Source organism: Parambassis ranga, chromosome 15 (assembly GCF_900634625.1).
Source record: "Parambassis ranga chromosome 15, fParRan2.1, whole genome shotgun sequence".
In the NCBI taxonomy this organism is placed as follows: domain Eukaryota; kingdom Metazoa; phylum Chordata; class Actinopteri; family Ambassidae; genus Parambassis; species Parambassis ranga.
Window position 1 is genome coordinate 2,496,238 of NC_041035.1, and position 124,215 is coordinate 2,620,452.

At 43.6% G+C, this 124,215-nt stretch overlaps 1 protein-coding gene across 5 annotated transcripts; it reads left to right on the plus strand.

Moving 5' to 3' along the window:
• Positions 1-29,935: 29,935 nt before the first annotated feature.
• birc6 (baculoviral IAP repeat containing 6) lies at positions 29,936-121,621 on the plus strand. Of its 5 annotated transcripts, none has more exons than XM_028423650.1 (73): positions 29,936-30,360; positions 33,642-33,823; positions 36,364-36,501; positions 42,448-42,641; positions 42,762-42,873; positions 43,165-43,247; positions 43,346-43,571; positions 43,650-43,819; positions 46,091-46,149; positions 46,284-47,954; positions 48,316-48,465; positions 48,554-48,779; positions 48,866-49,026; positions 49,143-49,274; positions 49,355-49,486; positions 49,658-49,824; positions 51,811-51,944; positions 52,039-52,200; positions 52,279-52,410; positions 52,602-52,699; positions 52,805-52,952; positions 53,078-53,211; positions 53,326-53,472; positions 53,555-53,742; positions 53,876-54,184; positions 55,283-55,382; positions 55,593-55,807; positions 55,896-56,104; positions 56,190-56,542; positions 56,651-56,870; positions 57,148-57,284; positions 57,380-57,517; positions 57,704-57,831; positions 57,988-58,119; positions 58,665-58,880; positions 58,965-59,148; positions 59,419-59,619; positions 60,107-60,240; positions 60,371-60,524; positions 60,608-60,724; positions 60,833-60,993; positions 61,231-61,357; positions 61,443-61,553; positions 62,339-62,597; positions 62,737-63,308; positions 63,450-63,625; positions 63,712-63,808; positions 63,997-64,191; positions 64,279-64,479; positions 64,575-64,854; positions 64,940-65,196; positions 66,183-66,291; positions 66,551-66,781; positions 66,861-67,722; positions 67,918-68,061; positions 69,309-69,438; positions 71,407-71,538; positions 71,619-71,780; positions 71,870-72,043; positions 76,185-76,408; positions 76,641-76,974; positions 77,063-77,280; positions 80,102-80,266; positions 80,676-80,847; positions 100,233-100,455; positions 102,248-102,393; positions 105,017-105,127; positions 105,942-106,159; positions 108,713-108,874; positions 109,838-109,915; positions 112,065-112,253; positions 119,461-119,595; positions 120,774-121,621. In XM_028423650.1, the coding sequence occupies exons 1-73, from the start codon at positions 30,150-30,152 to the stop codon at positions 120,951-120,953; spliced, it is 15,039 nt and encodes a 5,012-aa protein (XP_028279451.1). In that variant the 5' UTR covers positions 29,936-30,149; the 3' UTR covers positions 120,954-121,621. The 5 variants fall into 5 exon arrangements, with proteins under 5 accessions (XP_028279451.1, XP_028279453.1, XP_028279454.1 ...); XM_028423652.1 differs by having other exon boundaries at positions 76,209-76,408; XM_028423653.1 differs by having other exon boundaries at positions 59,419-59,589.
• The last annotated feature ends 2,594 nt before the right edge of the window (positions 121,622-124,215 follow it).

The window sequence follows — 124,215 nt, forward strand, 5'->3', positions numbered from 1 at the left end:
AACATGAGCTTCTCTTAGTGAGTTAATGCACTTTTGGACACACTGACATATTTAGTTGTGTTTCAGCTCATTTAAGCAATATTATGCCTGATGTTCTCACTCCTGTCAGCAAAGTAAGTTAGCGATTTTTGAAGCTGGCGATTTTTAGTTACAGCAGACAGCAAGCATTCTAGTAGCCTGTGCATCTGTCAATGCACAGGCTACCAGTGCTCCACCACAGAGTTGGTTTTAACAAGCCTTGCAGTGGAACCAACAGTGAGTACAGATGCACTTTAGTTTGTTCATGGTTTATGTTGTTTCATGGCAAGGCAATGTCAAGGTGATGTTAAGATGTTCATGTTTATTTGTTATAAAAAACCGTGCTAACTACACTAACGCTAATCGCTAGGCTAAGCTGTTCAGGCTAATTTAGGCCATTGCTTAGTCTTATTTGTTTTTTGAGGATTTGTTGCTGCACTTTATGTGTGTTTAATGCAATGTAATTAATATGTATGTATCTGTATTGTGTTTTATTTGTGTTGCAGTTTTACAAAAAATAACTGAGAAGATTCAGTAAAAAAAATTCAGTTGAATCTACTGGGTCTCTCTGTTTGTTCGCTATCTGTCAGCCAGGACAGAATAGTAAAATGTTGCCCACTCAGCGGGAAGAGACTACTGAGCAACTGTGAGCAACGCCAGTCTCAGCCAGAGACGAGGTCTCAAGTCTCAGCTTCACACAAGTCCTCCATAACCTCAACCCGGACATCAGTCAGCGCTGCTGCCACGAGGGCCAGAGCTAGAGCTGAAGCAGCTAAAATTAAGGTATCCTTTGGAGAAAAGGAAGCAGCCATGATGAAAGAAAAGGCTTCAATAGAGGCAAGTCTTCATTTCTTAAAACAAGAAAAAGAAGCTACTGCAGCATCAAAAGAGGCAACTATACTTGAAGAAGCAGCAGCAGCACTCGGATGTAGTGAAAGAGACTCTCTTGGTGAGTTACAGGATTTAGCTCTGGAAGATTCAATAAAACGCACTAAAGATTATGTAGAGAATCAGACAATCTAATGAGAAAAGTAGTCACTTTTCCATCTATTTCTAACAAAGACACACACAAACTCGGGGAGTTGGGTGACTTGTTAAAAGAGCTAGATGCTGCAAAGACAGAGGGATTCTTGCCTGGACTCATGTGTCTAGATACGGCGAGGGGCGTGAATCCAATAGTGGAAAAACTTCCTTTCTCTCTGAGGGAACGCTGGATCACACAGGGATCCAAATATAAAGAGGAGTATCATGTGCCTTTCCCACCATTCAGCTTTTTTGTTGACTTTGTGTGTTCACAAGCTAAGACCCGCAACGACCCTAGTTTTGCATTTAACTTCACCTCTGCCCCCAGCCAGACAGTTAGGAAAACTGATGTTACTGCTGCATTTTACTGCATCACAGGATAGCAAAGCTGTGAAGAAGGATGAACCGTGCAAACAATGTCCTATACACAACAAGCCTCACCCACTGTCAAAATGACATGGGTTCAGAAGCAAACATCTTGATGACAGGAAAACATTCTTAAAAGAGCATTCAATCTGTTTTCGATGTTGCGCTAGCACCAACCACATAGCTAAAGATTGCAAGACAATGCTTAAATGCATAGAGTGTGAAAGTGACAAACATACCTCAGCAACGCATCCTGGTCCTGCTCCATGGTTGTTCAGTGGGCAGGCTGATCAGTCACCTGAGGATAAGGGAGAGTGAAGATCTTACATCCCCTATTGTCACATCCAAGTGCACCGAGATATGTGGTGGCACACCCAAGCCCAGATCATGTTCAAAAATCTGCTTGGTCAAGGTTTCCCACGCCGACCATCCCAGCAAGTTTCACAGAGTGTACGCAGTGCTCGACGACCAAAGTAACCGGTCTTTAGTAAAATCAGAGTTCTTTGATCTATTGGACATTAACAGCAGTGCATCCCCTTACACTCTAAAAACATGCTCTGGCACAGTGGAAACTGCAGGGAGGAAAGCCAGTAACATTATAGTGGAGTCATTGGATGGCAAAACCAAGGTGAAACTTCCCATCTTGTTGGAGTGTAACTACCTGCCTGACGACAGATCAGAGATTCCAACTCCTGACTGCACCCAATATTTTCAGACCAGTGGCTGATAAGATCCCTCCACTTGACACCAGTGCTCCCATTCTGCTGCTGCTAGGCAGAGACATTTTGAGCTTGCACAAGGTACGTGAACAGCGTAATGGGCCTTACAACTCTCCATATGCCCAACGCCTTGACCTTGGCTGGGTTAAAGGTGGGGAGTTATGCTTAGGTGGTGCTCACAAGACAGAGGAGGTCAACGCCTACAAGACACATGTCCTTCAAAATGGACGAACCTCTTTCTTTAAACCATGCATCAACAATATTCATATAAAGGAAAAAGTAAAGGATTTCACCCAGCACAGTCTTCAAACGCCATCTCACACAGAGATCTTTCAGGAAACATGTAAAGATGGTCTGGGGGAAAGTGTGTTTCAGAAAACACCTGAAGATGACAATCTAGCTATGTCAGTGGATGACACTAATTTTCTGAAAATAATGGAAAAAGAGGTGTATATGGACAATGAAAACCACTGGGTGGCACCACTGCCCTTTCGTTCACCTCGTAAGCCCCTCCCAAATGACAGAGAACAGGCCTTCCAGAGACTCTCCTTTCTCCAGTGCTCATTCAGAAAAAAACCTGAGATGAAAGAGCACTTCTTTGGCTTCATGCAAAAGGTCATTGACAACCACCAGGCAGAGGAAGCTCCTCAACTAGCGCCAGGGCAAGAGTGTTGGTATTTGCCAACCTTTGGGGTATACCACCCCCAGAAACCTGGGAAAATAAGAGTTGTTTTTGATTCCAGCGCCCAGTATGAGGGAACATCGTTGAATGATATGCTTCTCTCTGGACCCAACCTCAACAACACATTAATTGGTGTTCTACTAAGATTCAGAAGGGAGCAAACAGCTGTCACGGCTGATGTAGAACAGATGTTCAAGGTCAGAGAGGACCATCGCAATTACCTTCGGTTTCTGTGGTACAAGGATAATAATCCAGGCAAAGAGATCATTGACTACTGGATGACCGTGCATGTGTTCGGAAACAGCCCGTCACCAGAGGTAGCAACATATGGCCTGAGGAAAGCTGCAGAGCTCTCTGAACATGGTAGTGATGCAAAACAGTTTGTCTTCAGAAATTTTTATGTCGACGATGGACTCACTTCAGTGGCCAGTGAGAACAAGGCTATCGATCTCTTGCAGCGAACGAAAGCCCTGCTGGCTCCAACTTAAGACTTCACAAGCTTTGCTTCGAATAGCACAAGGGTCACATGGAAGCCTTTCCTGTGGAAGACCGTGCAACTGACTATAACCCTACCGCTGTCCTCCAAGGGAAAATCCAAGCTCGCAGACACTGAGGACGGAGACGGGGGGCGTTTTAAAAATCGCCCTCCCCTCTTCCCCGGGCCCGCGACCACAGTGCCCTGTTCCCCCCTGAGGCAGGGGTCGGACCTAGGGCTAGGGCTAGGGGGAGAGTGAGAAGGAGAAGGAGAGGGAGAGGGAGAGGGAGAGCGCTCAAGCCTCGTCCTCAACCTCTCTTTTCTCTCTCCAGAGAGGCCGGGGTCGGACCTAGGGCTAGGGCTAGGGGGAGAGTGAGAGTGAGAGTGAGAGTGAGAGTGAGAAGGAGAAGGAGAGCGCTCAGGCCTCGTCCTCAACCTCTCTTTTTCTCTCTCCAGAGAGGCCGGGGCCTCTCTGACCCGCGAGGGCTAGGGCTAGGGGGGAGAGTGAGAAGGAGAAGGAGAAGGAGAAGGAGAAGGAGAGGGAGAGGGAGAGGGAGAGCGCTCAGGCCTCGTCCTCAACCTCTCTTTTCTCTCTCCAGAGAGGCCGGGGTCGGACCTAGGGCTAGGGCTAGGGGGAGAGTAAGAGTGAGAGTGAGAGTGAGAAGGAGGAGAGCGCTCAGGCCTCGTCCTCAACCTCTCTTTTTCTCTCTCCAGAGAGGCCGGGGTCGGACCTAGGGCTAGGGCTAGGGCTAGGGGGAGAGTGAGAGTGAGAGGGAGAGTGAGAAGGAGAGGGAGAGCGCTCAGGCCTCGTCCTCCCCTCTCCTGCGAGGCTGGGGTCGCTCTGACCCGCCGGGGCAGGTGAGAGGGAGAAGGAGAAGGAGAGGGAGAGCGCTCAGGCAGTGTGCAGGCCTCGTCCTCCCCTCTCCTGTGAGGCTGGGGTCGCTCTGACCCGCCGGGGCTATGGGAGAAGGAGAGGGAGAGGGAGAAGGAGAGCGCTCAGGCAGCGCTCAGTCCTCGTCCTCCCCTCTCCTGCGAGGCTGGGGTCTCTCTGACCCGCCGGGGCTATGGGAGAGTGAGAGGGAGAAGGAGAAGGAGAGGGAGAGCGCTCAGGCCTCGTCCTCCCCTCTCCTGCGAGGCTGGGGTCGCTCTGACCCGCCGGGGCTATGGGAGAGTGACAGGGAGAAGGAGAGGGAGAGTGAGAAGGAGAGGGAGAGCGCTCAGGCAGCGCTCAGGCCTCGTCCTCCCCTCTCCTGCGAGGCTGGGGTCTCTCTGACCCGCCGGGGCTATGGGAGAGTGAGAGGGAGAGGGAGAAGGAGAAGGAGAAGGAGAGGGAGAGCGCTCAGGCCTCGTCCTCCCTTCTCCTGCGAGGCTGGGGTCGCTCTGACCCGCCGGGGCTATGGGAGAGTGACAGGGAGAAGGGGAGGGAGAGCGCTCAGGCAGGGCGCAGGCACTTGTCCTCCCGACCCCAAGGGAGAGGGCCTTGTTGCGCGCAGGGCCCGGGGTCCTTCCCTACGGAGAGGGTGGGGGACGGACGGGCCTAGTCCTCCCCTCTCTTCCTCTCTCTCCTCTCTGCTCCGCCCTATCCCCTCCTCTCTCTCTCTCTCTCTGCTCTCCCCCCCATGCACACACAGACAGACCCCGAGGGAGAAGGAGGACGCGCAGGCCTAGTCCTCCCCTCTCTTTCTCTATCTCTCTCCTCGCCCCTCGCCCCCGGCGAGGCCGGGGTCTCTCTGACCCGCGAGGACTAGTGGAGAGGGAGGAGGAGTTAGGTCGGGACGGATCACCTCAGGCCTCTGGAACCCGTACCAGGCCCACAGGAGGGATATGATGAAAACAGCTCAATTCAGTCTAAATATGATGAAAACAGCTCAATTCAGTCTAAATATGATGAAAACAGCTCAATTCAGTCATAATATTGCTGAAGTCAGCTGACAAACAATGAAATAGGTTGGTGTCCAAAAGTGCATTATCTAAGCGAGAGAAGCTCAATTTGTGCATATGAGCTGAATACAGGTCAGAACACTAAAAAATCAGCTGCAACTGAGTGAATGTACACTAAATGTGATGAAAACAGCTCAATTCAGTCTAAATATGATGAAAACAGCTCAATTCAGTCATAATATTGCTAATGAGCTGAAAAACAACTAAATATGTTGGTGTGTCCAAAAGTGCATTATCTCAGCGAGAGAAGCTCAATTTGTGCATATGAGCTGAATACAGGTCAGAACACTAAAAAATAAGCTGCAACTGAGTGAATGTACACTAAATATGATGAAAACAGCTCAATTCAGTCATAATATTGCTAATGAGCTGAAACACAACTAAATATGTTGGTGTGTCCAAAAGTGCATTATCTCAGCGAGAGAAGCTCAATTTGGGCATATGAGCTGAATACAGGTCAGAACACTAAAAAATGAGCTGCAACTGAGTGAATGTACACTAAATATGATGAAAACAGCTCAATCCAGTCTAAATATGATGAAAATAGCTCAATCCAGTCTAAATATGATGAAAATAGCTCAATCCAGTCTAAATATGATGAAAACAGCTCAATTCAGTCAGAATATTGCTAATGAGCTGAAAAACAACTAAATATGTTGGTGTGTCCAAAAGTGCATTATCTTAGCGAGAGAAGCTCAATTTGTGCATATGAACTGAATACAGGTCAGAACACTAAAAAATGAGCTGCAACTGAGTGAATGTACACTAAATATGACGAAAAAAGCTCAATTCAGTCTAAATATGATGAAAACAGCTCAATCCAGTCTAAATATGATGAAAATAGCTCAATTCAGTCATAATATTGCTGAAATGAGCTGACAAACAATGAAATAGGTTGGTGTCCAAAAGTGCATTATCTAAGCGAGAGAAGCTCAATTTGTGCATATGAACTGAATACAGGTCAGAACACTAAAAAATGAGCTGCAACTGAGTGACTGTACACTAAATATGATGAAAACAGCTCAATTCAGTCATAATATTACTAATGAGCTGAAAAACAACTAAATATGTTGGTGTGTCCAAAAGTGCATTATCTCAGCGAGAGAAGCTCAATTTGTGCATATGAGCTGAATACAGGTCAGAACACTAAAAAATCAGCTGCAACTGAGTGAATGTACACTAAATGTGATGAAAACAGCTCAATTCAGTCTAAATATGATGAAAACAGCTCAATTCAGTCATAATATTGCTGAAATGAGCTGACAAACAATGAAATAGGTTGGTGTCCAAAAGTGCATTATCTAAGCGAGAGAAGCTCAATTTGTGCATATGAACTGAATACAGGTCAGAACACTAAAAAATCAGCTGCAACTGAGTGAATGTACACTAAATATGATGAAAACAGCTCAATTCAGTCTAAATATGATGAAAACAGCTCAATTCAGTCATAATATTGCTGAAATGAGCTGACAAACAATGAAATTGGTTGGTGTCCAAAAGTGCATTATCTAAGCGAGAGAAGCTTAATTTGTGCATATGAGCTGAATACAGGTCAGAACACTAAAAAATCAACTGCAACTGAGTGAATGTACACTAAATATGATGAAACAAGGTCCAAGGTAAAAATGATTCAATTTGTCCATATATTGACAAAGTTATGGCCAAAATAAATTTCTCTCAGAGGACACAAATGTCCCGAACAGTCCATGAGGGTTAATGTCCATGATAATAGCCAGGTGGTCGGAAATGGTGATGTTAGTTAGTGAGAAGTTTTGAATGGTCAGAGGGTGTAGTACAGACCAGGTCCAGGATATGTTCATGTCTGTGTGTGGGGGAGTTCATGTGTTTAGTCAGGTTGAAGCAGTGTAAAATGCCCAAGATGTTGGGTGTGAGCTTAGCGTTAGGTGAATCAACATGAATGTTGTTGAGGAGAACAGAAGGTGAGGTGGAGGAGAGCTGAATTATGAATTGACTGAAGTCGGAGAGAAAGGATGGGTTTGTTTTGGGGGGGCGGTAGATGATGCCGACCAGTTCCAGGAAGTCTGAAGACCAAGTATTCAAAAGATGGAGCAGGTGGTATGGAGAAGAGGCGCAGGGTGAGGTCGTCGCAATGGATGACAGCAATGCCCCCGCCCCAGCCTTCTGAGCAGGGGTTGTTGATGTAGCAGAATCCTGAGGGTGTAGTCTGGTTTAATGCAAAGTAGTCCATAGGTTTGTGCCAAGTTTCGGTGACAAAAAGAAAATCCAATTTATTGTCTTTTATAAATTAATGTATTATTTCATTTTTGTTTGTAAGAGACCTGGTGTTGAACAAAGCAGATTTGAGGTGCTTTTGTTTGTTGAGAAAACAGTAGCAGAGAGCCAGTCAGAAGTAATCTCTCTGCATTGTAAGGGCATTAAGCACACATTTGACGTAACCTTGTGATGCTGGAAGAATGAATGGTAACACAGAAAGGGAAAAGAACGGACATATGGACAAAAACACAACAAACTTGGAGCAACATTTGCAGACAAGTCATCTTAACATCCGTTCAAAGATAAACGTGACAAAATCTATACATTAAGAGAGAAGATTGAAGCAAGGCGTCTGGACATGTAGAGTTTTCTTGAAGACGTTTCGCTGCTCATCCAAGCAGCTTCATCAGTTTTGACTGTTTGGTGGGGAAACATGGTTTATATGTGGTTACAGACCTATGTGGGTGGGTCTGGGTAAAACTTAAATAAACAATAGCACTAAATGTTTCCATACTTACCTGTGATGATCTGGCTGACTGGGCCAGGTGTGTCTAACGACTGGCTAACGACTATGAAACTGCCGGAGGTGGACTGGTTGACAGCCCTTAGTTCTTGCTGTGAGTATGTGCAAACTTCCTGGAATGGATGGAATCACTGCATTGTATGTGGTAGAAAGATGATGTCTGAGGCCACCACCTCTGTTAAGGGAAGGTTTTTCCAGCTTAACATAGATGGCTTCCTTGACTCCTCTTTCAAACCAACTTTCCTCCCTGTCTAAAATGTAAACATTGTTGTCCTCAAAGAAGTGACCTTTGTCTTTGAGGTGGAGATGAACAGCTGAGTCTTGTCCTGAGGAGGTGGCTAATGTACTCTAAAGTGTAAGCCCCTTCATGAGTGGACTTGTGTGATGTGTGAAGTTCAGATGAGGCTTGATGATTATCAAAGAGAGATGAGGGCTAGTGTCAGAAGCACAGGAGCTGCACAGCTGAAAAAGTCATACCACTGCTGTCACTACTGAGCAATCCAGCCCAGTGTTGTGTAGCCCTGCAATATTAGAAAAGTTGAATGAGTGCTGCCCCTGCATCATGTATGGGCTACTTGTCCTTCTCCAACTGTCTTGAAAAAAAGTGAGGAGCAGCTTGCAGAGGCAGTGAGGAGCTATGAACATCTGTACACATGTCTTTGAGGACACACAGATGGCGAACAACTCCTGGAAGGAGATATAAACAGTACTGTGCACAGAAGAGAGTGTGTGTCGCAAAAGGAGGCGCTGCCTGCGCAACAAATTTGCAAAGGAAAAACGTTGTGTGCAGACAAAAGTGGTGATCCCGGCGGTAAGAAATTCCCTGCACTATATACGGTGTTACAGTGGCTCGATCCACATGTCAAACACCAGGAAACAACCACCAACATGGCCATTGATACACAACACGAGGTAAGCGGGACTTTTAAACGTGTGTAATGTCAAAATTAATATCGGTGGTGTGTCTTGGGTAATAACACCGGTTTTATTAATTTGCTTCTCAGGAATTTGACCTGGAAGAGGGGATGTCATACACCCCGACCACCTGCTGGCAAACTACTTGTCACGACCTGGTGTTCATTTCTGGTTTTGTTTTCCTTGTTTTGGGTTTTTAGTTTAATATGTGTTTTTTATTGTTGCTAGTGTTTTGTTTCTCTGTGTTTTTGTTCAGTTCTTGTGTCTTGTTTGTCTTGTCTTGTGCTTCCTGTTTTACTTTGGTAGCCCTGTCCTCCCTGTGCATTGTCTTGAGTTTTACTTCCTGTGGTTTCCCTAGTTTGATTACCTGCCCTGCCCTCATGTGTGTCACCTGTGTCTCGTTGTCTGCCCTGGCCCTTGTGTATTTATTCTTTGTCTTCCCTGCACTCCCTGCCAGTTTGTCTCGTCGTCACCCAAGGGGATTGTGTGTTTGTCTTGTCTTCGTCTCTGCCATGCCTTGCTACGTTAGCCATGTTATCCAGGTTATGCCATGCCATGTGTCTTGTTCTTGCCTCACCTGGTTTTGCCACTAATTGTGTGATTTTTATTTTACATAACCTGAATCTCAGAAAAGGGACTTTTTTAGATTCCTGGAATTCTACCTCATAAAACTTTTATCATTAATAGGGAAACAACTCACCCTGATTGCGAAGGTGTTTTTGCACTCCTGGGCCTTCAGGACGTTGTCATGGCCAGGAAGCGCATTTTCTGTGCCTGTCTCTATTGCCATGACCCCCACCAACAGCCCAACAACTTGGGCCAGATAGGCCATGGTGTTTGGGTCTTTGGTGAGGGCACGGATGGCAATGTCAAGGCCCCCTTTTGCCAGCTTGCTGAATGACAATAGGTCCACGCTGTTAATCAGTGCATTTGTAGAAATAACAGAATAAATTGTCAAATGAGGTTCGCCTCAAAGGAATCCGACAGGAAATCTACAAAAAATGGTACTGGATCTTAATATAATAATTTGTGGGCAGCAGTGGCTCAGTGGTATAGCAGGGTTGTCCAGTAAGTGGAAGGTTAGTGGTTCAATCCCAACTCCTCCCTAGTCACTGTTGTGTGTCCTTGACACACATCGAGTAATTACTGATCCTAACGTTGGTATCGATACTATCGATATTTAGATCGATTCGTAGAATAAACATGGAGTATAACATGGGGTAAGGACATAGGTTTATGCTTTACAAAAAATGATTGTGTAAAGTGAATAATAGCTACACTATGAAGGCCGCTATGAGCCCCTCCCTGAACGTCTCTATGTCATCATGATCTGTGCCGCTCATGGCGCTCCCTTGTGGTGGAGACAGGAAGTGCCATGTTCTACACTGACATGCACTTCTCTCACACTGTTTAATCCTTCCCTGTCATTACACAGCCAAATGAGGATCACAGATTTGAAGTCCTACAGAGACACCTGTTTGGTTTCTTGTATCAGGCTGCCCGTGGCGGTGGCGACTGTTGAACCTTCGCCATGAAACATCAACTGCTTATAACTTCGCCGTGCATCGTCCTAACGTCATAAATTTTTTTTTCATGACGGTCCGTCCCCCACACGTCTGCATGCTCATGAGTCACCTACACAGCGCCACCTACAGGAAACCGGAAGCAACTGCTTCTTGACAATTTTCATGTATGAATCAAATGTTTTTTGAGGTTTGATGCACAGACAGAGGTCTCCACTATTCTCATGGTGTCTGACTCCACCCAGTGGACACATAGGGTACTGCAGCTGGTATAACTCCACCAAGGATGCTCCTAAAATCCTCAAATTTTTTACATGTGATACAGACCCAACCCCGACCATGTGTGGACATCTGTAGACAGCGCCACCTCCTGTAAACAGGAGGTTACTGCATACTAAAAATGTTTACATATATTGACAGATTTGTTTCTCTGACATGTCTCTGCCTCTGTCTGCCGCTTTTTTCCTACCGCTGGCAAAATCGCCGCAGCTCGTAGGGGGAGCGGGGCAGGGAAGGGATGGCGTGACGGGGAGGAGGCGGTCGCGTGGAGTGCGAGGGCCCAATCATCGCTGCTTGCAGCTTTAATTAAAATTATATTTGTGTTGAGTTAGACGGGTTTTGGCTGTGTTCCTTGTTTCACCTACATATTTTCTATTACATTTTTTGCATTTGATTAGTTAAACACAGTTTCATTCCATGTAGCTCGATTTTGGAGTTGGTAAGTTGTTCCTGTTGGTTTGTTACTGGCTATATGTAGGTTTTTTTGGATTTCATTTGTTCTCCAGGTCTCCAGGAGTTTAGCTCTTACCAGGAGTTGTTTCAGGTTGGGACTTCTTTTGTATGCTGAGGTGATTTTGAATCTTTTTGTCATGTTTGCGTCTCGTAGGACGTTTTTGAAATTTCTTTTCAGGTTGTAGTCTGCCTTGTCATGCATCTCGAGTATCCTGTGATTAGAGGGATCATCCTGCGTTCCCCGTGTTGAGGTAGGGTCCCTGATAGGTTCTTCTGGTATGTGTCTTTTTGTGTTTTTCTAAGAAAACACCTAGGGTCATTTCTTTGGCATAGGGCTTTGAAATTGTCATAATTTAATGTGTATAGAACTGATTGACTAGACTTTACCCAAATGCACAAATACAGTCATTCCTTAAGAACAGTCCTTATTCTAAGAACAAAATGTACCATACATGCCGTGTGCTCACTTCAGAAAATGTTTCTATAAACAAAATCAGAACATTTTCAGAATGTTACACAGTCAGAGGAATTATTCCTTAAAATAAAAAGTCAGTCTTGTCAGATGATTTGTGAATCTCAGTTCAACAACCTGCAAACATACATGAGGTAGCTCCAGGCCCTGTCTTGGTTTGAACAATCAGACATACAAAAAGTCTTGTTTGTAGGAATACAAATAAAGCATATTGTAAAGCAACGGCCCGGAGACGCTGGCTGTTGCTACAAAACTGCTACAAAACCAGTAAGCCAAGTGTGTACGGCAACCACACAACAGGGCAGTCTCAACGACATAAAACTACTCTGCCCAAAGAAACCACAACACCCACAATTCCACTGGCAGCCCTCCCCCACTCTGCCTGTCCAATCACTGCGTGTGCACACCTTAGAAATCCCGTGCACGAACAGGACTGGCAGGCAGGTTGAGGGCTCGTCAGGACACACACCCACCCCAGGTCAAAACACATGATGCCAAGAGTTAGTAACCATTAACAACAATTATCCCGCCCAAGTCCAACATTCTTCCACAAGTCACAACTTTTTTTTTTTTTTTAATGCTAGGAAGATCCGATTAGACTACCGTCACTTCCAGTGAGACCGAGGCACATTCTTGCCCCACAACTAATGATCTCACCACTAGCTACCTGACGTGACGTGGGAGCCTCCTCCTCCACTACAGACGCTCCCCCTGATGGCCTGGGGAATAGGTTAAAAGGTTGGGGCTGGGAAACTGGGTGACTGTAGGACAACTGACGTCTGCTTCACCAGAAGAAGTTGAGGGAAGTGAGGCCAGAGTTGCAGAGCCTGACTGGCCTGCTTCCCGGCCGCTCTGCATTGACCCTGAGGAAAGGGCCACAGGTGTTGGGGTTCCTTGAACAGGGGAAACCAGAGGCCTTGAAGCCTGCGAGACCCTGCCCCCCTGATACAGAGCCAGCCTGTCTCAATGGAGTGCCACCTTCTTCTGCCTGTTGGGCATTTGCACTCTATAGACCACCTCTCCAAGTCTCTCCAAAATTCGGCCTGGACCCATCCACTTGCTGTCAAGCTTAGGACACTGGCCCCTTTTCCGCTGAGGCGACACCAAAGTGGCCCCACCCTGCAGGTCCGTGCATGGCTCTGAGCACCATCTGTTGCAGGCCTCCAGGGACTACCACCTGCCACATCTCCTCCCCTGTTGCCGGTTCTTTCCATGCCCTCTGAAGAATGCTCTGCTGCATGCTTAAAGCCCCAAACTGTGCCCACAGGGCTTTGGTTAAAATGGACAGGCTGGCAACCTTCTCCCATGAGGGTTTGTGCTGGGACTCCATCCACTGCAACACAGGCTGAAGGTCAGGATCCTGCTCCTGCTCCTGCTCCTGCTTCCACTCTGCTTCACCCACTAACTGCAGCTCCCTGCATATAAACCCCTCCGCCAGCTCTGCTGAGTTACAAGCACCTCCTTCCTCAAGCAACTCCTCCTCTCGAGTTTCTCTCCTATCACAGTACTGACAGCCGTCAGCAGCACAGGGGCGGCGAGAAAGGGCATCTGCATTTGCATGCTGAGTACCTGATCTGTGCTCCACACCAAAGCTGAATGACTGCAGCTCTTCGATCCACCTAGCGATCTGCCCCTCTGGTTCTTTGAAAGACATGAGCCACTGAAGTGCTGAGTGGTCAGTTTGCACTGTGAAAGGCAGGCCACAGAGGTAGTACCTAAAGTGCCGGATCGACAGCACCACTGCCAGAAGCTCCCTGCGTGTGACACAATAACGGCGCTCTGCCTTGTTGAATGCGCGGCTGAAGTAGGCCACCACCCTCTCCCCCTCAAGACCGACCTGTGAGAGCACACCCCCCACCCAACACTACTGGCATCCGTGTCCAGCATTAAAGGAGGGGTCTGCTGGGGCCAGCACTGGAGCCCCACTCAAAGCTCGCCGGAGGTTTCCAAACGCCTCCTGATGTTCCCCAGTCCAACTAAACTCTCTGCCCTTTTAAAGTAGCTGAAAAAGGGGTGCTGCGATGCAGGAGAACCCCCGCACAAACTTTCTGTAGTAGGAGGCGAGCCCCAAGAAACTCTTCAGCTGTTTCTGGTTGGCGGGGACGGGCCAGCCCATGACAGCCTGCACCTTATCCTCCAAGGTGCTGATGCCTCTCTGCCCGACCTTGTGCCCCAAAAAGATCACCTCCCTCTGCATGAAATGGCACTTATCTGGGTGCAGTTTCAGTCTGGCCGCTCTGATCTTTTCCAGCACCACCCGCAGTGATTCCAGTGCCGCCTCAAAGGAGCCACCATGCACCAGGATATCATCCAGGTAGACCACACACTGTTGCCGTGGGACTCCAGCCAACACCTTGTCCATCAACCTTGCAAAGGTGGCTGGGGCATTACACAGGCCAAAGCTGAGAACCTTGAACTGCCATAATCCCCGGCCGGTGCAGAAAGCTGTCTTTGGCCTGGACTCTGGGGCCAATGGGACTTGGTAATATCCACTGCGTAGGTCCAGAGAGGAGAACCACGAGGGCCCTGCGACCAGGTCCAGTGTCTCATCTATCCGGGGCAGAGGATAAGAGTCCTTTCTAGTCACCACATTTAATGGCTTGTAGTCTGAGCAACACCTCCATCCAGTCCCCTTCTTGGGGACCATAACCACTTTTGCAGCCCAGGGACTGTCAGATGGCTCGATGATGTCTGCTCTCAACATCATCTCTACTGCAGCATCACATGCTTGTTGGCGTGCCAAAGGTAGGTGCCGCGGGTGACATTTGATTGGCCGTGCATCTCCTGTGTCGATCACGTGCTCAACCAGACCCATCCTCCCAACTCCATGCAAAGCTGTCCTTAAATTCCACCAGCAATCGCCACAGCTGCTCTCTTTGCTGAGCACCCAGGTTGGCAGAGTTTATACTCCAAATTTCTTTCACTGCCGACAGGTTTTCCCCCTCTCTTGAGCATGGCGAGTAACTAAGGACAGAAGGTGGGTCCCCCGGAGTATCTGTCTTGTCAACCCAGGAGCTGCTGCGGCCCCTAGGGACCCTGTGGCCACTGGTGCAGGGTTGGGTGTTCACAAGGTTGGTCGAGGAAAAGAGCAGCCTGTCAGGAGTCAGCAAAACAACAGGTCCCCCGCGGAATGTTGCGGTGCCCTTGCCAAGGTCCAGCACACAGCCTGTGGCCGTCAGATACCATGCTATGCCTAGGATACAGGGGTCCTGCACTGCAGCTATCCACACCCGCTGGTGTTCTGAACTTCCCCCTACTGCAACCATCATCATGCTTTTGCCAATCATTGGTGACATCCCTCCAGTGGCCATGAGCAGGTTTACCGAGGTGGGCTTGAGGTGGGACCCAGGCATGTGCGCATATGCCCGCCTGGTCAGGCTCTCTATGTCGTTCGCCAACACCCGCAAAGGCTCGTCTGGTCTCCTGCACCGGTTGCTCAGTTCATTACAAAGCAGCTCAGGCTGCACATATTGTCCAAAGTGTCTCCGGAGGGCTGACACCAAAGCACCATAATCACATCTATCCTCCACACTCAGCAGCAGCAAACATGACAGGGCTTCATCCATGAGGCACAAAGCTAACTGCAGCGCTTTAGTCTCTGTTGACCACCCCTCTGCCTGAGCCAAAAGTTCAAATTGGGCATGGAAAGCCTCCCAATCCGCATTACCCGAATACTTAGGTGTTTTCACGCCCGGGCCAGTTGCACTGAGATGGGCGCCGCCATGCTTGTTTACATTCCGAGTTCCGACCTGCGGCACAGACGTGGCTGGGGCACTGTTAGGACGGTCTCTGGCTGTCGGAGAAACGCCTGCGTCTCTGGCCATCTCTGCCAGCCGTACCTTAGCCTCCCGTGCTGCTCTGGAGAACTCTCTGAGCGTGCCTTCCGACCACCCGCCAGCATCCTCCTCTCCCTCCATCTTTACCTTCGCCCCGCCATGCCACGCCATGCCACGCCAATATGCAAAAGTCCAGAAAAAAAAAATCACTTCTGACACCAATGTAAAGGAATGGCCCGGAGATGCTGGCTGTTGCTTAATCTCAAAGCGGGTCTTTATTTAGCGTCAGCAGAATGCGCTACTGTAGCAACTGCTACAAAACCAGTAAGCCAAGTGTGTACGGCAACCACACAACAGGGCAGTCTCAACGACATAAAACTACTCTGCCCAAAGAAACCACAACACAATTCCACTGGCAGCCCTCCCCCACTCTGTCTGTCCAATCACTGCGTGTGCACACCTTAGAAATCCTGCGCACGAACAGGACTGGCAGGCAGTTGAGGGCTCGTCAGGACACACACACCCACCCCAGGTCACTACAATATGTTGGAGCCACTGTGGTTGACCTCTGTCTGGGTTAAAATGTGTCAATTTCCTGTTTGACCAGAAGGTGGCGCATGTGGTGTTGTGAAGGTATAAGGTGTGCAGAAAGTAATCATTTTAGGGTTGTTGGCCGGAGGAAGGACACAGTTTTTTGACCTTCAGGTAGCGTGTCATAATAAATTTGATTTTATTTCAGCATGTAAGTTAACCAGGGATTCTTGTTAATTATATGTTGATCAATGATCAAATATCTGAGTGGACATGACCTCCGGCACAACAGCACGCAGTGACTGATTTATTTTTTTGTTGTTAGGTTAGTCATTACATTCAGTCAAAAAACTTTGCTTATAACTGGGATATTGGAATCGGACTGGGTTGATCATGGTTTGGAGCGCAACAGAGGAGGATGCGGAACGCCGGGAGCTGCGGCCATTGTCTTGAGGATGCAGTGAAGTCGGCACATACAGAGGCTACAGCTGGTTCGCCTGGACAAAGGACACCGATCGTCGGGAGCTACAGGAAGATCACCCGGCCAGAGCACTAAAGAAGGACGCTGATCATTGGGAGCTATGGGAAGTGCACCCGGCTGGATCAGTTAAGTGGCGCCTGACAGTTCATGAGGTATGCGTAGTGCTACTAGTTAAAAGATGGCAATTTTTCTAAAATAGGCCTATACAAATTGCAAAAGGAAAGAAAAGATAAACTTAAAAAGGTAAAAAACTTAAGGTAGCTCATACCAGGGTTTATGCTAATCAATGATGTGTCTGAGATGCAATGTGTAATGTAAAGATCATTAGTCTTTGTGAAGAAGCAAAGGGTGTTCATGAATCTGTGGTGTCTTTAATGCCAACTGAAGAACAGGACAAACAAAATACATGGTTTGGGGCAAGGGTTATTATTGAAGATGGTTTCATTAATGATGTAAAACAATGGTTGGTAAATAGGCCCAGTGATTACATTAGTGGTCAAGGTGATGTGTTTGATGATGTCAACCCTGATGATAGTATATCAAACATAGCGAGTAAGCATTCTAACAGAAAGAGTGTGGGTAGCCATAAGAGTGACAAAACAACATCCTCATCACGCATCAGAGTTGAAGCTGAAAAGCTTCAGTGTGGTAAAAGAACTAATTTCCTGCTGTGGACCATGGGTCAAAACAGGATTGTGGCTGCTACTTCTCTGCATGGTCTGGAGGTGGCTGGATTGTAGGAGACTACTTTTACAGGCTTCCAGAAGTGCTCACTCAAAGAAAGCTGCCTGTAACAGACAATATAGTTTCTCAAAGTGAGCTGAAAAGATGGCCGTATCTCTCAAAGGTCCACATTCCCTGCATAAAGTCTGAAGTTGATTTGCTGATTGGTACCAACGCAATTGGGCTGGGTGATTAATGGACACCTTCTGGAAGGAGATGATAGCAGTTATAGGACAGGGCTCCCCCTGGCTGCTGTCAATAGGATCTCGATGTGTAAACTGGAGCAAATGTGAATGAACCAGTACAATCACAACTTCAGTGAAAAGAATTCAGAGGACAGAGGGATGTCACAGGAAGACAAAAAGTTCTTGGACATCATGGCTAAATCTGCACGTTGCAGAATGGACACTACAGCCTGAAAATGCCATTCAGAAAGGTCCAAATCACCTTCCCCGATAACATGCATATGGTTAAACAACGGTTGCTTGGATTGAAAATGAAATTCATTAAAGATGAGCTGTTTCATAAGGAATATGTCAGCTTCTTTACCGACATGATCAGAAAAGGCTACGCTGAAGAAGTGCCTCGGCATCAGTTGGATCCTGGAAAGGGGAAATTATGGTATGTTCCTCATCATGGCGTATATCATCCCAGGAAGGGCACATTACGTGTGGTGTTTGACTGTGGGGCTGAGTTTGGGGGAACCTCGCTGAACAGACAATTGTTGCAAGGGATTTATCTATCTTGTTCTCTTCTAGGAGTCCTTTAAAGATTCAGACAAGAGCCCTTTGCATTTATGGGAGATATAAAGGCTATGTTCTACCAGGTAAAAGCTTCCAGTGGAGCGAGCACTTGGGCTACAGTGGTGCGTGGAGAGAGACTTATTTAAATTTAAGATGCAGTTAAAAGAACAGCCTTTTGGTCCTATCTTTGCACCATTTACTCTACCAGCCAAAATCATGTTGCAGGAACTTTGTAGGAGGAAATGTGGCTGAGATGACAAGATACCCAGCGAGGTAAATGGAAAAGATGGCTGGAGGATTTGGAACAGATGGCATCATTTGAAGTAAGGAGGCATCAGGCTTAAGTATTTTGGACAATCTGTTCATACCCAGCTACACCACTTCTCAGATGCAAGTGAGGATGGATATGGCACTGTGTCCTGTGTTAAGATACAGGACAGTAGTAGTGTACATGTCTCCTTTCTGCTTGGTAAAGGTAGATTTACCCCCCTGAAGCAAATAACCATTCCCCGGCTGGAGCTGATTTCATTCTTCTGTTACTAAAACAGGCATCAAAGTTTACTTCTATTGTGCAAATGAGACTTAAAACTTGGAGACAGATTCAAACAACCCAGGCCCAAACAAAGCAGCTTCCTAATGTGCAAGCTCTCCACCTGTGCAAGCTACGGTGTCACTCACAGGCCAAAAATCAATACTACAGACACACACAATTCAGGCACATACAATATCCAATCACACATTTGCACACCAACCACATTAAAGGACGTACATAAACAAAATATTTGCAAACAAATCAAAATGATAAATTAGACATATTTATAATTTGCTCAAAAAAAACAAACATACAGGGACTAGTGTGGTCCTTTACAAGTTGATGATATCTCAATGCTCTTTTTGCCGGCGCCACAATGGGAGAGTTCAAGAGCAGAAAATGGCAGCTTTGCCAAAGGAAAGGCTTCTGCCTGATCTTCCTCCTTTTACAAACGTAGGCGTAGATTTTTTCAGGCCTTTTAATGTGAAAAGAGGACGAAACTGTGTTAAGCGTTATGGTGTCATTTTTATCTGTTTCTCAAGCAGAGCTGTGCATTTGGAGATGGCACAATCCTTGGATATGGATGCCTGCATTAATGCTCTGCGGAGATTCATCTGTCGAAGAGGACAGGTTTCTTCTATGAAATCTGACAACGGTACAAACTTTGTTGGAGCAGAAAGAGAGCTGAGGGAAACTCTGTCATCTTTAAATCATAATCAAATACACAGAGCCCTGCTTCAGGATAGAATTTACTGGAGTTTTAATCCACCAACAGTTTCCCATCATGGTGGTGTGTGGGAAAGACTAATTCGCATGGTCAGAAAGGTGCTGAATTCTGTGTTGCACTTACAAGTTGTGGACGAGGATGGATTAAATACAGTTCTGTGTGAGGTGGAGGCTATATTAAATGATCAACCCATGACCAAGCTCTCTGATGATCCTAATGACCTCGAGCCTCTTACACCTAACCATATACTGCTTTTGAAGGGTAAGCCCTGCTTACCACCTGGCTTATTCCAGAAAGATGATTTGTACATCAAGAGGCGTTGGCACCAAGTGCAGTATATGGCAGATCTTTTTTGGAAACGATGGGTGCAACAATATCTGCCTTTGCTACAAGAACGGCAAAAATGGAATCAATGTAAAGGAAACTTCATTCCTGGAGACATCATTTGTTGGCTGATTCTTCTGCTCCTCAAGGATCTTGGTTGATGGGGAGAATTCTAGAGGTTTTCCCAGAGAAAAAGGGTTTTGTGCGCTCAGTCCGTCTTTAGACCAAAACAAACATCTTAGAAAGACCGGTGACTAAACTTTGTTTATTGCAGGAGGTGTCAAACTCAAGTAAAAGATGTTTTTCAAGTAGGACCAATTGTTGAACTAATTCAAGAGTTAAGTGCAATTGGTGTTCCTTATCTCAGTTGTATATAATGTATATTTGTGGGGTTTTCTTTTGTTGTTGTTTTTTGTTTGTTTGTATTTTGAGATTAATTGTTATGTCTACATGCCATGAACAATTAGGGGCCAGTGTGTTGGAGCCACTGTGGTTGACCTCTGTCTGGGTTAAAATGTGTCAATTTCCTGTTTGACCAGAAGGTGGCGCATGTGGTGTTGTGAAGGTATAAGGTGTGCAGGAAGTAATCATTTTAGGGTTGTTGGCCGGAGGAAGCACACAGTTTTTAGTTAGTTAGTGTAAATCAAGTCATTACAGCATACATGTTTCTCAACAAGTGCAATGCGAGCAATACCTCATTGTAAAGGTGACACATCAGGCTTTCAGCAGTCAACGAGGTACTGGACCCCCCTGCCCCGGCGACGGGAGTCAAGCAGACGGCTGACTGTGTAGGCAGGGGCTCCATCAACGATGCGGGGAGGCGGAGGGGCAGCGGAGGGAGGCTGGAGGGGACTGCTGACTGCCGGCTTGATGTGGGAGATGTGGAAGACTGGATGGATCTTCATGGATGGAGGGAGGGACAGTTTCACAGCGACGGGGTTGATGACTCTCAGGATCCGAAAGGGCCCAATGAAGCAAGGGGAGAGCTTCCGTGACTCGGTTCGGAGGGAGATGTGTTTGGTGGAGAGGAGGACGGATTGACCTTCCCGGTAAGGGGGTTTTGGCAGACGGTGTCGTTTGGCGATGCGCTGATTTTGCTCCACCGAGCGGAGGAGGGCCTGCTTTGCCTGCCTCCAGAGGTGGTGCTGGACGGATGGGACCGCCAGCTCCTGTTCTTGGGAAGGGAAGGGGGGGGTAGCCCAAAGATGCCTCAAAGGGAGTGATGCCCGTGGCTGCGCTCCGCTGGGTGTTGTGGGCGTACTCGTAGGTAGGTAGGTGGGTGCTCCAGGAGCTCTGGTTGGCGGCTGCCACACCCCGCAAGGTGGACTCCAGAGACTGGTTAGCTCGCTCCGTTTGCCTGTTGGTCTGGAAGGCAGAGGACAGACTCACCGACGCTCCCAGTGCCCGGCAGAATGCTTTCCATACCGCCGAGGTGAATTGGGGCCCCCGGTCCGACACAATGTCCATAGGAATCCCATGGAGGCGGAAGACGTGGAGTACGAGTAGTTGGCGGGGCAGGCGGCGATGAATTCACGGGCGTCAGTCTCCAGGGATGGCCACCAGAAGTGGCACCGGAGCAGCTCCACTGTCCGACGGACTCCCGGGTGGCAGGCCCAACGGGAGGCACGGCCCCATTGCAGCACCTGGGAGCGGACTGCAGCTGGGACAAACATGCGATTAGGAGGCCCATTACCTGGATCAGGTTCGGTGTTCTGGGCCTCCAGGATCCGAGCCTCAATCTCCCAGGTGAGTGAGCCGATTACCAGGGTAGGAGGGATGATGGCTTCGGGTTCGGACGGAGAGGGGAGAGCTGGTGAACTGGCGGGAGAGGGCGTCGGGCTTGGCGTTTTTGCTGCCGGGTCTGAAGGTGATGGTAAAATTAAAGCGGCTGAAGAAGAGTTGCCAGCGAGCCTGCCGGGAGTTTAGCCTCCTCGCCGACTGGATGTAGGCGAGGTTCTTGTGGTCTGGACCACAAGAACTGGACTAACCAGTGCCGCCACTCCTCTAGGGCAAGCTTAATGGCGAGCAGTTCCCTGTTGCCCACATCATAATTCCTCTCTGCTGGGGTGAGGCGGCGAGAGAAGTAGGCACACTGGGGTGAAGCTTGTCGTCCTTGGCCGAGCGCTGGGACAGGACCGCTCCCACCCTAGAGTCCGAGGCGTCAACCTCCACTACAAACTGCCTAGTGGGATCTGGGTGTTCTAAGATGGGGGCAGCTGTGAAGCGAGCCTTCAGGGTGGTGAAAGCCTGCTCAGCCTGAGGCGACCAGGAGAATGGATTGACTGTGGAGGTGAGTTGGGTTAGCGGGGCAGCTAACTGGCTATAATTGCGGATAAACCGCCAATAGAAATTAGCGAATCCCAGGAAACGCTGCAGGTCGTGTCTGGAAGAGGGTCGGGGCCATTCGACTATAGCCTTTATTTTAGAGGGGTCGGCTCGGCTCGGATCTCCCCTGCTTCAACTATAAACCCTAGGAAGCTAACTGACGGGGAATGAAATACGCACTTCTCCGCTTTAACAAAGAGTTTGTCTTGCAGGAGGCGTTGAAGGACAGCTCGGACATGGGAGATGTGTTCCTGAGCGTTGGGGGAGAAAATCAAAATGTCATCTAGAAAAACGAAAACAAAGTGGTTAAGGAAGTCCCGGAGGACATCGTTGATGAGGGTTTGAAGAGACGGCCGGGGCGTTGGTTAACCCGAAGGGCATGACCGAGGCCGAGTGGCCGAGGGATGAGTTGAAAGCGGTTTTCCACGAATAACTAAGAAGGTAATCCGTTCGCGGTGGTTACCTCAAAGTCAAAGTCAAAGTCAGCTTTATTGGCTATATGTGCTGGACATACAGAGAATCGAAATTGCGTTACTCTTCACTCCGCAACATATGTAACTAAAAACTAAAGTTAAATATAAAGTGTAAAAAATGTACCTACAATGAGGCACACACAAAATACAAGGCACATAATGAAGGCACAAAGCAGTAAGAGTGCAAAAGATGTATAGTGCAAGACAGTGCAGTTGGCATAATATAAACAGGAATGGTTTAACTTATAACAGCTTATTGAGACTGGTATGAGAGTGCAAAAGATGCAATGGTGCAAGACAGTGCGGTTGGCATAATGTAAACAGTCCAGGAATAGTTTAAGTTATAGCAGCTTATATGAGACTGGTGTGACATGACAGGGTAAAAGTGGCTGGTGCACAGAGTTGCTTTGGTAAAGTGGCTGGTACAAAGAGTTCCTATCTTGGGTGGTGGTAGGGGTGAGGGGATGGTGGTAGGGGTAGGGGTGAGGGGATGGTGGTAGGGGTAGGGGGTGTCAGGGAAAGTGGGGCACAGCAGGGAGAGAGTTCAGCTTCCTGACAGCCTGGTGGATGAAGCTGTCCCTCAGTCTGCTGGTCCTGGCCCGGAGGCTGCGCAGTCTCTTCAGTCTCGGGTCTGAACTAATACGTGCTTGACTCACCCGCACCCCTAGGTCTGTGGATGAGCCCCCTCTTTTGGCCGAGTGGAACAAGCTGAAATGAGATGACCTTTTTTGAACTGGCTCGAAAGACTCCCTGAGGGCCCAGGGTTCGGGAGGGCGGAGGAGGGGAACCCGCTGGATCCATGATGACCTGTTCTTCTCCTCAATATGTACTGTGCAGTCCAAGAAGGCTAGATTGTTGTCCTTGGTGTCCTCCCGAGTGAACTTGATGTTGTTATCCACTGCGTTGATGTGTTCTGTGAACCGTTCCACTTCGTTGGTCTTGATTTTGACCCAGGTGTCATCCACATATCTAAACCAGTGGGTGGGGGTGGTTCCAGGATAGGAACTCAGGGCTCTTCTCTCCACTTCTTCCATGTAGAGGTTGGCCACAATAGGAGACACAGGTGATCCCATTGCACAGCCGTGCTTCTGTCTGTAAAAGTTCCCATTGTACTTGAAATATGTGGTTGTCAGGCAGAGGTCCAGCAGGTCACAGATGTGGTCTGGCATTAGGTTGGTTCTCTCCTTGAGTGTGCTGTCTTGTGTGAGGCACGTCCTTACCATCTCTGTGGCTTCTGATGTAGGGATGCAGGTGAACAAGGAGGTGACATCAAATGAGACCATGGTGTCATCTGGGTCCATTTGGATCTTCTCCACCTTGTTCACAAAGTCCTGAGAGTTGTGGATGTGATGTGGTGTGTCACCTAGCAGTGGTGTCAGGAGTTCAGCCAAGTGCTCAGCCACGTTGTATGTGACTGAGTTTGTGCTGCTGACGATGGGTCTTCCTTGTGTATCTTGGGGAGTCCATACAGGCGTGGAGTGGCTTCCCCAGGATACAGTCGAAAGTAGAGCTTGCGGTTGATGATTTGGTCCTTCTCCAGTTTTTGTAGGTAGCTGACTAGTTTCTTCTTGTAGTTTCCGGTGGGGTCCCTCTTCAGTGTCTCATATGTGGCTGTGTCACTGAGGAGATCTGTCACTTTGGAGTGGTAGTCCTGTGTGTTGAGCACCACTGTGCACCTTCCTTTGTCTGCTGATAGGATGGTGATGTTTTGTAGTGCAATCAGGGCCTTCCTTTCATCACTGGAGAGGTTGGATGGCGGTGCTTTAGCAGTGGAGAGTGTGGCTGTGACCTTCAAGCGGAGTTGCTCAGCTTCTGTGTCTGTCAGGTTGTTGTTCTTGATGGCTGACTCTGTGGCTGTGATGAGGTCCACCACTGGAATCTGTTCTGGCGAGATGGCAAAGTTGAGTCCTTTGGCCAACACATCTTTTTCCAGCTGGCTCAGTTGTCTGTCTGAAAGGTTCTTTACCCATTTGTCCTGGGTGTCCTGCTGTGGCGGTGAGTGGTCTTCCCTCCTCCATGTGTGAAGGTTAGCTGCATTTTTAACGGAGAAAACAGTTTTCAATTTATGGAATTTGCGTTTTTGTCGTTCCTTACCCCTGGTGTGCTGTGCCGTCTGGACTTTTTCAGTCAGTTTGATGACTTCATCCATGACTTCGCTGGGTAGGAGGGTGGCAAGCTGTGATCTTGTCTGCTCCGTGGTGACCATGAGAGCGTCTATGGTGAAGTTGATCTGTCTGATCCTTTCGTTGAGGAGTTGGTTCTGGGCTTTCTGCAGGATGGTGTCTGCTCTGTGGCCCTTGACAGTGGATCCGAGACGTAGGCTGTTCGGGGTTAACTTTTCCTGTCTGCATCTCAGGCTGAAGCGTAGGTGGTTCCTGTAGTCTGCCAGTTTCCTAAAGGTCTTTTCATGTTCCCTCACCAATCGTAGGGTGTCCTTCCCAAAGTGATTGGCAACATGTTGATGAAGATTCTCAGTCATCCAGGTCATCATACGTAGAGAAGATTGAAGCAAGGCGTCTGGACTTGGAGTTTTCTTGAAGACGTTTCGCTGCTCATCCAAGCAGCTTCATCAGTTCTAACTGTTTGGTGGGGAAACATGGTTTATATGTGGTTACAGACCTATGTGGGTGGGTCTGGGAAAAAAGTTTTTTCTGCACCTACAGTGCAGAATAAATTCTTTCACCCTTCAATTCCCTCTTTTAAGCTTGTTGTTCCCTGGCACGGGCACTCTGCTGCCAGCAGAGGTATCTGACATGGAGAACAACCACCTGAATCAAGCTTTTCAATGACTGACTTAATTAGCCCGTAACCTAAACAGTGCACACAGAGAATACAACAACAACCACATGTTGTCAAAATACCCAAGAATGCTGCAAAAAAAATGATTAGCGACAATACCATACATGTAAAATCAACAACAACTTACAGACAATAAATGCAACCACCCCACACTCTCCAGTGTCCTCACAAACCCATCTTTCAGCCAGTGTCTCCTTGGTAACAGGAGCCAGAACCTCTACTCCTGAAACATTAGACCTTCCTCTCGACAGCTGACCTTCTTACTGATGACTGTGGTTCATCTCCTGGTGGGGTGATGCGCTTAACTTCGCCTATCACCCTTAGTCCCACGCTGATCCTGATGATGTCCCCCGCTGCTCATGTATGTGTATTCTCTGGACAGCCGCTCACTTGCGTCGGCTGAAATTCACCGTCTCATCCACTTCAACCAAGTAGGGTAGACTACCTACTGGTCACACTCCTGGTTTCAGGGGATTATTTTGCCCCTTTTATTTTATCCTCCTCCTGCTCCTTCTAATGTCGGCCAGCGTCCGTCCTGGCTCCAAGGCCAGGGTGCACTGGCTCCAATGATACCAGATGTCGCCTTTTCCCTTAAGCCTCGCTGCATGGGATGTCCTCTCAACCACCTGATTTGGTCCCGTCCACCTATGCTCCAACCACTTCCTCTTTATCACCTTCAGGAGGACTCACTCGGGTGTGAGGTGTGGCACCGTCTGGACTCTCCATCTCTCCTTTCACCTGTAATGCAAAAGCTGACACCAAAGCTTTAGCCAATTTTTATTTTTAAGTTTTAGTTTCATCCTTTCCACTTTTCACTGTGACTGTGGGTGATATACTGCACCATACCTATGTTTTAGGCCTAAAGCCTGCTCCACTTTTTCCAGGTCTGAACTCTTAAAATGAGATCCATTCTGGGAATCCATGCTGTGGAATGTAATAGTTAAAGGGCGTGGCCGCTGTGGTGTCACTTCGCCATTCATACACGAACAGCTCTCTCTCCTACATACTTGCTCCAAACGGCTTCAAACTTTCTGCACGTGGTCAGAGCCCCTAAACGTCTCTATGTCATCATGATCTGTGCCACTCATGGTGCTCCCTTGTGGTGGAGACAGGAAGTGAAAAGAGTTTTGGAATGCGTCTATTCCCTATGGTGTCCTGAGTGGACACAGTGAATTTCAGCTCAATTGGATGAAGTATGCAAGGCGTGAAAAGTTTTGTAGCAAGGTCAAAACTAGGCAAAAAATGGCCACAAAAGTCAAAATGGCGGACTTCCTGTTGGGTTTGGAGGGGGGGTCCAAGAAACTTTTTTGTGCCTCTTGAGGTGATACATATGTGTGCCAATTTTCATAATCCTGTGTCAAACCGACCAGAGGGGGCGCTATAGAGCCATTTTCCTATGTGCATTTCAAAAGTCAGAAAATTTCAAAATTTTTCAGGTTAATGAATTTTTCTACCAAGTTTGTTGAGTTTTGGGGCATGTTAAGGCCCCCAAAAATGTGATCTCAGGGGGGGAATAAAATACTAAAAATAATTAAAGCTGCAAGCAGCGATGACGGACCCTCGCAGCCCTTGCGGTCCGCGGGACCAGCAGCCGCCGCCTCCCCTATTGTCCCACGACCTCTCTCCCAGCTGTACCGGCACGAGCTGTGGTCTTCAGGGCACAAGAGTATAGCAAAACACACATGTACAAAAGACAGGTCCTCCAGCCAGTAGGTGGCGCAGTGACTGTAGCATATCAGCATGTCAATCTGTGCAGTGTCTGATGTTCAGCATGACTGTAAAGTTTCATCCACATTGGATGAAGTATGTGAGAGATACAGCCAAAAATACATCTATTTCCCGTGCGTTGGCAAAGGGTCAAGTTCGTGGTGGCGCCACAGCCAGACCGTGTGACGAACTGCTGCATTTTTGAAAAAAGGTTGGTCCCTAATGCCTTAAGAGTAACCAGATCAAGTGTCAGATGGATTGGACAAATCCACTAGGAGGAGTTTGTAAAAGTGTGGGGAGAAAAAAATGCAAAATGGCGTGTTTTTTCCAAAATGGCGGACTTCCTGTGCGTTTTAGAGGATACCTCTAAGAGACTTTTTTGCACGGCTACAGGTGTTACATATGTGTACCAGTTTTCGTGTGTGTAGGTGAAAGTGCAACCCACATGTCAAAGTAGGGGGCGCTGGCGAGGCTTGTGGCCACGCCCGCATGTGCATATAATTATATCAATCTGTTCAGAATGACAGGCTCAGCATGCCTGATTTTTTTGATCAGGGGGGGCACAAAACCAAGGGGAGTGCAAATTGGAACATGGCGTGGTTTTTTCAAAATGGCAGACTTCCTGTACTTCGAGGAATTTTTGTCCAAGAGGCTTTTTTTCTTGTCACAAGGCGATACATCAGTGTACCGAGTCTGAAGTCTGTAGCACTTGCGGTGAATATTTTCACACTTTAGGGGGCGCTGCAGAGTCATGTGGACACGCCCGCCAATGGTGACAGTGGCAAGTTGCGATTTTCGTCGGGGGACAATTTTGTGCCAAGTTTGGTGAGTTTTTGAGCATGTTCAGGGGGTCAAAATCGCGATACCGGAGCCGGAAGAATAATCAAGTATAATAATAATAGCTTGCATTTCAATAGGGCTCTTGCACAATTTGGTGCTCGGGCCCTAATAATAATCCTAAGGGTTTCAATAGGGCTCTTGCACCATTCGGTGCTCGGGCCCTAAAAATGGAAACTCCTCGATCAAATTGCATCATGGGACTTCTCCCTGTTTCTTTCTCAAACATGGCGTCAGACAGGGACCATATCACCTTATCTTTTTTTGCTTTGTACGCAACTACTCACAGACTCTATAAAACTTAGTCCATTAAAAGGAATCCTGATAGCAAAAAATGAAATTATCATCAGTCAAATGGCTGATTATACAACCTTGTTTCTAAAAAAAAGCTCTTAGGTTCCTTTAGCTATCGATGTGATAAATACTTTTTCTCTTGCATCTGGACTTTGCTTGAATATTAAGAAATGTGAACTGCTTGCTCTTAAACCCTGTAATACCCCCTCTATTTGAAGTATACCTATAAAAGACTCTGTTACTTACCTTGGAATAGTTATTAATAAAGATAAGGAAACTCAATTATTGATAAAACCCACTTACTCAGTGGCTTCACAGAGATTTGTCGTTGAGAGGCAGAATCTTAATAACCAAAGCCGAGGGCATAGCCTCACATATGCTGCTTTATCCCTTGACATTAACAAAAGGGTTTTAAAGGTTATTGACAAAATGCTGTTTACTTTGCATGGAAAACAAAACTCATTACATTAAAAAATCAGTAATAATGAATACATACAATAAAGGTGGCTTTAACTTTTTAGACTTTAACACCTTAAATATTACCTTCAAAATCAATTGGCTTAGACAATTTGTCAAGAACCCATCTTCTATTTGGAATTTCATACCAAACTTTATTTTTTCTCAAGTAGGTGGTTTGAACTTTCTCTTATTTTGTAACTACAATATCGTCCCTTTAAAGTTATCTTATTTTCATAAACAGATGCTTCTTTCCTGGTCATTAATTTATAAACACAACTTTTCTCCTCATAGATATTACATATGGAATAATAAAGACATCTTACACAGGAACAAATCTTTATTTTACCCTTTCTGGTTTAATCACAATATACTTCTGGTCCATCAGTTATTTAACTCCAACGGTTCACTTTATACATATGAAGAATTTACTTTAAGATATAATGTCTTAATTCTTTTTAGTGAATTTAATGTTGTTATAAATGCAATCCCTGCTGGTATTCTTATGTTATGTAGAAGCACAATAGGACAGAGTCCAACATTATTGCATATAGATCCTACCAAACTTGCAATTGGCCAGATTTGTTTCTCCTCAACACACAATAGTAACCAAGCTATACGCGCTTTATTCCAAAAAGAAACAGTTTCTATTCCTATATGTAGTCTCTTACTGGAATAATTTAAAAAAGCAACCTTGACTGGAAGAAGATCTGGAGCTTACCTGCCAGATACATGCTAAATAATAAAATAGTGTATTTCAAAATAATTCACAGAATTTACCCCTCTAAAGTCTTTTTTGAACAACGTTTTAAAAATATTACTGATACCAAGAAGCTCTTTTTGTTTGGGTTCCTCTGAAGATGTCTTTCATTTGTTTTGGTCTTGCCCTTCTTCTACCAGCTTTTGGACAGATGTCTGTAATTTGATTTCATCTTCTATTGATCCTGATTTTCCCCTTTGTTTGGAGAATGTACTGTTTGGCTTCATTACCTTTTCACTTACAAAGACTAATCAATATTACCTTATTAATCTTATTATTTTGTTATCTAAATGGTATATTCACAAATGTTGTTACACAAATCAAAAACCTTTTTTGTTGCATTTAGGAATGAGGCCAAACAGTACATCAAAACTATAGAAAAATCTCATAATTTGAAAGAAGCTATAAAGACTTTACGTTTATGTGCTCTATACAATATTGTTGTATAATTTTCATTGTAAAAATAATATGTTTGTATATGTAACCCCCTGGCACTGTTCCTTCTTGTTCAAGTTCTAATAAAGTTAAAGTAGCGTCAGAGCAGATAAGTGACTGTCAAAAAATCAGTGATGAAAAATTGTCACACATTAAGCAGAAGCCCATTGCAGTAAATACATGTCTTAGTAAAGCTTTCATTTGTAGTGTTAAAGAATGATCCTGTTGTGTTGTGGCACTTGATGAAACAGTTGGCTACTCAGGAGGAGAACCACAGTAACCTGTTGCAAAGCATGTGATGTTTCCATTATTTTGTCCATACGCAGTTCTCGTTTTCGCGTTGGTGTCATCGCGAGATGTGGCGGTGAGATACGCTAGCTCCGTTCACCTATCGTGTAAGTGACAGAGAGCTCAGCCTGGAGTTCCTCAGCGCTGATGGTGAATAGCCACTGCTGCGGTAACGGGCGGAGGAGAAGAAGCCGCAGGAGTCAGCAGTGGCAGAGGAGTGACAGTTTTCAGTTAGTCTCGTAGATTTAGCAGTATTACGTGTATCATCGGATCCTTAAAAACACAGAAGGGAAGGGAAGGGAAAATAAGGAAAGATGGCGGCCGCGGCCTCGCCGGGCTCCGGCTCGTCCACCTCCTCAGACTGGATTGTGCTGAGAGACGGTTGCCTGCGTTGTGACGAGGAGGGCCTGCGAAGCCTTTCATACCACCCGGCCCTCAACGCTATCTTGGCCGTTACCAGCCGCGGCAGTATCAAAGTAATTGACGGCACTTCGGGGGCCATTCTTCAGGCTTCTGCGCTGCACGGTAAGTACCGGAGTTCTCTGTCATGCCCTGCGCCAACATTTTCGGTTTTGACAAGCCAACCACTGATTGTCAGTACACTCTAAACACGACACAGCCTGAGTTGTAATACCAGCTCGTTAGCGTTCGCTGCTGTTCCTGTCAGTTGTCTTTGGGCCTAGTTGGGTTAAATAGCATTATAGATTTGTTTAGCTTTGTCTGCCTGTCTAAGGACAGAGTCATCACCTCAGGACGTGGACGTGTTTGTCGTCAATCACACTAGTCCTTCTTGAATGCCAATGTTTGCCTCTGTTTACCACAGTTGTAACATGACTTACCATGCAAGCTAATAGCTAGAGGGGACTTAGCACAGCGCTAGTTAGCCGGGCAACCTTCTCTGCCAATTTCTGTTATTTATGTGGTCACGATATATCGTTTGGAACACAACTCATACCAACGACTGTTAAAATAGGATAACTTCCATAACCTAAAAACTGCCACTTGTAACACAGTTTTCTAATGTGCATTGCTATATTAGCCACTGAGCTAACTAGCTAGCGGCTCTACAGCAGCTTAACTTTACAGTGCTCCGGGATCACTGTCAGTCGTCTGAAAGCAATGATATCATGTTGGGAGTAAACTCCCATCATGCTACGTCAACGTCTAGTGCAATGTGAGTTACTGGCTTTGTTTACATAATACAGTATATGTCAGAGATTTTAAAATGTTGGCTTGAAGGAAAATTGATAAACACACCTGTAGTAAGTGGGGTTACTTAACTATTTGTTTACATCCTTAATCACATCAACTTTATACTGTTCTATAACACATTTCAGACCGACACACACTGGTTTGTTGGACAGTGTCACTGTAGAATTTTGATTGAGTCAGTTGAAGGGGATTGAAATCATGGGCGTCTCTGGAGCCAATCCTGACTGCACGCTTGAACACATGAATACTCTACAATTGTAGAACAATGTTATTTCTTTCTCCTCATTGTCTTTGAACGTCTGCAGTCCATTTGACTATTGTTGATGACCTTAAGATGTTTTTTTTTTTGGAAGCAGGACTTTAGGAGATAGACATCTCTTTGTTTGATTGAGGACGCAGTCTATATATAAAAACAAACTGCACACATTGGCTGCCCTGTTTTTGAGGGAAATATTTTAAAAATGGCTTTATTATCACATTTTGCTCAGAACTGATGTTCTATTTGTCACCATCAGATGTAGACAGATGGCTTGACGCTTCTCTGGATAGATGGTTATGCCATATCCACATGTGTTTTATTAGTAGTAGAGGTTTTTCAGCTTCATAAAAAGTGAATGAAAAACAATGTTTGGAAGTAGTTAGAACCATTTTTGTGTCCGTAAATTACATTATGTACTAGTCTGTGAACATTTTGATCAAACCCCTCAGGACATATTTTGCTCTTCGGTACATTTCTTCATGTCTATGTCCAGAAAAACCCAACGGATGGAAAACGGTGAAAGTTTGCTGCTTTGGCTCCTCACAAAGAAGTACCAGTATTAGGGTAATTTGTCATTCCATTCAGTCCAGCATCACCATGAGGAAAGAGATTAAAAATGTTAGAGCTTCACTGATATTGGACCTTTAAGATTGATACCAATTTTGGTATTACGGTATGCTGATATTAATATGTATTGTTGTCTTACACACTGACAAGCAATAGCTGGTCACTTACCTCTCTAACATGGCAAACAGATGTTAATTATATTGTAAAGGGAAATCTGGGTCATAGTTTTAACGCTGTGCTCCACAAACTACTACAAATAACTTACTATGAATAAATCATTTGACAGTATCACCATCTGTTCAGCTGTCATGCATACTTGTATTGTAAACAGAAGAGTTGTCGATGGGCCAGCGTCAGCCAATAATATTGGCTGATCAGCATTAGTCTTGTTCGCCAAGTCATCGTTTTCAGTCATTTTGACACATGTTTACATCCAGGATTTGCCATTAGGGGAATCTGTGATGCACAAACAAATTATAGCCAGCTGTGCACACTTTCTTTGTCTGTTTATGCACAATAATGTTCTAGTATTATACTGAAAATGAAAATATTATGAAATTTTCTGCCTGTCATGAGCAATATATCCCAGTCAGATCGTCTCAAAGGCCTTTTTACAAACATCACAGGTTGCAGAACTTGTGTGTCAACTTGTGGGTTTGTAGCATTAGGTTGCAACACATTTCTTCTTACCCGTTTGCCGTGAGCTTTGTGTTGTACTCAAACCAGCAAGGCTGAAGTAGAGAGACATGCCTAGAATTCCAACATTTCCGATGTGGGAAATACACCTATTTCCAGATTATTGGATGTGTTGTATGCATAGAGACATATGTAGCCTGTTTCAGTTGCTCTGCATTTTTTATTTCTAACCTGTAATTATTTCTGATCATGCATGGAGCACCTGGAATGTAAGCAAATTTCCCTCTGGGATTTAGTATTTCTGATTCTGATGTTAGTAGATCCTTATATGACAGCTGCAGTATTTACCAAAAGTATTTGTATTTGTGTAACAAGTCAGGAGGTCTGTGTTTGTACAGTTAGATAAGCCCATCACCACTAAAACTGGAATGAAAGAAAAAGATGTGTGTGCACATAAATAGTAAATGACCTTTACCTAATGACTTTGTTACAATACATCACAGATGATGTGGGCTCAGACATGCAACTCATTTTTCATTTAGTTTGTTGTTGATTCCTACCTGTAGTTCTTGAAAATTCATTCTTTTGTTATATTCCTCATTCAGTCATTGCTCACATTCACACCGTATACCATTTCAGTCGAGCAGTAATTAGAGATAATAGACTTTCATCCTCAAATATACTCTGTTCATTGTTTATTATTATTGGGGGCTTGAGGTAATGCAGGATCGAGCACAGATAAGACGGTAGTGAGTGTTTGAACCTTATTTTCTGCTTGTCTGATTTCTGCTTTCAAACAGTAGCTTACAGTTTACATTAGCACCCACAGTGTGTCAGTCAAACATCAGCTGCCTCAGTGAGTTGTAGTCAGGGTAGTTCAATGGAACAATAAGATTCATGTACTGTTGCTCAACTTACAGCCGTTTAACACTACTTCTTGTAATGTAAAACCGGATGCTGTTTGTATAAAAGGTGGCCAGTTAAGACTTGTTTCTTAGAACACATGCCAACGATGGAATAATGGTACTATTATTTCAAAATGACAATCCACCAAAGATAACGGTAAAGGTGATTTTGAACATTTTCTCCTTCAAACACCCTTATGTTGTGTTGTCTTCTGTTCCTGCCCTAGCTAAACCCGGTGGTCGTGTCAGGTGTCAGTACTTTCCCGCAGTGGACAAGGTGCTTTTTGTGGATGACTATGCAGTTGGATGCAGGAAGGACCTGAATGGCATCCTGCTCCTGGACACGGCCCTTCAGCCTCCAGTGGCCAAGCCTGAGGATATGGTGCAGCTGGAGCTGCCAGTGACAGAGGTGAGTGAGGACAGCATGCTGAGGAAGGACACCTTTCGATGTAGTCACTGTAACATAGCATAATGGGTAGGTCTTTGCAGTTTTTTTGTTATCACTTCTGGTTAAATCCAGTTTTCAAGAAAGAATTAGCTCTTTAGGTTGGTTTTGTATTTTTTGTTTTAATTTAACAGCTCTGAATGATGTCACAAGAGTATAAATGCCTGGGCCTATAAAAAGAGGAACCCAATAGCGTTTTTTTAGTATTACCTGCTGACTGAAAACCTTTATCTACTTGTTCCCATAACACATTCACAAAAATAGGGAATAATTTAGAAGTCAGAATAATTCAGAAAACAGTTAATGTGGTATGGTAAGGCAGAAAACAGTGAGTGATGAATATGATATGTCTCAACAACTATGACCTCCTATGAGAAACATAAAAACTTAAAAGCATAGCAGATGCCTATAAAATACATTTCTAGTATAAAAAAACATTTCTTAAAGGTAGGGTAGGAGATTTTGAAAACTCAGTGAGAGTCAGCCAGATTTTGAAAGTAAACACACGCCCCTTTCTCTCGGAGCTCACCCCGAAGCCACGCCTCCCAACCAGTCTGTGACTTCGGCCATCATGCATGTACCTCTCTGGTGCGCGCAGAGCAGGAAGAGAGTGACAACCAGCCAACTATATGCACAGGGGTGCCTCATAGGAGGAGGGTAAAGACATAAAGCCATAAAACTCCTGGTAACATGTCCAAAACAATGTCCTACAGGTTTGTTCACGGCTAGTGTTTTATAGCTTCCACAGATGATTCATATTCTTCGTTTTAAAGCGAAACTGCCGAACTAATCGGTTGCGATCGGATTGTAAAGAGAAGTTACACTAATTTAACAAAATTTGCATCAGAATGAAATCTCCTACCCTACCTTTAAGAATGGTAATTCAAAATAACACTACAAGTAAAGAGAAAAGACTGTTTCAGATAATACTACAATTCTGTTGGTCAAGAAGGAAGTAGGCTGCCTAAACATCTGTACATGGCACATCTAAATTTGTAGAATACAATTTAATTGTTATTCTGTTTACTGCTTATGTCTTTTCTCTTCAAAAGTCATTATAATATGCACTTTGCCCAAAGAGGCTAGGTGAACATATATGTATAATGTAATAAAATGGTTTGAGGAGTGTGCTATAGTAGTATAGTTATTGTTAGAGGTTAACTATATATTCATCCTGAAGGGGCTTGCGTGCCTTTGGAATCAGCAATGTCAGGGTCAGTAAGAGGACACATGAATCATTCTGCCAGTGGTTGATTATATAAAAGTAAACAACCTTTGTTACTAATAATCAGTTTGACCTTCTGTTTTTATAAACTTCTAAAGTGACATTTCTCCACTATTATTCTGCTCTTTAGTGCAGTTTCAGTGTGCCCTCCATTATCAAAGACTTCATCAGGGATATACCACTGTGAAGTCCGCAAATGTTTGAAGGCTCTCTGAACTATTTATGCAAACTTTCCATATGTCTGCTTCTTTGTGGACCAGGTACTTATCTAACACTAGTTAATGTTGAATGAATGTCTGTGATCCAGTTCCTGATGTATCTGAGAGCTGTAAACAAAGAACAACTGGACTTTTTTTGTTTTGTTTCCCTGAAAACTTTTCATCGCTTCTCAAAGCATCTTCATCTGTTCTGGTTGCTACTTCAGGTGAAGGAAGTTGCTCTGCTTTTTGCCCTTGTTGAATGGATGGATACTGGTTTCTCAACTAGGTTTTAAAATTCTTTTAAAATGACTTCAACACTTCCTCTTGACTCTGAACATTAGTACTCTGTTAAACTATAATATTAATAATTATAATAATATATATGTTAAAACTTTGGAATTAAATCCAACAATATCACTTGATTTTTACAATTTAAATACTGAAATCGGATAAGAAGTAATGTATGGCACTGACAGTTTTATGTGAATTTATTTTCAAATGTACTTCTTTTCCTAATCTTGCTTTTCTATTGCATTATTATTTTTTTCATTTTGTCAAGTTTTTTTCATAATTGTTTCAATGCCATGTACTTAAAATTACAAACCAGCTAAAATAAGTAGAGCCAAAGAAAATCAATTTGTGTATAGTAAGATGCTTCCAGTAAAGTTACTAAAATACAGTTTGTACATTTCTGGATTATATAGAACAGATCTATTATCTAATCACAGCCATGGAAGGAAGTAGTTATAAATATACTTCATTGTGCGCCTGTATGTTAATTGTTTTCTCTGCACGTCATCCTATGTATGCTCAGAATGGCTCAATAACCCATGAACCATTCATTTGTTATAAAAGGAGAGCGTCTGATGAAAAGCACGAGCAACGACGCTCATAAAATCCAATCACTGGCCCAGTTACCTTGTTAGTCTTTAGGAGCCTTTTTGTCACATTACAGCTTGTATGACCCACTGAACAGATAATATTGCAGTGAGAAGTTTTAATTTTGCAACAAGCATCTGAAAATGAAAGCTCTTTCTATATCTGTACCATGACACTAATATGTAAATGTGTGTGTTCAGGCCCAGCAGATGTTGTCAGCCTGTCAGGAAAAGATCGACGTGTCCAACACAGAGGGCTATGAACTCTTTATCACCCAGCTCAAAGAAGGCCTGAAGAATACCTCACATGAGACGGCAGCCAACCACAAAGTGGCCAAGGTGAGTCCGACAGCTTTTCGAAAAATTGATAGTTTTATTGATGTTTTGATTTGGCAGTTGGTAATGCCTAAAACTCACCAGCATTGTTGGAGCATATGGACCATGAATACATACAATGGTAGTTTTTAGTTCTACTGAAGAGCTAATAGTTTATGTAAACACAAGGAAGGATTATTGTGGCAGATGGGATTACTAATTTATCTTAATTATTAAATTATAGCATAGGAATATAACAGTCATGATTTTTAGCACCATTTTTAATCAGCTGCTTCAACACAACCATCTTGGTTATTACCTGTACAATCAACAGACAGAGGCATTGCTACTCTAAGGTGGGTAGCAACATTTTCTCAAGATTCTCTGTGTAGAGAAAAAAAAGAAGGAACATTAACTCAAATGTGGATTCTTAACAGTGAACCTTTCAAATCCAAAATATAACCATCCAAATTCAGTGATGGCATTTTAGGAAAATAAAACAGAAATGAAGATCATAACCATCATAACCTTAAAACCCTGCCCAATTCAGATGAAAACAGTTGGCACCACAGCATGCCACCATAGGCACCCTAGCTTTCTGGTTTATCTACATTCCACCACACAAGTTGCACAGAATTAGGTGATTTAATTTAGCTTAATTTAAAGAAAAACAGCAGCCACATTTGACATGTTTGTCTCGGTGCAACAGTAGGTTTTTAGGCATGTTTATAAAGTTAGCGATGAAACAGATGAAACTAGGAGAGACACCTTTATTACAATGCAAAGTCAAAGGGGGCAATGGATTGTTTCCCCCTCCTCTCTCTGAGTGCAGGGATGCTCCCAGGCACATTTAGGACTCAAGCGCCCACTAAGGATGCATTAACGGATGCATTAGTTATAAAAGACCGAGATGACCCATGTGTCTAAGAGTAGCATGTTAGCATGTAATATGTGTGTGCTCAGGACCACACGGTAAAATGTGCAAAAAAAATTGAATTCCAAAAATCAATGTCAAAGAAATGCTTTGAGCATCTAAAAGAATCCATTCAGAGCAAAGACAGGCTCACATTCTCTGTGTATGCTTAATTTAGTGCTGTCCAGGGCCACATGACAAGATCAGTGTTCATTTCATTGTTGTGTGTGCAGCAAGTAAATGTAAATAAGTAAGTAAATGTTTAGCTTAGTGTTTCTCAACCAGCAGCAGACTGGAGTAGGATCCCCTTTTTGTGCCTCTCTTCCTGTGGGCACTGCTGGCTACAACTGTTACTGCAACAAATCACTGCCTTTACCACACTGCTTCCCAAACTGCCACTCTCTCTGTCTGCCATGGTAAATACTGACTTCAGAGCTAAACACAGGCTTCATTTGATGTGGAAAACAACCTGGCTGACCTCCCTGTGAGCATTGTACTTTGTAAATTATGGGCTAACATCGTCCTTCTGGAATGTTTCCAGATATTTCTGCAACTTTTTTTTATCCCTAAAAATGATTTCTCCATCAAGCTGTCATGTCATTTCTAATGCCTGATGGATAGTAAAAATATTTTCCTAGGCAATGGAAGGGATATTTTTGATGCAGCTTCCTTTTAATTTATGCACACATCAATCATGGTAGGTTATAGTAAACTCCATGTTAAACCTATGTTAATGTGACCTCCTGTATGTGCACAGTGTGCCGCAGTAGTCCTGGGACAGTGCAGCCAGTGCAGCTGATGTAAGAGCTCTGCTGATGGGAAAAGGCCAGCCAATCAGAAAGGCAGCCCACTCTCACACTCCATTTAGCCTGTTTGTTTCAGCATTCAGCTGGAATTTCAATTTTAGCCCGCAAAGACAAACATATTGGAAAAACAGTAACAGCTGTTCATCTAAGCGCTTTTTATGTTTGCTGATATGCGAGCTGTAATGGTTGCTCTCTGCAGGACAAAGCTTGTGCTGCTACTGGCAGCTGTCCCACTGTGCAGCACCTTTTCTTTCTGCTGTACCAGCAACCTCCCATACCACCTTCACAGCAGAAATGTATAATGTGCTTTGGTCCTGCGTTGTTTTACCCTTTTTTGTGTGTTCATTTATACTTCAGTCTATCAGTTCAATGACATTCAAACAATGGCATCAGTCAGTTTATTTCCATTCCTGATAGCAGCACATGGGGTAATACACATCTATAATAAACAGTATTAATTGTTTTCTGTTAACATGTTACTATGGTTACTTCCACAGCGCTGATGTTGGTTTTTTCCAAAACCACAGAATTTTCATTATCTTTTTTTCTTACCTCTGTAGGATACTTACTCATAAAGACTAAAGCTTGTGTGGAGCCCATCTCGTCTAGAGTTTAGTTTTCCCCAGATAAAAACTCATTAATATTTACGGCCCAGGTGTGGACATACACCTTTTAAAACGGGTTCTGCACAGCTGCGCAGCCAGGCACCTGTTGGTACCAATTGCATCGCTTCATGGCACTCCATGCCCATTGACCAGGCATAGCAGAAAGCTATTTTTGGCAAAAATACCTCAAAATCAGCCCTTCAATTACTTTCTCACTGTGCTGTACTGTTAGGGACAAAATTATTTGAACCCCAGCTGATTTTGTAAGTTTGCCCACTAATAAAAAGAAATGATGAGTCTATTATTTCAATTGTAGGTTTATTTGAACAGCGAGAGACAGAACAATAACAAAAACATCCAGAAAATTTTCAAAATGTTTTCTTGTACCCATGGCCACAAGGTTTGCACACATCTGCACTCTTCTTTGCAGATCCAAGTCATTAATGTTTTGTGGCTGATGTTTGCTAACTGGAACCTTGGTAAGTTCTTTGGTTCTGGCCATGGTGAAGAGTTTGGGATCTGGATTGATTGATTGCTTCTATGGACAGGTGTTTTTTATACAGGTAATGAGCTCCTTACATGGATAAAATACACCTGGGAGCACAAATCCTGCTGAATGATGGAGGATCAAATACTTATTTTATTCGGGAGAATGTGAATTCATTTACCTTTTTAACTTTAACATTCACTTTCTTGTAATGCATTTTTCTGGATGTTGTTCTTTCTCTCACTGTTCAATTAAAAAGACTCATCATTGCTTTGTTAGTGGCTAAACTTACAAAATCAGCAGGCGTTCAAATCTTTTTTTTTTTTTACTTAAAGTATTGCACACCTCTTGAGATGCATTTCATTTGAACCTTTCCTCCTCCTATAAATGAATAGGTGCAGCATTATTATTTTAATAAAGTCTAATTACAGTCTGGGATTGCTGACCATGAAACTGGAGGTTATGGCTATAACCATGGTTCTCTGATTAGCAAGAGTGAGTGTCCCCCTGCGTGATCCCAACAGAAGCTTTAATTATACTACACCAGCCTTTGGGGCTGGTATCAGTGACGTCTATGTCAGGAGGGACCGGGACCCTCCCCCTATATAATAGGCTGACATAGCTTCAGTCGCCATTCAAACAAGCTCACCTCACCTGTTGATGTAGGCTACCACGGTGGAGTTGTCTGTCCTCACTAGGACATGGTGTCCCCGCAGCCAGGGGAGGAAATGTTTTAGAGCCAAATGAACAGCGATCAGCTCCAGACTACAGGCTCCAGTTTATGTGAGTGCGCATGTGAGGGCCCCACTTCCCGTTCACAGTCCTCCCTTTGTGTGTAGCACCCTAGCCTTTGAGAGAGGCATCTGTAGAGATCACCTTCCTGGCCGAAACAGTTCCCATGGTAGCACCCTGGGTCAGAAACCCTGGGCTTCTCCACTGGCGCAGAGCTAGGGAGCAGTCCACAGAAACCCTTACCCTTCGACCATCTCGGAGAGGATCTAGGCCAAGGGAGGCTACCCATCGCTGAGGCCCTCTCATGTACAGGCGTCCCAGGGGTATCACCACCACAGATGAGGCCATCAGGCCTAACGGCCTCTGACACTGTCTGAGTGTGACTGTGTTGCCCCTGTGAAACAGTGCAAGGCTTCCTTTCATTGCCACCACCCTGTCCTGAGACAGGAAAGCTCTGCCTTGGAGAGAGTCCAAAGTCAGGCCTATGAAGGTGATGCACTGAAAGGTGCCAACATGCTTTTTTCTATATTAAGGCAAAACCCCAAACTCACCAGATGTTTCCTGAGAACATCTGTATGTTGGGCCACCTCCCGGGGTGTAGAGGCTGCGACAAGCCAGTCGTCTATGTAAGTGGCCACGCGGATGCCTCTCTCCCTGAGTGGGGCTACTGCTGCCTCACTCTGGGACTCAATGACAGGCCGAACGGCAGCACCATGAACTCGTATGCTGTCCCTTGGAAAGCAAACCTGAGAAACTTCCAGTGTGGAGGATACACTGAAATGTGGAAATATGCGTCCCTCAGGTCGACAGATGTGAACCAATCGCCTGCCTGCACGAAACGCAGCAGAGAGGCGTGTGTCAGCATCCTGAATTTGTATTTCCTTATAGTGGTTCAGGGCATCTTCGGGTGAAGGTGTGTCGCTACCAGGAGTTCAATGGGAGGAATTTGGTGGATGCCGTTAGCCTCCATCCCCTCACAATCCAACAGGGAGCTCCCCAAGAGATAACGTAGCCGCTATCTTATCAAGCAGCTCTGGGAAAGTTGGCAGCACTTGTTTCCCAGTATTCTTTGCTTTGGGCATCTTCTTGCCATCAAAGCAAGACCTGACTTCCTCAGCTTGAACCGTGGGCCATGGGATGTTGAGCCTTGCAGCCGCACATTTGCGCATGTCCTGCATGTCGAGATCCAGGGGAGAAGAGGCTGAAGGGATTTCTCCCATTGCGACGCTTTGGACTTTTCCCGTCTTCAGTGGGGTTGTTAGCCGTGGCCATGACTAGCATAGGGTTCAAGGGCACTAGCTTGTGCAGCTAATGGCTGTTTTCAGGGAAATATGGCTATTTTCCTGGCTAGCGTGTGGTGAGGTATCGCTACCTGCTGTGGGTATTATTAGCGTGAGCTGTATAGTGGTATTGCTACCTACAGATGATGCTAACGCACCCGCTGTTAGCAGAAGTTCGGCTGTGACAAGTATTGCTACTTGAGGCGAGAGTATTTCTACTTTCACCGATGATAGCGTGGAATAGTATTTCTACTATTCTTCAGCTGTGAAGAAACCGTGTCGTGTGGGACCGAGCGCCTGGTGACCGAGCCTAATATATAGGGGGAGGGTCCCGGTCCCTCCCACCATAGACGTCACTGATACCAGCGCCAAGGGCTAGTGTAGTGTAATTACTACTTCTGTCGGGATCACGCGGGGGGGGGGGGGGGGGGGTTCTCCCATAGTGAGACACGAAACGAATGCTATGAAAGAGAACCAAATACCGGACTGCCATTAGGCAGTGTGTGTTGCGGTTTCACTTTAATCTGAAATTAGTGGCTGTGTTGCCTAGAGTCTGACACATGTATAATTTCGGAGGTAAAAAAAAATATGATAATATGCTGGTCAGTCATTTGGGTCTGCCTCTGTGGCACTCCAGTATATGTGTGATCAGGCCAAAATTTTGTTTTAGCTTTTTTTTTTCTACAAAGCTTTTACATTCCTCTACGTCACACACAATCTGAGAGGCATCTGATCTCTTCATATTCATCCCGTAGAAGGACAGTGACCCAGATTATACAGCTTGAGTCACAACTGACTATCTTTAGCCAGAAGAAGAACAAAGAGTCCTGTGACTGTTGCTGTGACCCCACAGAGTCCTGAGCTTAACATCACACACAGACAACACAAAGACAAACAGAACCTGTCTGCCAAGCATCTTTAGGAACAGAAACATACAGAAAATATATAGAAAACTGTGTTCCCTTGTATTTTGGTAAACCTTGGAATTTGTAGACTCCTGTAAAACACATGCTTGCTACTATTGCTACTATTACTTAAAGTGATTCATACCAATGTCTGCATTTGAAAATGCACAGTGTAATACATGGCCTTTTGTGACTTGTTTGACGTGGCTTCTTGACGTTTCTTTTTCTTTGCCTCCTCTCAGTGGGCGACGGTAACCTTCCACCTTCCCCACCATGTGCTGAAGCTAGTGGCTAGTGCCATCGTCAATGAGCTGAAGAAAATCAACCAGAACGTAGCTGCCTTGTCTGTGGCCTCATCCATCATGGACAGGCTATCCTACCTCTTGTCGAGCGCCAGGCCTGAGCTCGGGGTGGGCCCAGGGCGCTCTGTAGATAGGTAGATAAGCGTTGCAATCTTTTTCTATCTAAAGATGTCACACGGCTGTCTACAAAACAACTGCAGTGACACTGTCCTAAGAATATAAAGCATGTTTCTTAAAGGTGTTGTTCTCTGCAGATCTTTGATGTACAGTGAGGCCAACAGGAGAGAGACATTTACATCATGGCCACATGCTGGGTACAGGTGGGCTCAACCGGATCCAATGGCTCAAGCAGGGTTTTACCACCAGGTGAGTCGAGATACATACTGTTTACATCTCTGCCCATTCTCACACAATATTTGCATGTACTCATTTGGCCACACACTAAATAAAGGTCACTGTAAGACTAAGCAACACAGCCTCATCTTACCATTACAAGCTTCCATCCATTATTATGTAAAATGACATGATATCAGTGCTGTATGTATTTCTCTGTTGTTACACCAAACTGTGATATATGTAAAATTACTGAATAAAAGCAGTAGAATAAACATGTAAATGCTTGTAAGTCTTTCTGACCACCCTCTTATGTTTCCACAGCCTGCCTCCACAGGTGATGACAGAGCCATGTGTTTCACCTGCAGTGTGTGTTTAGTCTGTTGGGAACCTACAGATGAGCCCTGGTGAGTGAAGCTCATTAATTATGCATCAGTTTGGCTACAGAGCAACATCCTGGAATTCAAAGGTATCTCATTGCTGACGTATCTTGATTACCTCCTAGGTCTGAGCATGAGAGACATTCTCCCAATTGCCCATTTGTGAAGGGCGAGCACACACAGAACGTACCACTGTCAGTAACGCTGGCAACCAGCCCCGCACAATTTCCCAACAGCCCTGACAGTTCAGACAAGATCGCGTGCTACGGCTTTGGCAGCTGCCCACAGTTTCTGGCTGCTGCCACCAAGAGGGGCAAGATCTGCATCTGGGATGTCTCCAAAATGATGAAGGTCAGAGCACCACTCCATGTATCAGTCTTGTGTTTAATTTTGTGTGTATGAAAACCCTTTACATTGTGTGTTAAACAGGTACACTTGAAGTTTGACATTAACCCGTATGACCCAGCCATCCTGAGGCAGCTGCTTCTGTGCAGTGGCGAGCAGGGCCAGCAGGTGCTGACTGAGTCTCGGAGACCAACTCTGGCCTGGTTAGAGGAGTCATCCTCCTGCTCTGACCTGCCCAAGCTAGAGGGAGACAGGTAAAACACATGCATTCACAAAATATGAGCTACTGAAACACTGGTAGTGAAACAACAATATGATTCCTACAAGAAAAGTATAAAATTTAATATTTGTCACTTCCAGGTCTAGATTTGCTTCGGTCTCTCACTCACAAAAGGGTCACAGTGGATGATGGCACAGCTCACTCTAACTGTATACATCTATAATGCAATTACACTTAAGGATGATTGTAGGATTGTCCAGTAGAAAAACTTTATTTCCTATTCCTTATTATTATCGGTTATTTTTAGTCTGGCAACGGTGTCGCTATTTTGACCCCCTGGACGTGCTCAAAAACTCCACGACGTACAGGAAATCCACCATTTTTTAAAAAGCACGCCCTGTTCCAATTTACTCACCCCGCACTTTTACGAACTCCTCCTAGGGGAATTGCTTGATACGGGTTAAAAATTGGTGCACCTGCCTTTAAGGGGTCAGGGACCAAAAGTTATCAAAAACGCAGCACTTCATCATACAGTCTGGCTGTGGCGCCACCACGAAGTTGACCATTCGCCAACGCACAGGAAATGAATGTATTTGTGGCTGTATCTCACACATACTTTATCTTATGCGGATGAAAAAAATCAGGCATGCTGAGCCTGTCATTCTGAACAGATTGATAATGAGCACTCTCTTAGAGCCACCTACTGGCAGCATGAATTGTGCTCAGGTTGATTTTCTGTGTTCCACACCTTGTATTCTAACAAGCTCCTCCTAGGGAAATACTCTGATAGACCTTTGTCACATGGTTCTGAAGACATGGTTGAGCAAAAGTTATCAAAAACGCAGATCGATGTTACATTGTGTGGGCGGGGCAACGCCACAAAGTTAACCCTTTGCCACCATAGAGAAAGCTGCTGTGTTTCTTGATTTATTACTCCTACCTACCTCTTACTCTATCATGACATCAGCCCCTGTGCACCTTTTCATATCACCTCATCATTCAATGTGGGCGTGGCCACATGGCTCAACAGCACCCCCTAGAATGAGATCCCCGTCCCCGTTTTACCTACAGACATGAAAATCGGTACGCATATTTATAACCTCTAGACGAGAAATAAAGTCTCTTGGAGGTGTCCTCTAAAACGCACAGGAAGTCCGCCATTTTGAAAAAACTGTGCCATTTTGCATTATTTCCTCCCCGTACTTGTGCAAACTCGTCCTAGGGGATTTGTCCAATCCGCCTGCAAATTGGTGTGGATACTCTTAAAGCATTAGGGACCATAACTTCAAAAACGCAGCACTTCATCATTCTCTGGCTGTGGCGCCGCCACGAAATTGACCCTTCGCCAACGCACATGAAATAGATGTTTTGGTGGCTGTGCCACTCATGCTTCATCCTATGTGGATGGAACCTTACAGTCATGCTGAACAACTCTACACGCATTGATATGCTGATATACTCCAGTCACTGTGCCACCTACTGGCTGGAGGACCTGTCTTTTCTATGTGTGTGTTTATGTGTACTCTTCTGGCGTACAGACCACAGCTCATGCCGGTACCGGTGGGAGAGAGGTCTGGGGACGATAGGGAAGGCGGCGGCTGCTGGTCCCTCAGTCCGCAAGGAGTGCGAGGGCCCGCCATTGCTGCTTGCAGCTTTAATTGGTTTTGGAATGTATTGTTTAAGTCAAAATGTTAGCCGTTAATAACTGGGTTTGTTTGTGTGTTTTATTGCAGGTTTACAACCTGAGAGAAACTAAAAGTTTCTAATAGTTTCTGAAAGTTACTAATACTTCACCTAATAGTTCAGCTGAAAGTTAGTTCAGCTGATAGTTCACGTAGTATGTGTGTCTGTGAAATAAAAAGTGTGGAAACTAAGAGTTGTATCCGCCGTGCTTGTTCCGACAACCCGTCCAGAGGGGAGACTAACAAAGAGTAAATCGGGACAATGATTTCTTGCATGTGTAAAGGAAATCACAATCACCTGCAGGTGCACAAGAATTACTTGATCATTTGTGCATCTGCAAAACTCTCTTTTGTTTTCACATGTACAAGGGTAACTCAGTTGTGCGCTCAAGCACACAGTTTTGCGACAGTTGCATTTTACATCTTTTATTTACATATTAAACGTCTTCTAAAATTACTACATATCAAATGTGGTCTATAGTATATTTGACTGATTCTTGCAGGTATTTACAAATGTAGAGCTGACACTCTTTGATGCCTTAGTACAACTGACGTCGATAAATGAGTAACTGATCTCAGTCTTTTTTTATGCTAATTGCGTGTTACCACTCATTCTCTTCCAGTGATGACCAGCTGGAGGATTCAGACAGTGATGAGCATTCCCGATCAGAGTCAGTTACAGGTAGGAATTTCTTAAATTTAGACTTGTCAGTTTGAACATAAATTGTGCTTTTTTCCCTCCGATCTCAATAAATCACTTGTTATATTAGTGTGCTGGCTGGAAAATCCTCAGATCTCTTTGTGTTTCTGTTTCAGGCCAGCCATCCCAGTGGGAGAGCATGGATGTGAGCCTAGGGGTTACAGCGCTGAGTGTGCTCCAGCAGCCGGAGAAGCTCCAGTGGGAGGTAGTAGCTAGTGTGCTGGAGGATACAGTAAAGGACCTGGAGGAGCTGGGTGCCAACCCCTCACTAAACCAAACTAAGGCCCACAGCCAGGCCAAAAGTAAAGACAAAGTCCCTGACCACCACAACATTCCCTTCCCCTGCCTCCTGGCCGGTGGCCAACTCAGCTACAGATTAGCATCCGGCACACCCGTGGCTGGCCCCCCACCCACAGCCCCAGCTACAACACGCAGGACTACAGATGGTCCACTTAGGACTCATGGACCCGAACCCTTTCACCCCGGACCTGTTCAAGAGCAGGGCCCTATGGAGATAGAGACCTGCAGTCCACAATCTGCTACCCAGGAACAGGGTTTCTCAAATCTAGCAGGCTCCCAGATTCCTAGTCCCTCTTCTCTGACAGCTGTACGGAGGACTATACCCGTACTGTTGCTGTACAGCATCAGGGAGGTCGATGACAAGTCCTCAGGACAGGTGTTTGCACAGATGAATAACCTAATGAGCAAGGGGCTCCATGAGGAGGGCTTCACTGTGCCACAGATCATTGAGATGGAGTTTGACACACATGAGCAACTCCTTCTTCAGGATCCTCCTATTACATACATTCAGCAGTTTGCTGATGCAGCAACTAATCTAGCAGGGTTGGACGGTCATATGGACAAATGGAGCACACTAGCTGCAGCGACTGTATCCACCCCACCTCGGCCTGGAGCACTAGTACAGTGCTTGAGGCTACCCAAACACCTGGAAGAGGAGAATCTTTATGTGGACTCCATAACACCCTGTTGGGATGGTGTACACCTTCTAGTCGGCCTGCAGCCATGCGGCTCTGAGTCTCTGAGTGCTACAAACCAGGTAGAGGCTCTTAACAATCTCAACCGCCTGCACTCTGCTCTCTGCAGCCAGCGCAATGGAGACCCCCTTCACCCAGTGGCCAACGGAGTGGAAGGCCATCACCCAGCAGGCTCACCGCCTCAGACACCCCTCATCCTACCCCCAGGAGACCAACAGGAGCAGCAGCAACAGAGGTCTTCAAGTGGTGGGAGTGGAGGAGGATATCTTGCACTCTACAAGCTCAACTACTCCACCCGTATTGTCACCTTGGATGAGGAACCCATCAAGGTGCAGCAGATCTGGGATCCTTGTGATGCAATCACCTCTCTTATATTGCTTCCTCCAGATGTGCTTGACAGCAGGGAGGATGACAGTGAAGAGGCCTCCGAGGAGGCTTTGTCGTCAGCTCCAAAAAATGGCTCGTCTGGGTTTGGAATGGGCCCGGCAGTATCTGCTGGCTCTGGAATTGGAACTGCATGTGGAGCAGCCACAACCAGCAGCAGTGCTACTGTTACTAGCCCTTCCACCTCTGCCCCCAGCCACAAAGAGGGCAAACGGTTAGAGGTGGCAGGCCTGGGCCACCTGGTGGTCACCACACGGGCTGGGTATATTATGATACTGGACCTGTCCACATTGGAGGTCCTGGCCAAGGTGGAACCACCTAAAAAGGAGGGGTCAGCAGAGGAGATGGACCCTTTTGTCTCAGTTACGTATTGCTCTGGGACCGACCGCCTTTGTGCCTGCACCAAAGGTAAGTGTTTACATAACAAGCTGCTGGGATCATCCTCCAAGTGACCTAAAAGGGATCTATTTGTCAATGTTCATGTTTTTAAATGTAATCCCTTATGAGTGGCAATGTTGACTTTTATTTATAGTAATCACTGTGTTGGTTGTTCAGTTACTAGCATGGCTCCCAGTCTCAAGCTGCCCTGGTTTCTACTGAAGACGAAAAATTGTTTTGTTGGTTTTTACCCTGGAACCTAAGCAGTTTTTTAGTATATTCTGCACATTAATGCAGTTAATGTTTTGCTAAATATCATTAATTTCACTCAAAGTTAAGTCATTTTTCTAAATAGATGCCAATGTCAATGTTTGTTTGCTTTACTTCAAAGGTGGAGAACTTCATTTCCTTCAAATTGGAGGTGTGTGTGATGATGTAGATGATGGAGATATGTTTATTGATGGCCCCCTTTCTAAAGGGGCTGAAATGCTGCTTGAGGGCACAAAGCCCTCTTCCAACCCTTCAAGCCCCGGGATCACAGGTATAGCTGACACAAGTCCATATTTCTTCACATGCAGCTGAATAAACCAGACTGTATCAACAATTGTACCCTGATTGACCTTGTGCAGGAGTGGACCTCCTGGTGGATCAACAGCTGACCACAGAGAGTCTGATGTCCCTGGTGGAGCTGACACGCTTCGAGACGTTGACCCCTCGCTTCTCGGCCACAGTGCCGCCATGCTGGGTAGAGGTGCAGCAAGAGCAGCAGCAGCGACGGCACCCCCAACACCTTCACCAACAGCACCATGGAGATGCAGCCCAGCACACCCGCACCTGGAAGCTGCAGAGTGACAGGTGGGTTGTAGCAGTTTAATGGCTTATGAGGAGGCAAAAGCATGGAATGGTTTCTTTTAAAATGAAGATCTGTGTTGTGTCTGCAGCTCCAGCTGGGATGAGCATGTGTTTGAGCTGGTGCTGCCAAAAGCCTGTATGGTGGGCCACGTGGACTTCAAGTTTGTCCTAAATGCCAACATAGTCAACATTCCTCAGGTCCAGGTCACTTTACTGAAAAACAAAGCACCCGGGCTGGGCAAAGTTAGCGGTGAGGACACTGGTTTTAAGCTTTCAGCTCACAAATTCAGTATGGTAGACTGATCACTGCTAAGGCATCTTGTTCTTGTGAAACTAATGTCCTGAATGTTCTTTTTACTTAAACAGAGACAGCAGTGGACAGACAAATCTCCTTTCCTCTTTCCAATGTCCTCCACGCTAATGGAGAGAGGAATGGCCAGCCTTTGCTTCACGACTTCACAGAGGACATCCAGTTCATGGATATAGAGGAGACATCAGGTAAAAAATACAGACATATTTACTTATTGTGCACCATTGATTCTCCTGAATCTCAATCTGAAATTTTGTGTTTGCTGCAGGCTCCATATTGTGTCCATTCCTAGAGGACCACAAAGAGGACATCCTGTGCGGTCCAGTGTGGCTGGCCAGTGGGCTGGACCTCTCTGGCCATGCTGGCATGCTCAGCCTCACCAGCCCCAAGCTGGTCAAAGGTAAAAGCAGCACCACAGTAGCTGTGGCCAGTTTCTCGGCATTATAGTTGATTATTGCATTACCAATATTTTTTTTTCTCTCTCATGATTAATTCACTGCATGTTTTTAAAAACCAGTAAGTAAAATGCCGTCTGATAGCTGAAGCATCTGTCCCTGTCTCTGCTTTGCAGGCATGGCAGGAGGGAAATACCGGTCTTTCCTGGTTCACATCAAAGCAGTGAGTGACAAGAGCATGGAGGAGAGCCCCCGGCCTGTGGTGAGGATGCCCAGTGCCAAACCCCAAGGCACCAAAGCCCACTCACTGTCCACACTGCTGCAACGGGCTCAGGCCTCCAAGGTACTAAGTCATTGTTACTGGAGCTTTTTTAATGATAGGTTCAGTTCCATCCATCCATCCATCCATCCATCTTCCACCCGCTTATCCGGGGCCGGGTCGCGGGGGCAGCAGTCTAAGCAGGGACACCCAGACTTCCCTCTCACCAGACACTTCCTCCAGCTCCTCTGGGGGAATCCCGAGGCGTTCCCAGGCCAGCCGAGAGACATAGTCTCTCCACCGCGTCCTGGGTCTTCCCCGGGGCCTCCTCCCAGTGGGACATGCCCAGAACACCTCCCCAGGGAGGCGTCCAGGAGGCATCCGAACCAGATGCCCGAGCCACCTCAGCTGGCTCCTCTCGATGTGGAGGAGCAGCGGCTCTACTCCGAGCTCCTCTCGGGTGACTGAGCTTCTCACCCTATCTCTAAGGGAGCGCCCAGCCACCCTTCGAAGGAAACTCATTTCGGCCGCCTGTATTCGCGATCTCATTCTTTCGGTCACTACCCAAAGCTCATGACCATAGGTGAGGGTAGGAACGCAGATTGACCGGTAAATCGTTCTTCACCACAACAGACCGGTACAGCGACCGCATTACTGCGGAAGCTGCACCGATCCGTCTGTCAATCTCCCGCTCCATTTTTCCCTCACTCGTGAACAAGACCCCGAGATACACAAACTCCTCCACTTGGGGCAGGAGCTCTCCTCCCACCCAGAGAGGACAAACTACCTTTTTCCGGGTGAGAACCATGGCCTCAGACTTGGAGGTGCTGATTCTCATCCCAGCCGCTTCACACTCGGCTGCAAACCGTCCCAGTGCACACTGGAGGTCCCGGCTCGATGAAGCCAACAGGACAACATCATCTGCAAAAAGCAGAGATGAAATCCTATGGTTCCCGAACCAGATCCCCTCCGCTCCCTCGCTGCGCCTAGAAATTCTGTCCATAAAAATTATGAACAGAACTGGTGACAAAGGGCAGCCCTGCCGGAGTCCAACATGCACTGGGAACAGGTCTGACTTACTGCCGGCAATGCGAACCAAACTCCTGCTGCGGCCATACAGGGACCTAACAGCCCTCAGCAGAGGGCCACGGACCCCATACCTCCCACAAGATGCCGCGAGGGACACGGTCGAACACCTTCTCCAAGACCACAAAACACATGTGGACTGGTTGGGCGAACTCCCATGAACCCTCCAGCACCCTGCGGAGGGTATAGAGCTGGTCCAGCGTTCCGCGGCCAGGACGAAAACCACATTGCTCCTCCTTAATCTGAGGTTCGACTATAGGTCTAATTCTCCTCTCCAGTACCCTGGCGTAGACTTTCCCAGGGAGCTTTTTGACTACCTCGGCAACTTCAGCACAGGTGATGAACGAGTCCACCACTGAGTCATCAGCCTCCGCTTCCATAATAGAAGGCGTGTTGGTGGGATTGAGGAGACCCTCAAAGTACTCTTTCCACCGTCCAACCACCCCCTCAGTCGAGGTCAACAGCACCCCACCTCCACTGAATACAGTGTTGGCAGAGTACTGCTTCCCCCTCCTGAGGCGCCGGACGGTTTGCCAGAATCTCTTTGAGGCTGACCGATAGTCCTCCACCATGGCCTCCCCGAACTCCTCCCAGGCCCGAGTTTTTGCCTCTACAACTGCCCTCACTGCAGCACGCTTGGCCTGCCGATACCTATCAGCTGCTTCAGGAGTCCCACAAGCCAACCAGGCCCGATAGGTTCAGTTCCTTTTAACATTTACACAATAACACAATAGTTCCCAATCTGCTTGTAGTAACTTAGTCAAATCAAAAGACTGTTTTTGAAAGCTACAGCTTTACTATTTTCTTGTCTTTTTGTGTTTTCTGTTAGAGGGTTTGGAAAGCAAAGAGATATTTGTTCTAAATAAAAACTAAATTTGGAATAAATTCTTTGAGTTTGACAAAATTAGACTGTTTTTCACTTTTTTCACACTCTTCCCACTTGATTTATTTTGGTCTTTTTCATCATTGTGTGTTCGCGTGTAGGAGAAGGTCTCTGCAGCAAAATCGGAAACCTCAGCGCCGTCAAAGAAAGTGGAAAACCTGCGAGGCTGTGACCTGCTGCAGGAAGTATCAGTCACAATCAGAAGGTTCAAGAAGACGTCAATACCCAAAGAAAGGTCAGTAATACTGTTAAAGTAAGAATGTTAACAGTTCGAGTACACATTGTATAAGTAGTGTTAATATTAACGTGCTGTGTTCTGTGCTTTTAAGAGTCCAACGCTGTGCCATGCTACAGTTTCCAGACTTTCATGAGAAGCTCCTGAATGCACTGTGTCGGCACACAGAGGGCACCCCAGCCACTGAGCATGCCCAAAGCCTCATCCTAGACATTTTGTGCTGGCTAGCTGGGGTGTTCTCCAACGGACCATGCAGGTAGGCAGTGAAGCTGCTCGTTGATTACACTTTGATATTTTACAAAGACAAGTGATGCATTCTTTTCTTTCTTCGAAGCTTGAGGGAAGGAAAGGAGGGCCTGTTGGCGAAAACTCGGACAAGGCTAACAGATATTGTGCGGGTGTGTTTCTTCGAGGCTGGCCGGAGCATTGCACACAAATGCGCCCGTTTTCTTGCACTTTGCATAAGGTAAGAAACTAGTGTTTGCTGATATTTCTCTTTCACAATGGGTCCTTTACAGATCTGTAACTAATCAGGTCTAAGGTTCTGCCATTGTTTGCTTTTCTTCTGAAAACCTGGCTAACAAAGTAAGATTCCAGCTGTTGCTGTTTTTTATGTATTTATTTATCTGTTTTGTTTTTGGTTTTAAATTTTTTTAGCAATGGGAAAGGAGAACCAAGTCAACAGGGATTTGGCGTGAGCCTCCTGAAGGCTCTGCTAGATAATATGCCTTACTTGCCTGCTGCAGCAACTGGTGGTAAGTAACTGATCATTAGTACAAAAGGAAACACAGCACCTTCCCCCTTGGTGACTCTCAAGTATTCATTTTCTAACTGCTCTGCTCACTTCTGTGTGCTTTCAGGCTCAGTGTTTTGGTACTTTGTGTTGCTGAACTATGTGAAGGAGGAGGACCTGGCGGGCTGCAGCACTGCCTGTGCCTCCCTTCTCACCTCCATCTCTAGACAGCTGCAGGACCGCCTCACTCCGCTGGAGGCACTGCTGCAGACTAGGTACACCACCTCAGGTTTATTTGTTTAGTTATTCATGATAGTTACAAGGTTTTAGCTTCTGCTGAAGTATTGCTTTCTTGCTTTTTATTCTTAAGCACAAACCTCCCTTCGTTTTGTACTTCTAGATATGGCCTATACAGCTCTCCTTTTGACCCGGTGCTCTTTGACTTGGAGGTCAGTGGCTCCTCCTGTAAGAATGCCTTCAACAGCAGCATTGGAGTGCAGTCAGATGAGATTGACCTCTCTGAAATCCTCTCAGGTATTAATGCTAAATATCAATGACATGTTCCTCTGTGTTTCTGCAGAAAAAGAGAATATGGTTTTGTTATACATAGATGTGCTCAGTCTGTTTTGAATGTTTTGTGTCCTGCAGGGAACGGAAAAGTAAGTTGTTGTGCTGCAGCAGAGGGCAGCTTCACAGCATTAACAGGACTCCTGGAGGTGGAGCCCTTGCCCTTTACTTGCATCTCCACTAGCGACGGCACACGGGTGGAACGAGATGATGCCAGCATGTTTACTGGTAAACCGTCTTAAATTTCACTCAGCTTAGGCTCAAGTTTCACTGTTTCAATGTAACCCGAACTTCTACTCTTTAACCCTAGTGAGTACATTTGGTGTGACCCCGACGGTGGGCGGTCTGTCAACAGGGACAGTTGGTGAAGCGTCTACAGCTCTGAGTTCTGCCGCCCAGGTGGCGCTCCAGTCGCTCTCTCATGCCATGGTCTCAGCAGAGCAGCAGTTGCAGGTTCTCCAGGAGAAACAACAGCAGCTGCTCAAGCTACAGCAGCAGGTGAGGCAGAGTCACTGTTAAGCCTGGTTTAGAAGTATGAATCAGCCTTAACATTGCTCGTTTTGGATAGTGAGCAGTGCTAATCAATTACATTTTTCACTTTTCTAATACCTTTGTGTTTATGCTGAAACAGAAGGCCAAGCTTGAGGCCAAGCTTCACCAGACCACTTCTGCAGCCGCTGCTGCCTCTGGTGTTGGACCCATCCACAACTCTGTGCCTTCAAACCCCTCTTCTGCTCCGGGATTCTTCATTCACCCCTCTGATGTCATCCCACCCACACCCAAAACCACACCCCTCTTCATGACCCCTCCTCTCACACCGCCTAATGAGGCAGTGTCTGCGGCCTTCAGTGCTGAACTGGCTCACCTTTTCCCTGGCTCCATGATGGACCCTGGGCCTGTCAACCTAGCTGTGCACAAAAACACTCAGAAAGCCAAACCGGTTAGTAATGTTGCTTTTGGAATCTTCATCAGACAACCTGACTAATCAAAGTGTAGATTTAAAGCATGTATCAAAAGGAAGGGACCGTCTTGGAACAGAAACAACTACCTTAAAATAACATGATGTAATGCAGGGATTCCTGCAGAAAATCAGATAAATGAAACGGATGTTGAGAGTGACACGTCTCCTTTAAGATAGAGAGAGAGGTCGTATGTTAATGGGACGTTGATTGTTAGCGGCAGAAATTAAATGTAGAGTATGGAGTAAAACAATAAAGCTGCAGTCCTGCAAGCAAGAACAGGTGCTCTGGGTCTACACTGAACTTCTGCTGTTGTGTGACAGGGGTTAACCACAAGCATAATCGCTCATCCCTGAGCTTTACATGGCTCCTCTGTGCTGTCTGACTACTGTCAGGAAGGGCAAGCAGAATAAGTGGACAAGCATTTGGTAGGCTATTCAAATGTTTAGTTTAGATGAATAATTATCTTAGCTCCACATGCCCTTCCTACAATGATGACAGGTTGTCGTATGCTATCCAGTTGCCGGATAATTAGGGGGGGACATTTGTCAACGCTTCCGCCCTAACTATAAAGAGCTGTGGGAAACCCTGTGTAATGATTGCGAAAATTCAGTTGTGCATTGTCAAGGTGTGCCATGACAACAATTAAATGGCAAATAACATACGAAACGTTACATTATTAGTTAATCTTTTGCTCCGGCTGCAACAGGGATAGTTTCCTCTTTTACTACCAGAACACACTGCTAGTAGAACAGTAAATACTAAATTCATTTGACAAATTGTGTTGGATTATAATGATGTACTACACCTTAAAGGCTAGTCTCTGTTCCTTCAAAATGTATTATACAGATATAAAATTGTATTTTATTTCTGAAAATGTTTAGCAGCATCTATTTCCTGCTGCTTGTCAGGGCTGATGAAATTATGATTATTTTACACTTTTTTTTTACTTACAATTGTGAAAAAGGTACAGAAGTATGATTAAAATGAAAATAAATATAGTATGTTGCCATTTACAGAATATTGCTGCATATATCTTTGAGAAAAAATATTAAATAATGAGCGTTTATTTGTTTCAGAGCCCAATGGGCAGCGGTCTGGCTCTTGCTATCTCCCAAGCATCTCACTTCCTGCAGCCTCCTCCACACCAGTCCATTATCATAGAGCGGATGCACTCTGGTATGTAACATGATTTACATGTACCGGTAACATATTTTTACATAACAAGAGCTGTAAATTTTTCGATTGAAACCCAAACAAAGAGAATATGCTGAAGCTTGTTTTTAAATCTGGCTTTTACCCTTGTTTCAAGTTTCTGTTATGAAATGCACAGTGTGATAGAATGTATCTAATAGAATGACAAAAACTTTTTTTACTATTTTCCTCCAGGAGCTCGTCGCTTTGTTACGCTGGACTTTGGTCGCCCTGTCCTGCTGACTGATGCTCTGATCCCAACCTGCAGTGACCTAGCCTCTCTGTCCATAGACATATGGACACTAGGTGAGGAGGTGGATGGCCGCAGGCTGGTGGTGGCCACAGACATCAGCACCCACTCCCTCATTCTGCACGACCTGCTGCCACCACCTGTCTGCAGGTTTATGAAGGTCTGTATTGTGCTCGGAAAGATCGCTAACCTGCTGTTTCAGGTTTTAGTGGTTTTTGTGTTGTGATTTCTCTTTTGTGCTTTCGTAGATCACTGTGATTGGGCGCTATGGCAGCACCAATGCTCGTGCTAAGATCCCTCTGGGCTTCTACTATGGCCATACTTACATCCTGCCGTGGGAAAGTGAGCTTAAGCTAATGCACGATCCTCTGCGTGGAGAGAGCGAGGCTGCCAGTCAGCCAGATGTGGATCAACACCTGGCCATGATGGTGGCGCTGCAGGAGGACATCCAGTGCAGGTGAGACTGGAAGAAAAGCAGCTCTAGCATTCTCATACTTTAGCTGCATTATTAGGTTTGTTTAATCCAAAAATGTGTTTACTAGGTACAATTTGGCCTGCCATCGGCTCGAGACACTTCTGCAGAACATCGACCTGCCACCTCTCAACAGTGCCAACAATGCTCAGTACTTCTTACGAAAACCTGACAAGGTGGTAGAGGAGGACCAGCGTGTGTTCTCAGCCTACCAGGACTGCATCCAGCTGCAGCTTCAACTCAACCTGGCCCACCACGCTGTCCAGCGGCTGCGAGTGTCACTGGGTGCCAGTCGCAAATCTCTCCCCACAGCCAGTGCTCCGGAGGCCCAAGACCTAGTTCACAACTCCTCCACAGAGCAGTTGAGGACCATCATCCGCTACTTGTTGGACACACTGCTGAGCCTGCTGCACTCCAACAATGGTGAGCAGGGAGCAGGACACTGTTGGGTCCACTGGTTGTTGTAGAGATTGCATTGTTTTAGTTACTTTATTTTGTGTTGAATCAAAACACTTATTCATTCTTTTTCAGGCCATGCTGTGCCCTCAGTTCTCCAGAGTACTTTCCATGCCCAGGCATGTGAGGAGCTATTTAAACACCTTTGTATCAGCGGGACGCCTAAGATCCGTCTTCATGCTGGCCTGCTGTTGGTGCAGCTCTGTGGAGGTGAGCGCTGGTGGGGCCAGTTCCTCTCTAACGTCCTGCAGGAGCTCTACAACTCTGAGCAACTGCTCATCTTCCCCCAGGACAGGTAGGCGCCATCAGATACAACATGTTGTATTAAGATTTTACCTTTGTTTGTGCCAGAATTTACAGAAAGCTATATACCAATGTCTTTGTCATATTCTGCTTTGTGCCTGCTTTTGTGAAACCATGTTTCACTTGGAAAGAGTCATTATTTTAAGCAGTTTGATGTATTTGCTTGTGTTTTTTGGTGTTACATTCAGGTCTGAAAATGTTGGGTTACAGATTCATGTCAGTTCTGTGCTACATGCTGCATGTAGTTACTCCATCTCCCTTCTTCCCAGGGTGTTCATGCTCCTGTCTTGCATTGGCCAAAGATCCCTCAGTAACAGTGGTGTGTTGGAGGGTCTCCTCAACCTGCTGGACAGCCTGCTGTCGCCACTGCAGCAGCCACAAGCTGCTTCTCAGCGCAGGACTGAAGGTAACACAGTGAAGCATTTGTACACACAATCAAGCAGAACAAAGCGATGTGTGTGTATATACTGACATTAATTTGTGTTTTTGTATGTTTTCTAGGTGTTTTGGATATTCCTATGATCAGTTGGGTGGTGATGCTGGTTTCCAGACTCTTGGACTATGTTGCCAGTATAGAAGATGAGGCCTCCAGTGGAAAGAAACACCTTGGAGGGAAGGAGCGAGAGCGACCATTTACAGGTAGACCAATAATTTACACTAAATATTTCACTGCAGAAGCTTGTAATCATACAAAAAGGAAATTGATCGCAATTTTATGCTGCTTGTGTTATTCTAGGTGTAGCACACATTGTCTTATCTGACAACTTTTCTGATAATTCACACTTCTCTGAGTTTACACAGTAATTTACTGTGTTAATCTTTTAGGTAATCAGTGGAGCTTCATCAATAACAGCCTTCAGTCTCAGAACTCCAGCAGGTCAGCTAAAGGCAGCAGCAGTCTGGATCGCCTCTACTCCCGCAAGATCCGCAAGCAGCTGGTCCATCACAAGCAGGTAAATGTGTCTCATCTAAAAACCCACACCTCCACATCGGCTGTTTACAGTTGAAGTATAAGACATATGTCTGCTAGGTCTAAACAGAAAACTGCAGATCAGTGTGAAGTGAATGCTTTTGCAGTGCTTATATTTATCATGCCCTTTTTAATGTAGCAGTTAAATCTACTGAAAGCAAAACAGAAAGCTCTGGTGGAGCAGATCGAAAAGGAGAAAATCCAGAGTAACAAAGGCTCCTCCTACAAACTGCTGGTGGAGCAGGCCAAGCTCAAACAAGCCACGTCCAAGGTGAGCATTTCATCACACACTGTACACACCTACAATAACATTCATCCTTTCCTAGCAGTCTGTTTTTACTACAGTGTAGTTTCCAGCTAAAAAGTTAAATCTGTAACAGAGATGGAAAAGAAACAAACTTTTACACAAAAGATTACACAAATGAGCCAAAATATTATGTTTTTTTATTGGTGTATTAACCCTCACAGGTATAGAGAATGACAATATGTCAAGGTCCAGGCTCTAAGGCTGTTGAGAGATTGTAATGATGGGAGGAAAGAGTCACAACAAAGTGACAGCGATTGTCATTGTACACATGCTTGCCTTTGTTTCTAATGGGAAGAGTGTCTGTACACAACATTGGAAAATCTGAAAAGTTGTCTGGTAGTATAACTCCTTCATAGACATAATCTCAAGCAAAAATGGTACAGGATGGAAAACAAAGATACGCTGGTGATCCAGGACCTCATGGGACCATGGGACACACAGTGCCTTTCTAAGACATAAAGGGATTATTTACCTGGATAAGAACCTTCATTTCTTCATTCTTTTTCCAGCACTTTAAAGACCTGATCCGTCTGAGGCGGACGGCCGAATGGCCCCGCTCCACATTAGACACAGAGTCCACGACAGCCAAAGAAGCCCCAGAAGTAGAACCTCTGCCTTTCACATTATCCCATGAACGCTGCATATCTGTGGTGCAGAAGCTGGCCCTCTTCCTCCTCTCCATGGACTTTACCTGCCACGCTGACCTGCTGCTCTTTGTCTGCAAGGTATTTATCTAACAGAAGGAAAGTGGACTTACTCAATTCAGGGATCTTTGCCTTTAACCACAAACACTCTTATTATCCCTTCAGGTGCTTGCTAGGATAGCTAACGCCACAAGACCCACAATCCACCTGTGTGAGGTGGTGTCAGAACAACAGCTGGAACGACTACTGCTCCTGCTTGTGGGGACGGATTTTAATCGAGGGGACATCTCCTGGGGAGGTGCCTGGGCGCAGTATTCCCTCACATGTATGCTACAGGACATCTTGACAGGTATGTTGGTGAACGTGGCTGTTTCCTTTATCACACACTTCCTACTCACCACTTCCTATATAGGGATTTTAATGTTGGGTAAGTGAAATCATTCAGAAAACACTGTTGGACACTATCTTCATCAATTTTTTTATGTGGCAACAACTAATAAAACAAACTTAACACTTTATGTTACATTAGAACTGATCATTATGTTTGTAAGACAGGTCACAATGTCTTACAATTGTAAGACATGATAACTTTGGCATTGGCTTTTTATTGTCTTCTCAGGTGAACTGCTGTCTCCAGGCTCTCTTGATGGCATGGATGAGGTGGGCGGTGAAGAGGCCGGGGCATCGTCCTCCTCAGCAGGGGCAGATTCGGATGACTCCCTGCCTCAGCCAGCACCCATCCCCCTGGTAGAGAGCATTGATGAGGCCCTGGTACCTGATATCATCGCAGGTACTACCGGGACCTCCTCAGTATTCCAAAGTGCGTGGGTACCCTCGTCCATTCTCCGCACTCCCCACAAACACTACACAGAGAGGTTCACAACATGAACCCGCGCTCTTGTGTTATCAAGTATTTCTGTGGTTACACATTTCCCTCTTTTTCATACCTGCATGTTTACAGATTAACTTCACAGTATGTTTTATTATTATTATCGTGGTACTGCTGTTGTTTGGAGTGGAAGTTCAGACATGTAGATCCACAGCCTTTTTGGCTATTTGATTTTAAATTGAACAATCCTAAAAGGTAGTTTAGTTCATTTATTTTGAACTTGGACACACTGTTTCCATGCAGAAATTACTGTCTCGTGTCTGGATTCTCCCTCCGTTATAGGAGAATAGGAGCTACAGAATTAGCTGGATCGGCATTAAAATTGCCTAGTAATGTGCTACAGAAAGAGTTTCTCTTGCTTGTGTGTTTTTCTAGTGTGCTTGCTTGGCAATATTAAAGCTGTTTTCATTATCCAAAGGTGCTCCACCTCTGTCATCTTTGGAAAAAGATAAAGACATAGACTTTGACTTGCTACAAGACCTGATGGATGTTGATATTGATCCTTTAGATATTGATTTGGAAAAAGATCCCCTCGCTGCCAAAGTGTTTAAGGTATGATGATGTCTATTTATTTATTTTTAGTCACTTACTTGTGAGTTTAGACAAATTCTGAAAAGTTGTGTAGATTTGTTGACTTCTGGCCTCATTTTTCTCGTTGCTTCCTTCTCGTGTTTATTCCCAGCCTATTAGCAGCACCTGGTATGATTACTGGGGTGCTGATTATGGCACATATGGGTACAACCCATACATTGGTGGGGTTGGTATCCCAGTATCAAAACCTCCAGCTGCTGCAGAAAAGACCACGTCACAGAGCCTGTCAGTCTCTGTGTCACAAGGTGAGGATGTGTTGCCTCAATATGGTTTTATTCTTAGTACTGACCTCTTCTGACCTATGTAATTTTCCCTTTTTCTTCAACAGCACTGGATGCCCGTCTGGAAGTAGGTTTGGAACAGCAGGCTGAGCTGATGCTCAAAATGATGGCGACCCTACAGGCTGACTCCATTCTGCAGGCCCTCACTTCAAGTTCGTCCACAGGTAACTACATAGCACCAAAAAGCAGAGGCACGCTTATTTGAGTCTTTGTATGGCACTCTGTACAGTGTAGATCATGGCTGTAAGCTTTGCTTTCTGTCTGTTATCCAGTGAGCCAAGCCTCCAATGGGACTGATGACTCCCTACTGAGAGCTCTCCATGGTGGAGGCTCTCCTCCAGGCAGCAGCCTGATGGTGCAGCCCTCATCAATCCCCATTCTGAGTTCCTGCTTCAACAAACTCTTCTCCATGCTTCAGGTTCACCATGTCCAGGTCAGCACCTGCTCATTCTGGACCTAGTTAAGACTCAGATACTCAGCACCTAAAACTAAATGTTATGCAAATTATTATCACAATACTTTACCCTCGTTTACATAAAGATGAAATATGATATAAAATGTGACTTTCGTTGTTCGTTTTTCATCAATGTATTTACCAATGTATTCACCACTGTATTAAGTGGTACTAAAGTGTAACAGACATCAACTCAAGCATTGATTTCTTCCTCAGCTGGAGTCCCTGCTGCAGCTGTGGTTAACGCTCAGCCTGAACACATGTTCTGGCAGCAGTGAAGAGAGTGGATCAGACATTTTCCTGTTTAATGCCAGCCGAGTGCCCACCATCCCTCTCAACCAAGGTCAGGACTCAACCACTTTTTTCCTAATGTATATCTGAAGACAGTCATAGATGCTCTACATTGTATTGTTTTGTTGTGTGTCCAGCATCCATCAGCAGTTTCCTGACAGTGCTGGCATGGTACCCCAACACCTCCTTGAGAACATGGTGTCTGGTGCTGCACTCCCTCACCCTGATGACTAACATGCCAGCCTGCAGTTAGTATTCTACTTTTCACTTTTTTCCATAAATTAACAGTAGATTGGTAATATACTACTTACCTTACACTTTCAGCTATTTATAAGTTGTCAATGTGTGGCTTAAACAATGTATTTTAGAGCTTTCTGTCAAATTTAAAATGCTTGCTTTTTAAAATCTACATTGAAGAAATTGTTCAAATATATTGAATCATCTTATTTTCTGCTTTTAACTGGTACTCGTTTGGTTTTGGTAAAATCGCTGTGATGTAAATATTTTGATTTTTAACCTAGATTTTTCATGTCACTAATAAAATTCTGCCAAAAATAGAACATACAACAAATTCTGCCCCCCTCAGCATTATTAGGAAGCCATGATTAACTCCCTTGTGTCTGTAAGTCACATTTTAAATAACAGATAACAGATAGTGAAATGGGAAATCAGATTGGGGAAAAGCTGCAAATCAGTGTATAAAAATTGGGCGCCTGAGTGTCCCTTAGTGTATCATCAAGGTGATTTGGTCAGCAAAGGGACCACAGAGCAATTAATTACTGTTAATTTCTCCACAAAAGAGACTGGGTGATGAATTACCCATGTTAGACAAGTCGTAGGTCTATGCAAGGTAAATTCAATCGTTCAAAGGCTGTATTGAAGTTAGGATTAAATGAAAACACGGCCTTTGTAAGCAGTCCACAGGACAACAAAAGAGGAAGAGTGAAAGTGAAATTATATTCCCTCATTATCCTGTTGTGTGATGTAATGTTACTCACATATAGAGCTGATTCATATGTGTTTGAACTTGCAGCTTCCAGTAATGGCATGAGCACTCAGGAAAGCACAGCCCAGCAGATGGTATCTGATCCCACCCTGGTTCACGTCCTGGTGCGCTTTCTATCCGGCACCAGCGCAAACGGGACAAGCCAGCATAGCTCCCAGGTGGGGCCCACTGCCACCCAAGCCATGCACGAGTTTCTGAGTCGCCTGCAGGTCCACCTGTCCTCTACATGTCCCCAGATGTTTAGCGAGTTCCTGCTAAAACTCATGCACATCCTGTCCACTGAGAGGTATTGTTTTATAATGTAAAATATATATAATATTCATTACTTGTAATGTACTTCAAGTATAATCTGTCACTCTGAGAGTTGTTCAGATGGTTTTTAGTTAGAGTAGTCTTGAAAGCTAATTGTCCATTTGTCCTTCCAGGGGTCCATTTCAATCAGGCCAGGGTCCTTTGGACGCGCAGGTGAAGCTGCTGGAATTCACACTTGAGCAAAACTTTGAGGTGGTGTCAGTGGCCACTATATCTTCTGTCATTGAGTCCATCACCTTCTTGGTTCACCACTACATCACCTGCTCAGACAAAGTGGTTTCACGCAGCGGCTCGGACAGCTCGGTGGGTGCCCGGGCTTGTTTCGGGGGTCTGTTCGCCAACGTCATCCGGCCAGGAGATGCAAAGGCTGTCTGTGGAGAGACCACACGTGACCAGCTGATGTTTGACCTCCTCAAGCTGGTCAACGTGTTGGTGCAGCTGCCTCTGTCTGGGGACAGGGAGTTTAGTGGGCGGTTGCCACCAGCTGGCAGTGGAGCAGCTGACAGCAGTGTATCAGATGAGGAGAAGGTCTGTGGCAGCAAGGAGAGCGTAGCTGGTGGATCTGCGTCCAGTCAGGGTCCTCCAGCTGGCGTTGCCGACCTGGTGTTGGCTAATCAGCAAATTATGAGCCAGATCTTGTCGGCACTGGGACAATGCAACAGCAGCGCTATGGCCATGATCATAGGTATGACATGGCACCAAACTTAACAACTGATTTATTTTCTCATCTATTAAAAATATAATACACTTGTAAATTTGTTCCTTTAACAAGTATCAGAGAGTAACTTCCTCCTTCTTTAAGCTGACAGTCTTCACTTTTCTCCAGGAGCCAGTGGTCTCCACCTAACCAAACATGAGAACTTTCATGGTGGCCTGGATGCCATCTCAGTGGGTGATGGCCTCTTCACTATCCTCACCACCCTCAGCAAGAGAGCCACCTCAGTCCAGGTCATGTTGCAGCCCATCCTCACATACATGGCCTGTGGTTACATGGGCAGACAGGTCAGTTTGCGGTTGTCATTATAGTATTAAATTAGTACCAAAGCAGCACCAAAATTTACCTTTGTGTTTTTTCCTTCTGTGTTTAGGGATCCCTTTCTACCTGTCAGCTGTCAGAGCCTCTTCTGTGGTTTATCCTCAGAGTGTTGGACACCAGCGAGGCTCTCAAGGCCTTCCATGACATGGGTGGGTGTATACAAAAATCTGTATTGGAATAAATAAGACTTTTAAACTGGGCCACAGTGAAACATAAACTATGTTTGCATTTAATTTCTTTCACTAAAGTATGGTTTACATCCATGTTTTAATTCCTATTACCGGTAATGGTCTGGGCTTCAACTGTTTTTTTTTTTCCTTTTTTTGTCTCTATCCAGGTGGTGTACAGTTGATTTGTAACAACATGGTGACTAGCACCAGAGCCATTGTAAACACGGCACGCAGCATGGTGTCCACTATTATGAAATTCTTAGATTCAGGTCCTGGAAAAACAGCAGATGGCAGCCTCAAAGCCAGAGTGATGACTTCAGAGCCAGACAATGCTGAGGGACTGCACAACTTTGCTCCTTTAGGTGACTTCAGTTATTTGTGATTCCATCTGTTACAACAATATCCTTACCCCAAGTCTTGTCTAATCCAGAATGATTTGCTCTTTTCAGGTACGATCACATCCAGTAGCCCCACAGCACAGCCAGCAGAGGTCCTCCTCCAGGCCACCCCACCCCACCGACGGGCCCGATCGGCAGCCTGGTCCTACATCTTCCTGCCGGAGGAGGCCTGGTGTGACCTCACTATCCACCTCCCAGCTGCTGTGCTGCTGAAGGAGTTGCACATCCAGCCACATCTCGCTTCTCTGGCCAGTAAGTCATAACCAGTGTATTTGGAAATTTTTTCCATTTTACTCGGATGAAAACTCTAATGCTATTCTTTTATGATTCACTCTCTCCTCAATCAGCCTGTCCATCCTCCGTTTCTGTGGAGATAAGTGCAGATGGTGTCAACATGCTGCCGCTGTCCACACCAGTCATCACCTGTGGTTTAACGTACATAAAGATCCAGCTGGTTAAGGCAGAGGTTGCTTCAGCAGTTTGTCTAAGGCTACACAGGCCACGCGATGCCAGCACCCTCGGGCTGTCACAGATCAAACTCTTGGGTCTGACAGCATTTGGTAACACCTCCTCTGCAACTGTCAACAATCCCTTCCTCCCTTCTGAGGACCAGGTTTCTAAAACCAGGTACAATAATGGATCCTGCATCACAAGTATATTTGCAAGTTCATTTTAGGGTGGCTTTATGACCTTGTCCTTCTTCCTTGTTTAGCATTGGGTGGCTACGTCTTCTTCACCATTGCTTGACCCACGTCAGTGACCTGGAAGCCATGATGGCCAGTGCTGCAGCACCCACCGCCAACCTGCTCCAGACCTGCGCCGCACTGCTCATGTCACCTTACTGTGGCATGCACTCCCCCAATATTGAAGCTGTCCTGGTCAAAATCGGACTGCAGTCCACTCGCGTCGGGCTGAAACTCATCGACATTCTACTGAGAAACTGTGCCGCCTCTGGCACCGACCCAGCCAGTGAGTCACACACAGCTGCATCACTGCTAAGATTTATTCATATGCTGGGCATCCATAGTTCCCTAAAAAGCATCAGAAATTCTTAAAATATCCAAATTTATTGCCTGAAGAGATTTTTAAATTAAGATGAGTTTAAAAGACACAGACAAGGTCACATTGCAGAGGGTTTTCCACACCAGATATTTAAAGGGTTTCTTTTATAACCTTAGCTCTTCTGGCTAAGTCTTAAAGTGGCTACTGTCTGTCTCTTTCTACCTTTAGAAGGATTATGTGTCTGCTTTTACCATGCATGGACACAGATGTGTGGTCGATCAGAAAACTAAGAGACTAAGAGAGAAACGTCTTGCCTTGCAAGGCAGGATGCAGCTTCATTGGGATAGTTAACAGCCATAGACATACTAGCTCACTGAAAAGGATTAGAAAACAGAAATCTGCCACTCTAGGGGCATCATGAATAATGAGCATGAGTTGATTTGGTGTAACGTATTATCCTAACTCTTGTTCAGTTGCATTGCCGAGCTAATGCTATGTGTTAGCCTAAGGTGCAAAAGCCCAAGCTTCTTAGCTTGCAAGCTTCCATACTTGGTAAAGCCAAAGGCAATTCAGGTGAGAGAATGTTATCATCCTGAAGATCCCCCTAACCAACTACGTACCAACACACGGCCCCATGGAGTGGCACTAAGAGGAGGTATTACTATTACCGGTAAGTTGCAGTTGCAAATTTATCACTGTATAATCATTGCAAACCTGTCACCTCAATGACAAGCAGCACGGTCACACTGATAGTGTAGCCCTACTCCAGTGTATGAAGTAGGCAGTGGCAATATACAGAGCAGTATGTAGATGTGATGACATCTGTCAACATAAAGTTCACTTGTATCACTTGCAAAAACAGAAACGGTCTGTTTGACAGAAGCAAGTGTTAATGCTAACATAGAATTCAAATGGAACCATCCTTATTTGTAGCTTTATTTCTGTTCTTAAAGATTTGAACAGTCCTCTGCTGTTTGGGCGACTTAACGGCCTCTCTTCAGACTCCACCATTGACATTCTGTACCAGCTGGGCACCACGCAGGACTCTGGAACCAAGGACAGGTACTTGCAACACCCACTCTTCCCCTTGACTCTAAACATCCCTTTAGTTTCCCTAAAAATGTAACAGAACCTTAATACAAGGTGATATTTCAGACAGACTCATAAGCTGGTAGTAAAAGGTGTCCTTACTGTCTCCTTGTCAGCTTTTACTGCCATCTGGTCACGTTTGTTGCATATAAATTCTGCTGCAAGGGACTGAACAGATTTTCCAAACCTTAAGAGGAGTAATTCTTTAAAGCTCTGAATTTCAACCTTCCAGAATCCAGGCTCTTCTCCAGTGGGTCCATGACTCTTCACGAGTGGCAGCCCATAAGATGAGCGGCCCCATGGGATATACAGGGGCTGGCTCTTCCTCTGCTTCATCGAGGGAGTACGGCCTCCTCATGCCATCGCCCTCCCACCTTCACTGTGTGGCAGCCATACTGTGGCACAGCTACGAGCTGCCGGTTGACTACGACCTTCCTGCACTGCTCAACAGAGAGCTCTTTGAGTCAGTATGATTTCATATGAAGATTACACACACCTGTGCTTTTGACACCCCATTAATATTATCTCATTCTTCCCTCCAGACTTCTGTATAACTGGTCCATGTCATTACCATGCAACATTGTGTTGAAGAAGGCTGTGGACAGCCTCCTGTGTTCCATGTGTCACATTCATCCCAGCTACTTCTCCCTGCTCATGTCCTGGATGGGGATCGTTTCAGCACCCAGTGCCACTCATTCTCAGGCCCAGCATTGCCGTCTTGCTATGACTGATGATGGCAAAAAGCAGCATGATGCCAACACCAACGCTGCAGGACTTACTGACGACTCCAAGCACGCAAGACCCCCTATTAATCTGTCTGAGTCTCAGTTAACAACACTGGCAGCTGCTTCTCAGTCTCCAGGAGCCATAGAGCAGCTGCTGGACTCAGGATTGCCCTCATTGCTGGTTCGCAGCCTGGCTCAGTTCTGCGTCGGCCTCCTAGCCAGCGCCGACCTCCCTCTACCTGCTTCTCAGACAGAGAGGCGACACCACCATCACCACTACCACTCACCCTCCTCATCCCTACACAGCCGACCGCCTCTGTCTGCAGAGCTGGCTGCTCCAGTGCTGCGCTTTCTCACAGAAGTAGGCAACAGTCACGCCATGAAAGACTGGCTAGGAGGACCAGAAGTTAACCCACTGTGGACAGCACTGCTCTTCCTGTTGTGCCACTCCAGCGCTAGTGCCGGTGCCAACGCTGGATGCCAGCCTCTGAACTCTGGATCTGCAGCAGCCCCCCCTCCATCTCAGCCTCAGCCTTCAGGGTCCCGCTTTTCCCTGGCCTCCTCAGGGCAAGCAGGAGGACTCACCACCCAGCAGAGGACGGCCCTGGAGAACGCCACAGTGGCCTTCTTTCTCCAGTGTATATCCTGTCACCCCAACAACCAGCGGCTCATGGCTCAGGTCTGATCCTACAATCTGCTGGGAGAATGGAAAATTTCTTATTTAATTTTAAAGAATAGTAATTAACTGTGTTTTGATTTAAAATACTGAGATAACAGAATTGCTTTAAGATATCTGACACAGTTTAATATTTAATTCTACATTTTTGAGTTCTCTGTCTGTATTGATTTTGTGACTGTTTTTGTCTGTCTGCAGGTCCTGTGTGAACTCTTCCAGTCAGCTCCTCAACGAGGCAACGTGCCGATCTCTGGAAACATCTCAGGCTTCATCCGAAGGCTTTTCCTGCAGCTCATGCTGGAGGATGAGAAGGTCACAGTCTTCCTACAGTCTCCCTGCCCGGTGGGTTCCCATTCCTTTGTTGGTTTTTAAAAACTGCCTTAGCATCAACAATCAATGTAAAGGGATGATACATGCTGTAGTTTCACTAGGTTGCAAATAGAGCAGGAATTTTGACCTTGTGTTCATAAAAACATACCAAGCCCTTTAGCTATGATTTTGTTTATTTTAATAAGTATGTGAATGCAAAATATTAAATTATAACTAGATGCCACAGATCATTTATTATTTAAGCATGTAAACACACTCACACACAAGTATTTAAGCAGAAATAGCAGAAATAACCAAATACTGACCCTTTACATAACTTAAGACTTCAGCCATAAGTAAAAAGTAAAATCTGCAAAAGCTACTGTAATTTCTGGCATATATCTTGGACTAAATCGCACACAGTCCTGCTATTTCACATTTTTTTACATCTTATTGACACAGATACTATGTGAAGTTTAATGGAAATATTTTTCACTGCCTCCACCAAAACCTTTTGAAAACCTGTGGTTGGTTAAAAAAAAAAACAAATTTTTAGTTTTCTTATGCATTTCCTTATTCATCTGCCTTAATATGGGAATAGACGTATCCTCAGTCAAGCTATGCATATACTGAGTGAATCAACTAAAATATATACAGTACAGTATAACTAAGTACTGTTAACTAATTACAGTAATCAATTCAATTGTTATTACACCCAGGTAAACAAAAAAACAATGAACCAATGTTTTGCAGTATTTTCAGCTGTGAACTCAAGGGGGCAGCACTGCGATGTGAAGCCAAGTCCTTCTTTCTATCCCTTCAGACTGATTCATGACGGGTTATTATATGTCCCCACTGACAGCCCAGTGCTGTATATTTTACTCAGCTCAATGATTGGTGGTTAGAAAAGCTATTTCATGACTGTGCATGTGCACAGGTCTGTCTGGGGGCAAGGTGTGAATAAATCGGTGTTAATTATCCAAAGCAAGCCATTTCAACTTCATAGCCGTCTCATTATTCTCAGTATTAAAGACTGCTCTTGCGGCTGTCCTGCAGAGGGGACTATGGGCAAAGAGGACACTTGAATGTTCCAGACATTATATTTTACGATCAGTGGACATTATTGTGCTGCTTAAAGGAGTTTCTTTTCATTTAGAATACTTCAAGTAAAAGTTTGCTTACAAAGAATTTCAGAACTTTATCTAAATCTTTCTAAATGTATATATATGTGCACTCCTTTGTTTATTTGTACAATGTATTTGTCATCTTTTTTTTCTCAGTTATACAAAGGTCGCATCAATGCTACCAGCCATATGATCCAGCATCCAATGTACGGAGCAGGCCACAAGTACCGCACCCTCCATCTGCCGATCTCCACCACACTAGCTGAAGTTCTGGACCGGGTATCTGGTATGTTTCATTACAAAAACAAACTAAGAATAGTAGTAGTGCATGTTATACCGGATTTAACTCAAACTCAAATTCAAACTCAAATCGTGTTTATCTACTAGCTTGTCTGTTTTTTTTTTATGGTTCTTAGATAAAATAAAGGAACAACATAGATCTTTGCATTGCAGCTGGTTAGTGTGTTGCTTTTTTGTGCCGCACACAGGGTTAAACATAGGTTAAACCCACTGCTTGTGTTCAGCTTGCCGTTATCGCTTTGGTCATGTCTTTAAATTTTAAACACCATTCTGAATTTAATGTCTTGTGACAAGCATCTTCTACAACAAACATGCATACAGCACGTTCTTGCCATCGCTTAACAATGGTTTACTGCACTCTAAAGGATTTAGTCTGGTTCTTAGCCTGCAGTTAAAAAATAGATCAATAAAATTTGCTTTTAAGTTCCTTATTTAACAAAAAACATGAGATCTTTGCCCTCTTTGAGTGTTTCACCACTCACACCATGCTGCTGAAAATGCATGCTGCTTTGTTTTGCCACATATATATGTACTACAAAACAGATTCATATGTATACTGATTTTTGTATCACTGTGTTTGCAAATGCAGGCAAAGTAAAACATTAACATTCCAGTGGTGCAGTCTGCATCTGTGAAAGAAGCTTTGGTGTCTCACTGGCATCAAACTGGTTTCAAATTGTATGTCCCACAGATTTTGCTTTTATCCATTCATGCACAGATAATACAGTGGTTTGTAGACCTGTGAAGAGTGTTGTGTGAAGTTGAAAATCTGAAAACCAGCATGGCACTCTGCTGTCAGGGATTCTTTACCTGAGGTTCCAGACCAGTGGTTCCCAAACGTTTGTTTTTTGTAACTGGTGACCTACTTTTTTAAAAATCGACCCAGTTCACAGCAGGCTGTATCTACTGTATAAAACATAAACGGTTGAATTTTGAATTATGTTCCCTTTTTCTGCTTGGTTGATGTAGGTTGTTCTGTTTCGCACAGCTAAGGGAATTAATAAAACCATTCGACCGTTCCTCCCCCCACCACTGTACATACATGCATTCGGTTCCTCCAGGCTTGCAATGCCCTCTACTCTGGTATCAGTAAACATAACATTTACACATTTATAGACTACATTTAATACCCAACGCCGCTGCAAAGCTTTTAACTCATACCAGGAGAAGTGACCACATAATACCAGTTCTAGCTGCCCTTCACTGGCTTCCTGTGAGTTTTAAGAATTGATTTAAAATTATGATTTTTAAAGCCATGAATGGCCTTGCCCCCTTTTATATACAGGACCTTTTAATTCCTCATGAGCCTAAACTCAGCCCTAGATCCTCTGGAAAGTCCCTATCAGTCTCCAAATCTCGGCTAATTACAAAGGGTGACCACGCCTTTGCCGTCTATGTCCCCAAAAGCTGTCCTAAACCCTGCCAAAAGATATCAGGCAAGCAAACTCTGTGTCCTCTTTTAAATCTCTTCTTAAAGCACTTTGAAACTCTGAATTTGAAAAAAGTGCTATTTAAATAAAGTTATTATTATATATTAACCTATAATGTTCTACATTTCAAGGTTTCAGTTCTCAAATCATAATTTTGGTGCATGCACTTAAGCAAATACATGCATTTAGGCATTCTCTCTCATGTAACTTTGCCATAGACATGAGTTATCGATACAACTGCAAAGAAAAGATGTGTTAATCAAAATTTTAGCAATTTATTTCCCAAATTAATGCAAGTGGCTTGAAAACATATTTTACCAGACATTGCTGATAGTACTGTAAATAAAGGCATTAAAACATTGATCCATATGTAGCATACACACATGCAAAAAGCAGTTTTACTCAGATTGTTTTGCTGGTTCATGCACCAGACAGTTTTTCTGAACTTACCCTGTAAGTTCATTTAAAAAAATCTACCTTTGAAGCTTACTAGTGCTCATGTGACGTTTAATTCTCTTACACAGACACACCCAGCATCACAGCCAAGCTGATCAATGAACAGAAGGAGGACAAGGAAAAGAAGAATCATGAGGAAAAGGAGAAGATGAAAGCAGACAATGGTTTCCAGGACAACTACAGCGTTGTCGTAGCCTCAGGTACTTGGGTCTGTTCCACACAACTGTGCTCTGATAGTAATTCTTGTGTGTTACATCATATACTTCATGTCTACCATCAGGCTTAAAGTCCCAGTCAAAGCGGGCTCTTTCAACTCCTCCCCGACCTCCATCAAGAAGGGGTCGCGTCATGAGTGACAAGTTGACAGCTTCTTCTGGTGTGGACCCCTCAGCCAAAACGATCAGTGTGCCCGTCTTCCACCTCTACCACAAGCTGCTTCCAGGTACATGACATCTGTCTAGCAGTAGAGGGTTTTTTTTTAGTAAGGGACGTAACAGCCAAAGCTCATAAGTTGTCTACCCCCTGTTCTAGGTCAGCCCCTCCCTCCTGAGATGACCCTGGCCCAGCTTCTGACGCTCCTGTATGACCGCAAGCTGCCACAGGGCTACCAGTCCATAAACCTGACGGTCAAACTGGGCTCCAAGGTTATCTCTGACCCCGGCCTTTCAAAGACAGACTCCTTCAAGAGGCTTCGCACAGAGAAAGGTACAGGTCTCTTAAGTTAAAATATTATTTCGTAATTAAACAATTCATCTGCAATTGTTTTAAAAAATTGGCATCTAATACATACATACAGCAAAAAGATGCAGGGCTTAATAAAACCTGGGCCACTGATTGAGGACTATAACCTCAATCTACATTTAGTAATCACTGTAGTGTGTATGGATGGCCTACAAACCTGACTGTCATGTCCTGTTTCTATTTTGTGACTCACAGCATTTCTGCTACTGTAAAAGCAGTGACTCTATACACCGGTACCATATGAATAGAAGAAAAGGCCTAGAAGGGCTTTTAGCCCACTGAGAGCTGAAATCATGTGAATAGCGTGTGCAGATTTAACACTTAAAATGTGCGTCCTAAATGTGTTTTGCTGCAGTAAAAATCCAGTCCACTGGTTATTACTGTTCTCCTGTACCTAGATTTAATGGAGTTGTGTGTTGGTCAGGTCTCAGCTCACATCACCTGGGCTATTTTTAAAAAAAAAAAAAAAAAAAGAAAAGAAAAAAAGCCTTTGAAGTCTAAAAGCTTGTGGAGTGGTTTTTAGCAAAAAGTGTTCAATCACAGTCAGTCTTCTGCATACCTTTCCAGCCCTCTGGGAATGAAAGCCTCTCAATCCTTAGATGTTGGTTCACTACAATATCTCTTCATATTTCTTAGTGCTTGCTCAGATTCAGGCTCTGGGTAATGCAGCGCTACTTGAAATTATTTTGAGTTGTTATAGTGGGGTGTATAATAGAGCATGGCATTATTCCAAATAAATGTTGTTGTGTTGGTTTTGTAGCTGACAGAAACATTCATTTATACCAAGTTGTATTTGTAACATTTAGGCAGACAGTCAGGCATGCTACATGTTATGAAGTTTTGCCAGTAGGTGGCTCTGTGACTATGACTGACGATTGGCATTCCCATGCCATTTTAAGCCAGGGTCAAATTGAGTGGTCTATGCAAGTAACAACTATTTCTTGGTCATTGAAAGTCATCATAAAATAGTGTTGGAGGGTCACAGTTGATTATGTGATTATTTTGCTTCACAAATGTGAAGCCAGTATGATTAGTTTAAGTATAATTACTGCATAAGATAAAAGTTGCTGACTTTTTTGGGGCTTGAGTTATTGCTGCAATGTTGACCAGTATCAATATTGAAATGATCTAGGCTGCAATTTTTTGAAGGTTTTTTTTTAATAGTTTTATTATAACACCTTGTTGCCAAGAACACTTCTGGTGAAAGTATAAGGTTTTGGGTTGGAAAAATCCACTTGTCCAATTAGAAGCAATACACATTGTAAAATATTGCCACCGCACATGTTGGTGCTCGTTCTTTAATGAATACATTTACAGAAGGACACTGAGTCAGGATCAAACTGCTGACATCCTCCAGCTTGGGACACAACACTGTCTATCCACAGTGACAGTGACCCTGGACTGGTTATATTTAGCTGTTTGATTCAGCACACTCATGGGTCAACACCAGGTCAGATTAATTTTTAACATCATTGTCTCATTTTGATGATCTTAGCAAGTACCTTTTGTCTATTCACTACCATATGTCCTATCCACTGCCCGTATTTAAACATCAGTGTCACTGGCTGGATGACTTTTTTGATGGATGGTTGGGTAATTCACCATCACAGAAGCCTAATAGAGTCTCTCCCTGAACCGAGACACTGCACCAGAGATTTCCTCTTCTAAATGAATTTGATGAATATATTTTATAAAGCTGGTCTCAGTGTTTTGCCTTTGAAAGACAGCCCCTTCACACTCAGCTGCAAACTGTCCCAGTGCACATGGAAGGTCCTGGCCTGATGAAGCCAACAGGACAACATAGTTCGCAAAAAGCAGGGATGAAATCCTGTGATTCCCAAACCAGACTCCCTCTGGCCCCTTTCTGTCATTTATTCTTTCTTTCTCTCCTCCCTACCAGGTGCATGTCCTGTGTCAACATCATGTCCGCACTGTGTGTGAAAACCTCTTCCCTCACAACACAGAGTAAACATGTGAATTGAGGGTTAAAAATAAATAACACCTAAAGCAACAAATCCAGAGTCAGGCAAGAAATGTTGCTGTGGCTCTGACTTTGTGCTATGTCCATTTCAGACTGTGAGGTTGTGTTTGTTTGTTTTTTGTTCTCTCTGGGATCATTACGTTTGTAACCAGCATGGCCCAAAGACTTTATGTGACAAGTGTTTGTCTTCCAAAAGAAACTGACCCTGCCAGCTGTCTCTGCCAAGTACATGGAGCTCTGCTTTGCTCTACTGGCTGACATCATGCATCTGGTAGTTTTGTCACCCTCTTGTTCCAACTTATAATTCCTCTGTGCCGTCTTCTGCTAGAGCTTTTAATTTTTCCCTTCATCACATAGCTTCCAGTAGAGACTATCCCCATGTGTGTGCAATTATCCCCACTATGGGAGAGGTATTTCATGACAAGTATGTGATTCAAACTAAATTTGATAAAAGCCTACTGAATCCCCTAAATAGGCAGAGGACTGGCAGGAGGAAGTTGTCTGTGACTGCCTGGTCATATACTATATTTAGTGCTGTAATTATTCCCCAGGCAAGCTGCCAAATGACCCTCTTGTCCTCATCCTGAAGACAGGAGCATTCTCTAATGTTATTTTGGAAGCTCAGACATGTTAATCTAGAAACCCTTTTAATACAATCTCAGTTACTTTTTCATTCATCACTGAGAGAAAATAATCCCCTGAGAGAGACTCAGGGAGCAATGAATCATCTGTGATGTTCTCCTCTGTAAGGGATGATGTGATGCTTTTTGGACAATGACCCATCAATCGAACAAAGCTTCATCATAAATTAGGGAGCCAGCACACTCACAATAAAGCAGTGATTGGTTGGTGCTTGTGGAGGTGGGTGTTTTTAGCCTTTGTTTCATATCGTCCATTGGACTCCTTGGCATCACGCTATGAGCGTAAACAAGGGCATTAGGACGGCGTGCCATTTTCTCCTTTTTGGAGCAGCACATAGCTCATCTAAATGAAGGGCAACCTCAAAATTAAGAGCCAGTGATGGAGGTGGTCTGTGGTGATTGGAAGCAGTTTTTTTTTAACTCCCTCTCTTCCCTGGTTTGCTTTTGTGAGGAGAAATATACTGATAGTTTATGTGGTAACCTCATAGTTATACTTACATAGAATAAAGAGGAGGAATTGTGATTTGACAGCCACCTAAATAAGAAGCTACCGCTTTTGGGGAATTATGTATAAACAACTAAACAGTAATTAAATGATTTAAAGTTCTATAAGACATAGACACTCAGACACTCAGTCTATGGATATAAGATGGTATTTATAGTTTCACAGAGAGGAACTTATCAGTTTTATGTCACTTAAAAGAGCTTCCAAATCAGTCAGCCTAACTTTAGTTCAACATGTAAGTGTTAGTTATATAAAAACTGTAATAACCTTCACACAATCCTTCCTTTTTGCCTACACAATGACCAGATATAGTTTACACCATTCTGGGACTCTGCATGGGTAGTTACAGCTAAGGTAGCATGGGTTTTAAAGATGTAGATGCTAGGGTTGAGCAGTATCCAAATTTTCACACCGTCAAACGGCCTCCACATTTTACCCCGGTGTACGTGAATACCATGCCTTGCGCCGTGCAAAAGTAAAATATATTATACTACTGAAGAGATACTGAAGATTCAACCACACAAGGCATCAAATAAAATATGTTTAGTATTTGATCCTTATCTTCTATATAAGTACATTGCATTTTTTTTATTGACGGTATTAAAAATGATACCGTTGCTACCTGTGTCCCCCACCGGTATACCTTAATACCTTAATACCGCCCAACCCTAGTAGATGCCATTCACTTCATGGCAACACTGAGCTTTCTGTTTACATTGTAAAGCATTGAATTTGGTCATCTTAAAAATATTCTAGAAGGTTCTGCGGATTGTCTTATGTCCAGGTTACTATGCCTTCTGTACAACAGGACATGTGATGTAATAAACAATTGTTGGTCATTTATTTCCTGTTATATTATATAATTGGTTTAATGACTAAATTAAAGTGAATGCACAGTGTTTAATTTCTTTGTTTTAGCAATTAGACTTGTCAATGTCAGGTTTCCCAGATGCCAGACAGTGCATGAACATACAACAGGCCCTTTTTTTGCTCTCCTTGCAGTGGATCACTGTGACATGCTGAACAGCTGTCCTGAGGATGAACCCATGACTCCCAGTGAAGAATGTCTGGATGCTGCCACTGACGAGTCCCTGCTGGAAACCAACCCAATCCAGTCACCGCTGCAGGTCTTTGCCGGCATGGGTGGCCTGGCCCTCATTGCAGAGAGGCTACCCATGCTCTACCCTGACGTCATTCAGCAGGTCAGACTACACATTGATTCCCTTTATTAATTGTAAAGTTAATGCCTTTGCTCAATGGCTTTTTCCTTGATTGCCCTGCCAATAGTTGTCCTGGATGTATTCATAGCATATATAGACATCAGCAGTTCCACACAGCCTCCTGGCTCAAAATTGCCATGTCATGACAGTGCATAGCTCCATAAATTCATGTCAGCATTGTTTTGTGCTTTTGTTAAATCTTTTTCATTCACAGGTCAGCGCCCCAGTGGTGCCTTCAGCCACACAGGAGAAGCCCAAGGACAGCGACCAGTTCGAGTGGGTCACTATCGAACAATCCGGAGAGCTGGTGTACGAGGCACCGGAATCCATCGCAGCCGAGCCACCGCCCATCAACAAGCAGCAGTCCCAGTCGTCTTCTTCATCATCATCCTCTGTGCAAACCATGTCGCCCATCCCCGCTCACTCTCTGGCAGCTTTCGGGCTGTTTCTGCGCCTGCCGGGGTACGCTGAGGTGCTACTAAAGGAGAGGAAGCACGCCCAGTGTCTACTGCGCCTGGTGCTGGGCGTCACTGACGATGGAGAGGGCAGTAAGTCTGAAAGCACCTTTTTAGGTAACACAGAGGTCGGCTGTAAAACATGCTCCACATTTAAATGTCTGCTTTTAACTCCTCTTAGGTCACATCCTGCAGTCCCCATCAGCCAACGTGTTGCCTACTCTGCCATTCCATGTCCTGCGAGCGCTGTTCAGCAGCACTCCACTGACTACCGACGACGGTGTGCTGCTCCGCCGCATGGCTCTGGAGATTGGTGCCATCCACCTCATCCTGGCCTGTCTGTCGGCTCTCAGCCACCATGCCCCTCGTAACCCCAATGCCAACACTAGCGTGTCTGAGGTACAATTCTACAGCACACATATGCTTTAATGAGTTTGCGAGTGATAATCTTGTCATGTGTTTTGCTTTCTGATGACTGGGCCTTGAACCATTCACAGGCTTGAGAAAAAGGGAAAAGAGTTCTGTGTGTTCAACCTGAGGGATTGTTGTTGTTAACATTGATAGAGAAACTCAGGAAATAAATGATAGCGATTATTAATGACTCTTTGCCTGGTTGGCCTTTAGTCAAGGCTTTTTTTTCCCTATCCCCACTTGTAAATTGAGCCCCTGACAAATAGCTTAATTGTTCATCCTGAATGATGCAAATAGAGCTTTGGCAGAGAAAGAGGACACATGTCATTTGTATTATTGATGCTTTTCAGTGGTAGAGAAGATGTCAGAATGGACATTACTATACTGAGTGAGAAGATAAATACCATTCCTGCATGGTGATAATGTCAGCAGGCCTACCATTAATCATTGTTGGCTGCCAAGTCAGTTACAACATTAATTAAAGCTGCAAGCAGCATTGCGGGCCCTCGCACACCTTGCGATCCGCAGGGCCATTGCAGCCTCCTCCTCTGCTCTCGTCTCCTATGCTCTCCTCTCCTCTGATTTCCAGAGACGTACAACACACGAGACGTACACACATTTATAAGACATAGTTCCTGTTGCCAGTAGGTGGCGCTATGACGATATGATCCTATTAGCATATATATATCTGTTCAGACTTGGATCCATAGCAGTACTGTAGGATATTGTCCACATTGGATGAAGTATGTTGGTAGTACTGCAGAAAATAGAGCGAGTTCTCATGATCCTACTCAAAACAGGCCAGAGGGGCATGCAGAAAAACCTATGAAAATACAACATTTTGTGTAGCCAGTAGGTGGCGCTCTGTCAAAACCTCAATATTGTTGTATGATGTGTTTAGGGTCAGACTCTGATCATACATGTTACATTTGGTAAAGATCGGACAGTAAACACAGAAGTTATAGCGACTTCCTGTTTCCTGTGAAATCGCCAAACTTTGAGGCCATGCCTTGGCCACACCGTAAGACTTTTGTAAGTGTTTTGGAATGCGTGTATTCCCTATGATGTCCTGAGTGGACACAGTGAATTTCAGCTCAATTGGATGAACTATGCAAGGCGTGAAAAGTTTTGTTTTTCCTCTTTGACTATCCAATAGCATTTGGATACTCAAAAAAATTCTGAGGGATCACATGATGATTAATTGGATTGAGAAAAAATATCTTTACTCCTTTGTTGTGAACATGTTACTTGTTCAGACTTTCAACAGTCAAGCCAGTCTAGAGCAGTTATACCCCGTTCACACTGGGAAAAAATCTGGCTAAAGCGGGAGTGTGAACACACTCAGTAGTATCCACTGGCAGTATCCAGTTTGATTTCAATCCGGCTAGATCCACCCACGAGAGGTGGATTGGCTCAAATGTGGCTCAGGTGTGAATGCAAATGTGGCTAGCAAATCCGGCTAGCGACATGCTACTTCCGGTTCACGGGATTAAAAAAAAAAAAAAGCATGACGCATGCGCACACACGGTCCTGCTGCGGCCTGAATGGACTCTGTATATTACGAGGCGCCACCTAGTGGTTTGGAGGACAGCAAACATGCTGGATGAAGCCGGATTGAGTGCGGACACAAGTGTGTGCTAGCCAGATTTGAAAATAGGTCTGAACAGATTAAAGGCTCAATCCTACTCTAGCTGGAATGACTTTCTCCAGTGTGAACAGGGCCTTAATGTGTATTTGGAGGTGTCCCTTGAATTGGCTTTGATCTTTCAGTAGGTCAGTCATCCCATGGTTGCTTCTATTAATCTGATATATTGGATTTACTAATTCTGTATTGTTAAGCTGCAGAAAATGTACCGGTAATTGCCAAAACACAACTGTTCTTATTTTTCCTAAAGTTTATTGAGCCACTATGTTTACACATATGCAGGAAAAACGGCAAAAAACAAGCCTCTCAGACCCATGCAATAGTACACACATTGCATAGGAAGTTAACAGAAAAATCCTCCATAATGATAATACATAGGATAATTTTTTCCCCCCAATAACCCCCCTGTCCCCTCTTTGTCCATGTGCTAGGTTGGGAGCACAGACGTCAGATAAGGCACAGACACACACACACACTCACAGTTTGAAAAATAATACAGAACAATGTACATCCCAGAAAGCACCAATTCTGGAGACATGACATCCATTTTTGCTTGAATTTAGAAAGGCTTTATTAACAGAAATAATGCGTCTCCTGTTGCTACAAATTCCTATTTACCTAGAATGAACCTCATACATTTCACATTCGGGTGTGTTTCTGTTGTAGTTGTGAACACCCAAGCTGCACAAGGGCACAAAGATGATCTTAAGTGGTGGTGTCGTTTCCTTTTACATACAAAGTAGAAATACCACTAAATCATTGGCACTGGTCTTTTAATCTACTGATGACTGTTAAACCTCAAACCAATCAATGAATGCACTATAAATGCACAAATACAGCCAAATCTTAGCTTAAAATTGGGATATTTCACAGTTTTTTCTACATCTCTTAAAACAAAGCCAAAAATAAAGCACATCAACAAGAAAAAATGAAGAGAACAATAAGAAACGTTTCTCTTTTCCATGATTTATGTCTTTATAACTGTTATACTGAATAGATATATTTGAGTTCTCTCACTGTCTGTACTGTTTCCATGGAGGTGCAGGACTTTATATTACAGTGAAAAATTAGCCCACACTAACAAAAAGAGCCTGTTAGGGTAGAAATATCAATTATGTCTGTGTACATATGGAAATGATTAATCTTGTGTGTGTATGTTTGCAGCCACAGATATCGAGTTGTCACGCTGCGGGGACCAGTGAGGAACAACAGCTGTACTGGGCTAAAGGAACTGGCTTTGGCACTGGATCTACAGCTTCAGGCTGGGATGTAGAGCAGGCCCTCACCAAACAACGTCTAGAGGAGGAGCATGTCACCTGCCTACTCCAGGTAATGACCATGGTTGCAGATGTTATTATCATCTATCATAAAGCTGATTGAGAAGGCACTCATTTGTGTTGATTTATGTTTATCATTATGTTTTTTTTCATGCGCTTCTCAAATTGCCTATTTTGTTAAATTATTATATTTTTGAATATACCTTAAACATTTCATGGCATTCACTGTGGACAGCTAAGTAAGAATTTCATTGTACAGGGAAACCTGTTTCCTTACTGTGCATTTGACAATAAACACTTTGAATCTGATTTCTGCTTTGGCAGTGTGATCAAGGACACGGATTGTCCTAGTCTGGCCCTTCTCCAGAGCCAATCACATGAGACCTGTCCTTGTGTCTTTAAGAGAAGTGGACACATTTTATTAGTAACCTTTCTTATGTCTACATTTTTCCCCCCACTAGGTCTTGGCAAGCTACATCAACCCAGCAGGCTCTGGCAGCTGCCACAGTGCTGATGCTTCCTCCACAGACAGCAGAGCCCACAACAGCTCAGCTCTGCCAGCAGTGCTGCAGGAGCTGCTGAGCCAGTCCTGCCTCATCCCTGCAATGTCCTCCTACCTACGCAACGACTCAGGTAGGCCCCATGTCTTTAGACATGAAAGAAGTGACCCACAAATTACATGACATAAAGCAAGACAAAGAAGACAAGAGGCCTCCTCCGGCCGGTCTCTCTGTCTTTTACCTTGCCTGACTTAAGAGAAATGTTTTGAAACTGCTGTATGCATTACAGTATAATAGAGTGGTCACAGATCACCAGGGAAAAACATTGAGACCATACTATAAAAAAAGCAGGATGGATCACCTGTCAAACTGTAGTGGACTGCCAATGAGTGACCAAGTAGCTGTGAAAAGAAAATTGCATTCTTTTCTTTCACAACTTTTATATCCCTTCCACCTGCCAGTGGCAGCTTCAATGCAGCTTGACGTTCTCTGCCTGCCTAGGGCTCAATCAACACAACAAAAGGAAAAGGGCCTTGATTGGGATTGTCCTCGGGAAACACATCTGCATGGCACTATAAAGTCTTGCCACTTCTGTGTGATATTTCACATTGACACATTGAGAACTCAGGGATGCGGCCAAGAGAGAGGCTATGATAGCAGGCTTCTCATCCTGTTGTAGCTTTTCATGGTGCCTTTGTTTTAGCACACGGCTTAACGGCACATTATACAAGCTAGTTTGTAGAATTTGTAAGTATCCATTCTTGACCTTGGAAACGATCCTTCTTCAAATCCATCAGTGTTTTCCCTACCATTATGTTAGGGTGGCCCACTGTGCATGTAACCCATGTGTGTAAACATGATCAATGTCAGCTCCTGTCACTGCTGCTGCTGAATTTCTACTGTAGATATCTTGTTGAACAGAAAGGCAGTCTCCCTGTGTGGGAGTGTGTGTGGAGATAAAGTGGCATGCTACATCTCTTCACTCACTCACTCTCTGTATGTTGGTTGCATTTCCTTTCCAGTTTTACTCCATTGCCTGTAGCTATTCCTCAGATAGAGGCTGTCAGCTTTACTGTGACTAACATTATTTTAGTTCAGTTCTTTTGTTTTTTCCATAAACATCAAGATTCATGCAAATGGGAAACTCCAGGGTACCATGAACTGTACATCATCTGAAACAAGTTTACTAGATGCTAATTCTCATGGGTTAGCCTTTGCTAAAAATATGTGAGCAAGTTTATGATCAAGCACCTCTTAACCCTCAGAACCCAAAACCCACAGGCTGGTTTGAAGTGCATCCTTTTTTTTAAATCACTAATATTGTACTGCTTATTTTAGAGTGATGTAAAAACATACAGTCCCTTGCCCTTGAACTCTCTGTTACTCTAATGAACCATAAATGACTAATGGTGCTGGAAATTACAATTAAATCTGGGCTTAAACATGTGATTCCAACAACTATATTCAACATGTCTGTTACAAATTGTGTCAATCAATTACAAGTTTGTAAACAAACAATTGCTATTGTTGGACTCACCTGTTACTAGTGTCACATGACAAACATTTTGCAAGTATTTGGCTGATCTGCAGGCTTTTTTATAGTTTATGTACAGAGCAGAGCGAAATACTAGTTTGTAGTTTGCCTGTACACAAGTAGGCACTAAACTAAATCCAATATTTACACTCCAATTTAAAAATATTTGCCTTTTTGGCTGTGTTATTTGGCACTACAACATATTTGAGTTCTCTCTACTTCTAGCCATGTTCTGTGGCCATAGAGGTGCAGGACTTTATATTGCAGCGACCAATGAGATCACTAGCAAAAAATCTGACAAGAGTGAAAAACAGCTTGGGGTTCTGAGGGGTTAATAAAGCTTGCTCTTTTCAAGTATAGGAAGAAAGGCTTTAGCTGGCCTCTTTACTTGAATGATTGCTCTTGGTCGAGGCAGAGGAAAGTGCAGAAGCATCAGAAACATATGATAAAGTGGTTGTGCTATATACTCTATAGATGTCTAAACAGGGTAGTAAAGGCTCTTTTAAAGACTTTGAAACTTTCTGATCTGTAACCCTTCTATGGCATAGCATGCAGTGGAGCAGTAAGTGTACCCTTTATACCTGTTAATTTAACATGGCAGCCACATGCACACACCAGTGTATGTGTATCATTCCTGTGTTCTCTTGCTCAGAGGCTCTTTTTTGCGATCATAGGATTTAACCCCTGATATTTGTCTAATGTCTGTTGACTTTGGCCCATGATGTGAGGTGTTGGCAGCTGCTGGCCTTTGATGCTGAGATAAGCGGTTTGGATGGCTCTGAATTATAGAGGATGCTTTTGTGTGTGCGTGTTCCTCTGTGGTAGAGTGTGGATTTGTGCTAAATAAAACAGCAGATGGAGCTGCAGATTCATAGTGTAAGCTGGGTAGTGTACCATTGTAGCATTAAATCAAAGAAAAGCCTCACTGGTAATAGCTTATGAGTCCAGGTTTGTATTTTATGTATACTCAAGAATGAAACGGGTGCTTCTTGGTTGTATGATAAATTATAGGAGCTGTTGTTAAGGGGTGATTTAAATGTGCCTGTGGTGCAGTGTGAAATAACACTGTTACAGTGTAAGCGAAGGTTTAATGCAGCGTAGGTGTAATTGGTGTGCTGCAGCTGGAAGCGTCTATATTGTGCACACACTCAGGTAATCCCCTTGTTCCTTCAGTCAGACCTCTCTGTGCGAGCAATGAGCTTCCAGCTGAGCGGTCAGTGGGCTGCCTCGCTGGTCTTGTCAGGTCAGTCCATTGCTTATATCCTGTCTCAGTTCCTTGGGGGACTTCCTGGTTATTAGTGCAGGCCGGACCCTTTGTAGTCTGGCTGCAGTCATGGTTTTCTTCACTTTTGCTTGCCCTTCCTCTATAGGGAAACGTAGGCCCTGAGTCTATTCCAATGGGAGAAGTGAATTTGATGTGACTTTATTGGATATATTTGTCACAATCCACACATCTTCACACATTATGACACCAAAAAAATGTATATATTATTTGGAGACTTGTCTGGGTCTCAGCAGCACATTTGGCAACTATCATTCGCTAACATGCTAGCCAACTAATTGGTGTGATACTGAACATAGCTGCCAGCTGTGTAAATATGTAATTTGAGGAAAGATAATTAAACACTGAAGCCAGATGCATATAAATTCAGAAATTTACTTTTGGCAATGTACTAACCCACCCACTTAGGAGTATAGAAATGTATGGACTATCTTTGGCACCACATGGTAACCAGACATCTTGATTTGCAAGTGAGTATATCAAATATGCTAAAAGAAAGTAAGTCATGTCATGTTTTTTTTGTTTTTTAATTTGCCATTGATTTTACACTTACAGCACTTGGTATTCTAGTAGTAGATCATACAAGGCTTTTTGTTACTGGTATATTTTATCACAAAACCTTTTTTTGTTTCAAGGTTCTTCCTTTAAAGCAGCCTAAAGAGATTCCAGGCTTATAGTACAGACCCGCTGCAATGAAATGTTGATGACAGGGAAAAATTGAAAATGGTACAAAGATAATAAAAATATGAATGATTTTATCGGACTGTTAACTCTTACACAGCATCACAACTTTTTTTGGAAACAAGGTTGCATGACCTGAGGTTTCTTAGGTTCAATGTTTCCGTCCTTCCATTTGTATTGTGTGCTGTTACTTATCAGCCCAGAGCTGAGTGTGCCTAACAACGCAGTGTGTTCCGCTCTGCAGAAGTACCTCCATGTGTGCATGCTGGTGTGTTATAATGCACCCTTAGTCTCATAATTAAATAATGGCTTATAAAAAGCATTGTGAGTGTTGTAATTGCTCCTCGTTATCTGTAAATGTCTCTGACACTCACACACGAGTGTGCAAGGGTGAAATGTTAAAGTTTATACCTCATTGTTTGATTGGGTGCCGCCATATGTTCTAGCAGAGCCTTTATAATTTTTGCATAGATTTCAACGACGATTTGTCCTTGAAATCTATGCATTTGCAACTCAATTTAATAGCCAATGACATTATACTGTGCTAACAAGCCATCATGCATAGTTGATTAAAGCCATGAGGCGTCTAGTTAAGTGGAAGCTGTGGGTTCTTAGACCACCTTCTGTACAAGAGCCAGTTGCCCAGAAGGCCTAAACTGTCAATGGATGTTAACCGGGGCTGCCTGTAATACACCACAGGGACACCTGTGCGTCCTCCTGCCTTTCTTGATGTGTCTGCTCTATTAATTGCACGGGGAACAATATATTATATATTTCTATTTTTGTTCAAATATGGATGCACGCACAAAGCTTCAACATGACAAAGTGTGAAAAACTAAAGTGGGCTGAATGCGCTGTGCATCATTAACCTGCAAGTCACGCAAATGAGAGAGATAGAATAATTGCTTTATCTGTAAAAATTCAGCTGTACTCCCATAGCAGTCAAGAACACGAAGTGCATTATTTTGGAAATTAAAGAGAACATGTTTTGCAGTTTGTTTGACAAGTTAATCTAAGTCTCATATGTCCCTAGATTGTGACTTTCAAGTTTCAGATCAAGGCTTCACAGACCCTGTCTGTTCCAATGGATTGTTTCACCATATTTTTAAATGCAAATGCGCATTTAGCAAAAAGGAACAGTCCTTTTTGCTGTAGAAAAACTGCTAAGAAACAAGACGGTTCACAGAAGAGTCATTTCCTCTACTGCAATGGGAGAAACAGTCGTGATCTTAGGAAATACCTTGAAAGTGACTGCTCTCTTTAAAGGAAAGCACGTTTATTTAGCTGTGTTGAAGTATAGTAAATGTGAAGAAAGATAGGGAGATCAAGGTCAAACACACACCCTTTCCTTGTATATTTATGTCAGGGTGGCCACAACGTCTACAATCTCAGCATAGCTCTGGTTTAAGCTAATAGTAACATTAGCCACACTAGCTATTTAAGACATGCAGTTTGTTAAATGAAATGTATTGGGATTTTCCTGGTGTTGTGGGGACACACCTCAATACCATGTCTCGTTATTATCTCTGAGGTATTTAAACTGCAGTTCCTCCAATTGGCCCTTTGAGGGTGGCTGCAGAAGTAAGTAAGGGCTGCTATGTGAAAATAAAAATAACCTGTTTCCTGGTTAAATTGTATTTAAGTGATGCTTTATCATTGGTGTGACTGATTGACAGTGGTGAATCCCGCCCACATCAGCTCCAGTCATGCTCCACCTCTTCTATTTAGATTAACTGTCAAGATGGTGGCCGTTGGAGACTTAACTTCAACCTTCATTTAACAAATGGTCTTCCCAACCCAAGATGGCTGGTATCAAACTGGCTATTTAATTTATACTGATACATTTTACTAGGTGCATTGAGCTGCTAAAACTCCGCCAAAGCAAGCTTGATGTGACCTTAACTTAAAACTCAGGAGAAGCAAACTTCTTCACAGTTAACTGTGTGTGTGTGTTGGAGGAAAATGTAAGCCCACCTACAAAAAGAAATAAGTCCCCTCTCTTAGGGGCAAATAAGTCTCCAGAGCTCCTCTGTCCCATCAGCCCGGCACATTGCTCCATATTAATCATTAGTGTCTTGGCAAAGCCTTTTGGGATATATTACTGTTTCCCTCTGTCGTGTGGTACTCCATCACAGGATGCTAAGCCATTAGCGAGAGGTAATACCTTTGACTGTCACCACAGTGCTAATTTATCTTAACTGAGGACTGAATTTCTTGCACATTTAGTGAGAAAGTAAATTGATTCTAGATCTGATGTAGGATTGTTTTTTTTGGTTTGTGTTATGTTCTGTCCCTCCTATCTCACACCTTTATGAGAGATAAGGTTTATAGTTGATATAAGCTGAAGCAATTGGTCCTGTTTTGGTCCATCATTTATGAGTGAATGAGCATGATGTTGGAGGGTAATCTGGATGTGACTGGCCTGTTGGTAATGATTTACCACTCCAGATAGGATGGACATGGTGTCGAACAGAAGGCATTGTTCCGTGTGTGCTGAGGACACACAGCTTCTCTGAGTTTGTTTATCAATATTCACATTGTGCACTTTCAATGGATCAGAAAAGAATGTCTTTAACACGTCATGCAGAGGTTAAATACAGTCTCAAACACATCACAAGGGATATTATTGTTGTTGGTACAAGGTGAAAGCTAAACAAGCCATCGCAACCTATCCATATATTACTGCTGTGGATTTGGGATTTGCAATTTATCCCTGCTCACCCGTGGCATTTTAGACTCTATTGCCATATGCTTTCCTCCTCACAATTGAAATGGACTGATAGGCACTACAAAGTGGATGGGGGCAAGGCAGATATGAGAGGTGAAGTATCACTGTCGGTGAGCAGTAGTGAGCTTCTTCTGTCTGGTTTATAAATTATTTGATAATATATTATGTGTACAGACAAAGTATGGCTGAGTGAGCAGGGTTATATTAACATTTTGGTCCAACATCTACCTTTTCATAGTTTCTTTGTGTCTGGTGTTTTCTGTGGTTGTCATGACATCATTCAAATGAACTGCAATAATGACCAATCACACTAGAGTTTATTTGAATCCACCAAACCTGCCAATGTGAACACACCCAGTGTTGGATGCCACAGACATACACACACTCTTCAGAATTTTCCCACACATAAGACTCTAGGTTATCAATATTGATATGCTTGTATGTTTATTGTTCAAATAGGGAACCTATTGCACAATACATATATACTTTATTCAAATATTTATAAAAAGCTTTATTACACAGGAAAAAGGAAAGCTGACTACCCCCGAATAAACATGAACAATTAATAAAGTAATCTACTCCGTCCCCCACACTGACAGGCTTTAAAGAGATGGACATAGATGCAGAAAAATAAAGTCGAGATTACTGTAGGGCCAGTAAATAGGCTACGTTGTTAAATTACAAGATGATCATGTAGTCATTTTTTGCAGCTTTATGAGACCTCTTGGCTATAAAAATATCTCATTTTGAGTTTTTACATTTTGACGAAGCATTTGAAGTGTGTTGATAATAATGTGTCGTGTGCTGAGGGTGTTTGTCAAACTGTAGGAGAGACACTTTTTACAGGGGCCCTGAAGCTTTATTATTTTGGCCCTCAAGACTGATTGGTGGCCAACAGTGTCTCCAGAGAAGCTTCTAGCGCTTTACTAGCTCTGCTTTTAATCCTGCTTCTTAAAACCCCTCTAGTCAAACTATAATAGCCCTGCCAACTTTACAATGAAGTAAAAAAAACAAAAACAAATGAAAATGCATCACTGGCCACAAAACATCATCTTTCTAATTAGTCCAGCAGTCCCTCGAAGATCAGAGTAGGAAAAAGTTTGTACTTCCTGTCAAGCCACAGAGGGGGGTCCATCTGACTTTGCTCACCCTGGTTCCAGCATTGTCCTTTTCCTGCCATGTCCTCCAGCCCTTTGCTATCTCCCCAGCTCATGGCTGTGATTTGGCAATATGGCTTCTGTGACTTCATCCTTAGCCAGTCTCTCCAGTTTCCTCCTCCTCTCGCTGGAGAAGATGCACATATCAAGTCTTTTCACCCCCCAACACACCCTGCTTTTTATATTAGCCTGCCCTGCCCCAGCTTTTTTGGAATTGTTATCAAAAGGGTATTTTTTTTTGTTTGTTTCTTTTTAAAATCCTTTTACCCACTGCTGTAGCTCTTCACAGTGTAGTGTAGATGTAAACGAAAACAATTACAAAGAGGTTAAGGAATGTGCCAATGATGCCCAACATGGCCAAGATGGACTCCTCCTGCTCCTCCTTGACCTCCAGTGCCCGCACATCATCTAGGGTGACGACTGTGGTGCCCATGATCCTGATGATCACCTAACCTGGCAAGGGGACACTTATCTGCAATAAAAGCAAATGACAGAGACCAATCAGACAAATATAACAACGTTTGGAATTTCTTCTTTTACCCTGCACCTCTTCCTGCTAATCTGCCATTTTTTTGCACAAAATCTAAACCGTTGGGTTCTGGCAGCTCCGTATTCCACGATCACAAAATCAATTGTGAATCAAACAAAACAGTGGCCACGATAGAGCAGAGCAGAGATTACTCTGCGAACACCAGTGTTTATGACCTGCCACAGCATGAAGCCCCATTTCCACAACCACTGTGAGCTTGACACCAGCGCCTGCTCAGACTCGTCCTTGGATCATCAGCCATTGAACTGTTAAATTGCCAGAAGTGACACAGTTGCAGTGTCAAAAAAATCAAATCATGATTTAATGCTACCATTTACACACAGCCCTCATTTTTAATTCATTTAATTATTAACCACCCCCAACCCCAGGGTCTTTCGAAGTACCGTAGTTGTTGTGAGCAGTAGTCACTCCTTCCCTGTGGAGAAGTCTTAGAAGGAAAAGGAGCTGGAGATAGTGTCGTCTTTAAGAGATGCCTAAAGGAAAGCAGGATCATGCTATTCTTGGGCTCACATGTAAATGCAATCATAATCATCCTCTTACAATCCCATGACAACAGAAACAAAACAGACAAATAAAAGAGCAATAGGGTATAAAGAGAAAGTGGCTTACCCTAAGGCGTCTAAGGTGTAAGACAACATCATCCGGCATACTTTCTGAGTCCTTACAGGGAAACCATGGCTTTAAGGGCATTCTACATGTGGAGACCCAGCGTATGAGAAAAAGGGGTAGTAATTATGTATCCACAGTCCCAGTGCCTGTGAGAGGAATTAGAAGGCAGCGGTGCCACGACAGCTTTGCAGTGCTCAACGATGCTTCCGCTGAAAACCTTCTTGTATCACTTCTCCTGTCCTCCAGTCTACAGTGCCACCTGTCAGGTTCAGCAGCCCCCCCACCCACCCCCCAACTTTTTTTTTTGATCAAGTTTGCCCTCACAAGTCTTCGCAGTCAGTCCTTTTTTTTAATCAGCAGGTTAGCATTGCTGCTGCTAAGGCGCTAGCAGCATCTTTTTAGGGGGTGAGGAGAAACCCTCTCCTCATTTGCTCCCTCCCTCTTCCCCACCATTCCCCCCATCTTATCTACTCTCTTTTCTGGAGCTCTCTTTCAGTGCTTTGCCTGAACTCCTTCAATCAACACCTCCACACTTTTATCTGTAAACCTACACACACACACACACACCCTCAACTCCTCGTGGGAATTGTGCCTGTCAAAAAAGCCTCCTCATCACTGCATGTGATTATGTCTGCAGGATGAGCTGATAGTGTTACCCAGCCTCCACCGAGCTAGGTAAGAATAGGCAGGTCCCTGAGTTAGCCGAGTGTGGCAGGTGATATTCCAGAGGTGCAGGAAAAGCTGTAAAATCCCATGAAGCAGACGTCTGTAGAAAGCTGGAGCGCCAGACTGTCGCTATGGCAGTGTGGATCTACCACCAGTGACAGCGGTGTTACGGTAGGTCTCCAACACCAGTTAGTCACCGTGGGAGGACTGTGCATTGCATAACCAAGCAGAATGATGGCGAGAGAGGGAGGGAGGATGGATCCTGATGGCCGTGGCAATGAAGGAGAAAGAGAGAGAGAGAGAGCAGGAGATAGGGAGGGAGGAAGAGAGACGGAGGAGGGGAGGGGGAAACGACATCGCTCATGCTTACAGTTGTCTCCTCCTCTCCCACTGCTGTGGGGGCTGGTGGATCGCACGCACACACACGCACACAGCTACCACCCAAACAACACACCAAAAAGCAAAAACACAAAAGAAGAGGTGAATTCAGCCCTACTGTGCAGCGCTCTGCTCCGAGTTCAGTCGAGCCCATCATCAGCTGCTGTTATTCTGGTAGACCCGTGGAGATTGGAGGAGTGGAGAAGAAGGATGGGGCAGCAATAAGGGGGTGGCAGGGAAATAAAGGATGGATATGGCTGGGTGGAGGACAAAGAGGGAGGCAGGGAAAAGACGTGGGGGTTTGTGCGCACAGTTGATATTCATCTCTAATTAGTGCTTCTCAAACAAAGACACCGTGCATGCAGAGCTGTCTACTATTTTGCTTTCTAATTTCCACCTACACACTCTTGCTTTTTGTTTCCTAATTTCCCCTTGCTGCGCTGCAAACCTCTGCTTCTCTGTTTGGGGATCAGCCCCACCTATGTCAGCACTAACTTTGGCTTCGCATGTTGATGTCTCCTGGCTCTGAATTGTTCCAGTTTCTACTCAAGCATAGGTCAGTGCAGTTGGGCCGTAGTTCGGAAAGTATGTCAGACAACAGACTTCTGATCACGTCAGCTTATTTCATCTACCATTATGACTCACGCTCCTCTTTGCCTCCCATCATCTTACGCCTGTTGGTTTTATTTCTGTTTAAATTCTCTTCAGCAAAAGTGCAGGACAAGATAGAGGACCTGTAAGTACATGTACCCTGTTTGTTTGTTCCAGCTGTGTGCTTTAATTAAGCAGGTTTAAAAAAAATCATATTGGCTTGTGCGTGATCCTCTTCACCCAACATAACAGAATTTAGTTTAATAAACAATCACAGACGTGAGCCAAATTATTGTTAAACATTTGAAATAAAACCTTACTCTTTTCTTTTTCACCCTTCTGCAAAATTCCCCACTAACCTGCAACATCCAGTGGCCACTGTGTGGTGTTAGAGACCACTCACTAATTACACATCATGTTGCAGTACATCATGCATGAAACGCCCTATTTAAATTTCATGCAAATCCAATTATGTTTCACACAAGGTTGACTTTCTGTTACCTGTAGGTGGTGCCATGAGTCGGAACGCAACCTATGGCTGAATGACATCTGGCAAGAATTTGACAGAAATCACTCTATGTAAATTTGATATGTAATTTGCCACCAAATGGCAAAATATGGAAATCTTTAGTGTTGCCATGGCAACAGTCATCAGTCCAAAGTCACAGTTGGCATTTTTGCATCTGAATAGATGGTTAAAGGCGGCATGGATCAACATTTAAAATTGCTCTAGCTAATTATGTAGGAATGCTTCCATGTGACTAAATGGGAATGGATGAACAGATGAAATGGAAGCTGCAGCTTGCTAGCATCTCTTTTTGATTTCTTACTGGTTTTAGATAGTTGCGTCTCTTGTTTATCTGACTGGGATGCTACAATGGCATCAACCTGTCCTCGATTACACTTTCTGCATCTGTAGGCAGATCAATATTTTATAGTGTTATAGTGTTGCAGTTATCTTGACCTCCTGGTTAATAGAGCACTGCAGCTGAGTTGTAGGAGGTCAGTAAAACAATAATGTAGCAACAGTCTTCATGACCCCCATCAACGACCCTTCTTCTAGGTCACTGCCTGCTAGTTAGAGGTGTTGACGCACTGAAGAAGGACATTTCTGCAACTAGATTCTTCAGTCCATACATGCACTGTTGGACGCATTAAGACACAAACCCTGCTACGGATCATATTTTTGCTACTATGCTTTTAGATACAGCCAGGTGGTAATTTCTTAGTTGAAACTGACCTTCAAGCATTCAGGTACAATGCAAAATGCACCCCGATTGTCAAAACTGCACGTTTAAGATATTCCTTTAAGCAAAACATGAAATTAATAGAAGCTGATGGAACTGAACTAATAATTTACATTATACATGTTTTTTTTTTCTCTAAACAAGGTTAGCGTCCCTTTGGTGCAGTTTTTCCAAGTAAAAGTCAAAAGATCTCAGTTTAGTTGTAACACTAAGTACTCCATAGACCTGCTTACTTTTTAGCTTGTTGGCGGATTACATTTAGAAAGGTGGCCTGACGATATTAAGCTGGTTAATTCCTCACACTATTTAGATATACTTGCTGGCTAAGTGCAAAGCCTCACAGTTCTATTGAGAAATAAAAAAAAAATGTTCTCGACCTTTAACGTAGGAAGCTGCAGTATTATTGGACAGTCAGCAGTTGTAATAGTAGTAAAGCTGATCAATGCTTTGGAACCCGTGTAAAGCTGACCCCTTAAAAAGTATAGTTGGGATTACTTTGAGAAATATTGACTAACAATATTTCAAATTGCTAAGGTCTAGCAGCTTTTACTGTATTTAGATTTTTCTAACAAGCAGGCAGTTTAGTCAGTGGGGTTTTCATTAAAAAAATGAAGCTGCTTGTTATATTATTTGTAGTATACTATGAGCTCAATTAAACACTTGGAATGCATCTGTTCTAACTTAATAGAGTTTACAAGTTGGACACTCAAAAAGTTTCTCAGCAAAATAAGATGAGTTCTGTGTCTAAAAATGAAAGGAGTCTGTTTTTCTGGGTCACAGTAACCAGTTACAAGCAGCAGTGAGCTGGATTTTGTTTCTTAGAACTTTGCTACTTATTCTAACCCAATTAATACGTCCACACAGTGCATGTCAAACCAAAACTAAGTAAGTTGAGTAGCTTGGGTTGTAAAGGGATTCTTAGTGCACAAAAACGCTGCCACTGTTCCTTCTGTGCTTTGAAATGGCACAGAGCTGCAGGCTACTTTTTTTCTGGTTGTTTCACATAGTCTTGCTTTGATGCACATTATCTACAGTGTCCACTGAGGCAGACTGCATGTTGGCGGAGACATGTCACAGTTCTACTCTTTTAGCTACTCTCTCCTCTGTTCCGTGCCCTAGAGGGGTCAGGAAGACCTGACACTGTCCAGCCATGAGCTTGAGTTATAGTGTTAGCCACCCACTTGGTGTGACCTGCTTGCTCAATGCCTCCTTTCCTTTTGGGAAGTCGACACACACCGTCCCTTGTAGCAGTAACTGGCCCACGCACCCCACTCTCCTATTCATCCATGACCAGACTCTGTTTATTCTTTGTTTTTTTTTACTATTATAGTAAATGTGTGTGTGTGTGTTTCATTTAGCTGAAATGAAACATCTGATGCTAGGCAAAAAGTGTACTCTAATGTTAACTTGATATTGATATAACATCAGTATCAAGTATTAGTAAGTATATTAGCATATATCGCCATATTGGCATATTTAACATATTTAATCCAAAAATGGGTAAAGTAGAGTACTAGCTAGAGCACAAGATGCAGCAGAGGTGAACCCTTGTCTCCAAACTGTGTCCTCCTAATTGTGCCTCAAGGGAAATATTGAGGTGTGAACTAAATTATTGTGTTAAGTCTTACAGTAATCTTTCCACTGGGAACTTTGAATGCTGTACAGTTCCATCTATCAGATTATTGCTGAGACCACCAGTGGTGCGAAATATAAAAATCTGTTCTCTGGTGGGCTATGAGCTGTGAAATGACACTTTATAAATCAATAGTTATTGTATAAGTAGTTTTTTTCTTATTGTTGAAATCATTGTTGCTGCAGCGCATTAGGGAGCACTAATGTGCTTTGAGAACAAATGTACATCAGTGAGGATTCTGTGATGGCCTCTTTCTGATCATACACCCACTTATAATAACTGTACCATCCAATTAAGGGCAATTATCAAGTGTATTTAAGGCTCTGTGCATCACAGCTTGCTTTATACTGTAAATGGACCACAAGTCCCAAGGAGCTGAAGACAGTGCTGGTCTGAAATGATTAGTGTTGTTCCACTTAGAAGAACAAAGCTGTATGTAAACAAAGGGATTTTATGTGGTAAGTACAGCTGACTGAATATCAAATAATGTGGATTTTGATGGGAGGGATTCTGCCATTCATCTAAACTGACACTTTCCTTATAGAACATTAACTCACTTTGGTTATTACGAACTTGAGTATCTTAGGGGAGTCCATTTCCCAAACAACCTCCCTTCTAAACCTCTCTCTGTGGGTGCCCCTCCCCCCCCTCGCTCATTCCCACTGAAATACCAAACGTCAGTCTGTCAGCTGTAATTACGGGAGTCTTCCCATCCACACAGGGGATCTGTGGGCAGAATAGGAAACAAATTGGATGAAACGTAAGGCGTGAGTCAGGAGTGGACAGCAGGGTGTGGGGGGTTAATCAGAATTTCTCCATTTGGTATTAGTGCAGGGTATTTCTGTGGTTTATTATCAGTGTTATTTCTACGTTTGAAGCATGTGGCCATGTGCTGTCCACAATGAGATGTGGTTTTTGCTTGAGAAGAAGTGTGGAAGGATATAAACAACATTGTTGGGACTGTGCACAGAGATGAGAGAGATGCATGTTAAAGGAGTCCTTGTACTAGATTAAAAGCCTTACATTATGTGTGTGTGTGTGTGTATACAATTTGCCCATACTGTGAGCCATTGAACCACAATAAGGTTTTCTGATTGGGATAGGCATCTCTGGATTTTTATTGCAGTCAGTAACCATGATGATTTGATTTTGGAAACCGTATAAGGTCAAGAAGACATGTGGTAATCCTGCATGGTCTGTACTTAGTAACACCTACTTAAAATCACATCTTGTAAATACTTTTTTATCATGCCTTTTGTGGGGTGATATATATACATTCATCTTCCTCACAAAAGGCTCAAGATGCTATATTTATGTAAACTTTACTTTATAAACAGATGGATCTGCCTATGACTGCCAGCTCCACCACCAGCTGACTGAACAGGAAGTGGAGGTTTAGGTCGACAGGTTAGAATAAAAAAAAAAAACAGCAACGCCTCTTTGTGCATACAGAATTAAAATCAGTATGTCATAGTCTGATGTTTATCTAAGACATACATGATGTAATAAGTGAAGTGACAAAAAGTGGAAGTAGTTAGTTTAGTGAAGCTGTATTTGTGGTTACCTGAATAACATGCATTTTAACAGTTATTTAAATGAAAATGTAATCATACTTACTTTAAGACAATTTAATTATTGTCTTCTTGTTTCAGTGTTTCAAGTATTGGTTTTTGTTAGGTCCCAGCACTAGAATAATAAATCGGTAAATATGATCTTTGTGCAGAAGTGTCATGCATGGTAGATAGTAAAAATGGCACTGTACAATATGTGCTAAAACTAACGTAGGTAGCCATTGCTAAATAATAAAATGGAAACTGATGCACAAAGATATACCTGCATACCATCTCGTAAAATAGAGACAAAGTGAGATGCGTAGTTGCTTAATAAATAGTATCAATGTTTGACTGTACAATGTAAGTACTACTGTTGGAAGTGCAGCTGAGGGCTAAAATCATTGATTGTAACCCGAGTAATACTTTCAAAGGAGGAAACTGCAAACTCCTTCATCTTCATGTCAATGATGTGTGTGGTGAGTTTCTTGAGGACTTGCAAATTGAAACTGAAATACAGTTTGCTGACTTGTTCTGGTGAGCCAATTGATACGACACTGGGTGAGGCTACATAGGTGACCAGGGAGACATTAAAATCCAACAGTAGCACCTGTATTTCAAATGGCACCTACAGTTGCCATGCTTACTCATCACAGGCTCCCTCATTCAGGTCTGCAGGCCTCTGTTAACTATTAATCAGCCCGAACATCCTGCATTGCCACACCGAGCTCTCATCTCTGTACGGCCCTCAGAAGGCCCTAAATCACACTGTGGAGTGGAGGCCCGCTGTTCATAGCACTTCAATGACTGCAGGTCAGCACTACTAAGATAGTCATAGCTGTGATGGATGTCCAGGCGCTTTGGGTTGCTGCTTTTCCTGTGGCGGAGATGAGAAGAATGGCTGGTTTTTGTCCTTGCTGTTGAGTCTGCCGAATGACTTTACACTTCCAGTTCTTGATGGATTTCAAAGAATTTTATGGAAAAAACATGGTTTCATTTTCTAAGTTGCTGAAATTATTTATTTTCACGTATCATTGGTCAAGTGGAGGAAGTTAAAAGTGTTAAGTCAAAGTCAACTTTATTGTCAAATCTGCTATATGTGCTGGACATACAGAGAATTGAAATTGCAACACGATGGACAGGGAGAGGGATGCTCATTTCTCCCTGCTGCATGGGGAGGGTGCGTCCTGGCTGGGAACCCTGCGCTCCTGGAGCTCCCCAGTGTTCCAGCAAAATCCCCAGAGAGGGACGCTCATTGCTGCATGGGGAGGTTGCTCCCTGGCCCGGCAGCCCGCTCCCATATGCCCCGTCCATGAATTCTAATACTACTACTACTACAACTACAACAACTGTGTGACGTGCGCAATATTTCGTGCGCACGTTGGCCACAATTTATTTCTTTTTTGACCATGTCACAGAGGGGCTCCATAGTTTTGGAGAACTTCACTTATGCAGTACAAACGCTCTGTGATAGCAGGTTGTATGCAGATGCATGTTTAAGCTGGATCCATACTCTACGAGAACAGCAGCGGCAAGGCACTTTACCCGCATAGCCTCCAGTGTACTCACTGGTGTATGGCGCTCTTTGCTGGGCTGCCTTAAGCAATTTCCCCATTGTGGGACTAATAAAGGTTTCAAGGTTTCAATAAAGGTTAATTTAATTTAATTCCCCCTGCCAACGTTATGCCCACAAAATGACGTCATTTTTCTCTCGGACCGCCCATTGTGCAGCTCTCTCGGACACATGGCCCAGGCAGAACTTTTTCTCTCAAGGCTGAGTCGTCAACCATGCTGTGATTGGTCGGAATTTATTGTGGGCGTGATGAATGTGGAAAAGCGCAAGGGCTTCTTCAGGTGCAGAACACACAGACGGAAGGAGGAAGTACAACAATCATGGACAGTTTAAATGAGCAGCTGGCAAACAGCTCCTGGAAGGAGAAACACGGCACACAGAGAATAGCGTCTGTCCAAAAGGTGGCGATAAAAACTAATCCCAGTATTGATCACGGCGTTACAGTGGCTTGACGCACATTAAACACCAGGGGACGGGATGTATTATTGCAGACAGTCATCCACACGTTCACAGAATTAAACTCACACAGACCAGAGGTCTGCTACAGGTCTACTACGTAGCTCTAACCAACAACCAAGCCCTGCAGCACCGTGTGACACACCGTGACGATGCAGACAGTGAGAGAGAGAGAGAGAGCAATAATGTTCTGCTCAGAGAATCATGCAAACGTTACACAATAATGAGTAGAAAACGAAAATAAGAATTGCCTGTTGATTTTGTATGATTTACTCTGTAAAAAGCGGACTGTAGTTTGGACACCCCTGGTCTATATGATATCTGCCACTACTGATGACTTGTCTTGGTATATTTAGCTGAATGACTATTGGCATTTCGCGGTAATCAATCCAGCAGTTGATATATTGTTGATATATTTTACATTAAAGCAAGGATTTCTAGCCCGAGGTGATGCAAAGCAAAAAGCTAAATGTATTAGCAGTCATTGGGATTCTTTATCTGGAGACTGTGATTGGTTGGAAAACACTAAAACCATTATAATCTTTTAAAACAGCCTAGAGCCCGACATTATATCACTGGGCTGGTATTGGCCTATCACAGGTTGGCTTGTTGTTATATGCCATTTGTTCACCGTCATGCGTAATTAATACCTAGGAAATTGGTATTGTTTCCAAAAATTAAATAGCTTTGGTCTATAGCTTCGCTTATTTATATACTCCTATTTTATGTTTACATTATTGTCATCTAGGCATTTTTGTTTGTATATTTTCAATGTTGGACAGTACAGACATGTTGTATTTTTTCCTCGCTGATTTTCCACACATTTGCTTCAATAATAAGCCTACATGTGCTGTAGGTAAGTGTTTGTAGATGCCCTGCCTCTTAAGTGTCATCCTCCTCTCGCTCACTGGGGCCTGCTTGGCATTTATTACCCATAGTGACATTGACACTGAGCAGAAGGAGGAATTCTGATGAGTTGCACAGAGTAATTACATAGATGTATCAAGAGGGATTGGGATTCCATGCTAGGTGCCATCCAGAGACACTGGTTTAAGGATTTTTCAAGCAGATTAAAGCCCTGGGAGGCCAGTGTTGTGCAGATGCAGGAAGGAGAGGACAGTAGAGAGCTGGGGATTTCAATATAAATGTAAAACAGTCTGGGAGCCACAAACAAGAGCTGTTCTATTTATTTTGAGGCTGACACTTCAAGGCAGCCACACGGATACACAAGTATTTTCACACACACACACTAGATAGCCCCTCTCATAGAACGATATGGTATACATGGTCAGCCTGTTTTTGTCCATTTCACTGTCTCAACAGACCCTTCTATTTGATTGGCTTCTCCACAAGTGCTGCCTGACGCAAGTGACAAACAGTGGTTGGAAATGAACCCAATACTGAGTCATAAATCACATTTGCCAAGCAGTTCTTCTCATTTAGTTTCAGCAGTGAGACAAGCCAACTTCTTTCTAATACTCACTCATTTGCATTGCTTTCCTCTTTCTTACTGTTAATGTGAGGCTTTGCATATATAGACAGCTGTGTTTTTCACTACACAGTATCAGTGAGTCTACTGATGCCCTTTTTACCCAGGATGCATTTTTTTGACATGATCAAATGGAATTGATCAGCAGACAATTGCCACTAGTGTGTGTCTCATGTTGCAAATACAATTAGATTTCTGCACTTTTGCAAGAAGAAAGCCTGATTTGGGTATCTATTGGCTGTCATCATTTCATATGGATGCAATATTCGTCAAATATTTGTCAAGTTTATGAAATTATAGAAAGCATTGAATGCAATGAGAATCTTTGTCTCATATGCTTTGTTTAAACCGAAGAGCTCGCTGCCAGAAAGGAACCTTCATTTAGCATACGTCTCCAGCTGACTCAGGCTGCAGGGCTATCCATGTCCTGTTATTTCAGGCCTCCGTTGTGGGCGAGAAGAAGGAACTGTCAGGTTTGGTTTATGAATTTAGAAAAGACTGAGGTAGACCACTGACACACACACAGAGTACATATTTTACACCAGATATTTCTGCCTTCCATTTTCAGAATCCCCCCTTAAGGGGCTTTAACCACAAAGCTGCTCTTTAGCCTATGTTTTTCAATCTCTTTTACCTGGTTGCTACATCAGAGTATTACAAGACTGTATCTATCTGTCACGATTCACACCACTTGCAGTCTCTACAATCAGTGTAATCTCAAACCAATCTGGAGTTTTCCTTCCCTCATCTCTCTTTGATCTCTGAGCACACCACACACAGCTTGGCTTCAAACACCTCAATAAATGTTTTGTGATGCTTGAGTTTGGTAATGGAAACACAATAAAATATATTACCTCGGTGTGTCCTTTGTTTAAAGCTAGGGTTGGAGATTTCATTCTGATGCACTTTTTGTTAAATTAGTGTAACTTCTCTTTACAATCCGATAGCAACCGATTAGTTCGGCAGTTTCGTTTTAAAACGAAGAATATGAATCATCTGTGGAAGCTATAAAACGCTAGAAACATCAGCCAATCCTACGAGGCGCCCCTGCGCATATGGTTGGCTGGTTGTCACTCACTTCCTGCTCTGCGCGCACCAGAGAGGTATGTGCATGATGGCCGAAGTCACAGACTGGTTGGGAGGCGTGGCTTCGGGGTGAGCTCCGAGAGAAAGGGGCGTGTGTTTACTTTCAAAATCTGGCTGACTCTCACTGAGTTTTCAAAATTTCCTACCCTACCTTTAATACCTGGGAAGATTAAACAGATTCAGAGTCATCTTAGCTATTGTTTAGAAAGATGCATTTCAACATTCTCAACTCAGGTTCAAAGGTATTATTGCAAGGTCTATGTTGAGTTTTTTTTTTAAATCCATTATCGTGTCCTTCTTGTCTGCAGTGCTGGATATGGCACGTCATGTACCCCTATATCGGGCACTACTGGAGCTCCTGAGGGCCATTTCCACCTGCACGGCCCTGGTCCCCTTGCTGTTGCCTCTGTCTGGAGACCCGGGGCAGGATGAGGAAGAAGAGGATGAAGAGCACTCTGAGGGACAGACCTCTGTTGGGATGCTGCTAGCCAAGATGAAGACATGCGTTGACACATACACCAATCGCCTCAGGTGAGACAAATCGATTAATTAGCAAACTTTACTGAGGCTTAGCTGAAATTTAGGTTATAGACTCTTTTAGCAAGGAGCGGTGCTGTTGTGCTGAATGTAGTTAAGACCTGGGTGGTAACATATCCTCCAAAACCAAAGGTAGAAAGCCTGCAGTTTGCGGAACACAGGTTAAAAGTCAGCCATGGCTTCCAAGTTGCACTGAGGAGTGCACAATATTTAGTTTTTTATATAATTTTTGTTTCTGGTATATCTTTTTTTTAAACTCGTGGCATGTAGTTGAACAAAGTGGTTGTAATAAAAAAAAAAGTTTAGATTAGATTTGGACAATTGACTTTTTTTTTTTTAGCATGGGGCTGTGTATGACAGTCTAATTGAATGCTTTGATCTAGCCATGACCTCACCACCAGGGAGTCATTCAGTGCCCTCCTTGCTGCAATACTGCTGAACTGGGAATCTTTACATTTGTAGCTGTGTTCGCACTCTGCATTAAAATGTACCTCGAGAGGTTTAGAGGACACATTGAGATTCAGTCATGCAGCCACTAGTGGAGGCGTTCAGGGACACATGTCCAGAAATGTGTTGTCTTTTATGACAATTGGCTTTCACACTTGTCTTGCAGGAAAAATGCTTGGAAAAATAATGTCTTTACATGAAGTACCTCATAGAAACACACACACATATACTGTATGTCCAGAATCATCCTAAGACATGTAACCACAGGTTAAGTGGACTTAGCTCTCACTTACAGCTGCTATATTCTTCCTGACGACATGCTGTACTTTTTTTACATTCATACACGCTGCAAACATATACACATGTCAAAAGCGCCTCTTTATGAATGATGTATCTGATGATATTTTTAGAAAGTGCCTGTCATGAATGTTGCAGCAGGCGTCCTGCTGCCAGCACGGTTCATTTACGGTACAGAAGGAAAGGAACATTATAGTCCCTAATAAGTCACTAACACGTTGGTGGCATATTGAAGCTCTCATGCATGGTGCAGGTATTCCTTTGTTTATCTAAGATTGAGGATAGGATTAAATGAGATGGGCATCGCTTGAAATCAAGAGCTAATAAGTAGATGCAATGTCTTTAGTGCCTGCTTCACCGGGGCAGTCTGTTAACATAGCATGATACATCCACTCTTATCACTGTACAGGCGTACACACTGAAACACTGAAAACCTTGAGCACACACACTCGAACTTGATCTCACACCCACACACAGAAGCTTTAATGAAAGAAGAGACTGAGGGCAAATGGCCAGTCGGTGAGACTGATCGCTTAGGATTGTCTCAGCCAGTCTAGTCTTAGCCTGTCTGCTATACTTTAATTCAGCAGTCGAGACAGATTTAGTACCAGGAAGGTCAGGGGGCAGTTATCCACACCAGCAATGTCTATAGAGGAAGCTTCTAAAATGAAGAAAGTCAGTATTCAGGGGCAGGGGCTTTCAAAGGCCATGGCTTTCATTGCGTTGCTGTAAATTTTCAGTTGCCAGAGTTTGAGTTTTCGATTCAAACACTCACTGACATACAGTGAATCTTGGAATCATTTGGGTTGCAGAGAATGTGCTCATTGGTACTGAAGGAAAGAAGGTCTTCAAGCGATTCAACCTGCATCCTCTGAGGGATATGCCCTCTGAATTTAAATCAAGCTGAAGCGATCAGGCCTGCTTCTACTTTGATGAGGCATTCAAGACATTCCTAGATGACTTCACACAAAACTGAATCTTGACCATCAAACATCATCATTGCCGCAATATGTCTGAATATATGTGTGTGTGTGCGTTTCAGGTCAAAGAAAGATAAAAGTAAAGGTGTGATGAAGGCAGATAACTCAGACCCCGAGCCTGAGGGTCTGACTCTGCTGGTGCCTGACATCCAGAGGACAGCTGAGATAGTCTATGCTGCTACTACCAGCCTACGGCAGGCCAACCAGGGTACGTATGCACACATACACGCCCAGAACTGTGGCAGCTGATATTCATTCTCTGCAAGTTTAGCTTGAATCATAGCTAAAGGCTAATGGGTGACAGCATCCAGAGCATTTAACTCACACTCTACACTGTTCCACCTTCATGTAAAATTAATTTATAAATAGAAATATGCTGCTCTTTTCACTCATAAAACTTAAAACCTTTGTTAGCAGCTCGATCTGAACTATTCCTGCAAATCCCAGCTCCCTCATTTTTCTCATCCGTTGTCTGTGTGCTGCCCTTATGGTGCAAGGACTAATAAATGGGTCTCTAAGTTTAGCTTAGCAAAAACTCTGAATTCCCTTGGCTGTGATTGACTGCAGCCCGACGATTTAATTTCAATCAAGGATGCCTTTGGCCTGCCTTTGAAAGTAAACCAAAAAGTCTTAAGCCACAGGTCACACTCACCCAAATCTCCTTCTGTTCACAACAGGCAGTGCATCCTGCGGCCCTGCTTCGTAGTCCTTGTCTTTTTTCCCCCCTATGAGACTCTGAAATATCTCCTGAGTCCTGTAAAGAAGATGAACAGTCTGCTCAAGACTCAGATTTGTAAAGGGCACAGTATACATGACGTAACTTGTTTAGGACACAGGGAAATAAAGGAAGAAAGAAGATTCTTAGAGCTAGTCATAAGTCACCTTAAGGAAGCGGCGCCATCAATAAAATGTCCACTTCATGATGAAACATTACACCTCCCCCATTACCTTGTTGGTACATAGTACACAATATTAATTATCCCCCACCTGCCCATTTCTTCCAGCTCCCTCCAGAGAATTTTTTTGCTCAGCGCACATAAACGGCCGTCTAACTGATCACTTAGGCGGGGAGCGGGCCATTAAATGTGATGGAAGTGTGCATGTGAAGTAGGATGGTACAGATAAAGATCAATGTCATGTCACTTCATGTGAAGAAAAATGCCTTCGGAGGCACACATCATGCAGAGTTGTGCTGCTTTAGAGCTTTGACCAATGTGTAATCATTTAATTAGCGCAAAAGCTTTAAGAAATATCTGTGAGGGATTCATAATCAAACAGGAGGAGGACAGTATTGACTGAAGTGTCGTGCTAACTGGGTCTATGATGATATCAACTGAATATAGCGGTGATTAGTTTTGAGCTTAGCTCAAATGGATGTCTCTAATGGGGTTAACAAAATGGATGTGTCAGTTAGCTAATTTCTAGTTACTCTTTAGGAAAGTCGTGTTTTTTGGGAGGGAGTTGTGTTTCTTTAAATCTCTGCAATAGAGGTTAAGTGCTGCAAGAGCCAAATTAATGGATGCTATATTAATGAACTGGAATATTTCTGTTTACCAGGGCTGCTAAAATACAGTCAAAAACAAGACACACCCTACCCCTGCACCCAGTTCCTGTTTCATACTCTTTTACTTTTTCTTTCATATACTTTACATGTTACAGATGGAATTCTCTCTATCCACCCTGTATTTACAAACAGTACCATTTACCATGATCAATATCCAAATAGGGTGGTACTTAATATTATATAGTAATTAATATAAATCGCTGTTAACCCTAAACACTGATACCAGGGCTTCAACATATTTCTTCCTAAAATTAGAAAACATTTCCTATAACTGTTTGTTAATGCAAATACAGGGAAAGAGGTAAAAAAATAAGCCTTTTACTTAAGAGTTGTAAACATGTTTATTCCTGCTGTAAAGTTGAACACGGTTTTAACATGGTTTTCTATGAAGATTGACTCAGTTTTTTAAACCAGACCCCAGTGGCCACGGGGGAAACTGTGTGTGTTTTGTTTGTTTGTTGTTGTTTTTTAACACTTCTGCATTGGCTTCATTTCTCAGCCCAGGATGTTGCCACTTCTTTATAAGATTAAGTTTCCATAGTTTACTTCAGAGACTTGAGCAAAACAATATAACTTAATCCCATCCTGGCAGCAGCTCCACTTATCATGCTGAAGGTGTTGCAGTGTCACAAGTTCCACCTGTTCTTGGTTTTGATTGGTCGATTGGAAGCCCCTGAGAGCCATGTTTGTGGTGGCGCACACCACGAAAAGAAAAAACAGAGCTTCATAGACTTCATAGATGTTTGCCAGCAATTTGGCTCATCCTCACATGAACAATGCAGAGATGTCATTGTGAATAATAACTTTGCTATCAAACTAATTTAAAACTACTTGAAAATCATGATTCCTGGCATAATGACATCATTGACGTATCTGCTATTCTTAGTAATTTAGGCCAATAATGTCATACATCCCTACTTATCAAGATGCCAGTGTTGCCCTCAGGAGATCACCTTAAAGAGAGAAATGATGACCTTTCTATTGCTTTATACTTTATACTTTTCATGCTGATATTAAAAGTTATGTGTCGTTTGCTGTAATCATGTTGTCGAAAAAATGTGTTCTATAAAAATATTCAGGTCCTGTTATAATTGCTGCAGGTCTGCTTCTTTAGGGAATGCGGCTGTTTACTTGTAAAAGGGATTGTTACTTGTTAAGCTGTCTTGTAGCCCCAGTTACTGTGAATACCCACACACTTTTCCTTTTTTTTACTCTTGTCTTTGTGTTTTTTTTTTCTTCCACACCCCCAACCACACCTCCTCCACAGAGAGGAAGCTAGTGGAGTCATCAAGAAAGGTGTCAAGTCGGCCCAAGCCCCTGTCCATACTTCGCTCCCTAGAGGAGAAATATGTAGCTGCTATGAAGAAACTACAGTTTGGTGAGTTTTTTTCCAGTATTTTATGTTTTTAACATCAGTGCCTGGTGGTTGTATTCACATATTCACTAAAATGACCACTACACCCATCATTTCTGTATAGACCTTCTCCTCCCCATACACAAATCTACATAAATGCTCACTCTGCTCTGTCTGCTGGCTCTGTGATGCCCTCATGCAGAACTCTGAAAAGAAAGCAGAATCAGTCTGCTTCCCCCGTCCTGCTCATCCCTTTTGTCTTGTCCATCACCCTCCATTCAGCCATGTCATGATTAATTACACTGGTTTTGCTGTGTTGCAATTGATTTTGTAAGCAGCTTGATGTCTGAAGTAATTGCAAGTGACTTGACTGTAAACAGTGATGTACCACTGCACCGACAGGCATAGAAATGGGAAACTTGTGACAGAGAGAGAGAGAGAGGCTTTTACTTGTATGCAGCAGTGGAGTTCTGTCTAAAAAGAGAAACATGGGAAGAGGTGGGAGCTTCACAAATTATTATCACACAAGTGCTGGTTGAAAGTGAGACCCCATACAGAATTGTGCTGTTAAAAAGGGTCTGTTCTCAGTGTGTTTTTTTAACATTTCAGAGATGCTGATCACAGGCATGAAAATGAAACCTCATTATTTTAAGCTTAGAGTTATTTATAGTTTCAACATAATTACACATTACGCATAATGCACTCATTGAACTAAAACTTCAGTCTTCCTGTTTTACACAGCCAGTGATAAATTTGGCAATTTTGGCAGAATGTATTGCTTTTGGTGGGGGGGGTTAATGTGTGATTATTGTGTAACTGTAATTTCCTCTCCTTCTAGACACCTTCGAAATGGTCTCAGAGGACGAGGATGGGAAGCTGATGTTTAAAGTCAACTACCACTACATGTCTCAGGTGAAGAATGCCAGCGATACCAACAGCGCAGCCAGATCTCGCCGCCTTGCCCAGGAGGCCGTCACACTGTCCACCTCTCTGCCCCTGTCATCATCTTCCAGCGTCTTTGTCCGATGCGATGAGGAAAGGCTGGACATAATGAAGGTAAGGTCCTTCTAAAACTGCTCATCAATATCCAGGGGATTTTGAGTTTTAAAATCATACAACTGAACTGAAACATGAAACACTATGATGAGTGGAATCCAGTAATAAGGATGTTGTGTGCACTGTGTTTCTGTTTCTGGTGTTTTCACCATACAACCTGTCATAGACAACTCTTACTCATTCCCCCAGTGACATTTAATAAATAGCTCTGACCCCACAGGTTGATTAATGGCCAAGTCTCCTTTGCTAAATGTCAAAATCCTCATCTGTTTAACTCTGTTTTGGCAGAAGAGCATTCTAAATAAAGGCACAGCATACCAACAACAATCAAAATAGAAACACATGAACACACTATTGCCTGCAAATATCAATGTCATAATGGCATTGTTTTAATCTTTACAAATGTAAATAAATATGTCGATAAAAACACATAACTATTATATTTTTAGTTAATAAAAAAAGATTATTGCCCTTAGCTGATGGTCCTGTCAGTGCTGATATTCACCCAAAGAGCTTTCAAGCCAGATGCGTTAGCTCCGCACCGTCCCAGTGGCACAGTTGGTTTCAGCCAACCACACCAGATTGACCCGACTTTGTTGGGAAGTGCTATAAAACCGACGGACCTGAATGTCTGTGTCAAAATAAAGTTCATGCATGAGTGGCACTGGGTGCCCTCCAGAAATTCTGCAAGTGTAGTTTGCAGAGTCATCCTAGTGTTACAAACTCTGACAACGTTATCCAAGACCAACGTGGCAGTTTGGACAAAGGTCAAGATGTTTGCATTTCTCTTAAAGAGAAACACATTCACACTTTATCTTAGAATGTGTATGTAGAATCAGGAAGCCCCCCCCCACTAAACACCAGGGTTTCCTGCAGCGCTTGATAGTGAGGGCAGCCACCTAGACAACAAATGCTTAACTACATCCTCCTGAAAAAAAACTTTCTGTCGCATCCACACATGCATAGACAGTAAAATGAGGCTGCATCATTGCATCTGTTAAATATGTCCTTGCAGGGCTGCAGGTTTGTTGTTTAATTTTGTTTTAATATTACTGCCACTAACAAACAACTGCCACTAACAGCCACACAAACTCTTTCTTGTTATGTACACACACTCGCACACACTCATGCACAACTTTATCTTAGACTTAAACCCTCACTGATAATTACAAGGCTCCACCAATTAGCCTAACCTGGCTACAAACTGACAGTAATGCAGACCAAAAGGCGATTTTTTGCATTGTTCCATCTATGCTACTATATAGATGTTCTTATCCCTTCTAAAACATTTCATCTGTGCTGCTCAGCATGCATGACTACCTCATGTCTCCTAAGTGCAACAGTGTTGGCAGAGGTTATGTCGCATTCAGTCCAGCTCAGTCTCTCACTCAAGAAAGCCTCAGGTTTTACTCAGTGCACAGGTTTGCTGAGGAACAGGATATTGGCCTTTTTTCATTGAACCATGGTGCTGTCCATTCCATAGGTCCAAATGCTGTGTGCAGTCACCCATGTAGTGTAGATTAGTTCTGCTGCTACTGTCAGTGATGCTCCAGAGCATGCCCTCTCTGGCATTTCCTAGTTCATTGATCATACAAAAGGCACTCAATACACTGATCAGGCATAACATTATCACCATGGATGAACGGTGCATTGCTTGCACTATAGGAAGAAAGCAGGCTGACTAGGGCAATGTGATGCTCTGGGCAATGTTCTGCTGGGAAACCTTAGGTCCAGCCATCCATGTGGCTGTTACTTTAACATGTACCACCTAGCTAAACATTGTTGCAGACCTTGTACAACCTTTGATAGAATCGGTATTCCCTGATGGCTGTGGCCACTTTGAGCAGGATAATGCTCCCTGTCACAAAGCAACAATGGTTCAGGAAACGTTAGAGGAGCACAACAATGGGTTCAAACCCGTTGTTGTGCTTTGCCTCCAAAGTCCCCAGATCCAATCCAGCATCTGTTTTGGCAGCAAAGGGGGACCATCACAATATTAGGCAGGTGGTCATAATATTATGCCTGTCAACACAATGTTGACAATTCTGTCTCTGAAGTTTGTGCCTTGATCTAGCATGAGATGCTTTAAATCCAAAATATCAACCTAAACACTGATACTACAGTATATTCACATGTGCTTACTGTTTTTTTCTTTTTATTTCCCAATGGCACAATTACATGACTACATGCAGCAGTTTTTTAATTTGATGATATTAGATTAGTGATGATTGAGATTATTTGTTTATAAACATAAACTGATCACATTTGTTGTGGAAATAAATAGGATTTTCCATACAGGCTGAGAGTACTGTAGACAACTGGTCTTTCTCTTTGCTAATTTCACCTTTAGCTTGTTTGTTAATTACATCATTGGTGCAGAAAGAGGGACCGCACCACCTTTCCATTCATGTTTTGCCATTTGCCCTTCATTTATTCCAAATTCACTGTTATCAATGTATCCACCTTTTTAATTAACCTCTTTCAGTCAGTGATTAATAACCACCCTTTGTTGTACTGTTTATACTAAAGCTTTTCTTCTGTGTGTGTTTACAGGTCCTCATCACTGGCCCAGCCGACACCCCGTACGCCAACGGCTGCTTTGAGTTTGATGTGTACTTCCCCCAAGACTATCCCAACTCTCCTCCCCTGGTCAACCTGGAGACCACTGGCGGGCATAGCGTGCGCTTTAACCCCAACCTCTACAATGATGGCAAAGTGAGTAAATAGATGACATGCATACAGCTGAAAACAGCATCTCTAAAAAGTTTAACATCAACAAAGATGTTAGTTGTAACAACAAAGTAGAAAAATCCCAGACATCTCCAGCAACAACTTAACCTACTCCATGAACACTTCTGGTCCCAGCTGCTAACATTGGCTGCAAAAATCTAGTAAGTTAGCTGTGTTGACCTGTTCACTTTGCATTTCACACTACAAATATTGCATTTAGCTCAGTAGCACTGATGTAATTCAGCCCTGCCCTAATGTACAGGCAGTGAAAATGACAGATAGCAGCCTCAGGATGTGAAGGTTGACTGAACCGCTGACAGCTCCTCTGACTGAATATTGAGTTGGATAAGAAATTTTCAAGTGTCAAATTAACACAGTATATCTGAAGACCTTCCCACATCTGTCAGATGTCCACTTTTTACTTAAACCTGACATTTCAAAGCAGGCCTTCCCTCAGCTAGACCTCCAGACATGTTAGAATATGTAGAGCTCTGCCCTGGCATCTTTTTATCGAGGCAGTTGGGGTCAAAGTGTTGAAGCTTAGCTCACCCCATCAGCTGCACCTCATTAGGCAGCTGCTGACAGTCCACGTGTATTTCCATAATGGATCTGGACAGTTCAGCTATAAGAAATTGCTAGGGCTTCCCACATCGCTGGTACCGCCAATGAGAAAGCCTACCATCAGCGCAAAAGATAAGAGGAGGATGGGTTGATTAAAGATGGGAAGAGAAGGTAGATGGTAATGGTCAGTGATCTTCTAGAGGCACATAAATGCTGGGAGCAATTTCGGCAAATGTTTGGGCAACTGTGGTAAATTACTGGCTGACTATCGGGTAAAATGCACTGTATGTGCTGCTGTCAAATGTTTGATGTTTTTAAAGCTGCTAAAACTGTACTGGTTTTTCATTCTGTTCTGATACACTTCATAAAGGTGTGTTTTTTCTTCAGGTATGTTTAAGCATCCTCAACACATGGCACGGGAGACCAGAGGAGAAATGGAACCCACAGACCTCAAGCTTTTTACAGGTAAGACACAGATCCATCATGACAGAGTCACCTGTCTGAACGGATCAGCAGGGCTGTAGTCTGAGTCTTTTGTGTCGCAGCCTATAGTTTATCACCGGCCTGTCATTACACCACCAGGAGCTCCGTATTAATAGGAGCTGGTGTTTCGACAGCTGACATGAAGGATTCTTTTTAAAGTCGAGGTATTATTTTGCTCCGGTGACAGTGAGTGGGTGTTAATCAAACCAAACACAAACTGCTATCGTTTGAGCCCCCAGGTTAAGCCTGCATGCACACATCACTCATCTTGAAGTCAGAATCAGTCGCCTTCAATTGCACGTTTAGCACAGTTATCTCTCTTGTGTCTCTTCTAATGCCAACAGACATGGCTGGAGGTGCTTTTGGGCCTTTCTCAATATCTCTGGACCCAAAAGGCTGGACAGAATTTCATTATATATGGCAAAAAATGTCCCCTTTGAATTAAGAATAAGATCATTAGAATTTACTGGTTGCATCTGTCTCTGTACTCTTTATTTTATGACAAATGTTCACAAATGATCTCTAATAAGAGTCCACCATTTTTTCTCATTGGATGATGACTCCTTTGTACAGTGAAGATTGCTTTGTTTTAGTCAGAAATTTTTAACTGGCATGTGTATATTCTGATAATTACCAACAGTATACAAAAGAATATGCATAGATGGGGGATGTAAATAGCTGTTTGACCAAAGCTGCAGCCTCTGGGGCTGAGAAATGAACATGAAGTGCTAAAAACTGTAGTACCTCCAATGGCCACTTGAGGCTAACAGCAAAAGTAATTTCCCATAGATTCCTATTGTAAAATCTACAAATTTACAGCAGAAATAAACACATTCATTCTGGTACACAAAGTCTTTCGGTCTCTAGAGATAATCTCCCATTCATGACAACTGCACAGTGAGTTAAATGTGTATGTAACTTGATCATTTTGTTAATATTAAAAGTCTTAAAATTATGCAGAATTAGGGAGTAACTTGCCGCTGTCTTCACTTCACTTCTTTTTCCATGTTAGAGCTTCACTAGAACTGATTTAGTAGACTGTTATCACATTTATTTTGAAAATCTCGAGTTTATTTCCTGTGGTATTATGCAGACTTCATTAATCTTAATTTTTCTTGATTTTAAATTAGTTACATTTGGGTTGTGTAACCGCTGTTTGGCTAGAGTGGTTTCTTAATGATATGTGAAAGCACATGTTTCAGCCTTCACTATTAGCTGCTTTATTTTTCTTATAGTTTGCAAGGATAATTTTATTTTATGTCATCTCTCTGGGTTTTCTTACTAGACGACACAGTTGCACTGTGGGTGTATTGTATCCCATTAAAGGACCTTTGCCTACCCAGAGTGCTGTACAGGCTGCAAACAAAGTTCTTGAGTGTAGCATGTGGACACCCACCCACACTATTATTTGGTTGTTTGCAATGCACACACTTGTATTAATTTTCCATATTGATCCAACAACAAGCGAGCCAGAACCCTTGGAAATAGATCTCTCTTCTTTCTTTTTTCATAATTCCCTCATTTGCAGGGTTGGAGAGTGCATAGAGATGTCTCCATTGATTATTATTCCAGTTAGCGTGCTGCAGATCAATAATGGAAAATAAGAGGGTTGTTGAATAGAAGATTGGGGAGTGAGCTGGAATCAAGCGGGGTGGATATCAGCTTTGAAATCAGGCGACCCAGTTTAAGACGAGCAGATAGTGTCAGTTGAAGGTCATTGAAATCCACTTGATGTAACATTTGCAAGTTCATCCAGCTCCAGCATGTACTGGGGCCAGCAGGCAGGCCTCCAAAGCCAACATCGTCATTGTTAGTAATGTAGTGGTTGGAAACGACGAAGCAATGCAGGAGGACGTCCTTAGTCTCCTTGAGACAGGCAAGCATTAATTGAGCTGTTAATAAAGATATATTGAAGGGTCTATCTTTATGGGGCCAAATTAATCTTTGCTTTTGTCTGACTCAGTGCACTGCCAAGATACTGAGGACACTGAGGAGATGTCAGATAATGTGTTTTTAGATTTTTATCCCTTCTCCTCTTCACGCCATCCAGTTCTCAGGGGGATTTGCTACATGTCCCACAGTACTAAATATTTTTATCATGGCTGCCTCTCCTTTTATTTGTCTGCTGTAGGTGCTAGTGTCAGTGCAGTCCCTCATCCTGGTGGCTGAGCCCTACTTTAATGAACCAGGGTACGAGCGATCCCGCGGAACTCCCAGCGGCACCCAGAGCTCACGCGAGTACGATGGAAACATCAGACAGGCCACCGTCAAGTGGGCCATGCTGGAGCAGATGCGCAACCCTTCACCCTGCTTCAAAGAGGTAGGAATTCTTGGCCAGAAGGTTTGTTTTGGGCTCTACTGTTTGAATGTGTTTAAAGTTTCAAACCTGCAAAATTCTCAATATTCAAAGGTTCTTAATTTACAGAACCCCCAAGCAGTTTTTAAAGGGTTTTCACTCCAGCACAGTAATATGAAGTACTCCACCTTTATTAAAACAGCGCAATCATGTGTTTGTGCAGTATAACACAGTAATCAAACCATAATTTCACATTGATTTCACAAAAGTGTAATTAATCAGTATATACAACATTTTCTAAAGGACCCACAGATGTTACCAATCAAGCAACACGTTATATGAATTGACCTATTTGCATGCCTATTTTGATGCCTCTACAAGCTAATTATTCCTTTTATTCGGCAAATCAAGATCAGCCAAAAAAACTAGTTATTGGTTGAGGGAAGAAAAATCTAATTTTTAAGCCTAGATTTAGTTTGATTTTCTATTTGAATACATTATCACACATGATGCATTCATGGACTATGGGAAAATTTGGCAACTGTGTCAGTTTCTGTCTATAAAGGTGAAATTTTTTAAGCAAGCATTTAAGCTTTATAGTCTAAATCCACATGTACAAGCTACAGCAGGGTTAGGTGTATAAAGACATCATTTTATATCATGTCTATTATACAATTTGTTATCGCGTTATCTTTTCACTTGTGCAGTTCAGTGATCTAATGGAATACAGACTCATTCCTGTGATATATCGGCTTCAGCTCCTCTACCCGTCTTGACACTTTCCATGTTATTTCAGTCCGAAAACCAAAAACAGTGGGGGGGGGGGGCACCTCTTCTCCCTGAGGGCCTTTTAAAATACATTCTCCTGTCATTAATGTCTTGGTGGATGACATCGTCTGGAGGTTGGCCTCCCACTCCTCCCCCTCTCTCGCTTTTCCTCACAGCTTTTTGATTTCCTTGTGATCCTTTAAATGGCCTGTGGTAAGACAGAGCAGGCTCTTTCAGAAATGTCAGGGAAGAGGAAATGAAAGAGGGGGAGGGGTTAACCCAGAGATACAAGGAAAGTAAAGTGATCCAGTCACTTTGATAAATGAAGCTTGTGTTGAATAACATGGATGTAGTAAAATCCCATGAGATTAGCTGCTATGTGTAAGTCTTAACAGATTAGTAACACACATTGAGTATGAAATATTTATTAGAGTAACATTTTTCTTATCTTATCTGGACTTCGTCATCTGTACAAAATCGTTTAAAGAGACTTCCCTGTGCACATGCGTGAAGGCTGAAACTAATGCTGAGTGGTGATCTTTAAGCCCTTAGGCAGCTCTGCTTTGAAATGGACAGAAAATCACAGCATGTGCCAAGAAACAGCTCAGAAAACACCTACAGCACACAGTCATTGTACATGTTGTCTGCCTGGTTACTAACAAAATGAAAGCAGACATGATGCTCACAGGATACATATGTATACACCCTGAGTTGAATTATCTGTATGGTATTGACTCCACATGTACATCATAGCCAGCACTGCTTGTATTTCTGTGGAAGAGAAGTCTCTGATCTCCGAGGTCAGACAGTGAAATCAATCATTACAAAGGTTTGAAAGATATAGAGGGGACATAGTAGTAGACTTGCCACCCAGCTGCACAGTCTCACACATACACACACAGATTTTCAATTAAGCTGGCTGAGATACTCCCATGTGTTTTTCTCACTCCTGGCCTTTTAGCACCTTTAAATCCTCAGCTGAGACAAACATGGTCACAGAGAGGACGAAATGGATTTGGTAGTTGTCCCTTGTTGCTCATAATCACAAAAACTTTTGGCAGAATTTGACTGGTTCTTTCATGAATTGTTCTTGAGCTTGTGTAAGTCAGCCAGACAACAACCAAAATCTTTTTTTCTCACATGTCCACACACCCCTAAAGGAAACGTCTCTCAGAGTAAAGCAGCAAGCTCTCAAACAGCACAGGCAGGCATGCAGTCAGACGTTGGGCCGTTCCTGAAAACGGCGTGCATGTCTCGTTGAACATGCACCATTCTGACTTACATCTGCTGTCCTCGGTGCTGAAGATGCAGCAATGTCTGCTGACGCTGTGTTCCCTTCTGCAGCTCGGCTGACTCGTCTTGAGACAGATTCTGTCAAGACTCACTTGCCTAAGCACATCCTGTCACTCCTCATGAGACACAGTCTTCAGCACTCGGAATCCTGACACAGAAATGCAGCACATTTCTTGGGAGATGAGTGGGAGTAAAAAGTGTCCTCACAATGAATGTCTTCTTCAGGTCTCCAGTTTTCTGCTTGTGGTGTTGCTTTTATTTGAAACCCAGCACCTTTTTATGTATGTTTCCTTAATACTGTCCCTGCAGGTCTTTGAGCCTGCTTTCCAGAATGACTGAAAATCAATACTGTTGCTCAGCTTGTCCTCGAAGATGCCCTCCATGTGAACCAGTTGGCCTATGTCTTCTTGTAGCTGTCTGATTTTGCTGTACAGCTTCATCAGAAGCTTCCGCATCAACCTTCACTGTTCCAGTTGGGCTCTCTTGATGAATAACAGCAGGCTCTTTGCTGGCAGCTCCACTCTTGTCTAACCCTGTCACCAACTTCTTGCATTTATCCATCATCTTGACCTCATTTTGAGCACTGCTGCCTCCTTATCACAGAAAACTTGATGTCCATATAAATTCAGCATAGGATTCAGTAGCAGTGTAGCCAGAGATCCATTTTCTGAGAAGAATTTATGCAACTGGTCAGGATTTTCTTTGTTTTTGTGTGCTGTAAACATTAGAAAAACCTCAATTTCAAATATTTGTATAGCTAATATGTACTACAGGGACAGAATGCCAAGCAGAAAAGCTGACAGTTCCTCTAGTGGCCACTTGAGGCTGACTCCAAAAATGTGTCATTCCCATTGACAGTAGAAACTATGGACAGAGCTTCAGTGACATCACCCATTTGTTTCCGAAGAGCCATTTTGAGGCTCGGTGGGAGGCTGCAGGACTCTCTGACCGCCGTCATGTTGGCAGCGTCACAGTCCACCAAATACGGACAAAGAGGGGGAGCACGAGCAGAGTTTAGGGGGGCAGGCGATGGAAGCAGGAAACTCGCACAGGCAAACGCCTGTCACTCAAAGCGGCAACACCCATAATTATGCGTAATTTTAAGTCTTAATTATAATTAAAACAAGCAAGTTGTAAGAAAACAAATAACCTTCTAACCTTCTAAATCCATAATAGGCCCCAAGCTATATGCTTTAGGCTGAACAACAGATGGTTATGACTAATCATTGTCCCCTTCAGGAAGTACTGGCAGTAATGCCTGTGTTCATAGGTTTGGTGAAGGTGATCATTGTTTTTATGAGCATCTTCTTTTCCTTATAGATAGATTTCCTAGAAGATAGTTAAATTAAAATCTGCCAGCATGTTAGCAGCAACTTGCTAGCTTTCAGTATTATCTGTCTGCTATTTTGTGATAAGCAGTGACTGACAGATGCCTGCTACAAAGACATAGAAAAACCAAAAGCATCATGTACGGTAGTAGCAATTTCTAGAGCTTTAAGACTCTAGTGTGCTCATATCGCTGTTCCATGGCTTCATGGTGATGTTGATGGGACTGTTTTTCTGCTCGTATGAACACGGGATTAGTGAGATCTAACGGCAAAGACAACATTTTATTTTTGGTTCCAGTATGTTTGAGACTCCACTGTTGCCACACGCTATTTATAGAGACAGGGCTGGAGAATAGAGAAGAGGCTTGAATTATGTAGCAGGAGATTGTCAGGTGGAATTAAGGACAATGGGTCGCACATTAAAATATGGATCAGTGTGTGTATGCGTGGGAGAGGAAGAGGAGAACACTTGTACATGTAAAGAATTCACAAATGCGAAAAATTGATTTTGGAAAAAGGTGGAAGTCAACTGTATAAGCATGGTACATATTTTAGTGGATTTTAGATTCAGTTACATAATAATTAGTGAGAAAAGACACTAGTATTTAATAAACACATCACCGAGGTCTTGTACTGAAAAATGACACTTCCATTTTTTACATTGAAGGATGATACTGTAACATGCCCTCTGTTTGAAAATTACTTGTTAATGTGATCATCAGCACAATGTTTGAGCAGATTGCGATTCATCTCTTGTTTCTGAAGTAGCTAGATTTGCCTTACTTACTTCATTGGCTAATATTAGGAATATAATAATAGGCAAACAATGACCAATTCATGCAGTGTAGCTGTTACAGGTGGTTAGCTAAGATTAGCTTGCTAGCACACTAAAATCATCACAAGCAAAATATTATCTGAGTGCAAATAATTGGCTAGCATGCCTTGTTATCTTATCAGTAATGTAAAGTATGCTTTCTGCTAGTCCATCAGGGGCAGTTAGCCAGCTAGCTCTTTGGCTCTTCAGCATTGATTTAATGTTACGTTATGTTGGTTAATAAATTACCATGATCCATTCTATCTGTGTTTTTGTAGTAATGATATAAGTGTGCAAGCTAATCTTAGCTCCCCAGCTATCTGTAACCATGAACTATACTATGCAGAAAAGGCTGTTTTTAAGGGTTTTCTTATGTTAGGTCTTAGGTTTAGAAACTGTAAAAGACTTACTCTGCTTACTCTCCCACATGCCTCTCTCTGTTAGCCAGACTAATAGCAAAACCTCAGCAGACTATGAGCATTAGTGTAATAGGTCTATCTTTTTTCATTTTATTTCAAGAGTCAAAACATTATCTACACCTGAGGTTTAAAAAGGAGCTTTTGAGTCATTGGAAGGTGACAATGAAGTAGCTTCACATCACCACAGAAGAATCACAGCACCCCTTTGAGCGCTGTAGCATGATGGTCAGTGTCATGGCCCGACCATTTGATTCATAGCTGTAAAGAAAAGGGATGCAGGATATATCACGCTGCACACTGGTGGTTGAATCCGCTTCCATATATTCCATATACATCTGGAGGCTCAGCTCGAACGGATGAAGAGCTGCACTCCTTGAACCTTCCACAGCTGCCCAACATGCTCACATTCACGAATGCTAATGTACACCTAAACCCTTCGATTTGACTGCAGACGGTGGCATTGTCACACAAATGTGTGAAGAGGCTGCACTGACAGGGAACTGGTTGAGTGCTCTGTATCACTGCATTATTGATTGGTCTTTCTCTGACATTTGTGTTTTTGCTCCCAATGCTTTGTATATTTAAATAACACTTTAAGAACCTGTTTTAGGTGAGTTGTTCTGCAGGCAACAAACTGCAACTCAAGATTGTTTGTACGTTGAGAGTTGACCTATTTGTGTATTTATTATGGCATTGATATATTTTACAGTTCGTTTCACAAACATTGTTTTTATTCTATATTCATTCAATAAGATTTAACATATGTAGCAGTGTAGATCAATCCATCATCTACTTTTTAATTTCCCCTTTCTGAACATATGAAGGTTTTGTATATCACAAATATCAGTGTCTGTGATACCAGCCTGTGTTTTGTTTGGTATAAGATCAGTAGAATCAGTTGACAAAGGACAGCCAAAGATGTCCTAACGCCACAAGATGATGCATTACATAAATATGCTAACAGTATGAAATGGTGCATGCTTTGTGTCCTGTGGGTTGGAACAATGCTGTCTAATATTATCATTATTATTATTATTTTATTTTTGTTAAAATTAGATGTTTGCACTACTAATATTAATTGATCATAAATAATAAATTAGATAGCGACATGGCTTGGAGATTTGCGCGTTATTTGCCGAACAATACAATCAGAAGTTTTGAAGATGTATTGCTTATGGCTTTAATATTTAGCTTGGTGATTATGAGATGACTGACACGCTCAGAGTGTGAGGTTGTGTTCACTTTTCTCAGAGGCAGATGAAAAATGCCATGTGACAGATCCAGGAAGTCACTGCTCAGTGAACCATCTTCTTCCTTCACCACCTTTATCTTGTCACCTGGATTTTTTGCTTCTTTTCCACATTGCATTATTTTGTTGTGTTGTTGTGGACGTCACTGCTGGATATTTATGCTGCAGTGTGGTAGTGGGTCAGGGCCACGATCAGGGTGAGTAGAGCAGATACCTGAATCCACAGACTGATGGAATGCAGAAATCTATGGAGAATGAACTTTTTAACGGCTGCACTGTCCCCTCTCGCCCTTGATTCTTCATGAGTGTTTTCCACACCACAGTTCTTCCTCCTCCCACAGTTGCCCTGTGGAATAATGAGTGGACAGCATTACCTCAAAGGTCACTGAGTCGCTGGCTCTCCATCAGAGGAATTTGTCTGTGACTGCACATACAAGCTGAATGTACTTTTGTGTACATTCCTTCATGTACCTGTGTGTGTCCAAAGACGTGCATTTCCTGAAAGGTCATTTGTCAGGATGGCATAATCCCATGTATACTTCCACCATCAGAGGTGGTTTGCATACAGAGCTTCCTTCTATGCTGTGTTCGATGGCTGTGTCCAAATACCAAAAAGCCTCTTCAAAGCCCCACGTATCTGATCATGCCTGTATAATGTCAGGCATGTTCCCCTGTCTTTACGCCCATCATGGCGTCTCTGTGGTACCTTCTCTCATCTACATGAAGGCTTTAGCAGCAGCCTCTTCTCTTCATGTTTACCACACATCTGTGACCTTGAAACGTTCAGCTGGGGACTGTCACCCCACCTTGCTTGGATGTAACCGAATCAGCCGAGGGGGTGGAGGAGGAGATGGAATGAAGATGGAGAGAGCAGAGGGGAAGAGAGTGATTAAAGCAGTTCCCAAACCCTCTCTATCTCTCATTCCCCACTGCCTCTTAGCTTCTCTTTCTTGCTGGTAAACAGCAAATCAGCAGCCACCATGATGACTAATCCCCTCCCTCCACCATCAGAGCAGCAGCTACAGACACATCCACCACAGCGTTTGCTGCATACTGATGGACAAGTCCTGGCGATTGTTGCTAGGGACAGGGAAGCATGGCTGACTGACATCATTGATTGAGCAGGGTGTTGCTTGTGTGACGTCAGTGACTTACACACCCGTCAGACTGCCTTCACAAAGCTGGACATTTACCTACCGTCATCTGAAAGTACATTCTCATCCTCATCCTTAGTGGTCAGACCACCACAAGAAACGTGTCAGCCGATGCAATGTTGCAGCACAGAATCAAGCTGTAAGTCTCATCAGTGTGAAGTACAGTTTGGATGTGGTGTCTAAACTGTGTGGTTGTGTGTTTGCAGGTGATCCACAAACATTTCTACCTGAAGAGAACAGAGATCATGTCTCAGTGTGAGGAGTGGATCGCTGACATCCAGCAGTACAGCAGCGACAAGAGGGTCGGCCGCACCATGTCCCATCACGCCGCTGCACTCAAGGTAATCATCTGAATGGGGAGGGAGGGAGGAAGCAGCTCCAACTTTGTTCAACTTTACAACCAAGTTAAATCAGTTCAGTGTGCCGTTACTTGAACTGTACAGACTGATGTACAGGATGTGCAGCCACCCGCTGAACAGCAAACCTTTTCCTGATAAAATACTATCAATTCTTGTTGCCAGTCTCAGGCTTGTGAACCACATTTTCTTAATATAATCTCATTTTGAGTACATTTAGACCTTAAACCCAGCTCTAAGCTGTGTAAGAAGTCGGGCTTCACAGCACTAGGTTAATACACTGAATGTTCACATGCTGTGAATAAGCTGCAGGGGGCAGCAAGCCTTCAACAGGCTGCATGAGTTCCCTCTGAGACACACAGGAGCTCCAACAGCAGAGTCCAAAAATATCGAGTTTGTTTCCAGCCCAATGTCAAAATCTAAGACATATAGGTTGAGTCTTTCTCATAATGGTATAAGCAGTCAAATTAGCACTGTGAGAGAGAGAGTGCAGTATGGTTGATGTTGTTGAAAGTAAAGCGTAACTAAACACTGTGGACCAGTCATACAGTGGGAGATATGTTCCCGTCACTCTCAAGCTGGAAAAATATAGATTTATGAAAATGTTAAAAGCAGTTAACTGGTGTTTGAAGCTTCCTATGCAAGCTTACTATGGTTCATTTCACTTTATGTTCCATAGGGCCCAAAAAACAGTTAGTTATTTGAGGAAAAAAAGAAGAAATTTCTCTGTTGCAGCAGCTAGAGGTAGAGGCAGTCAGAAGACTATACATAATTCTGTAAAGATAGAACAATATATAAAAATAAATGTAAAAAATAAAATGATCAAATATGAAAAACAAAAAAAGAGAATACACTTACCTAAAACTACCATGTGCAAAATTCACAAACCTAGCCAGTTTAATACAGACATAAAGGTGAACCACAAATGGAGCTGAGGTGGGTGGATGGCTGGAATCAGGATTCTTGGAAAACTACCTTGCCAATACTGTCCAGGTGAATAGCTGCTTATGTTAGAAAATAAAAAATATTCAGTGTGAAAGAGTTCCTTTATTTTCCTTATATACTTTTACATATTGTGAGGTCAGAACATGCAGTGGTGTGCACATATTTATTGGAATCCTAACACGGAATGTGTGTGTGTGTGTGTGCGCCTCTCCCTACAGAGACACACGGCTCAGCTCAGAGAGGAGCTCCTGAAGCTGCCCTGCCCCGACGGACTGGAGCCTGACGGCGACGAGTTCTCCGAGAAGAGTGCTGCCCTCATCCTCAAGGAGCTGCCCGGACAGGATGCGGAGAAACCCGGCAGCAGCCAGGACAGCCACTGCAGCGAGGGCCAGCTATGAGCACCCTGCCCCCACACCTTCCCCACCACCACCACCACCCCACCACCCTCCAGCATCTCCAACCTCTACCCCCCTTCCCTCCCTTCCCCATTCCTTCCTTCCTCCTTTCTCCTCCTCCTCTTCATGATTAATACTCTTTCAAAGACTCGATGGCTTTGGAGCACAAGCCACCACTTTGTCAATATTTGTATGTAAAGATCTAATAGCAGAGCAGCAGAGAAGGAAAAGGTGGATGCGAAAACCAGGCGGCAATGAGACGAACTCTGAACTATGCTATGCCCTTATTGAAAAAAAAACCTTTTATTTACCTGTAAAAGAGTGTAAACATTTTGTGCTTTTTTCCAATTGTGAAATAACCACTGATTGGTATGTTATTAAACTTGTTTATGTATACATAAAGGCAGAGGAAAAATTACAGATTATATAAGGGAAACTACCTTTAGAGAAGAATGTTTACTGAATGTTATTTCTTTTTGTTCTTTTTTTTTCTTTTGTTTTTTTGACTGTTAGAGCGAGAACAGTTGTAACACCAAGGATATACTGGTCATTCTTTAAGGAAACTATTTAAAAAAACAAACAAAATCTGGACATCCATTCTCTCTCTCTCTCTCTCTCCCTCTCTAGGATCATATCCACTTGAATAAAGGTTGAGATGGACATTCTTAAAACTTCTATGTTATCCCTTTGACAGGCTCCCAATTAAAAACAGCACCATGCTCTAGATAAACATTTGTCGCCTCCATGACAGCTTTCCATTAACACAACTGTAGATCGCTGAGTCAAGAGAGCCACACGGGAAATGTATTTTGAAGGCGTGTGCATGTGTATGTGTGTTTTCTGTGCGTGTGCAACAATCCCCCATCATTCCCGCCCCTCCCCTAAAAATAAGTGAGATACAAATGCTGTGATGTGCCTTTGATCTACACCACACCATCAATACTCCAACACTTTACTGACTTCTTTGCTATTTCTACAAAAAAAAGTTGATTCTGCTCCATCTGACATAAAAGAAACTGCGTTGAGACTTTTTTTTATTATTATGTTGAACTCCAGTGAACAAAATAATGCACTTTCTATTTTACTCACTCCTTAAAACAGTCACATACTCCTTTTGCTAGGACATTAAATGGAGCTTGAAAGTATTGGACTGACTGTGCGAATGCTTTTTTTTTTATTAGTACCTTTGCCACATTGAGGTGTAATAATGAAGGTGTCAGGGTCACCCAGGAACTCAGACATTTTCACCTTGTTATGAAGGTATTGGGAAAGATTGCCTTTCAGACGTCAGCATTAAGAATTCAACTGATGGTTTTAAAGGCCTGAAAACACCATGAAATATTCATGATTAAATAAGCAGGATCAGAGCAAAAGAAAACATTTCTGAGAGATAAAGGCAACAAGCAACATTCAACCTTGTTTTCACTTAACATGCTAACAAGCAGCCGCTAGGTCTGCATATTTGAACTCATTACTAAATGCATGGCTTTTTATTGCATCGTGATTTAACAGTGTACATTCAGACACTTTCACACATCTTTATGTGTCATTGCATGTGTAAAGACAACAGTCAATGTAGGTAAAGTTTCACATTTCTGCTCAGAAATCATACAGCTGTGGCAGAATCGTAACTGAGACCCAGACCATAGTTATTTTGTTCCCCGATCATTAATTAGCCAAATAAAATTAAGTTGTTATAGCAGCAAACACGTACAAAAAAACAAAACGGGTACAAACAGAATACAAATGTAAAAGATGTAACATTAAAATAGAATAAATATGATCTGAAATGTACAAAACAGTTAAATAAGTAATAACCTGCGGGACTGTGTGCTATATTTTTCCTCATGTATTTAAATATGTCGGGAAGTGAACCCCACTACGTGAGCTTACCACAAGATACAGTAAATGGGAAAAACTATTTTCTGCTGATATCAACAATGATCTCCATTTGATCCCCTGCCAACCAGCAAAAATTCTGAGGGGTTACAAGATTGTTGACGTGATGATTCGCAAATGAAAGAAATACAAGATGACAGTCAGCCTCCCTGGCTCTGCAGCTCCATGCAGGATCTCACCTCATGGTTGAGGATGATTCTGAGGAAAGGGAGGTATCAGCCCAGAACTACAGCTTGTTAATGATCTCATGTACAGGCCCGTCTCATGTTTGCCAGTGAACACCTGAATGATTCAGAGAAATCATGTCTCAAATTTTATACTGTATTGTTACATGGGATAGCTTTCAGGGATTATATTACCTAACACCCTCAGTGTAGTTGTTAATGAAATTATTATTGAATTGTTTTGCTCATTTATGTACATTTAAAGCCACAGAAATAATATTTACAGCAGGAAAAAGCTGTACAACTCTGCTAGAGTAGAAAGACAATACAGTGTCAGTTTAATGCTGAGCAGGAGCTGTTTCCTTACTCATCAGTCCATCTGTTCACCTGCTCCTTAACCTAACCAGCCAGTCAGAACCATGCAGACATGGTGAAGACAACCAGCTGAAGTTCACAGTGAGCATCAGAATGTGGAAGAAAGGTGATCAGTGACTCTGAAGGTGGCACGGTTGTTGGTCACACACAAACATCTGTAGTGTTCACAGAGAATGTGATGTCAGAGGTCAGAGGAGAACGCTCAGACTGGGTGGAGGTGATAGAAGCATAGCAGAGTTCTGCAGTTCCACTTTGTCCTGTACTGCAGGGTCACAGGGGAGCTGGAGCATTTCCCAGCTGGGATTCCATGGATTGAAATCCATGTCTAGTCAATGATGCTTATGACTAATGTGCATTGAGTCAACGATCTGCTTGACACAGCTGAAGGGTGTGTTTCTTCAGGGGTGTAACGTGATTCTCTGGAGCAGCACGCACACACCTCATCAGCAGTAGGTCAGGTCAGCAGAGACGTGCACTATGGGAATAGTGGCAGGTATCCACAATCAACATTTACACTTACATCCATCAGTCTTCTCTGTATTTACATGGCCTGACTGTGTTTGTGTCAGTTTTCCTGGTTCCTGTTCTTTCTTTTCAAATAATCTTACTTCATCAGCCCCCCCCCCCCCCCCCCCCCCCATCGATCAGAACAAATACAAAGAGGTGGTGATAAAGAACGCTGCTTTGTTCATCACACACATCAAGATGCGATTTCCTCCACTGATGTGACATAATTAGGTCAACAGATATAAATATCAGCTGTAACAGAATCTATTTATATTCTTTTGTCCTGTTAATTTTCAAATTGTCATCACTTTTTGTTTTTG

Excerpts from the sequence above, each read along its gene's own strand:
- birc6 (XM_028423650.1), top strand. The coding sequence starts at position 30,150 with ATGGCGGCCGCGGCCTCGCCGGGCTCCGGCTCGTCCACCTCCTCAGAC. Across the intron at positions 52,201-52,278 it reads TTCTCCAACGGACCATGCAG|CTTGAGGGAAGGAAAGGAGG; the intron begins GTAGGCAGTGAA and ends CTTTCTTCGAAG. Across the intron at positions 80,848-100,232 it reads CTACCTACGCAACGACTCAG|TGCTGGATATGGCACGTCAT; the intron begins GTAGGCCCCATG and ends TCTTGTCTGCAG.